Source organism: Blastomyces dermatitidis (assembly GCF_000003525.1).
Source record: "Blastomyces dermatitidis ER-3 genomic scaffold supercont1.7, whole genome shotgun sequence".
Taxonomy (NCBI): domain Eukaryota; kingdom Fungi; phylum Ascomycota; class Eurotiomycetes; order Onygenales; family Ajellomycetaceae; genus Blastomyces; species Blastomyces dermatitidis.
In genome coordinates, this window is record NW_025544780.1 from 1973335 (window position 1) to 2107326 (window position 133992).

Consider the following 133992-nt stretch of genomic DNA (forward strand, 5'->3'; position numbering starts at 1 on the left):
ACGATATGTTTTAATTTTTTTTCCTTTACCTGCGATAGCCGGGTTGCTTTTGGACCCGTCCGAAAGCTCGAATGTCGCAGAACTTTCCTCCATATTCTCGTCATTATCCACGGTGGGAGGTTTACTAACCCCGTAAATGCTTTTCCGTTGAGTCGTATCGACAGGTTGCGCGAAAGATGCTTGTGGAGAATTCTTATTCCTTTCATTGAACGAGTCCCTACGACGCCATACCTCCCGAACGACCTCAAGGCACCGATCGATGTTTCCAATCATTAGCCTCGACTGCATCGCAGCCCACCGCTCCTTGACCCAGTTTCGATCCTCTTCACTTTCCACCTCGCAGCTCGCGGCGAATAGGGGATATATGTGGACAATTGTTGCTCTGGAACTTGGTGGAACAGTAGCTAATAGCACAAGAACGCGTTTGGCGAGTTCAGCACCCGATTCAGATGGAACTTCGGGAACGGCTTGGTGTAGATAGAGTAGAATCGCCCAACGATACGCTTGGGCGGTTTGGAAACTATGTTGAACATTGGAAGTTGGATCCTCTGGAGGTTGGAAGTACTTTGGAACTTCCCATTCTTCAATGAGAGTTTTAAGCTCCAAAGCTTGTGATATGAGCGGAATAGAGTTACTTTTGGACTTGCGGACTTTCTGAACCAAACTGGCAACCCGGCTTATTAGTGGAAATAGAGTCGTTGCACATCCCATCAGCGGATCAACCTCGTGGATAGGCGAGCGTGGAAGATAGGGATTCAAATCCTGGAGTAATAAAGCTTCGTCAACTTCGCCGTCTTCTAGTGAGATGAGTCTCGCGACAACATCTGTGTATAGCCAAGTATTGTACAAGAAATGTAGGCGTGCTATATCCTTTGCTGGCGGATTGGTACGTTGACGATGCTGCGCCAGAGCCTGATTCAGCAGAACCCGTGCACCTCGGCGATGCTGCATGCCAGTGGATATGTGTCGGTCCCAGGACTCTGCAAATACAAGAGCTAGGGTTGTAGTCAATGCCTCATCCATTTTCATAGTTTCAATCCCAGTGGCAAGCATACTCATACTCTGATGCATATGATCCATACCATGGACTCTCAGGCGAGGATTTTCTTTGACACAGTGAAATGCGGACAGGCAGCATATTGCATGGAAGAGCGCGGGGCAATCTGCTGCCAGGGGCCACACCAAGGTACGCCAGGGGTTTTCAGATATCCCGTCCTTTACAGACAGAATACCACAGGTCTGCCGGTCGTACCGAGAGAGGAGCATTGCTGGAGATTCCGGATGCAAAGATGGCCCGTAAGATATAGACCTTTTTAGCAGGTTCTTGAAGCAATCCACTGATGCAGACGAAGCATTCCAACACGATGGCAAGCTCACTTCCGGGTTGGACTGTCGGACTATTTCTTCCACATCTTCATCTTCGAGATCTATAAGATCTGGGGTGGGCGGTGGGGCCGATGCTAGCCATTCAGAAGGGCATTCCAGCTGGCCTGTGGTATCATTCGCCAGGAGACTTTCTGCTAATTTCGGAGATTGAGTTAAGGAGATATATGATGAGTCAGGGATAATTTCTGCACAGTAATCATCCAAATAGTGATCCTGTAGGCTTAAAAGCGACGGAAATAGATAATGCGGGTAAATATCATATGCAGGAAAGGATGTAACACCCTCAAGAGAAAGGTACGGGCTCTGGTACTCTTCCACGGTATCTTCCTCAGGTGAATTTGAACTATGAGGAGTTAGTGGGCTCAGTGTTAAGCGGATTGGCTTATGAGCAGGTACTGTGGGAGAAGGGGGTGGTGCACTAAGGGGAACTATCCACGCGCAAAGTTAGTATAAATGTCTGTTTATATATGTTCGGTAAATTATATAACCTTTTTTCCCTTTAGGAGCAGATTTGTTCGTAAAACTGGTCTCCTTGAATGGTCTCCACTTAAAGTCCTTTTTATACCCTCCACAGGTAACATTTCGTTTATGACATTGCTGGCATGTCGGCTTCGTCTCATCGCACTTGAGCCTCTTGGTTTTGCACGTCACACACCCTGATCAATCACTCACACAAAGGTCAGCTGCTCCTGCCGGCCCACTTAAATTTACTTTGATCCCTGTTGAGGATCCTTATAATGTTGAATGAATGAAAACCCATACCATTTCGGCTTTTCGACTGTTTGGGTTTGTTAACGCCGCCCGCAGCATGGCTAGGTGGCTTACCCGCGGATTGTTTACCAGGCTGAGAAGCTGGAGCCACTCTAGATGAAACTACTGGCGGACTTTGTGACCCTTGAGTGCGAATACACCCCTTGGGTTGTACAGCGCCAGTAGACGATATGGCATGCGGGCTTTGACCAGTTTCCATGCCGAATTGGGAAATAAGCTTTCTCCAAAGTTGCACTCCCACCTCAGATCGAGATAGATCACGACAGCAGCAACGATTAAACAGACATCAGGAATAAGCAGAACAAATATGGCCGATAATCAAAATCAAAACAGAGAATCGATAGAATCCCAAGGAAAGAATGATGAATCAGCGGAAGAGGGTAAAATAAATGATCTCAAAAAACACAACGTTGGAGTTGATAAACAGAATTGAAAACAAAGGTTTATGAGAGAATAAGATCGAAAGGTGATCTCAGCGCAATGAGGTTGGAGATGACAGTCATAAAGCTGACGCCAGCCCTGACTCTCGCACACAAGAAAGCGAAGCCAATGCGGGGATGAAAACCAAGGCTAGGACAAATCGAAATAAAAATGGCAATGCAGAGTCAAGAGGTTTTTGTTTTCCAACAGCGCAGTCCACCCCAAGTTGGAAGCAGAATATTAATATACGGTAAGAGATAAGCGTAGAAACCCAGAGTGAGACACCGATGTGGACGACGGTGACTGATGAAGAGGAGACAAGAAATTGGAAGATAAAAAGGCGAATATATGACTTGCCGCAGGCCGAGATGTTATGGCGAAACATGTAATAATAATACCGTACAGACCGATAGGGTAGCGAACACATCATTGCGCGTACGTTGTAATGAGCGACCTGTCATGTGCTCCAACCTCCGGCCATCTTGCGTAGTTTTGGCGCCAGATTCCTGCCACCCGACTCGCTGCGAAGGATGGCCAGCATCCCCCGGCGAATGGGGACAAGGGGAGATTTATTAGCTTACCGTGCCAATGATTTCTTGATTAGTTGTGCCCCTGGGTCTAGAGCGTCGTAGGATGCAAATCACGGTGTGTTCGATCAAGATCACACAGATCGAGATTCCCGACTGAGTCTTAACTTCGTCTGAAGGAGTCAATACAAAGCCAATATTGTTAGAGCAGTGGTACCTGAATAGAGCTCCATTATTCCGAAGTTGTGCCCTTTACAGACAATTCACGCCTAGCGATGGTTATTCTTGGGTTTCTAGCTTGGGCGGTGTCCTCAGAGTAATTCTAAAGGCGCTGAAGAATATTCATCTTTGTTATCTCGAGAATTGAAATGGTACCTCTATGCTATTTGAAAATCAGCGGCTCAAGGAGGAAGACGGCACACTCTAGTAATCGAAATGAAATAGTTTCAAAAGGGAAGAACGGCTTCAGTAGCTGCTTTAGTGGCAATGGCATGGAACTAACCCCCACCAGCTGACATGCTACTGTGTATCAACAATGTTGTGAAACGAACCAAGCATTTGCGACAATATCCTTCGTTGACGTTGAGGTCGAGAGAGCAGCAGAGAGGAATATCGGGGGATGCTGATATTGCGCTAGACTGAAAGGAGTTTAGCGAGACTCATCTACTAGTTACAGCTGCTCAACGAACCTCAACGAACTTCTACCACTGAAGGCTCTATCCTATCCCCAACTCTTCAGTTTCACGCCTAACATTGGTTTCCACTCAGAAAGGGTCGCGGAGAGTGCTTATGTGTTGCTCTAGAGGAATGCGCCACTCCGGTTCCGAACCTTATACACGAAGTCCAAAAAGCAGTTAGGTTAAGAATTGTTCTTTGCTTCGATGTTTTGTTCGAGTCGTAATTGCGAAATTAAGTAACAAAGTTAAAGAACACACACATATTTCAAGGAACCCCGTTATTACATCTACCACCCAACTATTATATACCTATATTTTCCATCGGCTACGGGTATTGACAAAGGAAACGCCGAAAATACCATGATCCAAATGGCCTAATGCGCTTCGTCATCGATTTGTGTCCTGTGAAAACCGCTACATTTTATACTAACAGACGCCTCGATGGATTCCCTTGTGATGATGCTTTTTGCCTTTCCATTTTAAACCCGTTTCCTTCTCTGCATGGCCATGTCTCGAGATCATACGTCGCCTGGCGACCGAGGTAGGGCCTGTTTGAAACGCTGCCATATCCATGGGCTCTGTGGCCATAAGCCTCTCAGTCACAGCCACGATGTCCGCTACAAGTCGATCAATGAGATCTGCAGACATACTTTCACGCACGACTATCCGCAGTATCTCAGTCTTGTCCTCCGATGGTGGAAGTGGGTAGTCTATGTTGTGGTTCCCTTGGTTAGCTTCTGCGCGCTCCAATATCTCTCGCAGTTTATGATAATTGCAACGTAGCAAAGCGAGCCGGAGAATATGGAGTGACATACTTGGGATGATATACTGTTTCGCACGCAGCAACAAACTGACGCTGTCCTGCTTCACGTCTGGGTACTCTTTCTGAAACTCATCAGAGAACCTAAAAGACACTACAGGCAAGCCGGCATTATAATCCGCCGATGTCTCGCCTCCATGATATTTCGACAGGCCTTCGACCTGCTGAAACTTGAAAGTCCCTTTCTTCCGATGGATGTCGCTGACGCAAATGAACCAGCCCGTGTTTTCAAGCGCGGTGCTTAGCAACCGGGCATTTGCTAGGCAATTTTCCATGATTTCGCGGTACCCATTGAAGCCCAGGCGAACAAGATTGTAATACTGTCCTATCACCTGCATTCCAGGCCGGGAGAAATTTAAGGTGAACGTCTCTTCGGTTCCACCAAGATAATGGAGCTCAAAGATAAGGTCGCTTGGCAGATACTCTCTATCCCGCCAAATGATCCAGCCAAGACCGGCGTATACCAAGCCGAATTTGTGGCCCGACACATTGATGGATTTTACGCGAGGAAGTGAAAAGTCCCTATATTATGTTTGTTAGCTTGCCTTTTTTTTTTTTTTTTTTTTTTTTTTTTTTTTTTTTTTGGATTGCCTGAGGTTATTACCATTTTGGACCCCCAGCTTGGGCATATGTGAACGGAGCAACAAATCCCCCGCTTGCAGCATCAACATGGATAGGCACATCTATCCCTGTCTTCGCTTCGAATTCATCGAGAATTTTCGAGATCTCTTCCACTGGTTCGTAGTGGCCCGTGTATGTACTTCCTAGAATGACAAAGACGCCGATCGTGTTCTCGTCTACATTCTTTCTGACAAGCTCTGGGTCAAGCCTAAACTGGCTCTTCTGAGAAACGTCTAAAATTCGCGCCTCGACATCAAAGTACCTAGCGAATTTAAGCAGTGCGACCTGTGCATTCGCACCCATGATGATGTTTGGTTTCGAGCTGTCTTTCCCCTCCTTTTTCCTTCTCTCCTGCCAACGTTTTTTCATTGCTAATCCACCTAGGTGGATAGCTTCTGAAGACCCGGTGGTCGCAGATCCAGTAGCCTGCTCTCCCGGTTGCGCGTGCCAGAGATTCGATATCATTGAGACGCAATGAGCATGCATTTCCATCAAGGCCGGATATTCATCAGCATCAGCCAAATTCTTGCTGATATTCTCGGATAGAAGTTCTTCAGCTTCGCGCTCCATGTAAGTACCGACGAAACTATGAACATTCAAGCATTTTCGTTAACATAACATTTGCCAAAGCCCCCTTTGGGTCATATTCTTTTTTTCCCAAGTGAATTCGCAAAAGCTGCCCAGGGCTTCAGAAGATATATTACAAACCTTGCCAGGTTCAAATTTGGAATCCCATCCAAATTCAAGTCATCCTTCAACATCCGACGCACTGCCTCTGCCGGAGCGCCCTTCTGGGGTATCTGGAACTTAGGAATTTCCTCACGACTAGCATACCGTGTGGAATACGGAGTCATGGACCCAGCGACATTCTCAGTCCATATGCGTTCACTTTTTCTACGCCCCGGATCCTTGCGGAGTTCCTCGACCAGCTGGTTGGCGTCAACCTGCACTCGTGGAAATACCGGTATAAGTCAGCAGATAATCATTTAAAATAGTTATAGCAAGACAACATGACGTAACGAGCATATGGGTTGATAATTCCCAGAAAAAAAGAGGAAGCCTCTAAAATGCATGGAGCTTGGCAACGCAGTTTGTGTATAGACATAGCCCTCTCCGTTGATCATTGGCTGTTCTAGCCTTCGACGACGAACAACCCCTATGCGGAATCCCACTTACATGCGATGCAAGGCTCATTTTTGCGGTTTTGGTGTCACAACTTGATTTCCTCAATGTAGATCAACAATATCCGGGGTCGAGATAGCGGCGGATTCCAGCGATTTAAACAATCCCTATCCTATTTTTTATTACTGTTCACGAAGCTTTCTTGGCCTATATTCCTACACGTAGATGTAGTCCGTCATGTTTCACATTTTATATTTCAAGGAACTGACTGGCCTGGAATGTATGTTAGATGCGTCGGGAGTGACGTAATTACCCTCCCTGTCTGGACGTCATCGTCATTGACTTTTCACCTCCGAAACCTCTTTTCTCTACTAAGTAATTGGCTGTTATTTACCATGTAAACCATAAAATTTGGAAACGAAGTCAATATAGGTAGGTACCTAGGTATTGAAAGAGGTTGTTTTTGCTTCGTCTCGTTTCCTGGGTTAAATCGGTTGCGTTGGTTAACTAGTGATAGCACTCGAGGTAGCTCCTAGGTTGGAGTCCATTAGATTGGAGTCCAATCAATTCTCATCATCTTCTGCTGCAATTTCTATACAAATCTGGTATGTTTTGATAATGATTTATTATCCTGCCTGCTCTGTTGAATGAAGCTGTGCTGATTTCTGAATTTAGCAATAGAGCTGGTAGGTAGGTGTGGAAGGGGTGTCTTTCGTGGTCAAATTTTGTTTAGAAGGCACAATGATATATATACAGCCAAAATTTCCAAATTATGAAATGAGTATAGCTTCATTTAGTAGAGGAGATGGATAATATATTGCAATCAGAGAATATCAGATCTATATAGAAATTGTGGCAGAAGTTGCTGAGAGTTTTCAACGCTAAAATATGTTTGAGACAAGACACTTTGGCTTGGGCTCGATTTATTCCTTAAGTTACCCAAGACAGCTTGGTCGAAAGGTGGCAAAAAGAAAAAAAAAAATTAATTTATATAACAGTGGAATCGATTGTAAGATAGTTAGAAAGTTCAAGTACTTTTAATCCACGTCATACTCTGTAAAAGTCCATTCGAACTTAAAAGGTTGAAGTGATTAGTTTTGCATACGGAGTACTACAAGGTCCACACAGTATGTTTGCTCAGGATAACCCATACATCATCTTAGTCTACTCAACGTCCTCATTTTAGTTCAAATTGATAGACTCCCCCTCAAAGTCCAGCCTGCCCTTCCTCGTAGAGCGCAATTATAAATAGTCCGGCTCAATTTCTGTCCTCAGTGCTCAAGCCGGTGGCGAAGGGGAACTGTGTTTGCCTACGCAAAGTTGAACGAAGCCATCCGGTGACAGCTCACTCCACAGGCCCGTGTCGCAGTCTGAGCCGATCCAGGGGTTAAGAGACGCAACTCTTGCTACATCGACACCGAACAAATCGGAGAACATCGAGCATTTGAAGATTGCTAGGTAAATTTGAGTTAGTTTCCGGTCAGAATTCAATCTCTTTCAATATGAGGATCAAGGACGCCGTTTACCCTTATCAGCTGCTCGAAACTGGACATAGCAATCACAGTCCGATGGCTGGACAGATGTCGGCGGTATTAAATTTGTATTTGGCGCCATACAATGGTCTTGTGGGCCGGTATAGATGGCTGCAAAAGGAAATCCATTAGTTTCTTGTTGAACAACGTGGGAGTGGAAAAATGGTCCAGGTCGGATCCAAAATACTTACGTCGTTGCTCCCAGAGTCGAATACAGTAGCTATATTCAACCTGGAAAAAGCAATCCTCCCGTGAAAGACTTGGGTTCCACTCTAGCAAGTCATCGACTGTCACGTCAGCCACCCATGCCCAGTTTTGACAGCGGTTCATCGTCTTCAAGTCATCGCCGAACCCTGCGTGTTCGCTGAAGGCGTCTTCGTATATGAGGCAATCCTTGAGCGTTCCTGGCGCTGCAGGCTTCAGCGGAGGGAATTCGATTGGGCTTGGAACAAACGACTCTGCAGGAGGGTGGGTGAATGTGGCTGAAGGTGCTTCAACGGGATATCCACTATATGTTGCAATGTTTCCGACAGGTTGCACACAGTACGACGTATTTCTCCATAGGTTGGTGCAGTTGTCGTCAACCTGGGGGTTAAGGAAATAAAAGTCCTTGAGGGATATGCCAAACCTCAGCGAAATCATGGAGCAATAATCGCCATCTTCGATCTGTCGCGAGTTCTGTTAGCTCGGATCCCTTGCTTTGCTGCTTTTCCCTTTTCCTCCCTTTTCTTCCACACTTGTGGATTGACCAGAAAGAGGGCGAAGTACCATATACCAACGGTTGCAGTTGGTGTTTGATTGTCCTTGGGCGTTGGGGGGCACTGGCACTGCTGTAATCATATTCCCCCCTTCTCTCACTGGAACGGTTGGCGTTGGGGAACTGCGGCGGCCTTGTTAGTTAATTTATATTGGAATCCTAGCAAGATGATGGTTACTTCTCGCCTTGCACAGAAATACCAGCCGGTATATGCAGCCAGATTAGAGCAACCGCTGTTGATATGAGGATTCCAGGCTAGGAGTTGTGCCATTGTTATGTTCAAGTCGCGCACCAATGTCTGGCATGTGTCAGCCAGTTGTAATTGGCGGGTTTCGCATTCCCTTGGTAAGCAAAGGGACTTTCCTGCTGCGGGCAAGAGACTACAGTTGATATCGATGGAATTCTCTATAATCAGCCTATATGTCGAGACATTATTATCTCGAGAAATCGTCACACAAGTGTCGCCCTCCTTGATTACGTATTGCTTAGCACAGGTTGGTGCTGGTGGAGCTGTTGTTGAGTTGAGAGCATACGATGCAGGGGTAGAATAGTCGTAACCATCAGCGTTACAACTTGATGTTAGGGATGAGAAGTCTGCTGCTCCCTCTTCGGAATAACCAAAGGGTGATGAGAGTTGAAGCTTTTGCAGGCCAAGTTCACAAAACGAACAATCCCGAGCCGGCGCGGAGGTCCCGTTCCAACTGGCGGCAATGAGGTCACAGTACTGGCCCGTTGATCTAACGAAGTTGTCAATTATAACCTTGACAAACTGCTCCCGCCTAAATCTACCACTGCCACTTACCGGTCCTCCAGACAGGATAGGCTGGCGGCATAGAGAAACCGGTCCACGAGATAGGTTGCTCAATGATTACGATCAGCAGAAGAGAACACAAAAACACTCAGGCTTCATTCATACCTGGGTATGCTATGCTTCCACCAGGAACAATCACATCACTTGGGCCTTTGCACGCGTCCATAATCGAATTTCGAAGATTGTCCAGATCCTTGCGACACGAAGTTCCGCAGAGAAGTTCGAGTTGCTCCTTTGGAAGTATTTCAAAACTCGCCTGCCTATCTACCGGGTTAACATACAATACAATGAATATGGCCTCAGGGGTATGCACTCTACTTACGCCATGCCGGAATAACTCCCGAGCCAAGCAGGGCATGAGCTCAATGTGGTGTTGAGAGCAACAAAGCAGGAAGCACTCAACCCCAGCTCTTCAAATGGTAGTATATAGCCTTCAAGCTGTTGGCTCCATATAGTTGGAGCCAAGAGAACCAGCACCAGGACAATTGGAGAAAGAATTAGTTTGTGAGACATGCCGCCTAACCGATACTTATGCCTCTCGGGATAGGTAAGGAGCGAAGCGTGCGTGTAACTGTCTCCCTGGTACTGTTGAAAAGTCAATTATTTGCTCCAACGCAAACTTTTCTACCCTGGGAATTAGTAGTCAATACTAATACTCCGTACTGGCTGTAGAGTTAGGTATCGAATTGGGAGCTTTGGATGCACTGGGACGCGGAGTTCAGACAAGCCCTTCTCTAGCGCGCAGTGCTCAAAACATGGAGATCTTCCGGGTTCCGAAGCAATGGCGGAAAGTATTTAAAATATCTGTCAGGGCGATATCCCTTATGGCTGACTTTATTCTCCAGAGCTCATATACAGCAGCTTCCTGCCGGAACGCGTGTTCAGAAAAAAGGGGTTGATCATGTGCGCTGACTAAGCGCCAGGCCAATCAACTATTTTTGCAGGACATCATATCAATGACCAAGGGCTATATTCCTGAACAACGGTCAATATGTACAGTTTTAAGCTTAAGGGTCATATTCTCAGCCACCATAATCTGGAATATGGGATCTTACCTGTTCTACTCTGTATCGTTCCAGCCCGGAATAGCAGTTCCCCGACCTGGGCTTTGAAGTCTTTGTGTTTTTTCCACCTTGACAGAGTGGACGGCAGTAGATTGTCAGTGAAATTATATCAAAGGCCTATAAATATTGTTCTACTTTCCATAAATGTCATATACCCTTTGATGTCTGCTATTGTTCATCGGAGCATAGAGAATATGTCAATGGTTTTGCGGATTTCCCAAAAGGGGTTGAGGCTCTGCTCTTTTGAGCGCAAGAAGAGACTTCATCTTCCCACAGACAGAGTCTCTGCGGACGACTTCATTCCAACCAGGCGACGTCGTTTACTTTGATCCCAGAGCACCCCTTTCATGAATCAATCCGTAATAGTTTGAGATAAGGCCTGTTTCATTGATCAACTGTCAGCCTTATCAGCATGTTGCTCTTGTTCTACTTGTTCTTGTCCTTTGTATCTGCTTCTCTTTACCAGGGGGTTGGGATACATTTCCTCAAACCACCTCTAGATGCGGTTCCAATCGGGCGACACAGGCGACATGCGTCTAACTTGGTTCAGCCACCTCTGCGAGAGTTAAACACATCTCTGCTGCGTTGGGATGATTATTCCTGCGGCCCAAGCAGTATGTATCCAGAGTTCAATGGAATATTCTACCTTTACTGACAATCCTCATTTCCTTCCCAGAACTGTGTAGTAATGGTGCATGCTGTGGCTGTGAGTGTGTTAATGCCCCCTATCGAGGATACTGAATTGATGATTGTAGCTGGTGGGTACTGCGGGTATGGCCCCGATTATTGTGGCGAAGGTTGCGTTAGCAATTGCGATGCTGGTGCCGAATGTGGGGAGTTCGCGAAGCCGGTGAACAAGACATGTCCTCTGAATACCTGGTATATATTATATAAAGACCAATAAGCGTAATCTCTAAAATGTCTTGCTAATCATGGTTTCCTCCAGTTGCTCACAATATGGCTTCTGTGGCATAACTGAAGGCATGTCTCCCTTCCTATCCTTCAACTACCCTGACTAACACGTACTCTGCATAGAATTCTGTGGGAAAGGATGTCAATCTCACTGTGTTCTACACCCAAAGCCCCCGGGCGGCTCAGCGAAGGGCAAGACATTGTCCAGAGGTAGGCATCACCGAAAGCGTACACATCTTCTAGATGGTAACCGGGACTAGTCATTGGCTATTATGAAGCATGGAATGCTCGATCTAAATGTCACAAAGCGTCGCCCCTAGATCTTCCGGGTAAGTCTATTCATAGTAAACGTACAAACGCATACACGCTTACCTTCATTTTAGTCGGTGGCCTCACGCACCTCAATTATGCTTTTGCATACATCGATCCTACAAGCTTTGAGATTACTACCATGGACGCCGCAACACCGATTTCTCTTTTTGATGAAGTAGCGGCCCTCAAAATTGTCAAGCCCTCCCTCCAACTATATGTCAGTATCGGTGGCTGGACTTTCTCCGATAACAATACCATCACTCAGCCCATTTTCGGCAACATCGCGAGATCACCTGCAAATCGACGAAAATTTGCAGACAACATCCTCAGCTTCTTAAACCAATATGGCTTTGATGGAGTTGACATTGATTGGTGAGATATTTTAATCACCTGCTCACCACAAGATCGCTGATTTCCGTGAAGGGAATATCCAGGTGCCCCCGACAGAGGTGGGAAGGAGGAAGACACGGAGAATTTTGTACTTTTAATGAAAAAAATACGTGAAACATTCGATAAGTCGGGACGAAAACTAGGCATCACTTTCACAGGCCCATCCTCATACTGGTATATGCGATGGTTTGACCTGCCCGGATTGCTCAAATATTCAGACTGGATGAACCTCGTGAGTCAAAAAGAAAATGATTTTCCGCAGCTACCCTGGGGCTGAATTATTCTAGATGTCGTATGATCTACACGGTGTCTGGGATAGGGATAATCCCATGTAAGCCCTATGTTCCAAAAAGTCAATTCTCCACCCTCAACTAATAAGGCAACTTGACAGTGGCTCCATCGTTCAAGGACATACAAATCTAACTGAAATAAAAACCGCCGTGGAACTTCTCTGGAGGGTAAAGGTGCCTCCTTCCAAAATCGTGATTGGGTTCGGTTTCTACGGCCGTGCTTTCACGCTTCAAAATCCCAGCTGCGGCGAACCTGGATGCCCTTTCAGCGCGGGCGCTAAACCTGGAGTTTGCACAGGCCAAAGTGGATGTTAGTGTTCACCCTTTCAAATTGTCCCTCAAAGAATTCCGACAGCTGATATATTGTAGATCTTTCTCAATATGAAATCAGAGATATTCTAAACAAAAACAGCAACTCAAAAAGGAGTACAACAAGTGTCACTCACGACAAGGAGGCGGCAGTCAAATACTTTTCATGGGACTCCAATCAGTGGATCTCATATGATGATGAGGATACTTTTAAGCAGAAAGTTGACTGGGCTGATGAAGTGGGCTTCTCTGGCTCCTTAATATGGGCATCGGATCTAGGTTTGATAGAAATTCTCTTGCGTTGTCCGGAATCCTGGAAAGCCTAACATTTAGTAGATGACTACGACTTGACTGCACACAAAGCTTTAACAGGAAATAGTAAGCTGGTGACCGCACGAAGCTTCCGGAGAGATCAAGCGCAAAAGCCTCTTGTAGATGACCTCAATGATTTCCTTGGACGAAGATGCTTCAAGTTCAAAGATACGGTGGACCTAGAGAACCCTCAGGTGGCGAGCTGTTCGCCATATGTCAAGATGGGCTATGACAAGGCGGGCTGCAAAGGTAAGGATGTAAGTGAACAATCAAAGTATGCTTGACTCAATAATTACACAATGAGGCTATCTAACTTAATCCCTAGGGCGAGTGCGGCAAACCCATATGTTGTCCTATGAATAGCGGGCTTAAAGACTGTCAATGGCGCGGTTCTGGAGGTGATTGCAATGGCAGATGCCACGCTGGTGAAGTCCACATTGCGAGCTCGAGTTGGGGTGGCACCCCCGGTCAGTCCGGAACTGGGAGATGTTCAAGAGGTGGAAAGGCTCTGTGCTGTAAAATGGGGATGTTCGACGATTTCAACGAAAACTGCTACTGGAGTTCTGGAGTGTATGTTATCTGCCCCCGAGAATGCTTCATAACCTAGTGGATCCTAACCCTACCCAGCGGCAGCTCGTGCAAGGAAGATGAGGAGAGTCTAGCCTATATGTGGGACCGCACCGGATGGGGAACTGTGTTTAAACATGGAAATCATTTCTGCTGCCCTAAGAGCCAGCCCATGCCCTACAAGAACTGTCATTGGGTGGGCGAAGGCGATTGCGCTGATAATACCTGCAATGAGAATGAGGTGACTCTTGAAGCTGATTCTCGCGGTGACAGTTACATTGGGTGCAGTTGTAGGTTTCCTCCGTTTGCATTTCAGGAGATATACTAATAGCCTGCAAGGGTATCGTGAAAAGTCACTGTGCTGCACCCCTAATCTCGATGTTCTCAAGACACTCAAATGTGATGTTGACACATGCACTGATAATGAGGCGTGTGATGATGAATCGGGCCTTCCGGACAGTAGCGATGTCCTATATAAGCGTTCCTACCAGGACGGTCAGGGAAGAACACTGTGGAGCTATGGTGAATCAGGGCTTCCAGAACTAATCCTAGTACCCCCAAGGCCTGGGAGTCCCCGTACCATGTTTCTAGATATACCCAAACTACTGGGCACCAATGTTTATGGCGCACTCAAGATGGTAAGCCGACCTTATAAACCAGGGCTTTCAGTGGCTTCGGGCGATGGAGCGTCCACCTTGCCTCTGCGAGGAGGCTTTAGGTAATCGCAACCCCCATCACCTTATTTTCTTTTGAGGACCAGACGCTTACCTTTACTTTCTCTCTACAACTAGAATGTTAAAAGACGTTTGCGGAAGTACAGCGGTGCAATACGTCAAGCTTTCTGATCTTCCAATGAAGGGTTTCCACGCGGAGCACCTCCAAGAGGTAGGTCATAGCTCCTGACATCGCATTCGCGTAGGTGGAAATATTTAGCTGCTCATGACTTAGCAGATCCAAATGGTCAAAAGATTCCTCCAGACTGCGGTAACTGGTTATCTACCATCTGGGGCAAAGATGAAGTCAGTTACCATTGATCCGCAGAAGCTCCTTGATGGCTGGAATAAGCTGTACGATGTCACGTTACCGCGAATCGGAGCTATAGTATCCGACAAACCTGACTGGACGCCTCCATTGACACCAAATGATCGTGTATTTGAGATCATTGGATCCTATGCTTACCGCACTGGCATGTCTATACTCCCACGTGATATGAACTACATCAAGAAGAACCTCGTAGGCGGTGCTCAACCAATGGCGATTTCAACCTTTAACACAGCTCTGAGAGATGTGGCGAAGGGAGATATGGAAGCTGCAAAGCTTGTTGCTGGCAAACTTCAGAAAGTCAGTCCTATGTTTCTATAGCGTGGATCGATTGCTAACTCCCATAGACAATTGGCATATTCAACTACTTGAATGATGGAGTTCTCAGGGGCGGCCTCGATAAAGCAAGGAGAGACCTCGCAAAGGAAATTGCGATTATTGGTCAATTCATGCCTGGCCTTGAGCCTTTATCCAGCATATGGAAAGAATTTGAAACCGATTTATACGCGGAAATGGTGGCTGTTGGTACCGCTTTCGTGCTCGACAGCGTCGGTCGAATTAACAGCAAATTCTACGACAAAAACACGATGAGCAACCCTGCAGCAGTCGCCTTGATTGCTCAGGCTAATCTACTAAAGAAGGCGATAGATAAAATTCGATTCGATCCGTAAGCAGTTTGATGACATATTACGGAGGATAATGAGAGATGATATAATGCAGAAAGGAAAAGGAAACGATGACGAAATGAATATTAATATTCTACACATCTATACTTAGTTATGCTTTTTTAGAGCAAATATAGCTAGCTGGCTTTCTAACGTCCTTACTGCCCAGCGCGTTCCAACTTCCAAGTGGCTACCTACCCCCTGAGTGTCATAGCTTCCAATTGCGCCCAAACTATTTCGATGGACAATAGTAAGATATATGTCTATAAAGTCTAAAAATATATCTCACATAATTGAGTAGACAATGTATACCTTCTATTTGTCTGCAATGCAACTATGTGCTGACTAAGCTGGTGTTCCTTCCATAAACGCAGCCCTACGAGCTCATGCAACAACTTGAAATCATGACGCGCCATTGAGATAGAATGCAGACAAGAAAATAGTATACATTCACCATGCACTGGAGATCTATTGCTAGCTTGGCTAGACTGCGAATCTCCGGCACGTACATAAGGAGTTTGTCATCGTGCCTCCTTAATACCAGGAAACCTAGGCCCAATGCTCAAGCACATTACAAAATACAACGAGCGAAAAAAGAGCAAAAGCAGCAGTTGTCCTATTCTACAAAGCTTCTTTACTCCGAGGAAAGAATACCGAACCAAACTCACACTGCGAGATGGGCAGATAAACCTGAATATGGGTTTGGGGTTTTGTGGGACGACGAGTCCCAACCAGTCGTGGCGATTGAAGAGTCTCTCAAAGATGACAAGCTGAAGAAAGACAAAACCTGGGGCTTCGTCGTGTTCCGGTGTACGTATAGTGATCAGGATGCATGGGAGGAAATGCTCGATCTCATCTGTAGCCATATGGAGGGCTACCTGATGATGGAGGGCGGGGAAGAATTCTGGAGCCGCCACGAGTTAATTGTCATGGATGACAGGACTCAACTAGACGGCGCTTCATCGCATGTTGTTCGTGACCACTTCAATCGCTTCGTTCAAAACGAAATGGATAAGCTACCTAAGCTACCCCAGTCTGAACGTGAGGAGGAAGAGCTGCTTCGCAAGCATATTGCCAGCGCAACCCGGTACAACTTCTGTCTCTTTGTTGATGATATCTCGCTTGAATCTATGAAGCATATGCCCGAACCTGTGATCAAGTTGCTTTGCAGGGAATGGGATCCGCTCTTTGTTCAGGAGAGGGACTATACTGTCCACCCAAATGTTGAGGACGGGAAGACTGCGGACGAAAAGGAGGATGTCAGCTGGAGGTATATCTACGTTCTTTCTTGTTTTGAATTCTATGACAAGCTCCACGGCCAGGAGAAATGGAAATTACATTACGAGAGGCCACCCTACTGGTCTTGCCAGAACATTGATGAGGTTCCGGGCTTCTGGCGCAGGAAGGACGAAGGTGGGGCTGGTGGTTCGCAAGATTCAGGAAAGCTCTAAGTTCTGCGGCTGCCCCAGTCGATTCTACTGTGAGACTTGCCCAGATTTATGCGGAATAAATTAAGTATACAGGCGTGTGCTACATGTGATAAGCACCCCCCTCCTCAGTGCGGATCACTGTATGACATGTTTACACTTCTTAGAAGCCGCTTGGATGACTGTCTCCTGATACTCTGGCCGTTTCCGAACGAAAATTTCATGGAGTTTGCCGTAGGATCGTTCTGGAGAAAGTGCAAAGTTTTGTCCGGAATTTGTGCTAATGCATGGCTATGCATAATTTATCAAGATGGCGTTGTTATTACATACAGGGCTGGCGTCAAAGTCCCCTTGCCGCGCGCATGGAAAATGTGCGGTATGACTCTAGCTTCGAATGAAGCGAGTCGGAGGAGTAGAGGGAAGGGTCTTGAAAACGTACATATTTTTGTGGAGTCGGGAAGATTTGTTGTTCGTGCTAAATGTATGAAACGTGCGTCCTGGTTGCTGCCGCTTGAGAAATAAAGTGATATGAGACAGTGGTAAACACAGACTATTCAATGATTTGAATGCCCTTTGCTCTGAATTATCAATTCAGATAGAGTAAACTTCACTGAGGTAAAATCTAGTAGAGTGTTCACTATGAATGACATGAAGGTGTTGACAGCACACTTTTAGCTTTTCAGGGGTTATTGTTTACTTCTTGGTGCTTTCATTCAGTTCAGTATGGTTCAGCCAGGATTTATAAACATGACACATAAATACTTATACATGTACATACAAGGGAGTAAAAGTGAGGTCAATCAAAAGGAAACGTTGCTAAGATGCCAAAAAGGTGACAAGTGTTGAAAAATAATATGATGGTGAATATGAGGACAAACAAATAACTTGCTTCAACAACCAATAGGAAAATCCTATGGTAGAATAAGGTGAGAGCATTTGATCAAAAACAGACAGGGTTTCAAAGCAAGATAAAATGTGCTGAGTGAATGGGCAAAAAGTTATTGCTCAAGAAGGGGACGAAGAGGATGGAACGCCTAAATATGATGAATAAAAGGTAAAAGGTAGCATTATGGTAAGCAAACATTTCTCCCCCAGAAATACAAAGGGGCCAGACCACAAACAGTCAAAGAGCAAAAAAGAAAAAAAAAGATCGGTTAAGGTAAAAATATTTCCGATAAATTAGACCCAAGGACACCTCAACTCTACCCTATTGCCCATATTTCCAAGAAAATGCCAAAACAACGTGAGAAAGAGCAAGTATGAGGAAGTACGAGGAAGTATGTGCTGTTCCCCCCAAAAAACAAACAATAGCGGAAATAATAATCCCAAAAAGGACGAAAAACCGGGGCCTGATTTTCTCAATTATGGGTAAGCCGGCAAAAATTGACATAGAACACGAACTACCCGGGTAACCAGTATGAATAATAAAGTACGTTATCCACCCGGATTATATCAAACGGAATGTATTACAGAATGCAGAAATGAGCTTCATGTATGCGACTTCAAGGCATGGTTTCCCTGTATATTGTGAGTTCGGCCACTGGCAGAGTTACCAGTGCCATTGTCCGTGCGCGTTAGTACCGGGGAGCTAGCCGTTGTGCTATTTTTATCAGACTGGGAATCCTTGTCCTTATCGCAGCCCTTGACAAGAATATGTCGCTATGTATACGTTAGTAAAGAAGCTTGGGGATGAGATATAATGATTAGAGAGCAATTTATACCTTTAATGCGTCCTTGCGTGAAAAGCTCTTGGCACAGTGATCACAGGGATAGGGCTTAACTGCCAAATGAATGCGCTTATGCCTTTTCAAGTCGTGGTTTCGCCTGAAACTTTGTGTACATTGGTCGCATCGATACGGTCGATCATCGGGTGGTGGATGTTGCATAAGTCCGTGTATGTGATTTGGGTGTCCACTAAACACGCTACTCATAGCCGCTGCGTGGCCACTGTTGAAAGCTGGTAGGAGGTTTGGTTGTATAGATCCCATAAGCGCTAGCTGAGAATTCGGATGATGTACGTTCGTCATAATTGGTCCGCTCATCGCAGGCAGGGAGTAAGATGGATATGGCCGGCTACTGTACTGGGTTAACTGATGTTGGCCTTCACCCTGCATCTGAGCTTGGATCGGCGAGATCCTTGACGACGGTCCATTGGTGCCAGAGTGGTGAATGGCTGAACTGCCACTACTCTGATATGGCGGGAACGTGGCTTGCTGTGGGGTACTTTGATGTGATCCACTATAAAGTGGGGTAGATGGTAATTTCTGCCCATACGCATCAACGTTGTTCTGCGCTGGTGGAGTGGGCGGCACCGTCGCAGTGGTGGCCTGCGCATTCATCAGAACGTGCGCCATAGCCTGTTGGGGTTGCTGTGTTGTTGGGGATGGGCCAGACGATGTTGATGCACCGGGAATTGGCGTTTGGAAATAGGCACGCTGGTTTATATCGTATGAGGGCGTTAAAGTGTCCGCAGTTGTAGGAGAGTTCGAATTGTTTCGACCTGCATATGATGAGGGTGGTGAAAACCCGCTCCTGGAAGGAAAGGACTGGGGCCAGGGCTGGTTGATCATACCAGTACCAAAACTATTTGACTGTGGCCAGTAGCCCTGAGAATACGAAGGAGCTGTTTGGCTGGACGAAACAGAACTATGGCTCACGTACGCGGAAATCGAACTGGCGTCTGATGAAGTGTTTGATGGAGGGGTTAATAAACTGCCGACTCTCGAGGGCTGTTGCGCGTTAGTGCTTGAAGGGTGTGAATACTTTTGTGATTGCGAAACTTGAGGATGGAGAAGCTCGAAGCCAGGCAAATTGTTTGCAGCTGGTCGTCGAGACGTCAGTGACTGATGTGAATTCAGAGCATCAAGCGCCGTCCCCATTCCGGGCGGCTGAACAGCGAGGGCCGCCACGTTGACGGAAAGGTTTCGCGACGTGCCTGGCTGCCTTGAAAATTCGGAGTCTGGGGTGGGTGTTGGGGGAGCAGTGGTGAGGGGTACTTGCCCCGGTTGGAGTATGGAATAGTCACTGTTAGGCCAATATCGACCTCCAGAAATACCAGAAGTATCCACGGAGGGCAGTTTACTGCTCAGCTGAGGATAGAAAATCGGAGGTAATACTGCACTACACTTTGGATTGGACGCGGCGCTCTCAATAGCAACTCGTACTGGTGCAAGTCGATATTGATGGGAACGAGGCTCCAAGTGCAAGATAAGACTTAGTAGTCGATTGGGTGCAATTTTGCGACCCCGCGGGAGGTGTCAAGCTGCAGGTACCGGAGGTGCAGGTAAGGAGGGGCGTAGAAATGTCGTTAATTAGAGCAACAATTGAGAATGGGCTGAATACGGCGATGGAAGGGTGGACGCTATGAATTCGAGTAATAGTTTACTTGATCGCATCCTAAAGGCAAGTTAGCATTAACACAATGTCTCCAAGTGAGCCAAAATGTCAATCTCGTCCCGAAAAGAATGGGCGACCGAGGGATGGGCTGATGCAGCAAAAGCATGGGAAGTTAGATGCGCCAGCAAGGTTCGCATTCACAGTAGATTTGCAACAGCAATGGGAAATAAAATAAGGTAGATGTGGTGCGAGCTAAATGCACATGCCTGTACCTACTCAAAAATAAGATCTTGGAGATGGCTCGAATCGCGCTGGATGGAAACAGTCGCCACTCGATGGAAAAAACCGGATGAAATTGAACCGTCAGGCAGAAAGATGGGCCTCCACTTATTGTCACAATGAGCTGAGTTAAGTCGACAATGAAGCTAAGGAATTTCACTCGGGAAGTACTATCCCCTCTGGATCGGCGCCAAAATAATTTAAAAATATGAAGATAAATATGTTGGTGATCTTGATAGAGGGATGTGGAGCAGAGGGACGACGATCACTTGAGGTAGCTCGGGCGGCCCCTGGAAGTCCGGGCAGGTATCTCCCTGTCGGGCGGCGCAAAGGGGAATAAGCTCAGTGATCAGAGAGATCAAAAATAATACCCGCCGCAAAAAATGATTCTGTTTTTCTTCCGGCCCTGCGACTAAACTTTTCTCGTCTGCCCGGTTCCGTTCGAATTGTTTATTGTCCCTTTTCCTTTCGCTGTCAAGCTCTCGCGTCGCATATGTTGTACAAGCCTGGCGCGTGTGTAAGGAAGATCGAGTCTATGAAGGTGAAAAGGGGGAAATGGCAAACGATGCAGGATAGAGTGTCACAGCCAGATATCAAGAGAAATTAGAAGCGGAAGAGAGACAAGAAAAAAGAGGAAGGAGGAAAGGGGTGTCAAGGTGGTTTTCTATTTTTCAAATAATTCCGGGGAAATGCGCAACCCGGCCGGAACCCCAAGTGGAAGAAAGCGAGGGTGATTTATTAGTTATTATTATGGAGGACGGATGTAGTAATCAAACAAATAAAGCTTAAGCGGCAAATAATCACAACAATAATAAAAGGTAATAATAAATACCTTAACTCCAAGATGGCCAGAGCCGTTGGTTAAGGCTTCAATGATTATTGGAACCTTGACTGCAAAAGTTGGGCGATCTCCTCTTTGTCAAGCTTTGGGATCTGGGGTTCTCAATCATAATCCATTATTTTTTTTTTTCCAATCAAAGCTCCGGCGCTCAAGACCAAGTTCCTGAGATCAGATCCAGAGCAATCCAGCGAGCAGACATGGGCAAAAATCTTTTGACCATCGCACTAACGTGCCCCTCTCCAGATGACCCGTCATGGAGGGATTTTGGGGTCACGGGAGAGGCTGGATGGGCCTCTCGCCAAATCGAAAGACATCGGGAAGGCACCAGCAAGCGGACCAACACGCGATGAACCTTGACAAGCGTCTTGTCCCTTGGCTAGCCTCTCAAATGGTGGGAATTGGAGAAAATTGGGGCCGCAGCTAACAGTCCCCAAAGCAGCAAGCAAAAAGGATAAAATATTTGACGGATCAGACTCAATTCTCGTTGGCCCGAATGCTGACACGAGCCCGCACGGTGCGGCTGCAATCTGCAACTAGTTCAAAGTGGGACAACATTTGGTCCATTCGAGGATGCTCGTATTATTGTGAGCTGAGGCAAGTTCTGTTTGGCTGAAGCAGAGGCTCTGTCTACTGCAGAGTGGGCTGCTGGACAGGGTTCAGGGTGTCAAGCTAATAAGTCCGATTAGGCTTATGCCAAGGGTCGACCCATGGTCCAGAGTTCAGAAACCTTGATAAGTATTATTGTTGTAAAGAGCCATCCTATCCTCTCTCGCCAGTGACAGCGCCCGTCACAAGCAGCCCGTCAAAAGCAGCCAGGACGCGATCCTCTTTCCAGACATATGGAGCCAGACTTGGGACAAAAAAGGGATAGCATTTATCAATAGCCTTGAAATTTCACCTGGGTTAGTCCTGCATGTGTTAGCGGAATTTGACATTGCCTTCAAGGGTTGTGGATCGATCTGGTGCGAAAAGCACTGGGTGACAGGCGGACCATCAGCTCTGTCGACCGGCTGCTGCCCGCGCTTGGAGCATTTAAGCTTTGGTAGTTTTCGTTCCAGTCAGCCGGGGAGACCAACCACAAAAAACAAATACGAATTATGTCCTGCTGGCAAAGCTGCATGGGTCAAAAACCAGATATGAGGAATCATTGAAACAGGAGGGACCACGGCCGCAGAGTGTGTCGGTGTAGGTCAGTACAGAGTTTACAGTCAGATGAGGTGGAAATAAAGTCGTTGAGGCTCAAAGGGTGTGGTTCTGTTCGCCGTTAATGGATGAAAATAGGGCTAGGGCTTGCGGTTGGGGCTTGTGATGTCTCTGCACACTCACCATCAAACCTCCACCCAAGACATGATCTCTCAAGTGTATTATTTTTAACCACGATTCTGAGTGGTGTTTCAGGCGTCGTGTGGACGCATTGTTCTATTGCGAACAAGCCCAGGACAGTGAATCGATTACCGGAACTGGGGTTGGCGCTCACTTGACGTTGGTGGCAGACTTCCAGGTTAAGGTTGCGCCTCATCCAGCCCTCTATGTGCGCGAATGTATTCATTATTTGCTAACTCATGTATGTACACTAGTAGGTGGACACCTGGGCAGGGTGATACGTTCGGCCTAGCCTGCATCGTCTGCCCTTCCTCCTGCGTGCGAACAGAGAGCAGCGCGCAGCGTTAGTCCAAGGGGAACATCCCGAACTAAGACGAACTAATAACAATCCCTGCTTGCCATGCGATGCGATGGCCTCCACCAAAGTCCGCCGCAATTTGATATTGGGAGAAGACTGATGAGGAGCGGACCTATCCATCTTCTCGGGTTCCAGAATGACGACAACAGCTCCCAGCAGTGTGATCAATACCCATTTTGCGTTTCTTGCACCCCTTCAGCAACCCATTCGTCATGGCAGACAAAGACGATCCGATTGAGTTTGCTAGTTCAATGAAGCATGATAATATATAATAATAATGGAAGAAATCACCCCGCTTCGAACTAGATAATCATACCAAGCCGACGGAAAGTTCACGTTACAGTTCGCTGAGTAGCTACCAAAGGAAGACTGCTTTTACGGCCCAGACTTGGATAGGTAGCAAATTAGCTGGCATCCACTTCTTCAACATTTCTTTGGGCAATTGGTAGAGTCTGGCTCCATGCCAATTGACTTGGGGTGTATAATCCGGTAGCTTTAGGCGGATGCAATTATCTGTGGAAATCAGCGCGCGTGTTTATTGTCCCTCCATTCATATGCCTATACTGACATTCCTGCTCACCATTATTGGCTCGGCCTGACAGGTTTCAACCTCAAAAACTCGTGCTGGTTTTTTCCTCTGTCTACTTCTGAGGTGAACTTCATGTCCTAAATATGGGCTTTCCTTATTACTTAGGATCCCCGTTTAACACGCCCTAATTTGGTACGTGTTATTCTTTTTATTTTATTTTTTTTACTTTTATTGTATCTAGATCTCGTCAGCAAGTGCTCAAACAAAGAATTCGACGCGATTTCAGCAGTGTGACCAGTTCCTCCCCAACCCCACACAAACATGCAGTATTCATTTGTTTTTCACGTACTACGTTGTGCATACTGTGTACTTCCTCCCCTTGAATAATAAAGTATGCACCAAAAGGGACGCCCAATGAAAGGCAATTATAGGGTCTCTGTTTCAGAGATGTGCTTCCAGTGTCTTTTCTTATTGCTGTCTGCGAGACCAAAAAACAGGCTAGCGGAACTTTTTCAGTAATCTCAAACCCAGGTGTACGGATAACTACTGTATGAATGGTCAAGTTTGACAATAGGAACCCTCCAGTCCTTTCCCCGTAATTCAATACGTTAAGCCAGGATGGTATCGGTCGGGAGAGATGGCAGTCCATGTCGATTGCTGGGGGCGGATGAGCTTGTTTTCACATCGCTTGTGCCGGGTGTGGTTGATTGGTCCAACTCCTATTCGCTTACTGAAATAGTTCTTGCAATGCTGAAGGTCAAGTAACTGACTTGCAAATTGCAATTGATGAAGCGTTGAACCAGTATCAACCTCCCTGGTTCGGCTCAGCATCCCACACAAATTTGACCAGCTCCTTGAGCGGCCACAGTGACATACCATACCACTTTTATACCTCACATTGTTGCCCTTCACATAGCCCCCAAAAGTTAAAAAAAAAAAAAAAAAAAAAAAAAAAAAAAAAAAAAAAAAAGCGAGGGTCAAACAAAAAAGCGCATGGAGCTTTCAATTCATCTCATGGAATTGGTTGCCTCGGTGCTAGCCGAGTGATATTTCGAATTACTGCGTAACCGTCTGGGTTCTCGATTAAACCTTGTTTCGGCTCCCCTTCACATGCGACGGAAGAACTTAATTTGGCACTAATAACATTGGGCGAGCAAGCATTCGTTATTACAGCGAATGAGGTCAAGAGTTGGAGAAAAAAAGAAGAAACCCTCCCTTGGCGGAGATCTGTCAATCTCCGTCCGGGCTTTGATTCCCCTTCTAGTTGAACGATGTGGCGACTCGAAACCGGCGTTCTCAGAATTTCATTTGCCTGGAGCATTCCAGGCTGTCGATACGAACTTGCGAAGGCAAATCCCCAAGTCCAGGGCTGGCGTGGGGAATTCATCAGTGTGGAGAAACTATTGCTCCCGTCTACCTCCATCAAGGAAAGCTTCTGGCCGATGTGGCTTCTAACCGCTCGCCACATGTGCGGAGAAAATTGCGGGTGTGGCCTCCCTCGTCTGTGGCCACTGACACAAGGAAGCTAATAAATATCGATCTCCGCTTTCTTCACCGCAATCCAGCTTTTCTGTTCGCCTAATCCAGCAGGCTTGGTTTAAGCATTTCCGTTCCCCATTGGCTTGCTCGTACCTGGCGAGCCAAAGAGATACCAGACCAGTTTCCTGGGTCTGAGAATTTGCGGGAGAACACAAGGAAATATCTGAGGCTTCCGATCTCGCCGCATTTGAGGGGTGTAAGGTCCAATACAGGTGAAGCATTGTAGGCTGTACACAATAAGCGGGGTTGAGGGGCCCAAGGAGGAAAAATACCTACAATAAATAATGGTATTATTACTGTAGACTTGGCCCCAGAGAACCCCTTGAAACTGGTTATCATCATTGCAAGAGTTGAGTTCTTGGTCTGTTTTATCCACTGAAGTAGCCATATTGTTCGAGCATGCATCTGCAAAGCATGCTGAGAAACCTGCCCGGGGCAGATTTGCCTCATAACTCCATCAGTTCAGCGAAATGTTAAAACAGACTTAGAGGCAAACATTGGCATCAAATCATCCCTGTGGACCTCCTGATGATCCTGCTTTTGACCTATCATATCGATCCCATATGTCTTGAGTCCAGAAGTTAACCACATCCCCATGCAGTAGTCTGCATGCAGTGAAGGCAATCGCTCTGCTTGCTTTTACATGCACTTTTGTTTGTGTTGACTTGACTATACTATCATTTGCTGAACTGAAACGCATTGACGACCATTTTCCATGTGTCCAGAGCACGCGGACTTCTACAGAGTCTCCTTGCACCAGAAGTTGATAATTTTCATTCTTCGCAGCCGTAACTACTCTGCGCTAGCCGACTGGGTAAAGGGCAAACTCAAGGATAGCTGTCCAAGGTTCGACTCCATCTTCCGCCTCCGCGAGAGATGGTGGGCGAACCAGAGGAAATGTGAGGAGTAAATAACAAAGAAAAAGGAAAGGGGGGTGAATGTTCCGAAAGGTTGAGCTGCAGGCTGCGGTCCCGTTGACGGATCTCATTTCTTTTTTTTCTATTTCTTTTTCTTTTTCTTTTTTCTTTTTTCCCCCTGCTGTTGCTTTTACTTTTTTTTTTTTTTTAGTGACCACCCTTTGGCTCTTGGGCTCGCTAAAACGATGCTGCTATTCGTTCACACAATGCAGAACTCAAGCCTGACTTTGGAAATAAAACACCCAGACAAAATCGACCCCGTTACGAAGCCAATGGTCTTAATTTGCATTTATTCAGTTCCAATAATATTGAAGAAGTTAACGTCCCTGTGAACATTTGGGCTCCCCTGAGAAAAAGCAAATGTTGACTTGGAAAGAAAATCTAGAGAGAACTAATCTATATAGAGGATGACAAAAAGCAACACCAAGTTCCTTAACTGTATCGCAAAGAACTGACGGCATGTCGAATCTATCAGCTTTGTTTTTTCTGATCCTGTTTTCCCCCAATAATGCATGCAACCTCTCCTTAATTTACCGCATAATGGCTTGGGCTTCTTATGCTGTGATCCCACGTGTTGAATTCCAGCCTCTCCTTTTCGACTACGGAGTATACCACCGTTAATTTTCCCACCCCATCTGTCAAACCAAAAGTTTCATTAGATATCAGCAGGCAGATTCAGCATGACCAGATTATCACTGTTATTAGAGAACCTTTCGTCTCGGTTTTGAGATAAGGACTGATATTTACACCCAGAGCCGGCTATTTACACTAAGAAAAAAACCACTACTTTTTATAGGTTTAGTGTATACACAGTCTTACATCAAGAATTACTAGTGTTTCTAAGCAGATCTTGCAGTCCAGAAGAACTCTATTAATAATAATATTATTACAGCCTATACAGAGTACGGAGGTACAGAGGATTCCTCTCAAAAGTTTTGATGAGCACTAAGAATTTAAGCTGTAGTTAATACTGATACCATTTCTCATTCTCAAGACCCTGAGATTTAGACTAGATTTAGTCAAGCTGTAACTAGCTGTTTATAGGCGCCACAGGCATTTTAACCCCCTTATTAGAAATGGAAATATTTATGCCAGTATACAACAGAGTTACAACTTAAATTCTTATGAATGTTTCTTTCTGTTGGGGGTCCCGCGGTTTATCGGCCCTTCTACCAGCAGTGCGCTGGTGGTGATTGAGCTCTTTTGCCCCATACAGTTTCTCAGCCTTGATTACTAATACAATCAATGTGTGCTGATTGTAATGCTACCTAGTATAAAACACCCATGTGACCTATAAGAGATGTTCAGAGAGATTCAGAAACTGAAGTAAATAAGTAAGTCACACTTAGTTACTAGTATAGATGAGTGTCAGATATGACTGACAGAAGCCAACTGTCTTATAATCTATTCAAAGAACTGCAGACACTGTACGGAGTACCCTGTACGGAGTACACAGAGTACAGACTAGCTAGGAAGAGAGACACTTTGACAACTACATTCAAAAGCTACTTATTTTATATGTAATACCATGTAAACACTAAACCTATAAAAAAGTAGTGTCTCTTGGCCGAGGCGTAAATAGCCCGGGTGTAAATATCAATCCTTCGCAAGATGCTCCCCCAGATCTACAGGGGTATGTGGTTCATGTTAAGTCGTCCACCGACAACCCGTATCTATCGAGGACCCAACCCTTTTTTCCTCAAATGGCAAAACCTATCACCTGTACTGCGTACGAGGTTTTCGAGCGTTTTTGACCTTTGTGCTACTGGCCCTCTTGCTTTAACTTCTGGTATTTTTCCGACGCCCCTGATGATCTGAACCACGTCGTGGGAAAGTCTTTCAAAAAGAGTTGTTAGCCACCTTAACTTAGTTTGCCTCTGCATGGTTCTGTACTAAATATAACCTAGGTCGTTGGAGCTTGTTCCTGACAAACTACTCTGTACTCGGTACGGAGTACAGAGGAGCTTGTTCCTTGTACCAACTAGTTACCCCGTAATATCCAGCCAAAGTTTTGGCGTGCCGTTGTCTCACCGCCGCCGGTGTTCTTAAATCCGTATGCGGAATGAATAGTGCCATGCGCTTTTCAGCGATGCCCACCGAGTTCTACAATTCGAACCAGGCTTCAAAAGCTTGCCCATTCAAATCTCGCCTTTCATTTCCTCTTAGGGATTGAGGCTCTGCGGTCCACATGTTCTGTTCAGCTCTGGGCAGACATGCATGTTGCTCAGCCTGTCGATTTTTTGTTTCCTTTTCTTTTCTTTGCTTTGCTTTTTTGTTTCCTCATCAATCAAGTGATCATGCTGATATGTAGATGAGACAGGAAGAGGATGCAAGCGTCGCACAAGGCGCGGAAACGATGTGCAAATGAGAATGGCACTTCGGCATGCACTTGTGGCTGGGGCTGATCTTAGGCTCCCGCATCCCCATGTTGGTATTCGATTGATCTACCAGCTCACTGTCCCTGCTTCGGGAAGATCTGATAGACTGCATTAAACTGGAGGATCCGTACAAGGGCTGTAGGTATGGAGTGCGCCTGCTCGATGAAGGCCTAATCGGAATACCTCATTGAGACTGTCTCACTGGGTTTTAAAGCCACGAGTTCGTGTTTCTGTCTCATTGGTGATGGGTTTCCAAACCTACCGAAGAATGTGGCATTGGCGCCTCGAGAGGCTGGCTTGGAGGGGCATCCAATGTGAAGGTTTATCTTGGTAATAGGGGGGCAGGAATGTTCCTAAATTCTTCGTTGAAGAAAATTAAAGCTTTTCAGCCGCATCATGGCAAACTTTCAACTGGAACAACGGCGGTTGTTTTAACCTTTGCTTCTATTTTTGGGGAGGAAAATACATGACATTCTGATATCCATGCGTCGACCTCGTTACAAGTTAGTCTCGGGAGAATGGTCAGGTACCTCCTCCACATATCATTTGTTGTGAGACATTGGTAGCACAATGTCAGTTCGCAGAATCCCATTGAATGTCCATGTAGGAACTCGGCCAGCAAATTCCAATCCAATCAGGAATTCCCTTGCATTATTCCTCAAGAGGAAAGCCAACTCACGCCATGTGTATCCGCACCTGTTGTCATCCGGACTTGTCGTGTTCTTTAGCTGCCTGTGATTGTTTTTGGTGCCTCTAGCTTTATGAGGTGGCGGAAGGAAAGCCCACCAAGTGATTCATTACCCCGACGGAGCTAGCGCAACGGCATGTAGGGTGATACACCTATCTATCATTGAGCGAGTTAAATTATCAATGATTTTGACCTCAAAAACAGCGGAAGTACCACTACTATATATAACAGACATCTTGTTCGCATGTCGTAATTAACCAGATCAAAATAGCTGAGCTAGTAGAAGGGGTGAAGCTTTGGGGGTCAAGTTTGGCCATATGCTGTGCGATCAATCGCAAGGGTTGGAGTTGGCATTACTCATAACAGCTGGGTAGTACCGGGTAGAAAGGTGACTTCCGTAGGAAGTAATACTAAAATGAGGCATGCACGAAATTGTATCTGATTCACAACCACTACCTGTGTTAGATACCGACTCTCGACTGCCTTTGCTAACGGATAGTAGATAGTTCAACTATTTAGGGAAGGCTCGACAGGAATCAGTACCAATTACATGACCCAGGTGGATACAGGCTCTAAATAAGCTGACCTTAACATGGAGATAACTTCCATATAATATGGTTGATCAGCAGTCTACATCAGAGTAAATATTCCGAGGAAAGACAACATACGGAGATGTGAAGTGAATTTTCAGATGAAGCGAACCAGATCTATAAGCCAGCTGGATCTCACCAGTGCAGATGCGTTGTTCGTCAGATCAACAGTTCAACTTCGAAGCTGGTTGCCAGAAGCCTTTTCTTCCCCAGTAACAACAGTAAACCAAACTAATTGCAATCATACAGTATAACATTTTCCAGGTAGAGAGCCCTTCATCGATATATCCTTGGATATCAAATATCGATTGATATATGATCTTCTGCGAACACAACTTCGGGGCACACAGGTTCCGCGACCAATTTCAACCGTGGATTCAACAGTTATCTGCACCACTCGACAAAAGACACTCCGAGCACGCTCCAGCTCAAGGCTTGTGTTCACTTGTGTGTCTTTGATGGCTGCAGTCTGAGTAATAATAACTTTGGTAGGAGTAGCTGTTCAGGGGCGAGTCCTTGCAACCAAGTAGATCAGAGGCCTTGGGGAAAGTCAAATACATAATTTTCTCGGAACGTAACCTGAATCAAATACCACCGTTATCAGTCTGGTTTAAAAAGTCAGCATACATATTCTTGTATATATATATGAGAGGGATGAGGCCCAGAACTGCCATTTTCTCTCAATACAGTACCATCATGATTGAAACGAGAGTTCTCGATATTCCGTAGATGCCGTCAAAAGAGTCGTTCAACAACAAACACACCACAACCAATAGCGTAACTATCCATGAAGGCCCCTCGTTTGCTGTTTCACGAGTTTTGGTCCAGGATGAAGGAATGAAGCTCCTTCTCACCCTGGACCTAAGGATCGGGTGGACCAATCCTGACTTTATTCCATCTGATAGGTTTAAGGGGCAACTTACCTTCCCATCCTGGGCTCACATTGAGCCATATTTACTTCCGCCCTAGCGCATGAACAGATGGGCTTGTCGAGGGTTTAGATCCTGGAGCTTGGGCAACGGATCCAAGCCTTGCCAGAGGACGTTGGTCATGATCTAGCTAGGGAGGGAAAGACAAGCCTCAAAGCTTGTCCTGAGTACAGATTCCAAAGTTTGGCGAAGGGAGTGGTGATGAGCATAGGAAAAGTTCCGAGGAGAACGTGGACCTGAGAGGTTCGGCAGTCGCTTGATAATCACCTCCCGCCCGGAAAAGTTCGATCATCCAGGACAGGACAGCAGTTATCGTTGACAAATGCTTTGAACGGTGATTTATTCCCAAACCTTGGGATAGCTCGGAGGGAAGGAGGCGAACCTTATCAAATCGAAAGAAGCTCTCCTCTCTGAAGGCTCTCCGACACCGGCAATTGGATATGTTGCACTTTTACACGTTGCCGATTCGCGAGTTTTTGAACCCTCGAATTAGGCATATCCTTATTCGAGAATGATGGAATCTGTTCCAGGCGCCAGATGGAATTGGTGTAATCATTCTGAGCGGGTGATGGAGTTACAGAAGATATGATAAGTGAGGCTGATAGCCAGAAATTTATATTTTAAATCTCGTGGTCTTAGCGGCCGACTCACACACACAAATATCATATGTGTATTAAGCAACAAATCCTTTGAGCTTTATTTGGTTGGCTTTTGTTCGGAATACTCTTACTATAATACCCAATTTGTCGGATGAGCCTTTTTTAAAACGATCATGCTGTCAATCCACTGATTTACGGGTCAGAAGCAATCATAGCGTTTTTCATGTAGGTTTAAAGATGCCAGGGGGTGTGAGGCCGAAATAGCTTCATTCCCAGAGAGGCGGGGGCTGGATGGAATAGGAGATCAAGGGAGCATGCATACACTGCATACTCATTGCCATGCCATGCTAATGGGAACTTCATGTTCATGCAAATGAAGAACATAACTTTGAATATTTTGAGAATAGAATTCTCCGGTTTGGAACTGTTTGCGTATCGACACGTTCTCCTTTCAAGTTTCATGAATTCCTCCTTGGAACCTCCTTGGGGATGTGGTATATATGTCATATCCCGGGCTGAGTCTAGAGCCGCTGTGCACGGATAACACTTTCAAAAAACGTGGTCCGAATCTACCTTTCCCTTGCCGGCATAAAGGGCCGGTAGTCAGTGTTTCAACGGTGAAATGTGAAATGTGGGATGCTTTAGGCAGTGCGCAAGGAGGTTCTGCATTAATTCGAACCCGCACGGGCTTAGTCCAACAATACCGAGCACCGGCCGAACGGAACGCAAAGCCACTGGAGTGAGGGTGAGGTAGCATTAGGAGAGATGAAGCCATGCCCCAAGACCCTTGTGCATAGTCGGGGGATAGCACGTTTCACTCTGAGGAGGAATATATGTATAGCACACGGCGCGAGGACCGGACACAAGAGACAATTTCGAAATAGGGAACACTTCAGGTTTGGGGTCACCAAAGAAGGAAACGTGTAGCGTTTGATATCAACAAACAAAGAACCCCCAAGGTTTCTTGTTTCCGCGCCACGCAACAACTTCCGAGGCGGGAGCGCAAAAAACACCCCACTACTACTTAAGTTAGTTCAGGCACAATCGAAAGCATCAACATCAAAAACACTACCACGTGTTAAGAAACCACTCCTGTTATTTTGCAGTTTGCCCTTTTTTTTTTTTTTTTTTTTTTTTTTCATGAGACCACAGCCATTTCTAGCTCTCCTTCGAACCCCTCTGTCTAGAGCTCCAGTGCTGTCACCAAAGCTTTCCTATTACACTCCATTTAGAGGAAATCGATATTCCCGCTCCGCCGCAGATATGTCGAAATATAGCAAGGCCTGCTGCTCGTAAGTGAAGTGCTGTGTCCATTGGCCGTTGGTACAAAGCTTTACTAATCGCATTGGTGCCCTGTAGAATCCCTCCCATTGTCTCGAAAGGCTACGAGGAGAAGGGAAAGTATATTACCATAAATGGCATGAAAACATGTAAGTCCTCCGTCTTGTAAATCCCCTATATTCTCTTATGAACTAGCCTGAACTCCTCACCCTTGCCTGATCTTCATATTAATGACATGTTCACAGACGTCACTGGCCCTGAAAATGCTACAGAAGCCATCCTCGTTATTTTCGGTACTTGAAACCCCCACCGTAAAACAAATTCACACCGTCCCGCCGTTGACAGCCTTAAACTTTCCCAGACATCTTCGGCTTCTTCTCACAGACTCTTCAGGGTGCCGATATAATGGCCACCTCTGACCCGAACCGCAAGTACCGCGTCTTCATGCCTGATCTCTTCGATGGCAGCCCAGCCGACATTTCTTGGTACCCTCCCGCAACCGAAGAACACAAGAAGAACCTGCATGACTTTTTCCAAATCAAGGCTGCCCCGCCAGGAATACTCTCACGAATCCCTGGCGTGGTCGAAGAAGCCAACAAGCTCGCCGACGGAGGAAAATTCAAAGCCTGGGCTATCCTTGGCTACTGCTGGGGCGGGAAGATCGCCACTCTGGCTTCGATGGAGAACACCCTTTTCAAAGCCGCCGTTCAGTGCCATCCCGCCATGCTTGATCCAAATGATGCGCCCAAGGTCACTATCCCAATGGTATTGTTGGCTTCCATGGACGAGGACGTCGACGAGGTCAAGGCCTTCAAGCATAACCTCAAGGTCCCCAACCATATCGAGACGTGGAGCACACAGATCCACGGCTGGATGGCGGCCAGAGGAGATTTGGACAATCCAGAAGTTCGAAAGGAGTATGAAAATGGATATAAGACAGTGCTGGGCTTCCTCAACGAGCATATGTAGGTTGCCTGGCTTTTAAAACAAATACTCGGTTGACGGACGAGAGTTTTATTACTTCCATCTCCAGAAGATGAAGAAAAATTAATATCCCGTCTCCAATTTTTTTTTGTCAAATGAACAAAGAGGGAAAAAAAAAATAAAAAAAATAAAAAAAATAAAAAAAAGAATGAGGGAAGAAGACACAATTTAATGGGAAAAAAGGTTATTGAAGGGGGATAAAACCGCTAATTCAACCGACAAATATGTCAACTCGACGTCTAAAATCTAAAACTGTCCAAATATCAATTTCAATAATCAGCCATCAAACCCAAAACAAACCCGCTCCCGTTCGAATTTTTTACCCTGATATCGAAATTTACATCCGAAGGCATAAAAGAAAGGAACGGCAAAAGAGGAGGGGAACGGGGAACATCGGGGAAAAAAAATGAAAAGGAAGGGAGGGTGCTGCCGATGTCCTGGGCATGGGTTCATCGTTTGCAAATTTCTTGTCGATTTCCACTCCGGCCTTCCCCTAGCTTCTTGTCTGTCCTTGATTGATTTTTTGCTTGCTTCGTATCTTCTTTTATTCCCTAATTTGAAAGCGGATTGTGCTCCCCAGCTTTGCTTTCCTTCATTCCGTCATTTGAAGTGTGTCCCGATGCTGAATGGAATGGCTATAATTAGCGAATGTAATTCACGTTGAAATGCAATGAAGGTAATTGCCACAGCTTCGACTTTTGAAACATAGATTTTTTATATTGTTTCACTCGCCTTTCGGGACGGGGATGGGATTAGTATGAACATTGAATCAGAATGGATGAGCTCAATTTGAACTTGCCGAGTTACAGAAGGGTAGAGGAGATATAACTAACTATTTTAATGTTTCACTGCTGGGTTGGTTTTTGTAGAAAGGATATCCAGTTAAAGCTGTAATGCAATTTGAGTTCGAAGACCTGGTGGATAAATGTCTGGGTTACTGCGCGTAGGCCCAACGAATCAACCCCATTTTTCCAAATGAAGAAGAGAATAAATAAAATCGACTAAATAAGATCGAATAGAACAAATGGCATCAATCAGATAACTGTAAATCAATGTCGTCGTAAGCCTTTCCACAAGGATTCCGCAGTGGCCCAACGTCGGTCTTGGGCCTTCGTTCCAACCGCCTGCTAATGTCCAAACAACCGTCTTTCAGGCTGCGGATTTAAGAGGAAAGGACATTTGGGTAGAACTTCGGGCGATAAGTCGAACATCTACCAATCAACTAGTCAAGCAAATTCAACAAGGATAATCAAAGCATTTCTCTCCGCGATACGCTCTCCAAGGGTAACAAGCCCCCCCCCCCCCCTGGCGTGTAGGGGTTCCTGTGAGAAACAGTCAATTCACATACGGAAACCACTCGACATACAATTCACTACTCCAAAATCACAATCTCCTAGAGTCATGTTCAATGATGATCACTTCTCCCGTTGCTGTGCGGCTAGTAGGAACACCCCCATGCTATAACCTTGGATAACTGGCTCGCGAATGCAAGCCAGTTAAATGGTCCTGTGTGCCAGCCTAACAGCCGGTTGCTCCTAACAAGACAGGGGTTCATGCTTCTCCACCGGGGTCAGGTTTCTGGGGTCGTGGATGGTGTTTGGTCTGTTTTCCTGCGCGGCGTTTCGCAAAACCTGAAAGGCATAATGGGCTGCATGTTGCATGTCGCATGTTGCTGTTGGCTTGTATAGTTACCTCGGGATTATCGAATGAGAAACGCACATATCTCTCCCTTTTCAATGTTAGAATGTGGCTAGGATAGAAAAAGCCCATGGAGTGAAATATGGAGGAAAGGGCAGATCGACTGGCCACAGGGGAAAGTGCTGACTTTTAAATTGAACTGGAGTGGTACCGCAAGAGAATTGAAAGCCCTACAGCAACGCTCGGGGTAAATTCGAAATGCGCATTCTTGCGGTGAGAAATCATGCCATATATCAGTCGCTCTCGTGATGCATTTTTAAACCGAAATTGGACGCTATTGAGTGACTGGTATTTGGTCTTCCATCCCAGGCTAACCTGACATGATGGCCCTATCTCCAAAACCCTCCACTAATTACTTTTTTCCATTAAAAAGTAAAAGTCACGACTCCGTAAAGGATTTGGTCCGAAAGGATATGGGTTGGGGACTGGCGTACGCTTTGCCTCCGTGCATCGTTATTTGTGGATGTTCCTTTTCAATGTTGATAGCGAATCATATACCACTAATTGGTGCATCCAATTTCTGTACTGCTTGCTTTGTCTAGTTAATGCGATGCGTTGACAACTTTGAAGATTGAGAAAAGGATATGAGAAAAATAGATAATCAATGCAAGGCCCCCCTCCTCGTAGAGCAAATCTATGAAGGGCGTTCTGGCCCTTCCGTTTTGTGTGTCCAGAGTTGATAGGTTCGAAGACTCACTTTTTCATCGCTGCACTCGGAAAACAAATACCATGATTCACTCATTGTTATGCAAGCAAAACAGGAATATGCTAGCTTTAGCTAGCGGCACAAAGCACAAATTATAAGATACGATTTTGACATTAGGTGTATTGTTTTCCCCAATCCAGTCAGTTAGGAGTTCAATGCTGCTATTGGGCTGCATGTATGTCCTCTTACTCCTATAAAGCGTTGACATTAGCGTTGACATTAGCGATGTTCATCACAGATCCAACAGTTTTCTGGATATGAATACGTACATGTGTACTAGAGTTCTCTTGGAGTAACTTTGCGCTGGCTTGGAATATGCTGCAGTCCATCAAATGGTGGAAGGCATTCTTTTGGATAATGGAATGCTTGCCGGACTCTTTCATATTTCTTCTGTGAATGTACTCCGTACATGTACAGTACATACAATCAGTTTTGTTTGTTTTCCGGGGCTGTGGACCAGTGCTTCTACCTTTAATTGGCACACCACGATACAGATTAGATTTGTTCGAAAGACAGAGGTCGGTATCTGTCGAGTCGGAGTCCTTCATCCACAGATCTTTGAGTTCTGGGCCAATTTGGGTCGTGAATGTCGGGTCAGAATTGAATAACATGTTTCCTGCCACAAGATGAAGCAGGAACAAAATGCAAATGCCCCAGACTTGCTCTTCTGCAGCACCGGCTGCAGCTGCTCTCCTTTGTCTTTAGCGCGTTTTTGGGCTTCCTTTCGGCTTACGTTGCCACCGGGTGGATGCAGGGACCCATGGCTCAAACTGGTGGTGAACGACATTGCATGCCGCTAAAGAGGCTCTGATCCTTAATTAAACCTTCAACCTCCGTGGATGGCGTGCGGATGCCGCCATGGTGGTTAGGCCCCTTCCCCATGCATTTCACAGCCTTTGTGATAGACTGGGTGTTATCTGAGACTTTCTTGCCAGTCGCACCAAAAATAGAGGAATTTCGAGCAAACTACTCCGTACGGAGTAGACCAGAAACGAATGGAGGTCTCTCGAGGAAACCGAGGTCAACTCTCATCTCACAGATACAGCCATTGATGCATCAGCGCTACAGCTCTACGGATTGATCTTTTGTGTGTTGGATTGCGAAGAAAAAGCAACAAGCTAGGTCAAAACAATGTCATTGCAATCGCCCTACTGCCAACATGAATGAGGGTCAAACCTGTCATCCTTTCCTCTCCTTTCCTCTGAGAGCTGTCGCTTTTATTATCAAGGTCAGAAAAGTTGGGGGCTGTTGGCTTCAAGCACCCCTATATTTCACTCATTATGGTGCTAGTAGTGTCAGTTTCAGTGCGGCAGCCTTAAAGCTCGCGCCCAATTGGCCAACGTATCTATCTAAGGTTTTGGGGTTTTGCGCTTCCCCCAAGCTTGGTAGTTGGAGCTTGTGGCTTGACGCTAACGTGCTAACACTCGAGACTTGAAGATGCGTAGGGTGTTGCTGGGACGGTGCGTACTATGCGCAAAAGGTCCAAATGGTGTTCCTCAGCTCTGATCAGCTCCATTCTCGTGAAGATCCATGGATTGAACCTGCAGATACCACAACGCGACTGCAATGGAAGTTATCAAGCACTGGTTTTCCAAGCATTAGGGCCATTTATTTATCCTGGGTTTGAACAGCTTATTTTGGCTCAATTGATTACCTGCTGCGCTGAGCGGCGGTCGTTCTCTTCAGTGGAATGCCATTATTGCTCGAAGGAACTCGCTTGCCATGATTAATTAAGATTATTATTGGGTTTTGTTTCAGTCGAAGAATTGGCCTTGTTCGAGTCGATCATCCGGCTAGTCTGTTCCAGTCTGGCCAGTTGGCCATTTGGCATATTTACGAGGCCTTATCGGGGGAAGACCAGCGTCTTAGCCTCTTAGGACGTCTTTTAGTGGAATCCAGAGCATTTGATGCACATTTGGTATCTCCATTTTCGGGTTTGGGGAAGTCCTGGATATCTTAACTAAGCGATAATTACAGTCTGTCCCACGCAGCGAGATTGGCGATTGGCCGAGTGTTTGCAAATTTTGTTTCACAAATATATCATCCAACAACAACCCCTCTTCTGCGCGAGTTTTGCACTTCTCGCAGGCCAATAATGCCATCGCAGAACAAGAACCTTGCCTTGAGCATGTGCTTGGCGTGTTCACGCTTCTCGCGCTTGCGAATTTTGCAGGTGGTGGCCTTGGCCGTGTAACATTGATACACCCATGACAACAGACTTATCCGCCGAAGCATCACAGATCAACAGCTCAACCTCGATGCCTGAGCCTGATAGGACGCCGACAGCTGGCGCGCGGTCAGCAATTGCCCGTTGTGCATCTTTTGCAATCAGGAATTGAGTTTTCGCTTGTTATTTGAGATGTGTTCGAATGGGATTTCAAAACTTAGCAACACCCAATTGCGACTGAGAAATTAGTCGGATCCATGCTTATTCTTGTTGTGGATTGTGGAATGGATAATGGAGACGCGCTGTCCCGGCATCGAAATAATCATATCCACAGGCACCTTCCAGCCCTCTAGTCTGATCTGTCGGCGGTTTCTCCTCGTTGGCTTGTTATGAAGCTTTTTCTGGGCCCGAGGTAGCTGTTGCTAGGGCCCTGCAGCGAAGTGTGAAGCTGGGTCAGAACCCAACAACCAACACGCGCGGTGTGGATTTGTTCAACCCCTGCCTAGTACCGCCCTGCTCCACTCAAGCGACAATGGATTCACACGGAGATTGTGCTGGCTGGGTACCGAATTGTCGTAATCGACTAGGTTCCTGCGTTTGGACACCTTGCCCGGGCGCTGTCAGATACGACACGCCCATCAGCAGCCTCTTTTTACAAAACTTAAAAAAGGTAGAATGCCCATCTCCTCCAGTTGTTGAATAACAACGATGGGATTTATTTTTGCGGCTGCTGCCATTGCTCACGAAAGTGTTCTTAGGATCAAATGGTTCTCCGCTGACGGATCCGACACTACGACTACTTCTAGTTGGAGTGGTCAGGGGCACCTTTACACGAAAGTTTCCCTTTAACGGCTGTAGATATGCCTTCGTCCGTTTGAGAGTTGAGGAGGGACGAGAAAAAAAAAAAAGAAAAAGAAAAGAAAAAAGAGGCAATAGGGAAGCGACAACGAAAAGGAGAGGAACAGAATGCTCTTTCTCCTCACTAGTGAGTATTCCTCATCTCGCAGTATCATAATTCAAATGTCCTCGTTTGCCGCTTTAGTCCGTACTTGGTACTCGTGTCCCTTGCTGGCTTTTCTTTCTTATTTATTTCCTGACTTCCTAGGTGGTCCCGCGGTTTCATACTTTTGTGGGGAGCTGCCAAAGCAGACCAGTTTCGTGGATACATCCGGTGGCTTGAGAATTGATCATCTCTTCTTCTCCGGCTACGGACCTAACTTTGGTTCTTAACGTGGTAGCTCCTCATTTATGCAAGAGCAGAAAACTCTTGGGCGTTTCACCCCTCGATTAGCTTCACTTAAATTCATCCTTTGATGGGGTTTTCATGCTCCTGGTTCCATTGACCTTCCCCTCATTCGTTCGGGAGGGTCTCTTCTCATATATTTCCTACTTGTTGTTTGTTTTTTACTCTTTTAATATCCTTGCCTTTTAGATCGATCTCTAAAATCTTCTTGTCACGATTCTCCGCCGCGACTTCTCCGAGCATCGTAACCTTCGCTGTATCGTCCGCGGGGTAAGGACGCTGTCGTGGGTAATGTATCGGGCAGTTTAGCCATTTATTGCTCACAATCGCGCATTCTCCTCCCTGAGAATCTCGCTGTGGCGCGATCCTGTGGCGCGTAGAAAGGCGGGCTTTATACTTCTTGGGGATGGAAGTAGACCCTAGTCAGCACTCTAATATCTTTCTACTTCGCCCGCATATAGTCTTCGAGTTCTCAGTTCGTCAACGATTTAAGTCGATTAATTGATGGACTACAACATTCGTGATACTACTGGGCCCTATCAACCTGGAGAGCTATGTATGGGGATGCCTACTGATCAGCACTTCAAAGAAACGAGTCAAGGCCTGACCATGGATGCCACGGCGGGATCAGCCGCTGACAAAAAGCGCAATAAACTGGGCTACCATAGAACATCAGTTGCATGCGGTAAGCCGTTCATTCAGTATACATATTGGAGGGTCCGATTTTATGCACACTAGAGTCTTGACATGATGCACCCGATACTTGCTGTTTCTCCCTTATGATTCTGATGCTCATACTTGGTTTCTAACCGTTGTGGGTGCAGTACATTGTAGGAGAAGGAAAATTCGATGCTTACTTGCCTCCGACGATACGCGATGCGAAAACTGCATTCGGTTGAAGAAAGAGTGTCATTTTTTCCCAGTGGATCAACAACCACCTGTAGAACCGAAACGGTCTCGCGCAGGGTCGAAAGCTGGGACCACATCAACCGAAGCATCGATAACCTCGTCACCGCCAGCGCTGGTAGGCGGAGGACTTATGGACCAAACGGATTCATACTTCCAGTACGCACCAATGTCGATAAATTCAGGGCAAGATATCTCCCCGTTTGAGCCCGGCCCGTACACCGCGACCCCCATGTCGAATTTCAGTCCAGGTTCGTCCGATGCTCGGTGCATTTATTAACCCAGTGATTAACTTCTTAATAGATCCTCTAAACACACACGATTTAAGCGCTGTCCAACCTGTAAGCCAACCTGTACCGTGGGACGGTTCTTCATATTTTGATCAAAACCTCCCCAGTGCAATGGCGAAGTCGCAAATGACTACCCCAACGAATACCCTGTGGAATCATATCCCACCAGTTGCACCTCTTTCCACGGCCCCATCCATTCCCGGGACTCCTCTCACTCCTGGCATTCTTCCATCAACCGGTGACCCAACAGCATTCGGTATGACCGACAGCTCTGTTTGGCCCGCACAGCCCACGAGATCCGTAACTCTCGCCTCGGGTAATCTGGCACAGTACCAAAACCAGTATCAGCAACAAATACCACCGGAATTTAAACGTCGAATGACTGCCCCCGGGGAAACATATGCCCGCCCAACGAATACTTCAGTGCCGGAATTACCATCATCGACTGCCCCTGTTTCTTATACGCAAACACAATCCTCAGTAGGCTATTCCTCGTGGGAAGCATACCAGGGGCAACCAACAGTACCTGCAAATCCTAATCAACCAGTTATTGGGTCAACACCCTATGGGCTAGGCGGATGGTACGCAGCTGACCCCCAGCAGTACGCAAGGATGAAACAGGATGAATATCACAATCCGTGAACCCTGCCTGACCAAAACACCGTCTGATGCCGTGCTACAATATATACGCAGAGGTCTAAAAGAAAGCAGAACTCACCGTACTAGACTTACTGTCATAAAACTGGTGGTATGGCTTCCTAGGCTACTCAGAATCGGGGAGAGGAGATGGAATCCTTTCCCTGCTCTTGATCTGTTTACGCTGGATTTTTAGGAAATTATGCCACTTTGCGCCAAACTTTTGCACTTTCTGTAGTCGATTTTGGAATACTCTAGTGGCTGGCGCAAAAACATCGAATATCATAGGGAGTAAAAGGACATGAAAACGAAGATTTCTAACTGGATAGAGCAAAACGGTTCCCACATTCCGAATGTCGCTTTTGTTGTCCTTGTTCCCTATTACGACCAACGAGGTGTTTTTATATTCTGCCTAGCGGACTCTCCGCTTTTCTTTTGGGTTCAATCTTTTTCCGCCAGACGATTTTAATGATATGCGGGCACATTCAATGACTCCAGCGATTTCAGCCTCGAGGATGAATAAGAATTATCTTTCCATTCCGCAACACTGTCCTTTATTCCTTCATCCGATCTTTGGACTCCGATACCCTTTCGCTTCCCGCTTGTGGCATTACAATTACGAATCCGAGCCTATTATGAGGGAGAATTTGTGATAGTCGTTGTGCGGCTTACTGGCGAGATACCTCTCCTAAGCAATGTGTCTCCAGGCCCTTTGCAGTACCCTATATCGGCCTTATATGGCGTATGACCAGATGCTTCTGACTATCTCCCCTCAGCAGCTGGTGAGAAATTCTATTGATCATACACGCGCCGCCGCCTCCACCTTGCTAGTTTTCGTCGAACACACATGCTGCTCTTTTCTGGCGATGGATTGGATGGCACTAACCAATTTCCAATGTTGATTTATTCCCCTCCCCGTTTTCCAATTTCTATGATATCCTATCCCCTTTCCGTTTTGTTTCCTTGAGCCGACTGTCGCCTTCTCTCAATCACCACTCTGATGACATTATCACACGCCGATTGCCTTTTGCTAGACTCCAATTGGAAGCAGCACCTGCTCCCCCTCTCCCCCTCCGCGACATACATCCGATTCTTCTTTATTCACAATATCCTTCCTCGCGTTGACATAGTATCATTTACTGGGCTGGCCCTACTGGAGAACTCATATGAAAGAAGATTTAGCAGCTCTTTCCTCTTCATCATCTCCTTCTATCTTTATACTTTACTTCTTCCACCGTCCTATATTTTATGTTGGGCCTCCTTTTTCTCTCCACTTTATTCCCCCTTTTATCTTTCCCTTTTTTCTTTTCTTTCCGAACCTTCTTGTATTTCCCTCTCTGATCTCTGCATATACTGTTTAGATTGACATGTTACTGGTAGATATATCTCAAGAAAATAAGGCGCGCGTGTGACTTTTATAGCTAACGGATGGCAAAAAATGATTACAATTGGATTATTTACAGGGAATTTGAAATACCAGAGGATTTCTTTTTCTGATTATATGTCGTGCTTGTATGAGTATGAATGTAACTTGTTTTTATCATCCTGTTATAATCTTTAAGAAACATTTTATTAAATCTTGGGTATAGTGATAAAATATTTGCTTGCTAAACTTCTTCTGATATGCAGGTAGAGATTAGCCCGGCTTGTAACCATTGAATCAATCAGCGTGGCCATAGTCTCCTGAACATTGCATGTTGAGCTACATGAAATTGAACTATTATTACCGAGCGTTGGTGGTTGCAAGTAACTTAAGGTTTCATAAGGTTTTTAAGGTTGTGGGTCCTTCCTTCCCCCTCCCACTGGTTCACGGGCCAACTCAGCTCAACCACATCCCCTTCCCGTCCCCCGTACCAAACTCCGGTGCACAGGTATGAATACCCGTCGGGTACGTTTCATTCCCCCCTTCCCGTCTGTCCATGTCTTGCCATTCTTTTGTCCCCCATCTGTCCTACTCACCCCTGAGTTATCCGTCTGGCCGGTCGCGGGTAGACCATGGTTTGAATCCTTTGTCAATGCATCACTCGCTCCTCGCGCCTAACTTAGAAAGGGACCGCGATGCCACAATGCACATACCCCGCCGCTCTGCCTGCTTGCATTCGCACACTGGTAGATAATCTTTGTTACTGGGTTGGAAGATAAGAATAAGATGTAGTGGAAGAGCGGGAGGTGGCAGGAGCGTTTGAGATCTGGAAGCCCGTCTCCTCCCCCCTCTTTCTGCCCATCCTGCATAGGTTGCATGATATTATTGCTCATATTAAATAGTGAGGTGTGGTCGAAATACCCTTCTCAAACGGAATAAGGCCAACGAATTCAGAATTTGCCAGCATTTATACCTATGGGCGAGACAAGTATAAGTTGGTTGTTGTGCAGGTTTTGCTGCTCCACCTGCCTATCCTCCTTCCTGCTCAGAGTATTCAATGCTTAGCTCTCTTTAGTTGTAGTTTCTTAGAGTGTATAGCATGATGTCACAGGGTAATTCACCTTAATTCTCAAGGGGGTCGGAAAGGCGTGCACAAACAGAGCAGTCAAGCAGCTTCTATCAATGACATGTAGTACTAGTTATGCTCTATCATTCTTTCACAGGTAATTCTGTGCCTTTACACTCCAATATCCCAAAAGCTTTGAAAAACAGAACAGCAATTACCGCTATGATGAAGAGATAGGAAAGAAATGATATCAATATATATGTGTGTAAAATTGGAAGAAAAGTATCAAATGTATGTACATGTGTATGAGTGAATAGACAAGTCCCAGAACGGGAGAAAAGAAAAAATAAAAAATAAAAAAGAAACAAAATAAAAATAAAAAGAGAAAAATAAAAATAAAATAAAAATAAAAATAAAAAAGAGAAACCATGAGAGCTCTGACCTACGGTCCGTGAATCGTGTATCATCAGGACAATAAGTAAGTAGGGGTTCTTAATTAGTAAGGATGTGAAAAATAGTATATAGAAAATGAAAATGTGCAACCAATCCAAGTATAAAAATAGTGTAGAGAAGTTACCCGGAGGAGATTGGGAGTGAGCAAGGTCGGAAACTGGTAGAGGCCCATGAGCAAAGTCACCAGACACGTTTATATACATACCCTCACGCCTTCATAGAAACATGAGGGGTAAGACATGAAGAAACAAGCGGAATATCAGGGCGCTTAAAGGAAGGGGACGGGGGAAAAATGGAAGCCGGGAACACCGAATAGTGTATGCGAAGGGACCCCGGAAAAAAAAAAAAAAAAAAAAAAAAAAAAAAAAAAAAAAAAAAAAAAAAAAAAAAAAAAGGGAGATTAAAGCGGTAAACTAGAAGATAAAATGGAGATGCGCACTTCTGTGCACTGCCCAACCAAAAACCACAAAGCAAAATAAACGCAGAACATGAAAACATTAAGGAAACGAGGAACATAAGTCAGAAATATGGTAGAAGAAGGGAAGAGGAAAAAAAAAGCTGGTTGGTTGGGCAAGTGGGAAACAGACGCGATGGTATCAGTCATATCAAATCACATTGAGCCAACCACGACAAAATAGGACTTGACGGAAAAGAGGAGTCGGAAAGAGATTAGAGAAAAAAAGTGGAAAAGAGAAAAATAGAAATAGGGGGCAAAAAAAAAAATGAAAAACACAAAAACACAAAAAGTTCATAAAATCAATAATAGCTGAATACAGCTTGAAAGACATCACAAAATGTTAGTTGGAGATGAATCAAGTGCCCATCCTGAGATTGTTGGACGGCGGGGTAGAATAGCCTGAACAAATTTTTCCCAGCCGGACATTTGAACCCCAATCGAAGGACGGCGCAACCAGTCAAGAGCACGGGATGGAACTGAAACAGGCGGGTCGTATACGTTGCATGTAATGTACATTGGATGATCTCGTCCCGACGGGTGGTAGATAGGAATAAATAACGCCTGAAAATAGATCCTCCCATGAGAAGCGGAAGCAGTTGCAAAAAGGCCCATGAAAATGTCCCCGGAGTAGAGAGAAGGGCTGCTGCAACAAGGACGTCACTGCTTGCCTTGTGACAACTGAGACCCTCCAATGCCTCTATAGGGAACGCAGAGTGCCCTCCCTCCGAAATCGCTAGCGAATGTAAAAGAAATGAAATCTATATTTACTTTTGAACAGAGATTGGCGAGAAACAACGGCGTGGCGAAAAGAACAGTCGTTCCTCAGAAAAGCGAACCCAGAAAAGAGTGGCCACCCGCCAACAAACGCCTCTCCATCCAAAACAATGAAACTCAGAAATCAGAGTCTCATGTGAGAAGTATTCAAATTCGTTCCGGAAAACGAGCGGTGAATAAAAATATTATGATCCGTGATGGCGGGATCGAGATTCCTCAACATGAAATGCGGCTTTTCATAGACTCATGGTAAGCCATTCCCATTCCTGGCTCCCGGCTTGTCGAGCACCAGCAGCAAGGCTGTGATGGGCTGGATTGGTCGCAGCTGGCGGTTGGGTCGTAGGGGGGCCAAGTGGTTTCGGTCGAGTCAACGGGATAAATGGCTTGTTAGAGTTGTCTGTAACATCACGCATTTCTGCTTCCTGCGACCCTTGGAATCCGACAGGCGCCTTTTCGAACCTGCGAGTACGCTTGCCCGTAACTTGGACCGGTGCTCGCACTTGGGCAAGACTGCTGGCTAGGGAGGTTGGGGCTGGCTTTGGCGGTGCCGCCGCAATTGGCACAACACTGCCCTTTATCGGGCCTGAATAACTTGTCGGAGCGCTTGCTGGTGTTGAGCCACCAGTCGACGTTGGAGTAGAAAGTGGGGGTTCCGACGAACCGGGGCCTTTATTAGACATGACCATTGCTGGCTGCGTTTGCGGCATGGAGTTCTTCCGCGATACTTTTTTTGCGGAACGCGCTGACCCAACGCCAACTGGGAGGTTATTACCGCTTCCGCGGTTGCGTTTTTTGATCACATCTGTTTTCAATGACAGTGGGCGGACAACACCATGTAACTTCAGGAATAAGCCGCAAGCATTACAAAGCGGCTGGCCCTCAGGGTTTCTACGCCATAATGGGGTGGTCTGTGTGAAGCAATTCGTGCAAGTGGTGGGTGCAGCAGAAGGTTCACTCTGCCTGGCGCCCCCAGGGCTTGCAGGCCTTGAAGGGGCTGCGCTACTGAATCCCGATCTTGGCGGAGAATTTGGAGTTGTATGGGGCTGATTGGTCGTGCTTTGGTGGAGGAGCTGAGTGGTGTTGGGAGTTGAAATTGTTCGAGGAATCTTTTGTCTTCTTGGATCCTGGTCTCGGTTACGGATTTCACTCACAGAGGCTGCAGAGCCATGGGTGCGACCTAAGCCTCCATTGGCCCAGTCTCGCCCGAAGTTAGCAATTTCTGTTCCACCGATCGTGACATGCTTTCTATGGCCTTGAAAACTATTTGGCGCGGAGTTAAATTGTTCAGCCAAACGGGACTCCCACTGTAAACTCGAATTATGTAGACCAATAGCGGAATCGTCAACAACACCATAATCGGACTGAATTGCCATGGATCTGTCGGGGAAGGGATTCCCATCCTCCTCGTCATTATCAGAATCTGCACCAAAGGTAAACATGTTTACATTGTTCAGGTTTCGGGGCTGTTGAGATGGACCAGACGCGAAATCACCACTCGTTAGGACTTGGTTGGGATCCATATGATGGTGCTGCATCGGGAAGCCTGGCGATGACAGGTTCGATTGGCCAGCCCTTCTAATTGCGCTAAAAGTGGACTCATTAGTTGAGTGATATATGTGACGGGATTGCGATCCGGTATAGGTCGAGGATCCACGAAAGTTGGCTATTGAACGGTTTGATCTCACGTCGACGTTATTCTGCTCGAAATACATCATATTTTCGTTATCAAAGCCTGGTTGAGGTGTTGAAGCAGTGGATTGATATCCCGATTGTGGTGGAGAATAGAAATCGGTTGAGTTGAGGGACGAACCCATTGGAGTGTGGGAATAAACTCCTGGGAAAGGCCCACTAGCCACCACTGGAGAGTCTGATGGGGAGAATGGGTAGTTTTGCTGGAAAGGACTTGCGGAGGTAAGAATCGAATCGTCACGGGGCTGAAATGTTTCTAAGTTGAAAGGGATGCCTGTAGGAAGGTGGTAGTTAACTAGATAGGCGGAGTGAGGTTGATCGAGACTGTAGTCGGTCATGCTTGTATCGAAATCTGGTTCATTCGGTATGATGAGACCTGTAACAGGAGGCACTTGGGGAGATGCTTCAGCCGGTCGTTTCCGCGCCTGATTCAGAGGGACTGTCAGCGGGAAGGATACTCTTGAAAACAAGCACGGAAAACATATGTAGAAGAATATGTACATTTCTCTCGTCAATACTAGTCTTGCGAACACGTCGCTGCACATATCCAAATTCATCATTCTGTCGATGATGTTGGGGTGGGTGGGGAAACGAAGCGGGCATAAAATTGTCCGGCGGGGGGGATTGCTCGGCTTTTCGTGATTTAATCGGGATAGCCGATGCCACTGCATGACCTGAGCCAGCTGTCTCAATAGGCGAGGACGGGGACAAACCGGAAGGGGAATCTATGGACGCCGGTAAAATGAAGTCGTCAATATTCATTGGGTCAGACTCAAGAGGAGTGTTATTCCCATTGATTGACTGTCGAAGCCTGGCTATACCACTGGGCCCAGCACCAGACTTTGACATTTGATTGTCATCTCTATTTTATTATTTATAATCAGCGACAGCACCATTTAATGAAAGTGAACGTAAACAAGGGGGAATATAAGACAAAGCTAAAATTGAATTATCCAAGGCAGGTGATCGATTCTACGTGGGGGAACAGCATCAACAACACTTACTCTGGCAACCTCGAGTTATTCCAACTGCTTGCTTTTTCAGGCATGTTAGCTTCTTCGCGTTCTCTCTTCTTCTTCAGGTTCATCGCCATCATGCGCCAAGTCAAGTTTTCCATGCGCTCCTGGTTGGGTAATTGGGATTTAGTCCGGCTGTATAGCTTCCATATCTGAGTCGCTAGTGGATCTTGCTTTTGCAATTCTTCCGTATTCTCATACCCGCCACCAGGCATGCCATCTCTCCAGTCTGGAAAGACCGATTCTCGTAGCAGCCCGCCACCAACTACACGGTCATGGAGGGACGGTTCCCCGGGCCCATCCCCGGCAAACGAGGTTTTCCATGACTCATTGTGCTGTGAGGCGAGATTCCCATGCCCAAGGGATGGAGGAGAGGCAAGGTCAAATCTGGGACTTGCGTGAAAGTTGGCAGCGGAGGTGGCCGGTTGCCGCTCAACTGGGGTCAAGGAAGCAGCGGATGGGCCAGTAGTGATCTCTCGGGGATCGAGACAAGTAGTCGAAGAACCAGCACCAGCACCAGCACCAGTGGTGGCTTCGGTCGGTGTTACAGTGGTGGAAGAGGTGGCAGTGGTCGTTGAAAGATCAGATATGGACGAGTAAGCAGCCAAATATTCTGCTGCATGGACCGCACGCTTTCGTTCATGGTTGGGCGTCGACGACATGGCCGAACGCCCTGGTTCCCTTGTGATTCCTTCCGGCTTGCGTCGTCGGTGAGGTCCGGGCGCGTGAAACTCACAGCGACGACTTGATTTAGCGAAGAGAATGGGCGATAACAGTTGATGTTGATGTGAAGAAAGATGAAAAAGAGATGGAGATGGAGACAACGACGGGGACACGAGACGTCAGGAAACAGCGGTCTTCTTCCTTGCGGTAACCTGTTTCTCCCGCTATATTTTTGTAGTCTTGGCTGCGAGCCTATACAGGACAGTCAGAGCCTATGGCAATGTGGGGCTCCGCAGCGCAGGACGACTCTTGCCAGCTGCAGCAAGCCTTGGACTTCGGCGATTTTCTTGGCTTTAGTTTGAAAACAGGTAGCACGCTACGAATTGTTGCGAGAATAATCGCTGCAGTTCCTTCGCAAGACCTTGGACTCCAACTCGTGAGCCAGGTCGGTGGAGGTTGTGGTGGTTTGGGCGGGGAGAGACAAGTTCTGGTGGCGGTGGATGGGGATGAGGCTTGAGAATGTTCCCCCATCGCCCGGTATGGTACGGTAGTATTATTACGCGTGTTTCCACCTCCCGTATGTTTGGTCAGTGCGAGGCTACCTAGGCACTGTGCCATCCGTCTGGGTGCCGAGGTCGGCTAGCGTCAGTGTGGAAAGTTCCAACCACACATCTTGTCATTATTGGGAATCATAAGCTGTACTTGAGCAACTATGAAATGTAGTTTTTAGCGGCCAGTTGGTCCACCCCATGGGGAAATAACAGAACTAATTTAGTTGTTCTGAAGACAACAATTTGATAGTGGTTGTGAATCGAAACTATAGAGGTTGGTCTTGGGGCCGGCTGAATATATTATTATTAAAACCAACCACCCATAACTACCATACAACGCTGTGGTAGTTACCGTATTGCAGAATACGGGCTCCGGGTAATATAGGAATCCGAAAGAGCCTCTACTTACAGAGTAAGCTCTGCACTGCCGTTTTCATCCATTGACTCTAAGGATATTGGATATAAACCCAGTCATTGGGCCATACTTACTTATCTGTACCTCTCGAGACGATACTAGCCAGTGATATGGGCTTTCTTCGACCCATGAATGATATTATTGGATGTCTAGTAATCATCTACTGACGATTGCCCTTAAAAGCCAACAACGGGGTGAGGTGGATAGCATAGTGGTAAACGCGCAAGGCCCATGGTAAGTAGAAACTGGCTATGAGGAATGACCCTTCTGAGATACCAGGGTTGCAGCTTCAAATCTTGTCTTCATCATATGATTTCAGTTCTTGACTAGAGTTAATCAAGAGATTAAAAGAACATGATTTTCACTAGATTTTCCCCTATAGATATAATTAATAGACGGAATAATATTAAATTATACTACATAAATATTATCTTTGTATTCACTCAGGTTTAATCAGATTTTGAAAATCATATAATTAATACAAGACTGTTTAAAATCTGTATACATCTCAGTGAGAGTAATTAGATAAGTGATTGAAAATAATTAAATTCTGCTCTTAGACTAAAATGCTGGTGAGAGTCTCATCACTCTTAATGCATAGTTTCTGCTCTGACTGAAATAGAAGGAGAAGAAGAAGAATACTAGTCAACAACAGGTCTCTATTTGACTAAACAGTCTATGCTAATTACTTGATCCCAGGCTGAGCTTAATACACTTTATTCTCCACTCATCGGTGTCTGAAATATATCTAATAATGGAATCCAATTTCAAATTATTGACGAGGCCTTTTAAACTCAGTTATTTCTAACCCTGCAGACCACTTTTTTTTTACTCTGATAAACAGTCAATATTCTTCCTTCAAGTCTCCTCCATCTCATGCAATTGCAGGAGAATTATTAATAATATAGAACAAGTCGCGAAAAGCTTTGGAAAATGGACAAACGACGGCCAAAGACCGGGGTTGGAGGTTCTAACATTCGGTGGCGTCCCACCAGAAGAATCGGAGGAGCCAGTGACAAATAAGCAGCGTCATTTTTGTGCTCCCCTCAACCAGGCTTCCCCAATCCTTGTCTGGGAAAGGCCTTCGGTGCATCCGGCGAGGCGTTTTCGCAAGCATGTGCTGCTCTTGGCAAAAGCCTAGGTGCATAGTGGCGCTGGTAAGGCTGGCCTGTGTGGTTGATTACATGTTTGATATTATTCTTATGTTCACCGCCTTCCGTGAGACGGGAGGGCTTATAAAATGGGCGGGATTGGAATTGAAATATATGCTCCCACACAGAGCACATACTTTTATTTAATATTGAAGACAACAGGTAGGTACCTAGACCTTGTTGATTAGCCCCCAAGTGGCTTGGGATAGGAGACTAGGCAAGACCAAAACCGGCATCAACCGACCAACGATGAAGGGGCTGACGATATACTTTCAATATTACTATATCCGGGGACCTGAAGTGAATAGGGAAGAATAAAGTTCTAGAATCCAACAGTAAACCCTCTTGTCTCTGCCTCTTTTTTTACACAATTGCATAATTGTGGTGGCTGCCATCTCAGTGAAGATGTTATTATTATTATTCTTCTTCTTCAATTATAGATGTATACAGTCAGAGGCTATAATATCTAGTTGAGAACTATTAATTCTCAGAATTTCTCTGTGTGTCATGAGAGAGACGCCGCTCATTCAAGAGATGACTAATAAATTTGTTAGGATAAACGTGTAACTGGCCCTGAGAGATACAAATATTGATGTTTATAGTCTTACTTTTTAGAAGTTCATGGCCTACATACAGATATAAAAACAACCGAAAATATGGCGTATGTGGCGGCTGGGATGGTGTAGTGTTGAAGGTCCTACCCAAGCCCTAACCCCCGTGACCCACACACAATGCCGCTCCTAGATAGATAATTAATATTAATATTATACAACCAGTCACCTTCTCCAACAGGTTATGAGACTCTTGTTGCTGTTTGTTCTGCAGCTGCCACATATGCTATCCTATTATTTGTGATGACAGGCATTTGATTTAAAAATTATTTAAATAATAACATGAGGCTTTGTAGAGCTAGATACAGCGAAACACACCTTGGAAGGTTGTCATCATTTAACTTGTTCAGGTTTAGCGGCCACGTGGCACCGAATAAGGTTTGGGGCTCGGCAACTCACAAACATTTTGCCGGTGAGCCTCAACCTCATCCTTCACTTACCACCAATACCGCAGCTGTCGTCATCTTTACTTTCGTGCATGAGTGACCGTACGTTGAGCAGCAAGTGTAATATGGATCGTTTTCCTGGAAAGATATGAGTTTATAACTACTTATGTAGTCGCTTTCTTTGGATCTGGAACAAGCTGTTTAAATACTGAAATAACTATGCTCCCACGAGTTGATGGTACTGTTGAGGATATCATCGAGAGGACACAAGTGCTAGCATTCCCTATTTCTGCGATAGAAATGTGAAGCATGGTACTCTAAACTCCATCGATAAAAAGTGATATATTATCGCCCATCATATTTCTCGAAGAGACGCGCCACCAGCCATCAATTTAGGGCGATATGAACCGTAACAATATCTTACCCTCCAGGGCTGCTCTGGTAGCCAGCAAGTCCGGCTGTGCGCAGACCCAGCCCCAGGCCCAAGGTCAGTCGCAAGAGGGACATCCCGAACTTGAAGGCCGTGGTTCCCCCACCCTTCTCGATCTCCCTAGCGAAATACATCTACAGCTCATGTCGTGGCTCAACTTTCGCGATCTACAGATGCTCCGCGCTACAAACAGCTATTTCCGCAATCTACCATCAGACATAGAGGTGGCCCGCATTAGACGCGACTATGTAGCTGATCTCGTGCGCGCCGAGACGAAAGAAGTTGTGGACGCTGCAACCAGCGCCACATCAGAATTCCCCTCTATTAGCATCGGTGACGACGGCCGATCCGCTTCCCCACAACGCTTGACCTGCTACAGCTGTCTCCGCTATCTACCCATACACTCATTCTCTAGCACACAAACGACCCGACGCCGTGGAAAGGGGCATGCAGATGCCGCAAAACGTTTTTGTGTCAGTTGTGCACTGCGTCTCCGCAAATGGGAGCCGGGCATTACACTGTCGTTTTCATGGGGAGAAGCCGTCTATTGCCGGCGATGTCGCAATCTAATGCCTTTACGTGAGAGTGCGGCTGAATGGGCGCGGATTTTTGGCCTCTGTGAGGGTTGTCGGACCGTCCTGGGGATCCCAGATTGGCATCAACATGAAGGCAAAGGAGCTCAGGGGTTTTGGTATGGTGCGAAGGAGTTGCTAGATCGGACTTTTGCAGAAAGAGGTAGGGGAAGAGAGAGCGAAAGAGTGGATATGTGGGAGGAGCTTAAGGAGAAGATTGCGGTATTGAGGCTGTCTGAGGAGTTGGAGGTGTAGTTGGGTGGATTAGGTATGGTAGGGTATTGGTTTCTTGAGGGGATGTGGTATGTTGTTTTCTCAGCCGCAACATGCAATTAGCAGTTCATGAAATTTCATCCAAGGCTTCGGGTCGTCTCACGAAAGTATAACTTAGGTAACGGTTCGTTCTCACAGCCACCTCTCCTAGCTCATTACGTGACCTGGTAGTAGCCTCGAAAAGCAGCTCTGGAGTCTTGCACCAGCCATTATCTCGACAAACGAAAATATCCGCTTAATTTTTCTAATTGACTGTTCAAAATGCTTCTACGAGAGCTTTATTTATATATTATGAACTATATAGCTATGGGTAGCACTAAGCATCTTTGCTAATCGCTGCTAATGCTTCCTACTCCGAGATGGAAACGCTGTGATGGAAAAGCCTACATTCGAACCAGAAAACTGGCATCTTTTGAAAAATGAATCTAAACATTAGATATTACTACCGACCCACGCTTGTTCATATATATATATAGACAGATATATTCCTTCCCAACTGACTCACCAGAAGAACAAAGCCCTGCACGCCCACCGCCCAACGCCAGAAAAACAATGGGTCAGCAAATTAGCTACTTCAAGTTAACTCTCACCAGCAAATTATCAATCAACAAACGGCGCATACTCCATTCTCATCTCCTCCGTCATCCCCATCTGCGTCAACCTCTTCTGGTCCCAAAACACGTATCCCCATTTCCTATTATAGCAATTATGCATCTGGCACAAATACTTCGAGTTCTTCTTGTGCAACCACGCCCAGCCCAAATTCGGCCTTGACCAATCTGCATCGGAGGTAAACGTCTCTGACGCTCTGACAGGGCGGAAAACCCCCACAATATTCGGATTCAGGGCCCGAGTTAGGAAAAATGAAGCACTTGTTGGGTTACTCTCGATTGCGGAGATGCTGGGATTAATCTTACGGTGTTGCGACGGGTCCATTAGACTGTTGTTTACGTCTGTGCTTGTGATGTGCTTCGTAACTGGGCTGGATTCATACTGATCAGATGCTTGGAACCATCGCCAGAGAAATTCGAGACCGCGAGCCAGGTATTGTTCTCGCTGGTCGTCGACAGCGAGGTCAAAATAGACATCTAGAAATGAATCCCTTCCCGTTAGCTCAGAAATGCACGACTAGGGGCTGTGAGAACATACCGTCGTCCACGTCTGGTCCGCCAATGCCAATACCAACGCCACTGGCTCTTCCTCTCCTTTCACATCTGGCTTTATTACTATTTATCACTCGTACCTGACAATCGAGTACGCTGTTATTGGAAGAGGCGCTCGTTTCCGAACTGCTCGTGAGGAATATTTGGTACATGTAATTCCTGATACAGTGGATCTCTTCTATCTCCCACGGCGATAAGAAGTTGAGGAATGCGATGTGATGGTTTGGATAGCGCACCCCCCAGCGCGTGTGCATGACTGCCAGTAATTCTAAGCGGTACAAAGCACGGTAAATGCGGCATGTTTCGCTTCTGGAGAGTGGGAGGATCCCATCATCGCTACCACCACCGCTGCCGCTCTCATGGTCATTGCTCTTACCACGATGCCTTTTTCCCGTAAAAGGGTTGAGTCTCAGACAAGAACGCACAATGTCTTCTGTCATCGCGCGTACAATAAAGTGTTGTCGAACGACGGCGAGAAGTTCATCCAACAACAACGCGGCGAACTGAGCTGATAACCCGTCACCCTTTGAATATGTGAAGGTCACCCCATTAATGCTCCTTTTCTCTACTTCCTCCTTTTCCTCAACTTCCACATCTGCACCGACCTTTTGCGTCGTCTCACGAACATTCTCAACAAACTCCTGCGACAACCCACGTAACTCATCATATGTATTCAGAAACCCCTTGGCGAGACCCAGGATCTCCACCTCGTCCTTCAGCGGCAGAGAATCACAATCAGCCGCCCGACGCAATGCCGCTAGTGAAAGCACCTCGAGGAAAATGGGCCGCGGCGTCGTCCGAGCTAGTAAATGGCGTAAAATTCGCCTACGGTCAAACAGGTAGACGCTGTGGAAATGGGGAGATGCCTTGACCAAATCGCGGAGCGACGCGAGATCGGGGAGCTGACTTAATATCTCGATTTTGATCTCTGTGGGGAGATATTCTATTGGCGCGCTTTTGTATGGTGATGAAGGGGGCGCTGAGGGAAGATTTGATTCCATGGTTTTCCAGAGCTTGGTTAGTTGTTTTCTTTTTTTTTTATCCCCATCAAAGGGGTATATGAATTTGGTATGTAGTTTGCTACTTATTTTATTCATATTCTTTCCCCCCCTTTTTTCCTTCTTCCTTTGGAATATCCTGTGGTGTTTAAGTAGATGGGTTTAGCAATAGATACTCTTTGTCTATGATAAAGAGAGCTTCGTAGTTCTTCAAGGAGATACTTGAAACAATCGAGGTAATGGAGATAATTCCATTCACCTTGATATCCATTGTGATTTTTTTTTTTTTCGTTACCATTCTTTGTTATACTGGGTTGAGCCAGCTTCGTGCATCGAAACGAACTTGGTGAATGAGAAAACAAACAGAATCCAAAGCTTTATTTCGAATCAGTATCAAAGCGCCAGCCCTCGCTCAAGCCTACGCTCTTCGCATCAATTTGTATGTTCTTTGACTCCTTTATCGCTTTTCGCTTCATCATCGATTCCGGCGTCGCCTCCATGCCGTAGGCCCTCACTCAATATAAAGGTCGTGATAACCACGTATTGAATTTAGCGCCTCAAGTTGGAATCAAGAGGAAATTCGTCACAAAGCCGAAGAAAGAATTCGCCTCCAACCTATCCAAGCTGCTTTACGTACGCTTTGGACTTTTTAGCCTGTATGACAAGAACGTCAAGGGCCTTCGACTCTAGAAGTAGCAAGGGGAGGTGGGTAGCCGAAGGGATTATCGTAGCTCCATCATTCAAGATGACGTGAATATTCCTCTGCTCACACATCTTTTCCCACGGTAAGGCTTCAAACTTTTTCCATTCAAGTTTCTATTAATATAATGTCTCATTTCTTTGTAACAATGATAAGAGCTTATAATCCATAAAATTCAGAAGTATAAAGAACGCCGACTTTTCATATATTACAAAAGCCGCCAGGTAGGCGAGCCTACCCATACTGTACCATCAAATAAAATACAATTGTTATAGATGGACGCCAAAAGTATGCCCACAGAATCAAATGGGTTCAAGGCAGAGAGAAATATATGTGGTGGAGAGGGATAAAAGAAGAGAAACACCAACATACCTAGAGTCGATAGCCCGCACGAATGACTGTGCCAAACCCCGATACACCATCACCATTGTGGCATGCATTGCACATATAACTATACAAAAGTTCGCTCACTTTTCCTTACCTAACCCTTGTTACCTTTTAACCTTTCACTCACTGGGAAAATGTCGGTTCGCTCGGGAAAAAAGCGAGCTGAGAATGCTAGTGAAACCGTATGAAAAACAGCCCACGTACACAATCCAGATATCCAAATGATGATAAATGTCGACCGACCACTTCATGCCACGGCTCCCACGCGAATGACGACAGGAACATCTACCGCCCTCGCCTCTCGAATAGAGCAGGCTATACACGTCCGACCAACTCGGCCCACTCCTGCATTTACACCAACCATTGCACATCACGAACGAGCAAATAGCTCCTTATGTTCACTGCCCCGCGCGTCGATGATATAGGTGTCCTTCCGCTTTCGGCTGCGGTCATTCGCGAGCGGCAGATAGTTAGTCGGGAACGAAGAGGCATGGGATCCCTAGTGGTCTGGTATGGTTCGCGGGCTAGGAGTTGAGGGTAATGTGTGGATTGGGATATAACTGTATGGGAACGAGAATGTATGGAGTGGGTGGCCTGGGAGGCGGGAGCGGTGGGGTAGCTTGCCATTCCTTACGGCCCCATTTTCCTGTGACCCCAGGTGGTGGTCTTTTACTTGTTCACCAGGCGAGTTACGATGGTGGTGGTGATGGCGATGGTGAGGATGAGGGTGATGGGTACCATGCGCTTCGGAACAGGACACGCTCGAGCCTGCGATGGAACCGCGAGGTGGGAGGCCGCTATGAAAGACACGTTGTAATTTCTGCCCAGCGATATTTGGGGAGAGTCTGAGTGGGTAGGGGTGAGCGTGACAGTTAGGGAGGCGATGGCCTTACGAGGGCGTGCGAGAATAAAAGGGTCTTGCGAGCGTTGAAGGGACAAAATAGTGCCAGCACCCCCCTGAAAATTCGTAGCAAAACACTGCAAAAAAATCAAAAAAAAAAACCACATTTCTCTAGAATCATTCAATTATCATCCAATACATATCAATATGCCACCTCAACTTAGTGATTTCATCATCAACAAGATTGTACACCTTCTCAAGAATGATTATATGCCTGCTGAAATCTAGTGTTGTTATTTTCGTGGGCTGGGTTGAAAAAGTGGTGGGTAGTTTGCCTGAAAGAACGGGTTGGGTTCTCGGGTAAGGAAAAAAGTTATTCAACCCGAAAAACCGGGTTGGCGAGACATTGGGACTGGGTAAATATCTGCCTAATCTATAATATTCATTTGTTATAGCCGGCTCACAAGTATTCTATAAGAAGAATTGGTAAATATAATAATTATTATTATACAAGCATCAAACGCTCGCTTACGCTCGCTTTGCTGCTTGCGCAACCCCCTCTACCACTTCCACCCTCGGGGCCTCTACCCCTACCGCCCCCTACCGCCCCCCCTACCACTTCCACCCCCTACCCCTACCCTCCCCTTACCACCCCTTACCACCCCTTCCACCCCTTCCACCCCTTCCACCCCTTCCACCTCTACCACCACCACCGCCTCTACCGCCCCGTAGCCCCCCCTACCACTTCCATCCCCTACACCCCCCTTACCACCCTCTACCCCCTCTGCCACCACCACCGCCTCTACCGCCGTGCAGCCTCCCCTATCACTTCCACTCTCTACTTCTAGTTAATGGGAGACGGGGGGTGTGTGCTTCTGGCGGCACAAGAACAGGAGCAGCCGAACCACGATAATAATAACCACACAAATAAGAACCACAAGAATAGAAATACACACAAGAATAATCACTTGATTGAACACATAGGAAACACCACACACACACTTGAACACTGAAACACTTGGGGGATGTTGATTGTTTTTCCCCTGATGGATGATGGTGGATCGCACGATGGAAGGCCGGATATACGCAGTAACTTATATATGTGCAGGGAAGCCCGGGGAATGGTTGTTCCAATCCGAGATCGCTCCGAGACCGAGATCCCCAATGCACTAGCTTCTATATGCATTAGAAAATCTTGAATTGTAACCTCTCAGTAAGACAGAACAGTACATTGGTGAGGCATATCTCTACGCTCAATACAATTCTAGTATGTGCCATCGTCGAGAAGATAGATTCTCACTAGGTTGAAAACAGTACGTACCCCGAGTGGCATTGAGAATGGCTGCCAATAGGTTAATATTGAACAGACGGACGCTAGCGATACCTCGTTAGGAAGTACACAGAAGAGGAAAAGTCTGATTATCTTGGTGGTGAAGGAACTCCAGGAGAATGAGAACACACTATCTTTGAGAAGAATATGGAAGATAACTGGTGATCTCTACATGTACCTCCATCCGTGGACAGAGCGGGATTCTTCATTCAGGTCAAGTGAGGATGTATATTTTAAATATTAAATGTTACAACTCTGATGAATGTTTTAACCACAACTCCTTTTAAATCAACAAAAGGGGTATCTTGAGGACCAAGCAGCAATTTAAGAGCTCTTTAGTGTTGTCTCCCACATTCTCTGCACCTCTAACAGACCCCATCTTTGCATCCACTCACATCCTACTACATTCTCAATTGTGGCTCTTTTGCTTGGCTCCAAGACCAACATCGACTTCATCATGTCACAGAACGCATCTTTCTCCTCTGCTGAAAAGGTATCAAACCTCATCCTCTCTCTTGGGTTCTGTATATATTCTGTGTATCGCTGGGTCCAGTTCCTGGTGCTGTTGCTGTACCACTGACGAAGGGTTTCTTTCACATTTTTGTGTCCATCTTCATCAAACCAATTACTTCTTTTCTCCCACTTGCTCCACCACCGATCAGGAAGCTTACCAAGCATCTCAACATGCTCAATTGTAACCTCATCCAATGTGACAGGAAAGGCTTCAAAGGGGGGGCCGGATCCAAAAATATCCCAGATAGTGCATGCAAGCGTCCATATATCTCCTGGGAAAGAAAGAGGCTCATCTGATTCTACAGACTCTGCGAAGTGTGCTTCTGGTGGTGCAAGCAAGAGTGGTGTATGAGCAGTGAACTGCTGTGTCACTTGAGTATCAAATGCTTCTCCAAAGTCTACAATCATAATTGCAGAGTCTGCTAGAGAAATCTCATCACTACCAAGCCCAAGCCAAACTGGGACAATGACTTCTGAAGGAACTCCCAGATCAAGAGAAGCACCATCTTCACGAACAACCTGCTCTTTTGCTGGTTCACCGGTTCTAGCATGCAGCTGCTCAAGAGTCATGTCTTGCATATCAAATGGCAAGCAAAGGAGAATATTTGCAAGGTGAAGATCTGCAGCCATGTTTAGATTGAGGTCAAGTAACAAGAAGGGATTGTAGCATATTGGACATACCTCCATGAACAATGCCTTGAGAATGGATAAATTGCAGACCAAGTATCAGCTGTGATGCGATGGCTCGGGCGGCAGGAAGATGGAGGAGTCGGTGATATGCAGCATCCTTCGCTTCATGAATACTGATTCTAGCAGCGTCCATGACCAAGCACTGATGCCTACCATTTGGCCCAGAGAATGTGAAAGAATCGAGCAGGTTCTGTACAATAGCCTTCCCAGGGAGCTTGGTTTTAGCCCTAGCTAACTGTGAAAGAATCTGTATCTCATGGGTTCGCTCAGCTGATTCTGCAGTAGAAATCTTGAGAGCAACGAGTCGGCTTTGCCTTCTATCCTCTGCCAGCCAGGTTGTGGCAGACCGACCGAACCCGAGTTTATGAGCGATAACATATCGACCCGCACAGAGTTCATCACCAATCATGACTGGATGATAACCTCCTGGAACATAATAGTCCAAGCGCTCAACTTCTTCCACATATCTGTACTGGACTTTGCTGGGTTCCATGCGTGTTGCCATACTTCTGTGTATGGGTGAAATGGAGGGCTGTGCGTGGCGGAAAGGCGAACCGGGTATAAATGGTCTAATGCTATGAAATTGCAAAAGAGCGTTGCTAGCTCGATTGGCCATGTCGCGTGGGTAATGTGTGACGATGACGGGTGAGTTGATGGGTTGTTCGTAGTTAACTAGTTAACTAGTTAGTTAGTTACCCGACAAGGAACAACAATAATCCGATACTTCAACAGGTAAAGCTGGAATGTCAGAGGTTCTCTGCTTTCTACCGAGTACAAGCAGGGACTTTCCAGATTATTATTGTGAATGTTGTGGAGGCGTCTTATTAGTGGGCTCCAGGTCCGTCCCTGGATGACTGAAATCAGCTGCACAGAGGATTTGCCATGCACCCAAGTGCGCGCTCAGGTCCAATTGATCCATGATACCCCCGCAGCCTCAAGAAATGCCTAAGCGCCCTGAGCTTAGATTTTGGCAGGCTTCAGAGGCAGGGATATGGATCATTACATGCGAGTCTTAAGAGGTGTGACGGTGCATGTAGGCCTGATGATACATCGCTTGGAGATGGAAACATCGATAGCATGGTTCACTGCGGGAACTGAACAAGGGCCATGGGAAGAAGTGTGCCAGTGAACCGGTTGTGATGGTGAGTCGGGGTATATTTATGTAGGCCATGTCGCCTCTGATACGGACAACAAGCAGCGAAATCCTACTTCACCTGACACTGCTCTTGATATTCCACTCTTCGCCTTCATCATGTCGACCTTGAATGCAGTCAAGTTTCGTTTCTTGAATCAACCTAGCGCCCAAACTATCAGACAATACATAACTATCGCATATCAGACGGCGACGGACCAAAAGTTATATCCAAAGGCCATCCTCATTCGGTGACATTATTGAGACCAAGCAGACAAGAATTTTCATCAAGGCATACACTAACTTTCAATAAACTGTCAGCTCGGGCATTCACCCAACAACCACAATCGATGGCAAATATCAAAAAGACCCAAAGGGCGAGCACCTGACTCTATGCTTCAAGGATGAAGATATGCTAGCCAAAGAAACACATGTTGCCAGCCATGGATATGTGGACTCGAAGACCGATTGGAAAATTCGGGAAGCCCGTCATTCCCCGGAGAAGCCGGACTCGACGATCATGAAACGGAACGGGCGCCCCATATGGCCATCTGGAGAAGTGTGCATCTCGCAGGTCAGGATTGCGCTCTTTTGCTTTTTGCCGTGCTAACTTTTTCGATCAACCAACAGATCTTAAAGCCCTGCTAATATTGCACTTTGGCACACAGATGTGGAACTAATCCCATAGGAAGAGAGCCATCTCATCTAGATAAAGACATGGTTTCTCTAGAAGTTGATCACAAAGAGCTTGGAGCATAAAACGTGTAATAGTACGCCGCCATCCAGCGCGAATTGGTGGTGCTCTGGGACTGTCAAACTGCTGCAGGTTCGAGCGAATGTAATAAACTGATTGTCAGCTACATTCAAAATAGTGGAAGGAGATATTTTCGAAAATGCGACGGCTGAAGATTAACCCCCAGTCCAACATATCTGATCGCAAACTATTCATCAAGTAAACGTCCCGTGAAGTGATAGGCGAATCCTTAGACTGGCTGTAAATCCCAATTTTCGCGGCGGCATCCGCGCGGAATAAAACCCCAGCAGATAAAATAAGCTGTATTAAAAGCCACTTCCGTTCGAGTGATGTGTCTGGATTCTTCCCATCTAAGGGATTATTATTCAGGCAATCGCCGTCCTGGTGCGGAGGCAACTCCCAGAGGATTTGACCTACGCGGGTTCTCCATTCTGTCAAACTAAAATCTACCTAGGCACCCTTAATATTGAGCACTTGCATCAACGTGCTGATCTGGAACCGAAAGCTATCATGGTGTTCCGCATGTACTATATCGGGTGGGGGATATAAAAACGTGCTGAAGAGTTGACGATGGAGGTCCGCAACGGTCTCCTTGAGCGTGACTTGGTCGTGCATATCCGATAACGTTTGGAGCCTCTCCGTGATGGTCTTCATGGAGCAATTGCGCACCCCAATACGATTCCATGCCGAAGGGCCTGCCGCGACTAATTTCAAACGCTCAAGGGTAATATTTGGCCGATAATCGGTGTATGGATCATCTTTTCCGCGCGGCCCAGGTGCGATCTGCAAATGTGCATCCAGGGGACGTGGTTGAAACGGCCGTGCAGCGATCTTGGGCTCTTACGCAATCGGTAGCTCCAATGAAATTACGGGATCCAATGCAGCCAGCCTCTTTTGCCCTTGATGAATGCATGTTTGGAATTTCGAACACGCCAATGTCAAACGAGGGCGGTCTGGAACCATGCCTTTCAGTTAGGGCATCCGGATATATTTGTATTCCCGCACCATTTGAAGTTACTGGGATATGGGCATGGAGTGTCGAGGGCATGAAAGAAGGGTGCTGCAGTGCCCTTCGGTCTGCGAGGTTTCGAATTCTCGAGCTATAATCCCAAGGGAAAATGACATGAGGATACCACCATGAGCAGTGACCCTTCTCCAGCAGAAAATGCGGTGCTCCAAAAAAGAGGTATTTCAACTCATCTTCGGACAGGGAGTCGGTGGCACCCTTCCTCTCGTGCAGATTGGTTGCCGATTGATATTCCTCCTGGACGTCACCAGGAACACCTGGCTTCGACACAGATGAAATCGGTGCGGAAACGCTGTGAGGGTTATCGGGATGTCCGGATGGGAGCTCCTGGGCTCGTAGAGGTTTTTGCATTCCATTATGATCAGACCTATTAGCTCCTTTTCTTGTGTTTATGGCCCGGGGGGGTCAATTCACGTTGTTTGGGCTTTTGTCCTCAGGCACATCATTCTCATGCGGGTGAATGCGCAAAAAGTCCTAAGATGGAGGACTCTGCTCCACCCGGTTTGGGGTGGCCGTCCCCGTCTGTCTTCGTACTCCCATTTTTCTTATCCTGGTTCAAAGGCATTTCGGAAACCGGGTTAAGAAGAATCCGAGTAAAGAGCTTGGAGAGAGCTGCGCCTGAGGCGTGAAGATTACCTAGGAGTTACAGCAACAGATAGGAGGAATAGGCGACAGTGAAGACTCCCGCCTTCGAGACATAGTTATTATGGTGATAATATCGCTATGGATATATAGCGCAAGCGAGCCCTATTCGAAGTGGATGCGAACCTTGCATCCATCCATCCATAAATAACTATATCTATCCCGCCACGGCGCGGAGCTGGAGCTTAGATAAGCTCGAGATTGCCCCAACACCGGCAGCGGGATTTTGAAGTTGAACTATCTCGATTCCATGCCAAACCGCAATTGAAAGTTGTATCGACTTTCGACCAGATTGATCAGTCCTGCGGTCCCCTACGGGTAATGTTCTGACGGGCCATAAAAAAAAACAATTAGGGGTTGTTGAAACGGTTCGCCTTGTTTCGAGTTTATACCAATCCATATGTTTGCCGCCATGGAACACAGGAGTCGGACTTCCTCGAACTGAAATGCCTGGTGTGCTGATAAGAACGCAAAAGCCGTACGTGTGGGGTGGTTGCGTATATAGCTTGATGGTGCATAATCCGTGTATATCTCTGGCTGTTGTTCTCCGGCAGATCTCCACCAGTCCTTCTCCGCCGCTGGGTAAATAAATATCTAACTTCTGCATTACATATGAGATATTACCTTTTCCACGCATGTGCTCTATTTACCCAACTCATATCACTCATAACGGTTCAATGAGTGCAGAGCCTTGTGACCCTCTGTGAGAATGCGGCAGAGGCCAGGGGGGATGAATTTTTCCCTGTTCACTGCTGCTCATATTAATATTATTGTCACTATCAAACTCAGGTCGAGCATCTCATACATTTCAGTGAAGCAACGAGGGCGATTGAGCTAGGTAATTAACTCTACTGGCTTCTTTAATCATGGTCTGTGATGGGGGGGAAGAATACACCAAGTACTTTGCATGGATCTACTCATCCCTCGTGCTCATCCACAACCACGCGCTGAGGCGAGGGTTACGCTGAGGGCATCAGGGTCGATCTGATATCTCTCACTCCAAAAGCTTTAGGGCTCACTGAGAAGAGAAGAGTTTTATGATTTCTAGAGATGGCACGCCAATAAGTCCATCCCTTCTTGACCTTCAAAAGCTGTCCATGTCTATCCTCCGCCCAAAACCATAGCCATGCTCTTCCATGGGATTTATAAATAGGCCGGGTATATTTTAGAACTGTACTGAAGTAAAACAGGTGCATGGTCACTTGTTTCTTTTTGTTTGAATGAACCTTCTGCTCGAATGATAAAGTATGGCTTCTTTTGACGAGACCAACCAAGAGCAAACATTGCATCAAGATAAGTAGGTAAAATGCCTATTATCCGTCGCAGCCGTGCAGGTTCCCAATACTTGTGCGTCGAAAAAAAAAAATTCAACCACAAAGGAGATGGAGTATTTGGAATATCAAACGGCCGCTCAAAGAAACACACCAACCAACCCCCCATCCCCCATCCCCCATCCCCCATCCCCCATCCCCCATCCCCCATCCCCCATCCCCCATCCCCCCCCAACCCTCCAAAGAAACACCGAAATAGCGCCTAAAACCTCGGCTTCATAGCCAAAAAAGCAGGAGCAAGTATGGGCAGAGACCATTGGCTAATTAGTCAGTAGCCAACTAGTTAGTTAACTTAATGAATTAGTTGCCTTTAACTACAGTCTAAAACAAGATCCGCCTGCATCACCTGCATATTTTCGAGACAAGGGCCTCAAAGCCATTTACGCTGTATTTTAATTTTTCGCTGGTGGCAAAGGCGGAGTTCCGCACGATAATAATCAGCTTTTTAAAGCCTTGGCCAGTGGCTTTTCTTTTTGCGGGCGATTGATGTGACCTCATTGCCTCATTTGAGAGTTCACGTTTTCGGTGAGAGCAAAGCAAGGAATTATTATTGTCTCCCCCTGGTTGCTCCGTAGAAATGAGTAATAATAATAGTTATTATAAAGAAGAGTAAACAAATGTTAAAAAAGGGAAATAAGGCGGAAGAAAGGTAGACTGTGTCATCACCACCCTGGATTTCTTTCCAGCAGCGGCCTGCCGACCACATCAGTATATTCCGCTCTCGCAAGCTGTACTCCGTAGAGAAATATGAGGAAGGTTGAGAGTAGTAACCTAGCACAGGCACAGGCACAGGTACAACAGGTACATGTACATGCAGGATCTTACAAATACAACGATCGACAAGTAACTGGCACATCGACCTACCATGGCCATATAATAATAACTTCTTCAAGCCCAGCCTAAAATGCTTTGCCGGCCATTGGCCAGGGAAAGGTATGCGCCGTAGGCTGTATAGTATGGCCACCAGGTGGCCGCCTCACTGGCCCGCCCCGTCCAACGTCGTTTGTGATCACTGATCAGGATCACGGTACTCCGTAAGCGGTGACTTGATGCCCGCTGACGTATTGGAAGGGACTGGCACTTGGTATAAAGAGTTACAACGACTAGCTCCTAGCCTAGTAGTGAAGGGCCTGGCGTTGTGCCATGAACGAACGGGGGCGGGCTGGCCAAGATGTAACTAGGCACAGTACCACCTGTGAGTGATTGAGTGATGAGCGATGAGTGAGTTGGCCGGTTAACTAGTTAGTTGAATATTAAATAAGTGCATTTCCCCGGATTGAAATAATAAAATAGCTGACAGATCTCGCCATCTGTCCATCCTTCTCTCTTCCTGTGTTTTATTCCTTTTTTCTTCCTCTTCGGTCCTCGTCTCCTCCAAACCCAGAGCAAAAAGCAAATACAATACCCATAACCGGGCATATTGCCACACGGTCTGTTTTTCGGTACATGTGAGTTTTTTTTTTTTCCCGCTTTGTTGAACTTTTTCTATTTTGGTTTTGGAGTTTCTTTGGTTATGCTCGCTGCTCCCTTGCTCCCCAGTGGCTGTCGTGAGCCGGCGAAAAAAAGTACCGCCGCCCAACATCACCCAAACAAGTATCACGAGATAGGCCTACGTGTACTTCCAGGTATCTCCTTGGTGGTGCGTGGGCGAGCAGGTACTTGGGGGCGACTCAGCAGCCGGAAGGGAATACCTGGGCAAGTCTCGAAACTTCTGAGCCACTGTGGCTCCACTCCGAGCTTGGCTTGCGTGCTATTTAACAGCCAACCGATCCGCTGCTGCCAGCTCATCAGCTTCATCTTCTTCTCTTTGTGTCTTCTTCCCTTGCTCCTCAAACAGTTTCCTGGATATATATCGACAGCTGCTGCTCGCTCTCCTATATTATTCTTACTCCGGGTTGCTGCCATATATCTGCGCTGTGTTGATCCTTACCTCTCCTTGTTCTCACAGACTACTCTCCCGCAACTCCCTACGTCCTCATCCGAACGAGGAGCTGCCTCAAGCTCTTGAAACTCCAATCGATATCCCTATACCAGCTAGTTTGTCCTACCTAAGTAAAGGCTAGGTTTTACAGCTTCCGGACGTATGTTACATATCCTTCTTTGCCAAACTGTTTCAAATTGCACGCCAAGGAGTGAATTCAGCTAATGAAAAATCTCGCCCAATAGCTCTCCCAGGATCTGCAAGGCTTCAACACTGATATATATATATATATATATACTCATAACCTCCTTACTGTCATTATCTCGTCTGTCAACAAAGGAGAAACCACTCGTTAAAAAGAATAGAAAATAATATACTACGCCGTCCGTATTTCGCAGTCAGATACACAGCCATAACCGAGCCAACACCTCTCTAGAAACCGACTCCTTCGCCACCTAGCTTGCTACTGTTCCGTGGGAACAGTAACTTAAGAAGAGAAGACAAAAAAGACAAAATGGCACCACCAAGAAAGCCACGCTGCAACTTCAAGGACTGCAAGGAACTCGCCCAGCGGATCGTCGGTGATTGCGGTTTCTGCAACGGTCACTTCTGCGGCAAACATCGCATGCTCGAATCCCACGCCTGCAGCGGCCTAGAGGACTGCAAGAAGGAAAGCCATGAACGCAACGCAGAGCGGCTAAATGCGGAACGAACCACAGTTATCAAAGGCGTATAATCTTGGGAGCGGTGTTGGGGGTTCTGGTTCATTGGTGTCCATTTCGATTTTTAGTTTTTGTTCATGGATATAGGTCATGACGAACTTTTCTTTTTGGTGACGATACCCTCTTTCGTCTTTGTTGGCCGCTACTACTTGACCGGGTTAACTATTGCAATCGGCTGGAGTTTCTCCTGATCTGTGGTAATCCCCCCGTCTTGGCCGGGGCGCTGAAATAGTCCGCTAGGAGGGTGGTCCTGGGGTGGTTAAAAGAGGAAAAATTGTGACAAGTCTGCCTTGTACGTCCCGTTGGGTGGAAGCCTGCAGAGCAAGAAAAAACAAAAAGAAGGGGAAAAAAAGAAAAAGAAAAAGAGAAAAGTCTTAATTTTTTTTTTAAAAACGACATACCTTCCAAACGGAACCAACGGGAGCGGCATTATTCTATACAAATCTCTTGGAGGATGTCACCGAAGTGTCCCCCGGTCCTGTACTTCTGAGTCTCTTTACTGTGCCTCGATAAACATGTTACTCGCCATGCTGAGTTGAACCGATGAGGCCGTCTCTCCCGCATTCCCGTCTTGGCACCGCTTTCAGGCTCTACCCCCTTCTCATGACCCCCATCTGGCCCCGTCACTTTTGTTTGCTTACTGGCTCCCTTGCTCTTTTTCCTCGCGCGAAACCAAATGCATGGCGTCACGGTAGCTGTTCAAGGATTTTTGATTTAAGCCTTTTTCTCCCTTTTTTAATTTTAATTTTAATTTTATTATTTTATTATCCCTCGGTTTTGGCATACTACTTCTTCGAGAAATTCGCCACCTGCGCCCTTTTATCTACCCTGTTGCTATCTTTACTACCAACTACAACGAAATATCTTATATAAACCAATTCATCTCATCCTACTCCATGTTTGGAGCCATTTTTATATCATTCCTATATAACAGAAAGAACCATGTAGAAATTTGATACCGGTTGCATAGAGTTGTCAACTTCCTGCCTTTTAGGTACGTACCCTAGACCATCTCGCAACACGCCCAGAAAAAAATAAAATAAAACGGTATAAACAACAACGTATTTAAAACACCCCAGCAAACCAAACCCAATACACGCACAGCAAAAATATAAAAATCCAAAGAACACCTCTAGTTTCCACGCCTAAGACATATATATGCCAGCCACAATATCTTCAAAAAACAAAGATGAAATATGGGCGTATCGTATCGTAACAGCGCAGGAAAGCAAAAGGAATAGCTAAGCCCCAACGGGCTGTAGGATGGGGAAGGAAGGAGGTTTGAGCTGTGAACCGCTGGAGATAGGTAGAGCCGGTGGGCGGCGGGGGTTCAGAAGGCCAGTCGTGAGAGCACAACAAGGACCCCCAGTCGTTTCTGCGTAGAGGATGATGAGATGGGGCGGGATCGATAGAAAAGGGACACCCCCCGAAGCGCGCGCGTCCTCTTCTCGCAGGTATGAGCGCAAGGGGTGGATTTGTTTGTAGAGTATGCGAAGGCAGAGCGGTATATAGAGATGTATATATCCGCTAACATACGGATATTAACCTGGTCCGATTCGGGGCCTGTGGGTGGCGAAGGGAGTGGGTTAGGTAGGTTAGCCAGTGGTTCCAGGGATAAATAAATGAAACAACATCTCCGGGATTGCCAGAACCGCTGTCAATGGCACAGGCGCTGGGTGGTGGTGGTGTAGTGGAGGTAGAGGGGTTCTCCGGAAATGGGATTGAAGGGAACGTACATGTCATGATGCTCACTCAGGTTACTGAGATACTTATTCAACTCCTCGACGCGCTCCTTGTGTGTCTTCACGCCCTCGCGCTTGAGGCGTTCGTCGAGCTGTTGGGAAAGGGATGGTTAGCAAAAACCAGCTCGAATGCGTAGGGAGCAAAACACATATATATAAATATGAAAGCATGTTGAGCGAAGAACGATGAATTTCGGACCACCACAGAAGGGCGAGGGGAAACAGTATTATAAAACATACCCTCTTCCTCCTCGCCTCCTCATACCTCCTCTCCGCCTCCGTTTTACCCACAACAACCCTCTCAGCCCCCTCACTCACACCCCGACTCTGACTTCTACTGCCACTCCTGCTCCCACTCCCACTCCCACTCCCATCAGCACCACTGCCATCGCCAGCCGGCATCCTCGCTCCTTCACCCGGACCCGCACCCTCACCCTCAACACCCTTCATCCTCGCCCTCTCCTTCCCCTCTTCATTACTCCCACTCTCCCCCTCCTTCTCCTTCCTCCGCTTCTTCGTCCCTTTCTTACCAACCCGGCCCTCAAGCACAGGCGCGCCCTTGATCTTCAGCCTCCCACCGCCGCTGACGTACTCGCTCACGGGAGCCATCTTTCTTTCCGTGTAAGGCTATAAGGTGTCCGCGGTGCGCTGTACAAAAAACAAGGATCTATCGGTCGAGTATGCGTGCTACTGGAAACATAGCTTAAATCTTGCTGTGCGAAGATCCGCGGGGTTGATGATGACTGCTGCTAGTTGATCGATCCATTCTAACAATGATGATGGGTTTCGAGAAACGGTGGTTTCGGGGATTGAGAGCTATGGAGATTACATAATAAGTCGATCTTGTTATTGCCACTCACTTACTCCTTTGAATATGCAAGGAATTAGGATGAGCAAGTATGGGTTTGAGGATAGTTTTCGGTCACGTTTTATGGTTTACAGTTGGGATGATACGACGGTTGGTATTTTAGGATTCATGAAACGATCGTGCCCATTGTGTAGAGGCATTATCGTGAATTCCATACATGGTTGGTTGTCTAGATCTGAAGGGATAACAACCAGAGGGGGAAATTAGTTCTAGTCAAAGGGGATCGGTCGCAGGGTAGATCCGCCCATCCTCTTCCGCATTTCTTCCCCAGCAGCAACTGTACTGGGAACTTTGATGCCACAACAATCACCCCAGTAGTCCGTTGCCCTTTTTGAGTGATCATGCTTATGGCCATGAGCATCCCCATCACCAAGTGACTGTCCCAAACTCTCCTTCCGCTCCCCCATCCCAGGCACAGCTGGAATCAGCCCACCAAACATGAAATGCTGCATAATCGGCAACTTCCCCAGAACCTCCTTGATAAACATCTTCTTCATACCCGACTCGACCTTTTGCCAACTCTTGGCGCCGGAGATATCGTCGAGCATGGGACTGTGCCAGCGCAGACCCTTGACCGTTTTCACGCTGTCCACCCATCGGACCTGTTCCAGGTATATCCAGTCATCCCCTTCTTCGTCCAAGATGGCTTTGTTATGGATGCCCAGAGGGGTGATGTAAGGATGGCCGATGAGCTGGGCAGCGCCAAACAGGAAAGGAAGGAAATGGTAGTCGTCCAAGCCCCACACGCCATGTGATCCGGCAGGCTCAAGGTAGTAAGTTGCCTGTATCCGGCGCAGGAGGTGCATGTATCGAACGAAGACGCGGAGCACGAGGATGGGGAACTCTTCCCGCTCGAGTAAACCCAGCTGGTACAAACATAGGAGCCACATGACGAAATTCAGCTCGTGGCCGGAGCCGTAGTCGAGGCGGCTACGGGAGCCTAGTGAGTCCACTAGATATGTCGATAACTCGTCTACTACTGCTGCATTATCATCGTCATTATTATCATCAAGGGTATTGATGATATCCCGCTGCCAATGTGGGCTTTGCGCTGCTACATCATCGAAAAGCGAGCGGAAGGCGGGGTTGCCAAATCGGGAGCCATTCTGATCGAGGGATGGGTGCTTCTCGACAAGGGCTTCTATGGAAGAAAGAATATTGAGGATTTTGAGGGCGATGGGCGAAGAGGGTAGTTTTCCGATAGCGGATATGGGCTTGAACCTGACGCTGTCGGACAGGTTGAAGATAAATGCGAGGACTAGGGTGTATGTGGGAGAGGATAGGAATGCTTCATGGTCCTCGGGGGATAGTATTCGGGATACTGGATGTATGTACTGGACAGATTTTCGGCTGATTGGTTTGGGGAGTTCTGGAGTCTCAGGCGGGGGTTCCTGGGATGACTGGGGACCGCGAAGGCGACCTTTGCCTGCTGGTCTTGAGAGCTTTTTTGAGAGGTCTATCTTTCCGGCGGGAGGAAAAGTCGAGTTAGACTGCTGTGATATCGAGGATGCCATGATTACAGTGTGCTGCGTTTTGAAGCAGTTTGCGGGAGCATTTCAGATCAATCCTCGAGTGAGTTGTAACTTGTTCCAGCAAAAGGCAAAAGATGTTTGAGCCGCCTAGGCTGGTGACTAAGCAGCCCAGCCGCCTCCGCATGGCCCGTGCATTGATCTTCCTCTAAATCCCATCAGGACTAGTGTATTTTACACAAGTGGTATTTCTATTACGTCATTCCATGCTCGGCGAAAAGGAGAGAGAAGAGGAAATGAAGAAAAGACAAAGACATATATAATATTGACACAATACTCATCATGACTATAAGCATGATCAATTTGAATGTTAGATTGAGAAATGACCACTGTCTGCCTGGTTCCATCATGAGATGTGATGAGATGTGACTCGTGAGGAGATGTGTGTATGTGTGTCATCTGCTGGTACTTCAGTTTATCATGCTTAGCAGATGACCCTGTCCAGTAACTAACTATAAGTTGAAGATATTATTAGTCAATCATGAAAAGACAACTTAAACAAAGACAGCCCCTCAAAATATCCATCATCATATGAGATAGCTGAAGCATTCAATTCTGTTTCAAGTGTAAAGGTTCTGTCTTCAGTCAAGAAAGTTATAACTATTCATATCTCTCTACCAATTGAAGGTGATTGGCTCTCAAGAACCTTTGCCATTCTTGAATTTTCACTGTTTAACATGGGAGAAATACTGGTATTTTAATCAATGCAAATTTTGAATGTTAAGTGCTCATAATAACACTGCTCAAACCAGTCCTTGCTCTGCCTACTATTCAGATGCCAATAATTGTGCCTGACTCGCAGCTGGCATCAATTAAGCATCATAAGGCGTAAACTTGTGTCTGGATGATGCTCACATTATCTTTCCACAGTATTCTTTCTTTTCGCGGAACTTATTTACAGTACATTTGGTAGTTGAATGCTTTGTATGGGAGAGATAAACTGTAGTTAATTGTAGTGAAGCAATATATGGGACATGTTAGCGCCTTCAAAAGCTGGTGGAGATAATTAAGATAGAGTGGTGATTTAGAATATCTATAGTATAGCAAGTAAATGATATAACCGTGCCATGCTTACTCACTCTCTGTAGTGAGTGCATCACAGCATACAGAAAACCACACTGTAAAGAAAATATTTTGAATATAGTAATCTTCAAAAATTAATTAATAATTATCATCACATCTATCTATAATATAAAGATTATCTATATACTCATTAGAAGGTGTAGAATTCACTGTAAGTTGAGATTCTATAGAATTATCTTGTTGTGGTTGAGTGGCTGTAGATTTTATAGGTTTGATTTCAATCAATTGAAGAGTCTTATTGAACATCTTTTTCATCTCATCTGCTCTACAGGTCGCAATCTTGTGATTGATATTCTTAATAGTGAGGACTTCACCTACTTGCATCTGTCTGTGAGAGGATTTGACAATCTGATATCTATTTGCTTAATAATGATCTGCAAGTTCATTCTCATGATACATATTCAATTCTGCCTGAATCATGCTACTCTTGAAGATCTTGTTCAACTGTCTTATCAAACCAGGTGTAAGAGTATTCTTCACATCTTCTAAGACCTTGACTGCTGTATTAATTTAATGACATAGTTTTACAACCATCTCTGAGAAGATTAATTGCAAGGAGGCAGTTAATGATTAATCTGCAGATGATGAAATAAAGTGATTGCATACATCACTATCATTATCATATATGTTGAGATTCAGAGCATCATCAATGATAAGAGGTCTTAATCAATTGAGAATTATATTATAATTAACTGGATACATTTCACAGTCAGTAAAGCCAGCTCTCACAGTATCAGGTTTGAATACTTACAGTCAGATGCTCTTCAGATTAATAAGAAATTATCTATCATTATACTACTCATATCTGTAGCAGACAGTCTTATTAACTGCTTTTGTATGATAATACTTATACTGCTGAAAAGATACATTATCAAGAGATTATAGAATATGACTTATATGAGATGAGAATTCAAACAGAATAATCTTATGAAGATCACAGTATTGAATGAATTCTTCTATGAGATGAGAATCATGATTATTTATTAATAGCAGTCAATGACTGCTCATTTGATGCTTTTTTATCATCTTATTGAATCACTTGATTTATTCAAATTCAATCTCATCATTTATAAAGTCAGACTCAGATGTGATGATGATGTAGTTATCAGATAAGTTGAAGTGTGTATATCAATTCTCTAGATAAATCTTTGATTTTATTATAATCAATGAATTCAATACTGTGTTATCTGCACTGATACACTTCATCACTGTTATTAACTCACAGAAGTATGATGACTGTATGATGGAATTCATGTCTTTAAAGATAGTTATAACTCACTATTCATGTTCTTCTTCTTCTTGAAATTCAATCTCATCAAAGTTGTAGATATCACAGTGAAAAAATTGATATTAATTGAAGACAGCTTTATATCAATTAAATCAGTTGATAATGAAGCTTATATTCTTATAAGACACTCATTTTAAATTCATGGGTTTTTGCTTGACTCATTTATAATCTGACAGGCATTTGATGAATTGATATATTCATATCTTGCTTACTATGAGAGGTGCAGTCTCTGAATCTGTATAATACTGTCTTAATATGCAGTTCATGACAGCTTTGATATACTCAATGATGAATGAGTAAAAATTAATATTCAATTAATGAATTCATATCTTAATTACCTCTTTCTGGCTGTCATTCAATGCTCAATTCAGTGGAATTCTCATAGTCCTTGATTTCTTCCTGTTGATTCTCTCATACAAGATGATATATGAGACTTTGAATTCTCATGACAGAGATGTGATTTTTAATTTTGAATTGCTTTTGTACATGTCAACAGCTCTTTGCAACTGCTTCTCAGTGTAATTAGAAGATTTAGACATGATTATAATTAATGATGATTATTTGAAGATGAAGAATGAAGATATTGAAAATATTTTCTTTACAGTGTGGTTTTCCGTACGCTGTGGCGCACTCACTACAGAGAGTGAGTAAGCATGGCACGGTTAGAACATAAGTCAAATAAAACTGAGATAATCTATTGCCGAAAATCTCGTTTTCCATACCGTTTATATGCTCTAAAACCAATCAATCCCCTCCTCAATATGAGATGTTCAAAAGCCCCGCCACTCCCAAATACCAAGAACTATCTATGTATATACCCATGCATAAGATAGGCTATAGCTCTTAGCCGACACACTTCCTCATCCCTGTTCCAGTTGATAAGACGGGCTGGGAGCTCGAGTGGTCTCGTGATCAACTGGCGTCCCTGATTCATGCCGACGTACAGAATTGAGAGGATTGATATATGTATATATACACATACAAAGATAGCAGGATACATTTATGAGCTTACCCGAGCAGTGTTTTTACTCCACAGTCCGTAATTAACCCACGCAGAACCCAAACACTCACCTCGAAAGCGCTGTTTGGCCCCTCATGGTAGTCCTTCAACCTGTTGTTGCTCAATGTCTCTGGCCAAAACCCAGGGCTTGCATTAGGGCAATGCCAAGCACGTGTTCTCACCAATGACGATTGTCGAATGTTCGGATCATCTGCAGCTGGCAAAGATCCCAAGACGCAAGAGAACCACAAAACAGCAAACCTGGGAGGTTTGGCGGATTGCTGGCTCTGATAGGGCGAAAGCAACGAAATACCAAAAAAGAAGAGCGAACTTAATTAACCTGGAGTTTTACTTGGGATCGAATCCGCGGAGGAAGAGGGAGAGGTTTGTTATCCGTTCACCCATCCGTCCCTGAGAGTGTAGCTACACTACATCTCATTCTCTTTTACCGAGTACCCAGTTCTCGATATCGCGCCTCCACCACGTCTTCTCCGCATATCTGAGACTCTCTTCCTAGCCACTTCCTCATCCCCATCCGCCGTAAGCCGGGTTATGAAATGCCAGACCCCGTCGCTGGCGCGGGGAAAATGATTTCCGCCACAAAACGGCATAGCGACGAGAACCCTTACGAGCGGTCTCTGAGCACCAGTTCCGATTCCCTCTCCTCCTCCCGCTCAGGTCACCATTCCACCCGTCAGGTGGCTTCTACCTCTACTCCCGCTCCAAGCGAAGATACCCCGATTGCAACATCCAATGGTCGAGGGACGGAGAGGAATTATCGATCGACTGAGTATGCTGGTGGCGATTATTCACAGCAACCCGCGCAAACTCCACAACCACAACGGAAAGCATCTATGCACGGGCGTGATAATGGACCTGATGAGCAAGGGTCGAGCAATGCAAGAGAAGGAGGAGCAGGAGCCATATCTCGCCAGTATAAGCGGATAGTGGAAAAATACGGCAGTGTCGAGCTGGAGAATAAGGGGAGCGTCGCAAGAGATCATTTGGCACTTGGTAAATATATCATCCCATGTGATGGGAGCTGCGGATCTCATCTCATCATCCATCCTTAAAAACAAGAGGAAGAAAACTAAACTAACCACCCCCCCAAAAAAACCAACACAGAACGCACATTCCTCGCCTGGCTCCGCACATCCCTCGCCTTCGCCTCGATCGGCATCGCAGTCACCCAACTCTTCCGCCTAAACAGCACCATCTCAGAATCAAACGCCCATCTCCTCTTCGACCCTTCACAAGCACAAGTACAACAACAACCCCCACCCCCTTTCTCCACAAACAACCCCCTCTACTCCGAACACCAATACATCCTTCCCCCCCCCCTCTCCCCGCCGACCTTATCTCCGACCACCACCTCCCAGCAGCAAAACAACCCACACAACCCCCATCTCAAACAGCCGCCAACGATATCCTCCTACACATCCAAAGCGGCAAACGCATGCGCAGCCTCGGCAAGCCGCTCGGCGCCACCTTCCTCAGCATTGCCATCGTGGTCCTCCTGATCGGCTTCCACAGATACTTCGAGGGCCAGTACTGGGTTATCCGCGGCAAGTTCCCCGCGAGCAGGGGCAGCATTGCCCTTGTGGCGTTCATTGCGGGGTCGCTGATGGTTAGTTGTCTGGTGGTCATCTTGACGATTTCGCCGGGGGCGTTGGAGCGGTGATATATATATAAACATATATATATATATCTGTGTGTGTGTGTGTGTGTGTGTGTGTGTGCGTTGCTTGTCTTGCCTTGTTATTTTTTATATCTCTTCTGTTATCTTTTTTATTTAATCATTTATTGATGGCTGGATTTTCTCACGTTCCATGTGTGGTGTGGATCATTGCTAGATGAAATTTGCCTTGTGTAGTGTACATATAGGATGGTATTTTATCATTTACATACATACATACATACATGTACATACGTACGGACGTACGTACTGGGGGAGGGGACGGATATATGGAAACTGACAAGACGGCCGGCGGGCGCGATTACGAGTTGGTTCTTTTTTTTTTCCCCTTTCTTTTTTCAGCCCACTATACCTTAATCCGCGAGTCTAATACCCTTCCCCCATGTGTAGCATCTAACAAGAAACATACCATACCCCGTTTATTTTATTCAAAGAAAAGGCGGTAGAATGGATTTATAAGAAACATATCAGCTGTGATAATACCTATCTAATTCATCAGTTGAGCGGAAATCATAACCTATGTATGTATGGGCTATCACGGGAAGACTTATCTCCACATATTAGTCTCTATATACCATACCTGTCCGAAAGAAGATGGGTAGAAATATCTAAGTAGGGAGCGAATTTCCTCTGATACATACATTCCTCCTATACCTATACATTACAGACTACAGAGTACATACATACTATCTATAGGTATCAATAAAGAGTAACGAAAAGAAACATTATTCTGTATTTTTTTCCCTATAGCGATGCTATGGTCTAGTTTCTTTATTCTTTCTTTCCTTCTTCCTGTCTTCATGATTAGAACGAGCGGAACATAAAAGTAAAAACCAAAAACTAACTCAGAAAAGAGGAAAACCATACAGTTGACTGAGTAAATGAATGTCTGTGGAAGAAAGAAAAGAAAACTGATAAGAGAGAGATGATTTATTGATTGGTAAAAGCAGGGGAAAGAAAATATTGCAATAAAAGAATTAAATGGAAAGAAGAAAAAAAGCCTCCATAAGTCAATGGGTCCCATCCATGATATCGTTGTTGCCTGATGTTTACGCCGCCAGCCGAAAGTGAAAAAAGAAAAAAAAAGGAAATTAAAATGTCGAGCAAACGAGACAGAATGTAATGAGAATCGAAAGACAAATAGAGCAACAGGGGGAATTTAAGACGGAAATGAAAATGAGAACGGGAAAAAAAGAAAAAAAGAAAAGGAAAGGAAAACGGAAACTAGAAATGAAGAGACTAATAAAAGTAGAAGCTGCAAAAAATGATGATGTTGAAATGAAGTTAAGATGAAAAAGTGCAAGATGGTAGAACAAAAAAGAGCAAAAGCAAAAATATGACTTTCACATACATAAACCGGACAGATCGCTCTTTTACTGTCAGAATATTTTCGGTTCTTATGGTTGATGATGCTCATGATATAAACTCAAACAACGGAGGTGAGAGGGTAGAGGCGTTGATATTGGTAATGGTAGTAGAATCAATCAGTTTCCCTTTGCTTCTCCTTCGCCCTCCAAAAATGCATCAACCGACTAATCCGATGCCCCTTTTTCTTACTCTTCTCAGTGTCGTCGCGCGGTGCTTTCTCCTCGTAACTAAGCTTCGATTTCTCGCCGGTGCTCCCCGTGACGAGCTTGGAAAGACTGACCAGGCTGGACCGTTTGGGTGCATTCGAGCGACTGGTTCGTCGGGATGTGGCTGCGGAAAACGAGGAGGCTCGGTCGCCGGGGCCACGGGCGTAGAAGCTAGAGGAAAACCTGGGCATGGTACCCGTTGTGGTGGAAGCACTGCTAGTTAGGGATGGGACATCTTCGGCAGAGTCGTGGCGATAGTTATAATCGGATGTGCCCGGGTCCATGCTGTAGCCAGAATGGAATGTCTGGCGGTCTCGATCCGTCATTGTTGAAGAAGCAGTTGTTAATCGGGGAGGTTCGAATGAGATATTGGAGGCGTTTGGGGACGGGAAGCTGAGGACGGGAACGTCCGGAACGGGGGTTTTGGGCATCGTCGAGTAGACATAATCCGGTGACGTGGAAGGGCGTTTATCCGGAAGAATTGTAGGCTTCTCAGCTGACATCGGCCAATTCTCGACTTCTACTATCTCGATATCGTCAGACCGTTGGGAGTTGTGTGAATGGCCACATATCCCAGTCGCAATTGAACTTGGAGTAAGTGGAGAATCCTCAATTTGGGATGGCCCGGGATGACTGCTGGCTGTCTCGCAATCTGTGTCAGCAACCGCGACTGGGGGATTCTTAGAATCCATAGCTTCAATACCAAGACTAGGTGGCGATAACGAATTGCTCTCATTATTTTTCGAAGGTGCACCTGTCACTGTGGCAGACGAATTACTCTCAAACGAGTGATTTGCTTCGTCATTTGAAGCTACAGGTGAGGATGTCTCGGACACTGAACTAGGTGATTCAGCAACATCTGTTTCAGCAAGGAAAGCATCTTCCTCCTCTTCATAGAAAACGTCTGGGTTCGTAAGAGTCGATGTTCCACCGAACCTGCCGAGTCCAAGTGCACTGCGATCAAAGGGAGGCATTTCCGGAGCGCTTTCTGCACGACGATGATACCGCATTTCCGGTCCAACAAATTCTCCTCTTCGGCCACCACTGTACATACGTTTTGTAGCAGCAGAGAATCCACTTCCAGAATTACGGTCAGATCCCATTTCTGGGGTATTAAAAGGTCCAAGAGCAGCGTCTAAGTCGATTACAGGGCTAAACATATCGGAATCTGTTCCTTGTTCATAAAAGCTTCGTGGTTTCCAAGAGGATTCCAGTGAAAATGTATCCTTTGTTTCAGTGGTATCCAAATTTCTAGGAGCATCAGGTAGCGTAGGTGTCCGTAAAATAATCACATTATCGTCATCAAAGTTGATTTCCGCCATTGACCCGATTTCCGAGTTGGTTCGACTAAGAATGGGCGGAGGAGTCGGTGCTTTTCTCGACAGCGGCTTTTTTGAGCGCTTCTTCGCCTTTCGCGTCAGAATACCAGCCCATGAACGTACCTTCTTCGGCTTCTTGCTTGGCTTCCTCTCTGGTGAAGTTCGGGGTCGATCCTGACTAGATGCAGTGGGCTCTAGTTTTGGAAGTGAAGCGGAACCCTTTTTGGATATGGAGATATTAGTGAACTTGTTATATCCTTCAATTATATTCTTCTTGAGAGGAGGGAGTTCTGGAGCGTCAGATGAAGACTTGTTCAGACCAGCAACGGACGCAGAAGCAGAAAGTGGTCTTTTTTGGGGTGGATTTTCGTTTGTTGAGTCGGATGTCCCGTGGATTTGGTCCAGTGAAGGTCCAGCTGTTTTCGGACGAGTCTGTGGCTTTTCTGTGGTTATCGTATTAGCAGCTGACGATGCCCTACTTCCATGGCCATGGTGACAGACGGTAGACATGCTACCCTCTGAGGAAATGGTTGAGAGCGGGCGATGTGAGCTGGGAGAGGATTTCGCCATCTGACTACGAGGATTTGAATTCGAATTCGGGATGGAGAGACTCAAGCCGGGGGAGATGGGAGGTGTATGTGGGGTCAAGTTAGGGAATGAACGGGAGCTCGGTCTGGCTATATCCTCGTTCAGCGCATGTTGCTGTCTAAGATCTGCAGGAGTTACTGGCGCGCTACCTCCCACTGGTATTGGCGGGAACGCTTTTGTAATTGTTGTCAAGTCCATGCTCGAAATGGCAGCGGACCGACGATGGTGGTGGCCACGTCGCCCAGGGCCAGGGCCACTCAGGCCTGGTCCTGGCGTGGGAAGAGGTGGCGGCGTCGGAAGCACATTGCTCTCCAACATTGGCGGCCCTAATGACCCTACAGGTTCACTGCCATTCAGTTCACTTGGACGTCGACGATGGCCGACAGGACGTAAATTTGGTGTCGTGGGTGGGGGAGACGTAGAAGAAGCAGCTGGATCAGGCGCCTGCGGAAATGAAAAGGCAGGAAGCGGAGCAGGTGAACGATTAGACGTGGGCTTGGGAGACGGAGGCTCGTGTTGTGGGAAAACGAACGGCGGGTTAGGCGCTGGAATAGTGGCTGACAGACGCCGGGAATTCTGCATGTCGTAAGAGGTCCTCGAGGAATCCAGGGACAGATGCTGAGCCTGGGCAGAGGAAAGAGATAGAGAAGTCATCATGAACAGTACCAGCGCCAGCCGGTGCAGTACTCGTTCACGCAGGCTAAAATATTTTTGCTCTCCACGAGATATAAACAGGCGATTAACAACTAACTTCACCTGTCCAGCAGAATGACGGAAATTTAGATATTGTTATCGCGAAGATTGCCTCCGGCTAAGCCCTAGGCACAAGACAACACAACACAACACAACCCCTTCTTCTTTCAGGCAGCCCGCCGTTATTCACTCCAAATATACATTTGGCCCCTCCCGGCAGAGGCGGCTTCGGCAGCGTAGAGATGTGGACAGGGACCGTAACCCGTCGAGCGGTGAATGCCAGAGAATACAACAGTAGGGACGGGAGTTGCAATTAGATAGAAGGTATATTCGTCAGAAGGCTGTCATAAGCTATTGATCACAAAGTGAAGGAGAGAGAGACGGTAAGGAGCGGACGGCCACGACGAATGGCCAGGAGACAGGGTGGGACTAGGAAAGGAGCGAAATGGTGGACAGAGGGAAAGTATGAAGAAATGAACGAGAAGAAAAGGAAGAAGATGTGGATAAAAGCGTAGGAGGAGAGGAGGGGGAGGGGGAGGAAGGGGAGGAAGAAGAGGAAGAAGAGGAAGAAGAGGTTAGAGATGGAAAATGAAGATGTTGAGATAGAGACAAGACAAGACAGAGAGCGGACGAAGAAGCCAAAAGGGAAACGCTGCCGCCAAGACCCAGCAACCAACACCAACACAAGGCAAGGGACGGCGCGGGATGGATTAGTCATGCAGCTAGTCCCTCGGGAAATCGCGGGAGGGCAATTTTGGGGGGGAGCGAGACACACGCTGATTGGCTGCACGCTGGTAACCTTGTGTCTTGTAATAATGAAATAGGTAACCTACTCGGTACGTACCTGACAAATTCTCGGTACGTTACGGGAACGGACGGCGAAGGTACCGGACTTTTATTACCAAGTTCCTCCGTTCTCCTGCGTATGAGACACTCAATTGTATTTCCGCCTGCTCTGTACGCCCGGGCCAGGTCAGATTGGCGTGGTGGAATGGTATTTTTTCAATATTAAATAGTATTACTTTACTCCGTTAAGTTACATCTTCCTCGAATCTCTAATACTCCTAACTCTGTATTCTGTACTAAATATGTACACAGATCCGTACCGTACCCGGATCGACATCCTGAATCCATACTCCATCCCCTCGACAGCTTCAAGTGCGCAGGGAATTGCCTGTTCGTCCCTGCGAGCTTATCCAAAGCACGGGCAAACTGCCCGGTCTAAGTGCTGCTGAGTCCCCTGTGTGCTGCTGCATGCATGGCTGTTGATTCTTGTTCCTGAAGAACTTGCTTGGCACATTGTCACCGCTGTCTTATCCGTCTTAGGTAGTATTAACGATCTTGTCATTTTTAGAGTAAAAAAGTCAGTTTTATATTAATATATTATTTAATACCAAGGTTGGTGATATTAACAATATCTCCTCTCCTCCACTCCACGCTCCACATGATCCACATATGTCATGTGCGAATCGAGGTTTTCATATACTATTGTGGCGCAGCGCGTGCATTATCATCCACATTATTATTATTATTATTATTTATATTGAAAAGATCCTCAAAACATAACTAACTATCCCAAACCGGGACGGGAGTTTAGTCGTTCTCACAAAATCCAATCATGAGCAGAGATATAGCTACATATCCAGCAAGCTCAGTATCAACATGGGATCTACTTCCATGACGCAGAAAACCAAATGTTTTGACCCGTTAATGAATTCGTTTCGACGATCTCACTACGGAGTACTACTACTACTGACCCTGGCGCGCATCAAATAGTTCAAGATCTCCGGCTCGTAAATTCGTAATTACGTCGCTTGTTTCAGCTCCCACCGACAACGTTTGGACCGTCGCCGGAGCTCCCGGCTCCCGAGTCCCTTTTTGACTTGACAAAGAGCAGCGTCATTCTACCACCACAGACTGTACTTTTCTGAATTTAATAAGTATAGGTCGTAATCAGTATAAAGCTTAAAAAAAAACCATAGTGACCAGCCTATAACTACTAATTTTACCCTATCCTATCAAAGAGAAATGCCCTCTCACACCCCTGGATGCTAAAGAACAGCAACAAGGACACCTCACCTGGGCCACTTTCCCCCACAATGCCAAATTGCAAATTGCCAATCACTGCCAGCCGCCAGCCTGAACCGCCGCCAAACGCTGCCAATCAGCGGCTGTCACTTGTTTACTACGTACTGCGTAGGTTGCGTTCGCTTCTGGGGGCTCCGCTAGTATCCATGGATGCGCTACTGGGGCACTTAGTGGAGGTGCTATGAGGATCGACTGCAAAAATCCCATTTTGCACTTCCATCCGCAAGGTTGGCTGAGCGCGGGTGTATCAGTTTTTTGCAAAAATTGTCAGGATGAAAGAATGGGTTGTATGCAATGGTATTGATGAATACAATGAGTTTATTTTGGCAGGAAGCAAGCAAGCAAGAATCTAGCTTGATTCATTGAGAAAGGTGGAATGTTGTAGAGGGCCACTCAAGGCAATGAACAAGTTTTTACTATACTCCTGCTTGTTCTCACAATTAGATGCTGATTGTTTATAAGAAGTCCATATATGCAAGTAGAGGTAACTCTGTTCTGACACTTACTTCATATGAGCTTGCTCTATAATATGCTATTAATTTCTTGTTTAATTGAGCTTCTCTGTGTATGTTATGAGTTAACAAGTAGTTTTACAGTTCACTTTTTGAAAGTGAAGTGAAAGAATCATGTCTTAAGCAAGATAAGCCTTGAACAAATGACTCAAGATGATACAGAGAATTATTGTATCTCATTTTTCCTCTTCATTTTGATCATTTTTGAATTCTCAAAGTGCTGTGTTTGATTAGATAAAACTTGCTGGGTCTGAAAGAGATTGACAGGTTTGGTTTGACACAGAGTATGCTCAGTCAATAATGAGTGTGGAAATTTATAATAATGGTATTGGAATATATCTATTCCCTGTTGACATTTTGTCTTTGCTTTAAGGTATGTATAACAGAAGAACAAGAGAGAATTCCTCACATCAAACAAATCAGCTCACACTGTGTATACATAATCAAGTTAAATCAATTGAGCTTTGTCGTTAATAATATGGTAGCAGGCAAGCCACCACTATGTACGCTGTAAGGATGGGTGACCGGGTGCGGCTAGCAGGAGCCAGTCGTCTTATGGTCTTTTTGGCCTAGTGGAGTTAGAGCAGAGCGGCAGCTTATAACCATGCTGTATATCAAACAGTTTACTCTGAAGAACATGACTCATGAGTAACATCAATATATCAATTCAGCGCTGTATTCATCATGTTTCATCAAGTAATGCTGTTTTCTTCTCTCTGATGCTTTTTCTTTTAAATAGTACTTTCCTATGAGCAGCTTCTACAGTTCTTGATGTGAGTTGGTTTTCAACATACTGAATGATTGAAAACTTGCTTCTCACTGGAAAATATTATTCATTATAGCTGACAGACTTCTGCAGCTGAGACTGGCAATGAATATATTCATCTATATTAATCTTTCTTCCCAGCTTTGATTGAAGCTCGTCTGCGAAAAATGACATTTATCTGGTAAGAAACAAACATGCAGGATAAATATGTGTTGCTTAAAATAATATCCCCAGTTCTGTATAATCCCATGTTTTTTTTTATTTTCATGTTCGAAAAGCGTAACATAATTATCTCCCCAAGAACCAACATCCATGGAAGATCATCATCAGGCCGGCCCTTCAGCATCCGGGGTGCACGCCGGGGTTCCCTTGTTCTGAGCAAGGGAAAAATTAGAAGGGGACGTGGGGGCGTTATTTTTTGAACACTTTCGAGGGACGACATTGTTTAAAATAATAGCGAGGGATGAGCGGGACGCATTCTATCTACTATCTCTTCATTTACTGGCATTAACTTTTATAATCTCTGACAGAGATCTATAAATGTAGGATTAGTAGGAAGGATGAGGGGAATCCTGGTTGTTCCTCCATAGTATATGTATGCTGACGTTTGCAGGGAGCGGAGACCTTGTGAGGGAAGATGTGAATATAGCACTGGATTTGGATGGATTTCGTTGTCTGTACAATTGTGTCCTGGGTAGGCATTTATATGAGAGTATTAGATATCGAAGATCACCAATCTATGCCCGGCGTGAAAGCAAAAGAGTGCCCAAATACAGCTCTCAAATTTATTATATCCAAGCACCTCAGTTATCTACCCTTATCCGCCCGTGTCATGCTCAAACCCTGACTCTTCAAGAAAGGCAGCAACGGGGGTATTTGTTCTCTTTTCTCGCTTCACCGAGGATGCAGATGATGGATACTGCTTCATAGACATGGCATGCTGTGGCATTGCATGGCATGATTTCATTGACATAAAACATGCAGTGTATGTCTGTATGTATGTATCTGTATCTGCACATTGGCTGTTGACTACAGTGGTTTTACATATATGTATGCAGGTAGATAAGATATGTTCTTCAAGCCAGCCGCTCTGTCCCTCCCACCTCACCTGGGGCTCCGGAATGTTGGCCGCCCGCCCCTCCAACTTGTTACTAGAGTGGGTAGGATATGCAGTAGTAGTAGTAACTAGTGTATGGTTCAGATGAAGTTACATTTTGTCTTTAGCTCAAAGTCTGAAAGCCAAGTCTGACTAAATCATATATAGTAATATATTAACTACAATAGGACTAGTATCGCTGGAGTGTGCCTGTATGATGGGTATTATGTGGAATTAATTAAGCTTTTACACTGTAAAACCTGCAAAAAATCCATTTGACTCGTGTACGCCAAAATTTCACGTATCACGGGGCTTAAACCAATTTTAAAAAATGCGCTCGGCTTTTGACATCTTTCAAGAAACGTGTTTCAACTAATAACCATGGGGTTTCATCCGCAGAGTCTAGGCACAGGACCTATATATGATTTTAGGGTTTTGGTGGTCAGCAGCTTGCAGATTTGAGGGAAATTTCCAAGAGGATAGCAATATAACTAAGTTCGAAAATAAATCCTTGCTCCGACTGAGAGGAATATATTTATGTAGTTAAAGCCGGTTCGGTTGTTGGAGCCGAACGAACCTTCGGCCGGTACATGTTCGGGTTTTGCTGCTGACGGTTGACACCGGAGTGAGTGCAGACTCAACGCATGCAATTTTATTCTCGACAAAGCGCACGAAAGATACAGAGAACAATGTTAATTCTTCAATGTCGATAAGGGTTATGACTTCATTCAAGAGAAAGGCAAAAACAACTCCTCCTCTGTACTCTGTTGGAGTAGACGTCAATAGAGGAATGTTGTAACGGATAGAGGGAGGATTTCGAGTGGCAAAGCATTTCTTGTATCAATTTTCACTTCGAGATCGGCTGAAGAGAAATATGTATGCAAATCTGCTTGTCAGGGGCCACAGGTCACTAAATCTGCAGCTACTGCCGCCGGTTTGCGCAAACCCATACCCATCATGATTGCGTTTCTTGTTCCACCTCAAAACACTGATGATTGGGTTGGTGACATCGGCTACACTATGAGTTATCCATTTTGTGCTTTGTGATTGCTTGAAACCAGCTAATATCCCTCATAGTTCTTCAACTGCATCAAATTTTATGAGAAGGGAAACTCAAAATCAAGAATCAAATTGATTGCGACTCACAGACAGGAGAAAGTTGAATCCGCTCCACATTGAAGGTCAATAAATTCTATTTGATAGAACCCATGCTCTGGATGCTATCATGGCTTCAATTCAAGTGATGCAAGAATGATGCTTGACAGCCATCACTTTTGAATATCTTGATGATAGTTATCCCAATGCGAAATCTGTGGATTTCTTCTTTTCTCTGAAATCATTGGGAAGAGTATTCTTTATTCCACACATGTGAACCAAATCACTCACTGCTTCTGACAGCATTGGGACCCAGGAGAGGAGAGGGTATGCAGCACAGGTTCATACATACATACTCAATTCACATGCATGTTACGCAATGTGAAGCTAACAAGCAATTTTGCCTGTGGTGGCTGAGGAAGTAATATCCGTCCCCCTTGCTTTTGGATCCAGCTGCAAGATAGCAGTCCTTAGTACATGTACATGTACATACATCCACTGTGGTAGAAGAGGAAAGCTGGACCGGGGGCAGCTATCTAGCATGGAATTTCTCAATTCCTTTCTCGCGCATCATGGAGCTAGATCTTCCTTGATCTTCAGCTGAGCCCCCACATTCAGCCTTAAAAACGATTGGCAAGAGGGTACCGGTTCTTGGTGTCACCCCGAGACTCGGTCTTCTCCGATTCCGAATAACTAGCCATGTCAATTGAGCGGCTTTTTGACTTGGGGGTGGGTGGCCCTAGTGGAAGTAGTATCCGGAGTATTCTGATGGTTAAAGGAATCTTGCCAAGATACTGCACTTTCTTTGCTTCAAACACACCTGGTCAAAACAAGTTAGGATACATGCGATACGGTGGAAGAAGGAAAAAAAAAAAAAAAAAAAAAAAAAAAAAAAAAAAAAAAAAAAAAAAAAAAAAACCCTGGAGCGAAAACCCGGTACAAAACCGTTCCTCGGTGCAACGTACTGGCAAGCAATGATTAAATAGCAGGGGACTTTGCCTGTATGTATTGCTCACCCACTGATTGCTGCTTAATTATAAATATGCAATTTCGTGCTGGAGGTGTTTGAAACTGAGCTCTCATAAATATCCCTGTAACATCAACTTTTGTCCGGGAAACCTGAAAATAAGAATAGCTCTGCTGCAGCTACGTGTCGTGTCTCCAAATAATCTTCCGTTAACTTATGCGATGCAATTGAAGAGAATTATCAACAAAGCCACGTGACATCACTAGTTTCCCCCTTTTTTTTTTTTTTTTTTTTTTTGACTTGACATCATAAATTTATATAGACGAAATGTGAGCTATACACATTTTCAGCAGGAGGATCTTACCCATGCATGCTATAGGTAGTGATATGCAATCAATTTGCTATATTTCTCTACCCAGCGTGCGATCTTCGAATAACTGCGTTCTAGTCACCGATTGCAATCGGGCAAATTGAACGTGAGACCTTATCTCAGCAAGCTCAGACGCTTCTCCAGATATTCATTGCTGTTTTAACACTGGATTGATGATTATGTCATGAGCTAACCTCAAATAAGCAATAAGCTAACCCAAATAGTAAAATCAGGTCATGTGAGTGATGATATCTTGTGAAGTGTCTGAGAAGAAACAGTTTCTGATTGTTAGTAACATGAGAAGGATTTACTCAGTACTCTGAGTATGAAAGAGAATTTCAACTCAACTTCATAGATTCATCATTTCTGTATCATCTTGAAATCTTAGAATAACAATGTTCTTGCAATGTATCTGATTTTTATATTCATATCTCAAGTTCTTAGAATAGAAGTATCACCTCAAAGTTGATCAGTGTGTTTTTGAACACAGGAATTTTGATTCAATTTCTCATATAAAAAAAAGCTCTTAGAAATTCTGAGATCAAAAAATATAATCATTTTTAAGAGTATACATCTATCTTAAATATAGATTTTTTTGAAATATTAAAGAAATATTTCTATTCTTCTTCTCTTTAGCTATAAGCTAAGGTGATTTTCAAATCTCAAAGATATGTGAATATATAGTAATAGAAAGTCAAAGTTGAAGAATCTGAAAAATCCTTGTAAATCTCAGGAATCTTCATTGAAGATGGAACCATTTCTTCTCAGACCCTCTGGCGAGGATTGCTCTGAGCACATGACTTGTATCAAAAGTAGGTTAGTGTCATGCCGGATTAACTAGTTAATAATAATGCTGCAACCCGAGCCAGAGGGTCTGAGCCCGCTGAGATAAGTGAGACCTCAAGAATCCTGATGTGAGGCTGGCTGACTGAAATGTATGCAAGACCAACCGGTACGCTGCAAAAGCCATGATTCATTCGGAGGAGTCTTGCTGGACGCGATGTTGTGGCCCTTTTTGGACAAATTGTGACATGCCTGCAAGTCGCCGTTCTGACGCATTCTAGAAGTAATTTTCCAGCCCATGGCGCCTTTTCGAGAAGCTGGGAAAGCCGATTTAGGAAGAAGAGTGAGTCCCATATTCTTGTTCTGTTTCACATATTCTTGGTCAGCTCTTGATCAGCTCCTCATGGTTGTCATCTATTCATCTTTGAATAGTGCAAACTGCCAGATGATATCTGTTTTCTTGCTTAACTTACCTTGTTGTGTCCAACAAAGAAATCCCATTGTTTGACAGGCTACTTTCCAGAAGTAGCTGACACTTCCACTTAAGACATTGTTCAAGTATTAAAAATGTTTCACTAATTTGCACCCTTCAGAAAATACACTGATACCAGCAGAGGAAATTTTATAAATCCCTGTTCCGCTGAATACCCCCAGTCTTGGGAAAGGGGTGTATGGGTATGTCCTGTGGTTATTCTTAGAACTGTTTCGTACAACTGGCTTATGCCACGTGGACCGCGAGAGTCTTGTCCACATGGATCTCTGATATGTTCACAGACTCAGGAAGCAGGAAAAAAAGTCACCACGATTGGATGACTAGGTGCATTGCAGGGCTGGCTGCCTGTCCCCTATTTGAAGCGTCTCGGCGCGTACAACGTCCACAAGGGTCATCGGAGTTTCTCAAGTGAAACGAGTAGGTGGTACTATGAACTTCAGTGTTCACGTTAAGTCTATTTGTTTAGCACTGGGTTTTACCTATTAGAGTGGTAGGGTACCTACCTTGAACTGACTAACGTAAGTGGACCTAAGTTCCCACTTTGCAGGGAGCATCGCACAGGTGCTGGACTTACCTGTCCTATGCTAATTCCCTTTTCTTCCTCCGTGGGTATCACCATTCAAATTCTTCCGGAGTCGCACTTGTACATGTACATGTAAGTGTACATGACAGAGTACAGGAACTCAAATTTCGGATCCAGGCTCAAGAACTTATATCCTTCTAACTTTACGCTCTGATCAACTTATTGGAAGTGCAAAGACGCCCATTGTTCCATATGCTTGTTGACATACGCCTTTTAAATGCAACATTGCAAATTCAATTGAACGTAGATACAGAAAAAAAAAAAAAAAAAAAAAAAAAAAAAAAGACGTCGGGAAATGGAAGGCAAGATACCAAAACAAAAACGAAAGAATAGAACATAACAAAATCACTTGAAGACATGAAAGATGATGCAAAAAGAAGAAGGGAAAAAAAATAAAAAAATAAAGAGATGGGAGCGATTCTGCTGTCTTTTCACGTGGTGTTTAGCATTTAACTGGAAGCGCCTTCTTCTTGGTTGGAGTTTTGGCCAATTTAACCTCTGCCTTGCGTCTGCGGACAAGTCCCTTAAAAACTTTACCACCAGCCAACCGCCACTTGGGAAGCTCTTGCGCAATCACCTTGTTTGGATTTTCACCCCTATTGAGTCTTCTGATCAAGCTGGAGGACCGCGCAGCATTGGGTCCAACGTTGTATGCCCATGAAACAAGGGCGCCGTACTGGTTCGCATTGAGCTTCACTGCCTTCTTAGTTGACAGAGTGATGGCCTGTTGGAAACTCTATTTCGCAAATGCATTGTCAGCAAATCATGTTGGCGATTCCTTAAGGGGCAACTGAATCGTCAATTTTGTTTAGGAAAATGGTCAGCAAGCGAACGCACCCTTAGATCCTTCTTCAACAAGGCTGTTGCAGTTTTCTTGGTCAACGGGAATTTGACCTCCTTACATCCCTTGGTCTTGCAGAGATGGCCGTATCCCACGGTGGGCAGTCCAATCGGATCTGGTGCGGGTCGTGGTACGAAGCCCTCAAATTCCTTGATCAAGGCGAGAGTGGCCTTGTTGACATTGGGGCCAACACATTTCCTGGGTTCTAGCGTTGGGGCGGCCAGCGCAGAGGGGAGAACGGAGAGAGCGGCGGCAAGAAGGATCGAGAAACGCATTTCGATAGATGGGGCGCCTTGATTTCGTTTCTTTGTTTTAGGATAAGGGAGGGGGATAGTGGGCGTGAGCTTGGAATGAAGGTATATAAAGTATACCGCGCTGTACTTGTTGAACATGAATCAAAATTCCGTAAAAACCACCCGGGAATAGTGGCATCTTAAATATTGTCTCCAACCTACCTGCTCAGCTCTCGGTCTCGCTGCCAAGGAGCCTCTCTTCTTCAATACCCCGACCTCCTGAATAAGTTTCTCTGATTTTCTCCGGACTTCGCCTTGGCCCACTCACTTACCCTGATGTACCTCCCTTGTTAGGTACCTTGGAAACAAAAATGCGCAGCAGCGGCTGGATATGTTCGACCTGTATGCCACCCGCCTTGAGAGTGTTTCGCCTTACGAGAGGGGAGAGCTTGGTCCCGCCACCAAAACACCCCTAGGCTAATGATAAGAAAGCTAAAACTACGCTGTAGTTACTGCTTAAATTCCAGTGGGAAGCTGTGAGGATGTGTGATTGGTTTATGTGAACTATTTCTCCAGTTGGGGCTCCAACCCTGTCATTTTTAAACTCATGCCTCGTCTCGTTCGTGAGAAGCTTTTCAGAACCGTCCGAGAGGATTAGTTAAATCGCGGATAGGGGTCCTGCTCGTGGGCAGTGTAGATTCTAGATATCCGAATTGTAACCTGGCTCTGGTCTACTTTCATGGGTGTATGACAGCTCCCCTGGCGTCCGCTCTCTCAAAACATTGTCCGCGAGGGGTAGCTCGATCGGCCTCGCCACCACCTTGTAGTTGAGCCTTTGGGACCTTGGATATTCGTAACTGATCCCTCCCTTAAGAGGAGGTACGGTACATCAGGTACCGGGCTGCTGCGCCGCGAAGCTTGGATCTCGTTTCACAGCTCAGATCTCGAATCCCTGTCCTCTCCAGGTTTCAGTGTTGTGTAGTGCTGATACGAAATATAACTCTGGTACCCAATGTTGAAAAGCGAATAGCTGGCTTTTTCTCGACGAACTTTGTGGGAGGGCCTTGGGCCACTCGTGCAATCAGGGGGAGGAGGAGTCAAAGCCTCTTTATCATCAAGAAGAACCTCTCTGTTTGTTGGTCTAGAAGTGCAGGCGAACCGTCTGGTCTCTCCATCCATTGAGATGCATGGGTTTTTGGTTTTCGTTCCTGTTGTGAGAGGAACGGGCGTGGCTGATTTGTGCTACAGCGACGGCTGGGGAATATCAGCTAGGGTTCCTGGGAAGCCCCGTCCGCGCCACAGCATGGCTAGTTATCCCCTGCATTAGACAGCGCGGGATGTTTCAATTCGTCAGTATATGAGAAGCCAAGATTTGCCCCAGTGATCAGGACACATTTTCCCCTTAAAACTCCTGTACAGAGAGGGACAAGGGATGCTGGTTTTGTGGCATTGCTTGTTTTCCTGGCCGGCTTTTTGCGTCGTATCGATATTGGATATTGGATGCATGGCTGGTTCGGAGCACACAAAAAATCAATCCTTTCTATCGAACGAGCAATATCTCTCGAGGATTCTGGAACATGAAGAATAACTAATAATGATTTGCGACGATGCGTCTAGCCCCTAGTGGATACAAAAGAACAGCCCGACATAAACGTCGCGCTGGTGCCTGTCTACGAGCATGACCCATACTAATCTCGTTCACGGATTAGTGTTTATGAGAGGCCGCTTCTGCAATTATAATAACGAGCCGCGATTAATCCGTACACACCGCTCAGCCCACCTTTCTGCATCGTTGCTCGTGTCCGCGAACTAGACGTACGATGTGTGTCGAAATCGAGAGTTGACAAGTCTAACCTGGGTTGACAGTACTCTCAAATATCCCTCGGTCGAACAACCTTCTGTATTGTATTTTGTTTCAGGTTATTTCTATTTTGAAGCTCCCGCTGAACTGGATTGCTGGTTTCATAGGATAATTTGATACAATGACAATGTGTGTGCAAAGTAGGAAATGAAAGGAGAATCCTCTGTAAAACATGATATTCATTTCGCACAAGCTTAGTCTAGCTACGTTTCCTCGTATCCAATCCATCTCGCCTGGAATTTAGCGCCATAAGAAACTATTTACACGCCAGGGATGGCAGATTTGAGTATACTTTCCTCTCTTCTCTTGCAGACCCATTACGCTAGTTTGTGTCGCGTGCTTCTGCATACTCACAAGTACTTCTCGTGCGCCGTATCTTCGGCAGCAGAGGGTGCTTCGGCCTGTCTTTCCAAGGCCTGCACATGCTCTTCGATCTTCTTATTCTGAAACGGAAATGCGGCAGGATAAAGGATGGGCCGTTGATCGTGTCTGCAAGGGATGGGTCAGGCTTTGCTCGTGTCCTTGCATGGATTCAATTTGTGCTGGTGTTTCTCCATTGGATGGGAGTCGAGACGACTTACCGGTTATCGTCGCAGCTGTAGTTTTCGGCGTGATAGCTTGGCGTGAGTACAACCTAATGAAATGATGCTCTCGTTAATTATCCACATTCTAATTTTTCACAGAAAGAATACTACAAACCTGCTTATGACGGTTCGCAGCCTAATAAATGAACATTAGCCAGCGCCTTGGGGAAATTAATGCGTCGGAAGGAGGGTAATCATTTTGCTCACATAATAATAGAAGAACCTGCGGACTTTCTCATAAATCTCCCTCGGAGTATGCTGTTGAGGCCACATATGTAGCAGCTTCTCATACATGCCAAAGGGCCCACATTTACTGATTTTGCGCAGACGTCCAAATACGGAGAGCTCCGCATAGGTCATGCCCATTTGGTCTTCATCGGATCTAGGGTACCTTGTTTAGCATTGTGGCTATGAATAAAAGCTACGGGCAAAAGCTGCTTACTGTGTGTAGCTCTCGGTAATGGGCTCCAACTACATGTTTGTTAGCATGTGCGATGGTCACTTTTGGGACATACTGGTAAAACACCTACTTCTGCGGTGGGTGTGGCATGAACGAAGCTTTCAATAATAGGAATATCAAAGTTTACTTTCGCCCATGACAGGAACTTGACCAAGTCCAGTTTATCAATCGAGCCGATTGGGTTCAGATCCGCGCTTGAACAGTCATATTCTACTCCGGTCAGTCATCATAATAATAATGCCGGCAGCTTGGGAAGTTGAATCTTACTGGTAAGGTATCCTCTCAATCTATAAATAAAGTTAGTACCTGATTACGAAAGGGACATCAAAAAATGGGACTACAAACTGCTCCGAGAGATTGCCTTGAAGTAGTTAGTTAGAGATCTGCACTTAGAGGAAGGGCGCGAAACATACCTGATGCAAGAACAAGAAGGGAACCACCCCCTGGTCTCTGCCGTACTAGAGGAAGCAGCTGGGCGAACATATAGCCAACAACGAGGCGGGAACGCGCTTGAATGTCTGCAAGGATAAGTTAAGCACAGAAGACAGCACTGGAATTGAAGGCTTACTTTGAAGAGCAAGATTCTCAGTGGGGCTACCACCGTGGACAGAGAAACGTGGAGTGAAGTTAGTTACAAAAGTGAATAAGTTAGATATCGCAGATACCACTGAGTCCATGTCGAGGTCAATGTGGTAGCTTCCGATAGACTTCGCCAGCTCCTTGGCTCTATTTCGCGTTTCTTTGCTAGAATTAGTAGTACCCATATAGCATGTGTGAAGGATTTTGCCACAGAGCTCTTGAGGAGTTTCTGGCAACCATTGTGAATCGGCCGGTTCTCCAACGATCCTGCGCATATCTGCAATAACGGCTTGATTTCCGTCATGGCAAGCAGAAACAACAAGCCGACACATCGAGAAGGTGATTACGGCGACCGATGCACTGTCCAGTCCTCCAGAGAGGGGAAGGCTGTGAACGACGCTTAGTGGGGAAAGTATAAGTATAGTGATAAGGTCGTATCTTACAAGAAACCAGACTGCCTGCTGCGCCTTAGGTAATCCCAAAGCCAGCAAGCTGGACCCAAAGCAATTTCTTCCTCTGGGGAATGGTATTCCAATTCGATATCAGGGGAGGGTTGAATATTCGGGTTAAGTGAGTCTGACTTTCTCGACAGGGAGATTGGGGCTTCGATCCGCTGATACGCAGGGGCTTGACTGCCTTGGGAGCTTCGACTAACCGATGTACGAAAACTGCGGACTTCTTCTCTACGGTATCTGTTAGCTATTGGAATCAAGCCAAATCTGAACATCACACTAACAAGTCTATAACTGCGGTGACGACGTCCACATCCTTTAACGAGAATTGAGAGCTCATCCCAACCACACGCCCATTGACGAATATGCCTGCTGAACCATCGAAATAAAGACGTCCGTTTCCGTCTTCGCCTCTTTGGTTGGCGTATAGATAGATCCCACCACCTCTCGTACAGTGGCGAATAAGGTCAATTCTCTGCTTGAGCTTTCTGAGCTCGTGGTGCTAAAGCAAAACGATATTAGCATGGAGAAGGCAAAAGAGTCTGGACTTCATACTAACGCTTCCACTTGAATTCGTAAATATTTCTACTCCATTGAGCCCCATATGGATACCTGGATTACTCGGGGTGCAGAGTTCCTCGCAGGTTTCGATACCAATCGCGGAGTCGTACGTACTGATGACTGCGTCTCCAATTGGGACAGTGGCCTGGCCAGTAATCCCGCCCACGATTCTTTCAAGATAGTAGTCTTCTACATATCTTGGTTTAGCCCAGGGCGTAAACCATCTGTATTCGTAGTAATTGGCATCTGGGGAGATTTTAGTATGATGGAAATATCGCAAACTCGTAGGAGCGTTTTACTACCTCCCGCAAGCCACATCTTTGGCTTGATCAGAAGTATCTTCCGATTCAAAATGTGGATTCGCGCATTATAGCGAATCTAGAGCCATAAGCATATGGTTTATCCATTTCCAATGGAGTAGTAATACATACATTGCGATGGCGCACCTTGAATGAGTCAGCCAATCAAAAACCGCTTATATGAATTATAATGCATTTTAGAACATACAGGAGCGCCAATATCAATAAGGATATCTTGACAGTCGGGATGATCAACGATGGTTGCAATGCATTGCCAAACATGCAAGTAGAGATCCCCTTCCAGAAAGTGGTCTTGACATGAGTAGCCGGTAATTTCAAGTTCAGGTCCTACGCGAAGCCTATAATGTTTTTCAGTGAGGATTCCACAAGAAGACGGTGGTAGAGTGCACACTTGGCCCCAGCAGCTTTGGCGATGCGGATACTGTCAATGATCCGGTTCGTGTTTCCTTCGAAATCCAGCACCCACTGGTTGAGGGAACTAGATGGTTGTTAGAAATTTCTGATCCGCGCGGATAGGAGGCATGGAACCTACCAAGTAGCTACAGTTACTAGAGGAGCCATTGTTTTTCTCTTTTTATATATATTTCTATTGCGAAGGAACTGAGTTACTACATAAACAATAGATCCCGAGAATGATATATGTCGTCCTAGTTCCTCGGATGTCCTTGGTTAAGGTTGACGTCAAAGGCTGGTGCTGGTGATTGGTCGACTCAGTCTGCTCAGTCTAGTCATGTGACCTTGGAAGAAAAGGTTGTAGGCTATTATCTCAGCAAGCTCAGACGCTTCTCCAGATATTCATTGCTGTTTTAACACTGGATTGATGATTATGTCATGAGCTAACCTCAAATAAGCAATAAGCTAACCCAAATAGTAAAATCAGGTCATGTGAGTGATAATATCTTGCAAAGCATCTGAGAAGAAACAGTTTCTAATTATTAATAACACAGAAATGATTTACTCAGTTGTAACGTGGCGGAACCGAAGCGGTGGCTAGTCGGCGGCGACACGTAGAGGTAGTTGTTTGGGAAGCTGTATGAGTGAGCTTGACTATCTTGCTTGAATAGCGAGCTTGTAGGCTACAGGGTTATTGTGAGGATATCACAGATATGATACTTAGTATACTAAGAAGATTGTATGAGGCATGCAGTAACTCTTGTGTATATTTCAGTAGCAGTAAAATGAATCACTGACTTCTTTAATAAGAAGTCAGTATCTAGCTATTCTATATAGATAACAAGTGAATACTCTTCTCTCATTTCATGAGTGAGAATAGTCAGAGTAATACCTCAGTGATATTTCATTGTCAAGAAAGAGTAATCTGCTGATCTTGTATAAAAGTAAGATTCTCATATTTATTAATCAGATCTTTCTATGATATATCTGAATGATGTCATAGAGTGATTGAAAATCAGTTCAGATAGAATGAAATTATTTACATGAAAGTAATAAGCTGTGTGAAACTGCAACAGAGTCTTGACATGATCAGAAGTATGATAATGCTCTTCTCTTTAAGAGTATAGTTTCTATGCTCTCAAGATTATCAGATTAGAAATTATCTTTATTGTATAGTAACAGTTATCAACTAATTAACAGTGTGTGTGCTGCATATGATACAAAGAAATAGATGAGTTTTTCTGCTGACTGTGTAGATCTTTCTTTTTTCATCATCATTCAAATCAAACATGTGATAAGTGAGTTTCTTATATATTGATTTAAAATATAGAAAACATAGTTAACAAGTGACTTACAGATCTCTTAACATATTTCATTCTATGTATGAAATTCTCTGTAAAAGTAATGTATTTTAGAGACAAAGCTAACAGTAGTGACAGGATTTTTCAAAAAGATTCTTCTCTCTATGAAACATTTTTCTTTCTCTCTCTCAATTACAACAGTGAGTGCATGAGAGTATCATTCTTGAAGAACAATCAAGAACTTATTCTGACATTTTCTAGTGAGTAATAAATGTCTTCATAATGCGGCGGCGGTCTCTGTGATTATTAAGAAAGCCAGATTGAAGGCAGAGACAGTGATGTCAATGAGTCACAGAAGCATCACTTTCATTGTCACATCTTCTTCTTCTCCTGCTTCTTTTACAGCTGTGGCAGTAGTTGTCATACCTTGCAGTGAAGTGTTATCCCTTCTGCCAGTCAGTTTGTCTATATTCAGTTCATTTCTCATCTCTTTCATTGTCATTGTGACACTGTCCCCTCTTCTGATCAATACAGTGACATATGACCTCATGTGATCATTCAGAGAGAAACTCAGAGAGAGCTTGATTTCAGAGACAGTGACTCTGAGAAGCTCAATTCATAGTTTTCCTCTCACAGCACACCTGAGTTCTGCTCAGAATGCTGCTGAGTTGAGTCTACAGAGTCTCACAGTTTCTTTATCTTCTCTCTATGAGAAGGCTTCAGTGCAGTCTCTGACTGACACTGCTACTTGTCTATGCTATATTAAGCAGCTGAAGAAGAGAGGGATTTTATATATTCACTTCTTCTCTCACTCTCATTATTTCTATTATATCTGTAACAACAACTTCTGTCTCTCTGTAAGTATCTCTTCACAGAAAGATATTATGTCAGTTCTGATAAGAAGTCTAGATACTCAAGTAGTACAGAGTAAGAGTCTTGAAGCTTCAAGTGTTAACAGATTCTATCAAGACTGAGAAGATTCTTCTTACTCATCTATAAAAGAAGACAAAAGCATAAGTCTCTGAGATGAAAAAATATCTCAGAATAACTGATCTTAAGAAGAGATCAGTCAGCACTGCTGTTAAAAGTATCATAGAAATCAATCACTGATTAGAGAGAATCTTACTTCAACTGAAGCAGATGACTGAGATGTTTTATAAGTTAATAAGTTAATATTTTATACATTTCTCATGCTCTTCTGTGATGCTGCAGTGCTAATTTCTCAGCAGATAAAGATGTCAGTGCTGAAGACTTTAATGATGAAGAATGAGTTTAATAAGAATGTGATTATTAATAAGTAGGCTCTGATTCTTCTTTTTACTTTTTCAGCAGGCTGTGACTCTATTAGAATAGCAGTGACTCACAGATTGATAATATTAATCTTTTTATTAATTTTCAATATCTCTTTTCTCTAACTGCTTCAGGAATTTTACACTTGTATAGTCTCATTAAACTCTTAAAAACTCTTTAAAAGAAAATAGAAGAAGAGTGCTATAGAGTCTACAAGACATTAACTCATTACTGTGAGATCATCTCTAAAAAACTCTTTGAGAAAAATAAGAAGTCTTAAGTAGTATTTCTTACTCAATATCTCTAGCATGTAATGAGACAGTCTCTACTAACTATCTCATAGATTGTAATCTCTTTCTCAGCATTTTTCAAATACTTAAGTAATTTTCATAAATTCTCTGATAATGAATAATCTTCTCATTTAACAAGATATTGAAGCTTGCTGTAATATGTTCACTTGTTCAATATTTTCTTTATAAGATATTTGATATCACTCTTGATCTTGATATTATTTAACTGAGACAGCTTCATCTCAGAGTGTTGCTTATAGAGCTTTAAATAGAAAATGTGAAAAACAGAATGAATTGATTTCAATTCTGTGAGTAATTTCAACTTATATGTCTGCTTACTTATTACTCTTGTTATCAGAAAAGATTCTAGTCACTGCTTACTGAGCTTCTTATACAGTCTTATTATCTTGATATTCTTTGCTGAAAGTAGCACTTGATTCTCTATTAAGAACTTCATCAGAAGATGTTTTTAATTATAGTATTTTATCTACTGCTTCTGAGTGTGATAGATGCTTTTCATCATCTTCTCATGAATTTTGTTCAAAAGTTCTAATCTCACTTTTACTTCTAGTACTGAGAGATACTTCATTCTCTGTATCTGTCTGATATTCTGACTGTCTATTTCCTTCTTTGAAATGTTATTCACAATGTCACTGAGTAATGAAGAATTATATTCATAATAAGTATAGAAAAAAGATATCTTTAAGATTACATTCTTTGTATTGTTATATATAAATTCAGTGATTAGAAGATGTTTGAGTCAATCATTCTGATAATATGAACAGAATACTCAAAGATACTGTTCTAGTGTCTGATTCTGGTATTCAGTCTAGTCATCAGTCTGCAGATAAAAAGCAGTACTGAGAAGATATCTTATTATAAGATAATAGTAAAAAGCTGATCAGTACTTGCTGATGAAGAGAGATTCTCAATCTGTTATTAACAATTTCAGAGCACTGTGATTACAAATAATGATATCTAAAAACAGGTCAGTCAATTCAGAGACTTTAATCTTTTTATGAGTAGAAATATATCTAATCATCTTTGTGAAGTAGTTAACAATGATTAAAATTGAGTCATATTCTTTGACTCTTGTCAACTTTGACAGATCAACTATGAAATTCATTAATAGATTCTGCTATGAGCTCTTTGAAACAGGCAGTGATATCAACTCACTGTATTACTTATATCATAGAATCTTTATTCTTTAGCAGATATTATAAGTCTTAATATACTCTTTGACATCTGTTCAGAGCTTGTTTTAAGTGTATTTATGTTTTAGAAGCTTCTCAGTCTTCTCTAACCTGAAGTACTCTGTATGAGAATTATTATGATAAATTCTTAATAACTTCTAACACATCACTCTACTATAAGAGATGAAGACTGAATTATTCAGTAGTAGAAGTTCACATTCTTCTAGTTATCAGTGACTTGATTTCTTAGCAGTATCATCTCACTCAGAGCCTGTCTCTTTCAAGTTCAAACTGAATTCTTTCTTCTTCAACTTTTGAATTTAAGCTGTAGTAGAGATATTCCTCTTCTGTAACTTATCAATGAATTTCAAAAGTAGTCAGATTGAAAGATTGTAGATCATTTTATTCTTTATCAATTCAATGATTACAAGACATGACATGAGAAGCTCATGATCTTCAGTGTCAGTCTCTCACAGAGACTCAGATTCTCTTTCATCTTCTATACTGAGTTATGCAGCTGCCTCTTCAGCACTGTTTTCAAGCTTTAGAGAACTTCAACTCCTTGCAGCTAGCTTCTTCTGCAGTGATGACAGAGATTCTTTTATAGAATTCTTCTTCATATCAATGATATTATAATCAGGTCATCTAGATAATATGTCAGCAGGGTTAAGTCAATCTGAACAGTATCAGATATAGAAATTATACTCTGAAAGCAGCTCTGCTCATCTGACTTAACATTTTATCAAGCTCTTTGTTATCAAGAAGTAATGCAGATTTGTATAATCAGTGAGAACTTACACTGAGTACTTACTACTCTAAAGATAATATCATCAGATCTTAAAGAATTCAACAATTACTAATATCTTCTAATCATGAATATCATATCTTCTCTGTGTGAGTGATAACTTCTTGAAGAAGAAGGTCACTGATCTTTATTCACAGTATCTTGTAGACTCTGTGAAAAAGTCTTCTCTCACAGACAATTCATTGCCTGTTTTCTCAGAGATGATTATTCTCTGATTCTTTCAATATTAAAAGGCCTTCAGTGTCAACTGTGAAAAGATTTCACAGATCTCATTCTCAGATACATCAGTCTCACACTGACTGAGTAAGTCAGAGTTAAAATGATTCAGTATTGTGACATCTGCAAAAGCTTGTTTCAATTTCATAAACATCTGCACAGTATCTTGAGTGAGAGTAAATAATTTCATTTTTCTGTCTTTCACACTTCTCTTCAACAGATTTGTAAGAGAAGCAGTAATTCATGAATATGCATAGATGAATCATCTATAGAAATTCATAAATTCTAGAAACACCTGCATCTCATGATATGTTTATAATATCAGTCAGTTCTCAATGACAGAGACTCAGCTTCTGTTCATTGAAATGTCATTCATCTCAATAATATAATCTAAGAAATCAATCTTCTGCATGTAGAATAAGCATTTTTCAGTGTTTGTATAGAGTTAATGCTGTCTTAAGTAACTCAACACTTCTTAAACATGAGTATCATATTCTTTCTCTGATTTTGAGAAGATTAAAATGTCATTCAGATATACTATGCAGGAGACATTGACAAGACTCTGCAGCACCTTATTTATATAGATCTGAAAGATGACTGAAGTATTACAAAGATTAAAAGATAAAACAAGATATTCAAAATTACTGTACTTAGTATGAAAAGTCATTTTTCAAATATCATCTTCATTAACTCTGATTCTATGATAGATATTCTGTATATCAATCTTCAAGAATATCTTTGCTTCAGATAATCAATCAATCATCTTGTTAATTAACAGTAATAAATAGTGATTCTTAATTATCACTTTATTGAGGCCTCTGTAGTCTACACATAGACATAGTCTATCATTCTTCTTAGACATAAAGAGTATAGATGCCTCTGTTAGACTCTTTAATGAATGTATTCAGTTCTTTGATTATGCTTCTTCAAGATATTTGCACAGAATATTCAACTTCTTTACAGACAAGTTGTAAAGAGGCTCATACAGTATTATTGCACTATCTTCAAGATAAATTTTATATTACATCTTAATATCAGGAAACTTCACTGCTTTCTTTTTCAAAAAGACATTCTTAAAATCTGTAAAGAGACATTATGTATGTCTGTCTTTAATAATGAATACTGCTGCTAATCTTGTAGTGAGAGTGATAACTTCTTCATCTGTTCTCAAGTCTCAATTACCTGCTATGCAGTATATTAACTCAATCTTTTTCTCAAGATTCTTCTAATGAAACTCTTCAGGTTTCTCTATTACTATCTCTTTATCAGTGAGACAGTATCATCATATCTGAGTGACTCAGTCAATAAGAGGATTGTTTTCTCTCAATTACAGAAGATCTAGAATAATGTTCTTATCTATAATATTAACTGTATGAAGAAGCAGACTGCTCTTCTTAAAGGTTTCTTCTGAGTCTGTAGTCACACACTTTGCTTGAATTATATCAAAACAGTGATATTTTATTTCATCTGTAAATTTTGCATGATCTGATGAATCTATCTTCTTTCAACTTTTCATCAAAGAAAAGAAATAGAATATAAAGTTAATATTCATTTCAGAGTTGAGTAGATATCTCACTGATATCTTCTCATTCAGAGTATACATTGTGATTATAATATGAACTCAGAGATATGAGAATTATCAATTCTTTTCTTTCTCTTCTTTATCTTCCGCGGATATATTTGTCAGAAGAGAAGTCAACTTTGAGAAGATATCTTCTTAATTTCTTTTCTTCTTCAGCTTCTTACAATCACTGATATAGTGATTATCAGCTCTGCAGTTAAAACAGAGATCTTTATCAAATCTTTTTTAATATTTCTTCACAGTGAGTGAAGAATCAGAATACTTGAAATTCTTCTTTACTTTCTTCACACTGAAGCTGTTATAATGCTGTTTAAATTTCATCATTAATTACTTAGAAGAGGTCTTATTAACCTTTTTCTCAGAGAATTGATTATTCAAATAGATTCAGAAAGTCAGGTTGATAAGCTCAGTGTGATTAATTGATGAACTCTGATACTGTGATATTATTATCTGCACTTTATAAGTCAGCTTCATGAGATAAAGCTGTGTTTTTAATTGATTCAAATTATTGATTAATTTCTCTCAATATTCTTCAAATCTTGCATTGAAATCAGAAGAATTTTCATTATCTTGTTAATATAATGAGTTGAACTGCTGTGCTGCTGTGAAGCTGTAATTACAGTGATCTTTAATTTGATTTAATAGAAAGTTCTTGAATTCTTCTCAAGTTATAACAGTATTGATACACTCAAGCTTTCTCTTCTTAGTAGCTCAAGTAGTCACAGAGATGCCTTCAAGAAGGTTGATGATGTATATTACTCATATCTTATGAGTATTATACTAGCTCAGATTAAGGTGGAATTTTCATTCAAGAGTACAGATAAAGCTGTGAAATTCAGACAAGATATTTTTCTTATATCTCAGTGAATCTCTGATCTTAATCTCTCTATCTTCATAATAGATGTAGATGTGTAGAGGCCGCAGTAATGACAGAGCAGTTGAAAAGCTTATATTAAAATACACAGTGAGTTCAGAAATCTCAGATTTCTGCTAAGATAGAGATGTACACACTCTAGAGAATGATGTAGTATTTCTTTCAGAGAGTGAGATTGAGTTAGTTTCAGTGCAGGTGCATGAAGTCATATCAGTCTGTTAGAGCTTGACTGATTCAAACATATAATCAGATTAAGTAATTCAAATTATAATGTGACAGAACTGAAGCAGTGACTAGTCAGCAGTGATATGTAGAGATAGTTATTTAAAAAGTTATATAAGTGAGCTTAACTATCTTACTTGAATAGTGAGCTTGTAGACTACAGAGTTATTGCAAGAATATCACAGATATGATACTTAGTATACTAAGAAGATTGTATGAGATATGCAGTAACTCTTATGTATATTTCAGTAGCAGTAAAACAAATTACTGACTTCTTTGATAAGAAGTCAGCATCTAGCTATTCTATATAGATAATAAGTGAATATCTTTCTCTCATTTCACAAGTGAGAATAGCTGGAGTAATACCTCAGCAGTGCCTCATTGTCAAGGAAGAGTAATCTGCTGACCTTGTATAAAAGTGAGGTTCTCATATCCATCAATCGGATCTTCCTATGATACATCCGAATGATGTCATAGAGTGGTTGGAAACCGGTTCAGACAGGATGGAATCATCCGCATGGAAGCGATGGGCCGTGTGGAACCGCAACGGGGCCTTGGCGCGGCCGGGAGCGTGACATCAGTACTCTGAGTATGAAAGAGAATTTCAACTCAACTTCATAGATTCATCATTTCTGTATCATCTTAGAATCTTAGAATAACAATGTTCTTGTGATGTATCTGATTTTTATATTTATATCTAAAGTTCTTAGAATAGAAGTATCATCTCAAAGTTGATCAGTGTGTTTTTGAATACAGGAATTTTGATTCAATTTCTCATATAAAAAAAAGCTCTTAGAAATTCTGAGATCAAAAAATATAATCATTTTCAAGAGTATACATCTATCTTAAATATAGATTTTTTTAAAATATTAAAGAAATATTTCTATTCTTCATCTCTTTAGCTATAAGCTAAGATGATTTTCAAATCTCAAAGATATGTGAATATATAGTAATAGAAAGTCAAAGTTGAAGAATCTGAAAAATCCTTGTAAATCTCAGAAATCTTCATTGAAGATGAAACCATTTCTTCTCAGACCCTCTGGCGAGGATTGCTCTGAGCACATGACTTGTATCAAAAGTAGGTTAGTGTCATGCCGGATTAGTTAATAATAATGCTGCAACCCGTTCAAACCGAGCCAGAGGGTCTGAGCCCGCTGAGATAAGTAGGCTACTGGGGCAAAAGAGCTCAGTCACCACCAGCGCTGCTGGTAGAAGGGCCGATCAACCCGGGACCCCCAACAAGAATGTAGGGTTTAATTTACAGTGATTTCACTGTTTCCTACGTGTCACACCTGAGATGCTGATAGCTCTACCCTGCCGAGGCTCCTGCGAAAAGTTTTGACTTGCGCTAAGAATTTAAACTGAAATGCTGATACCGGTATTAAGTATTGCCATTCCATCTCTTAATTAAAGGATAGGGAGTTTCAGGGGGATTATAGAGACCGATGCTTCTAGCTTGCTCACTAGCTCAGTGCCTAAATCCCAGGTTGGTGTGGCCTGGAGATTCAATACACTAGTAATCATATTTCAGGATAAATGCTTAGTGTGAGACAACTTTTCGCAGCGCCTTGAGCATTTCAAGCCCGGACTAGTAAGACTGTTCATATACTTACAGCCAGTCAATTGGCCTGTGTGAAGGCTTGGATTCCTTGGCAAAAATGGGAGCCACATCCAGAAAATTTTTGTCTCATGTAAAATTGCACATTTGGGCGTGGTATGGGAGAATATTCGTAAGGTAATTCGAAAAATGGCTGCGTCAAATCGACGTGGGAAGGATGTGCAAAAGTCCAAAGGGAAGAATAGTGTTAAATCCAAAACCGCTCCCAGAACGGCACATAAACCCGACAGCGTCAAAAGCAGTGGGAAATCCTCAAGCAAAGGCGCGAGAACGACGAGGATACTCTCTGCTTCTGATGATAGAAATAGTAGATTGTTGCTGGAAGCGACACAGCTACCAATTTCACTCCAGCAATTGCTTCTCAACGTTTTCCAATCGGGCCTCTGCTCTGATAGAGCTTGCGAGCCAGATCCACTGTCACGGCCTCTATCAGAACTGGTCCAAATATTGAAGACCCATCTTTATAATCGCGACTTTTTGTCTGCCTTTGCCGATGCGAATGAAGAGTTGCTCAAAGCATACGCCCTGCGTTGGAGCGCAGGAAGGGCGTTAGGTTACGCAGGGATATTTGCATCTGTTCTCGAGATGATTATTCAGCATCGCATTGCGGGTGCTGGAAGCGACACAATTGGGCAGCATATCGTCTGTATTGGAGGCGGTGCGGGAGCAGAGATCGTCGGGTTGGCTGCGGCATGGAGATGGCTGAATGATGGGGGCCTTGGGCGCATATCCAGTGCCTCAGGAGCTGCCTCAGAAGCCGCCTCAGAAGCCGTCAACTCGAATCGCGAAGCCGGAATTTCTTCGCTGGGAATTGAAATGCAGTCCGCAAACATCCCAGATATCGACCATTCCGAAGAGGATCGAGTTGACGGCGCTAATACGAAACCTTCAGGCCAGCACCCGTTCCAAGACCTGTCAATCACGTCTATTGATATTGCAGACTGGTCTTCCCTTGTGAACACCTTAAACAAAGCTATGTTGTCTGAGTCTATACCATCGTCTAAAGCTTGTCCTGCGCCGTTGGTTTCTTGCAAGGGTACGCGGAGTCCAGGGGATGGGCGATTTCGTGTCTTTTTTAAGAAAGCGGACGTATTGAGCCTCACAGATCAGGAACTGTTTTCCTTGCTAACTCCACCATCGAACGACATCAATGGCGATATGGACTTGGATAAAATAACGATGGATCGAAACGAAGCTATGCTGGTTACTCTGATGTTCACTTTAAACGAGCTGTTCTCCACCTCGATACCAAAGACGACAGCATTCCTACTTCGGTTAACGGATATGCTACGCCCTGGGACAATACTGCTCGTTGTTGATAGTCCCGGAAGTTATTCAACCGTCACCTTTGCTACTAAAAGCGGGCGTCCCACGCAACAATCGTCTACATCCAGTACATCCCTTCCTTCCGACGAAGACGGTACAACGCGTCAAGATGTCAATGTATCTGCAGATAATACAAAAAAACAGAGGAACTACCCAATGCGTTTTCTTCTTGACCATGCTCTGCTTTCCGTAGCTGATGGCAATTGGGCACGCGTTGTGTCAGATGATTCTCGGTGGTTCCGGAGGGATGCGTCCCTATTAAAATATCAAGTTGGTGATGGAATTGGCTTGGAGGATATGAGATTCCAAATCCATGTCTATCGGCGGTTAAAGAGCTGACAGCAGACGTCGCACAGAGGCAAATACTTTTGGTACATGTTCAAGGTAGAGAAAATGGCACGAAACTTTTCTTGAAGCAATAATGGTATCTGGAATTAAGGGCATAACGAATTATAAGCTCACATAAACAGGAGGTTATTATCAGAACTTGACCAAAGAAAAGTGGTCGAGTCTGGATTTAATCCATATTAGATGAAACACAATAATCAAATTGAAGAGTTAGAAAGGGCTATATTTCGATTTCAAAAAAGCAGATACTCATTGCCATCGTCATCATCATCGTCGCTGCTATTATTAATCACCTCACCACACCCCTTCCATTTGGCCTCTAGTGCACGAGTCATCGCAGGCCTGCGGCTCTCTTTTGTTTCCCATAGTTCCAGCGGACCGTCTTTCGCTCTATGAACCAACAAATTTTTAACTTCCGACTCCTTGACGCTTTTTATCAAGCTCTCAAAGACTTTGGTGAGCCGTAGGAGAACCTTTTCGTTTTCCATTTCCCAAGCATCAATCCTTTCCTTCATCGGCATGACCAGAATGTGATCTCGGTCGAAGAACCCGTCGTCATGATAACCAACGACAAAATTTGGAATCTGACGCGCCCATAAGCGTGGTAGAGATTCAGGCATACTTATTTCCCTCCTGCGGATACGGGTTTTCACGTCAAATACGGCGGACTGTGGCACATCAAATCCGGCATGTTGGAGCTTCAAAGTCGCGGTATTCCCAGAACCTATTTTCCCAATTGTGACGGATTCTGTATTTTGAGAAAGGACATCCATGTCACTGAGTCCTTTCTGGCTTGTTGGCGTCTTCTTTTCTTGCGTTTTCACCTCGATCCCTATCATCCCACCCAAATACCCATCTGCTTCAAAGCGGACGAGGAAGGTGAGGCCGCCAAATTCGTAACGAATGATTCGTTGGTTGGTTGCTGAGCCTTTCACACTTTTATGCCAACTGGTATATGCTTCAGGGAATGTGTGTCCATATCCGTAGACACCTTGGATCAGCTCCTTGGGCGTACGTTCCTTACGCACCAAGAAAAGAGTGTCCCCCACTCGATGGACAAAGCACTGGAACTCCCATTCGGCTGACGAGGCAAATTTGAAAAGACATCCCATCATTCCGGCACAGGTAACGATGTTGATCGTTTTACCGTTAAATTTGGGATTCCGATCGAATACAGCTCGGATTGCAGGCTCGATTGGGTATTTCGGCCATCTCGCGCTGTTTGGCTCCCGAAAGTAATCGCCTGCGTCTTCTTTGAGCTGCACGCCCCCTCTCAACGGAGTCCACTTCGGGGGCGCTCCTGAAATGAATTTAACCCCTAGGAGTCAGTGATATGAGCACAAAGCAACTGGGAATTTACCGACCTGGGATTAGTATAGTTGGTATCTTGCTATCCAACCAATTATACGATCCGACCAATTCGGTTCCTGTGATTCTCGGGGATTGAGTTCCGACGCTGGCTGATGTATCAACGGTTATCGAGGCGACTAATGTGCCACTGGGTTGATCAAGGGGAGGTGGTTTTTCTACTTTACCCATCGCCGTGTACTGAACAACTCTGTTAGGCTGCCAGGTTCTGGTCGTGCCACTCACAGCAGATTTTGCTCCCATTCCTCTTCTATTCCTGATCCCTCCCCAGTCGAAACTCTCTCTTGGATCTGCCATGTTTCCTGCAGTGGTAGCTCATATATATAGGTTTTTTTTTTGGCTTTATCACTTTGAGCTGTGAAAGAAGAAAGCCCTTTGAGGCACGCAGCCAGCGCAAGTGTCCCTTTCTATCCTTGCACATACTTCCCGCGGCCACTAAATCATGGACACGAATTTTCTTATAGCCTTGTGACAAGAGGCTTTATTGAGATGCGCTACAGACCACTCAATTCACTGCCACTTCGTGTGTCTGAGCGCTGTTGCATACAGGAGGCCTCAAACAGTTTTTCTTGCGAATAGAGATATATCCGTAGATTGGCGGCTGCCAACGGCTGGTTCTAATTGGCTGCTTGTAGGTGCCGCGTTTGGATGGGTGACTCGCATCGCCTATGGAGAACTAGAGGTTGCTGCTCTGCTTCACTTCTTTGCAGTTTGGCGGTCCGGGATATAATTGGACGTTTGAAAGCCTGTGGGATATACGCATGACTGACTGACACTAACACTCCTGCTCTAGCACGGGGAAGAGACCGTACTGGAAACTGACAGCCTTGGAAGACATGGATAATTCATGGAATCTTTGGGTTATTTTACCTTATGGCAGGCAGATGGGCGCTTTTACATGAAGATACAGTATTATTTCGATGCCAGCCTGACAATTCCGTGGCTCTACTGGATTGAAGCCTGCACCCTTGTCGATTTATTTCAGTTGCCTAAATGTACGACCTGTGAAGGAAGGGTTCGGAAAATATTGTTTCTATTTCTTGATTTGCTAGGTTAAATTCGGGCTCACAATAGAATTCGATAAAATGAATTATCTAGCATTTTTTGAGGCTTAACAACATTCCGGAACATTTCTCGTGGCTGTCCTTCCCGACCTATTGCTCTAGTTAACCAAGACTATGACTATTTTTGGAGCTATGGGAGATAATTTTCACAAATACGTTACGGAAGCATAGCTTGTTACTGCTCCAGTAAACGTTGAAAATGGAAGAAAGTTGCCCTTCGGCCTGGAAGACACATATTAGTTGAACGGTGAATTGATCTAATTTCTGTGAGGATCTCGTTGCCTTTCCATTCTGGGGATAGGCGGAGATGTTGACCCCGCAAGGCTATCACCACATTCCAACAGCGGGTAACCAGAGCAAGCGAAATGATGTATTTACGCCACGTCAACTTCATTTAACGCCTATTGGACCCCTGCAGGCATGGGCGTTCTAAAACCCTTGCTTGCCCGCGAGACCCGGGCCTATGTGGTATCGAGGATATCTTCAAATCCGACAAAGCCGATTGCGAGCTTCCCTAAGAGGTATTGAGACATTATTACCTCCGTGAAACCTGAGATACATTTTGGAGAAGAACGAGGAAACACGGTTTGAAATGCCTAATTGAAATCGTCGAGGAAAGCAAAGGAGAAGAATAAACGCGATCGGGAAGAAATGAAACCGACCAACGAAACTCCACGAAGAAGCTCGCCTAAAAGTCTGCTCAAGAATGTCTTGCGATTAGTCCACGGCCAGAACACTGGAAGCAGCTTGTAGTGAGAAAGGAGAAGAGGCTAAAGTGCAGCATAGACTGTATGGGTGATGGGAGTTTCATCCATGAGCTTTTGAATGGATTGAGCAAGTTGATAGATATCGCGGTGCAGACAAGCTGATGCAAATCTCAGACCTCCCCCTCAACCAGTTCGATACGCTCAGCCTGCCTCATATTTTGTTGGAAGCATCGAATTGCAACTGAAGCGAATCGAGTGTCTGGGGAAAGCTCACTACCTCCCCAGTATCATAAGCAGCCTTTCCCGCACTTGCTAAGTCCCCTTGTAATCTACGACGAGGAGTATAATCTGTCTCTAGGAATTATAGGGAAGGAAATTTAACAATAATAAAACAAAATTGCTCTTTCCATCTCCCCCGACAAACAAGTTATTGAAGGTCATCAGCCCCAACAAGCTTTGCGCGCCCGTTCAATATCTGGACTCGGCCCGAGACTGTGCTTAGCCGAGTTCGGGATTAGAGCCGATGCCGAACTCAGCAATCAATTCTCCAGAATGACATTCGAACTATTCTCCCGTTCCATGAGTTACACAATGTCCTGGTGTTTCTAATTTGTCGTCTGTCCTAAATTCTTCGTCACCAACGAAGATGTGAGGGGTTGGAAGGCTCAGCTGAAGGGTGAGCATCATCTGAGTTGGTCAATGGGCTGTTTATCTCCTGAATGACTTTCTTGTTCCACATTCGTGCATAGCGTGCTTCTCTTCCGAAGGGCCAAATGGTAGTGTTTAAGGTGTGGCCACTCACAGTTTAATGATATATGATATTCTGGTGCAACTGTTTAGCAGATTCTATTGGCTGATCAGAGCTATACAGTATGGGTGTGGCTACGTACCCTTGTGATACTTGCACTTATTCTGCTACGGGTTACTTCTTAGAACCCATGATGAATGTTCCTCATTTCTTCAAATGTCAATAGGGCATTTTCTGTCCTCTTGATGCTTTCAGCACTGCTTTTGCATCGTCTATTTTCGCCTTTTTGTGAGATCATTGACTGATCCCGCACCTCCGTTCCTTCCCAATTCCTCCCCACTATGCAGATATGTCCATATATCTTTATATATATTTGAAATATATATTGTCAGAGTTCTTCTCTGTGACACTCCAACTTTGCGAACCTTGCAGCAGTACCTATAGTCATTATAATCTTGCCAGCGATGCACTCTATTCTTGGGGTAGCAGCAGTGATATCCTTCATCTTCGTAAACCCCCCTTTCGTCCTCGCGAACCCGCTCCCAATACCATTTCCACAGGAACAAACTACCAATGCATCTTGTGCAGCCATAACGATAATTGCAGCGCGCGGCACTAGCGAAGATCCCGGCGAGGGCCGCCTAACCACCGTCGCCAGAGACATTGCCAATGGACACGAGAACAGCGAACGTATCGCGCTCGATTACCCAGCAGAGCTATTTCCGTACTCCGTCTCCTTATACAGGGGGATCCAAGCTTTAACTGGCCTTCTAAACACATCTGCATCAAGTTGTCCGGAGACTAAGATTGTCCTGTTGGGGTATTCGCAGGGGGCGCATGTTATTGGCAATACGTTGTGTGGCGGGGCCTTTGCGGAGCAGGGGATTGATCAGAGGATTGCCGATAAAGGTATGCGATTGATATGCTATTTGTTGTTGTTGTTGCTTGCGGAAGTTTACAACCCGTGAGGTGAGGATGGGCGAATGGGGATGAAGAAGCGCGAGCCGGGGAGAGCATTAGATTATGGTTATGATATAAAACATGTGTTCGGCATTCTTTACTTAACACCCCAATTCTCTTGAAATCCTTTGTAGTATCTGCGATCATTTTCATGGCTGATCCGCGCCATGTGCCTGGCAAATCGTTCGATGTTGGCACCTCAACCAGAAACGGTGTAAGTTCCTCTCCTCTTCTGCTGCTTTAAAGAAGATATGCCATTTAAAAAATACAATTGTCTTATCCATTGCCAATTACCCATCACCACACTAAAAACAAGAATATCGTCCAGCTCCTGCCGCGCCCGGATTCCGAATCCTGTGACGAATTTGCTTCCCGCATGCGATCCTACTGCGACTCGGGGGACCCGGTGTGTGACAGCGGCTTTGACAGGGAGGTTCATAGGGCTGTTGTAGAGAAGTATCGTGCGAACGCTGTTGCGTTCGTGATTGGGCTGCTTGCTGATCTATGCGTTTGACGTTTGGTAGACATGGCGGTCTCTTAGAGCTAGTCGTGGAATATTGCAAATCATGGCCTTTCGATTTTGTTTTACCCTTCGCAATTTTCCTATCCGTGGTTGTTTGGAGGGCTGGGTATGTGCGTCGAGAACGACATTCTATGCGAATATTCGGTTGGAGGCATGGACCTAGACAGATATTGCGTAGGATGAAACAATGGGGGAGAGAATGTTGTTATGTATGAAAGCTATGGTCTATATTCTATATTCTATTATCCTCAACATTAAAACAAAGCCACAAAAGAAACTCCAAACAATCGGAAATATTAAAAATGAGAGGGGGAATGGAGAAGAAATAATGAGAAAAAATGATTAAAGGCGCAGAATGTTCCCCAAACGCCAAATATTAAGCCCTCTCTGTGAGGCGTATCGGATATTGTACAGGTGCATGTTCACTTCCAACGTCTCATGCGGGCTCTCTTCACATACACGCCAAGTCCGGCCCTGAGGCCTATTTCTATTACTCTAGTTGTATCTTTGCAAGTAAAAATAGATAAAATTCAACTGCTATCGCAACCTCGTCTCGGAATCGATACCGGTGGCATCTGGGGGAGCGCTCGTCTCGTATCTGTAGTAGTCACTACAGTCATCTGGTATTGTAAGCGGTGTCGAATAGCCGCTTGACTTCCGCGATCGGTCCGTCATGCTCGACACTTCCAAAAGCTGTTGTTTGTATGTAGTTAACATCAAGGTCAGTAGTCGGGGTTATTTTTATTTTTATTTTTATATTTCCATTCATGGGGTATATTGTGGAACTTGCCATTTGCCCGTGAGAGGTTGTTGTTAGGCATACACCTGGAGATGTACTGCGGCTGAGGTTTTGATGTCGATGGTCGATGGGGAGGGAGGCGAAGGACGGCGATTGAAAAGGAGACGGAGTTTGGACCGAAGCGGAGCGGCGGTCGATCAAGCTGGGACAATACTCGGATAGAGCTCGACGATATTCCGGGACCGGAGGCCGTAATTTATTAGAAGATATGGGATGATATTCGTGAACTGGATGGTATTGGGGCACACCTGTTGACGAAGAGTGAGGGTGTAACGGCACTGGGCTGTACTGGGGAGGGAGAGGTAGAGATCCAAGGGGTATTGACTGGCATTGTTGTGGGTGCTGCTGCTGCTGCTGTTGATGATAATGATAATAGGGTGCCATAGAGTGGTATTGTTGCGGAGCCTGTCGGAATTCTGGTGGTACGACTTGGGGGTATGGGCCTGGATGATGTTGAAGCGGGATAGGTAGTGGTTGAGGAGCAATGGAGTGATGGCCTTGGTAGGGAGACGGAGAATGAGGGTATCGGGTGACTAGGGCTTGAGCTTGAGCGGCGGTAGGTTGGTGATGGTGGTGATGTAGGACTACTGCGGAATCAAGTCCCGCTGGCGAAGGATTTTCTGGCAACATCATCCCGGCGGAGGACTCCGGTTCGCTCTGGCTTTTGGTCTTGGTATCAGGGTCTTTACAAAGTTCCCCAGTCTGATATACCAGGTGTATTAGCTCTATTGATTATTCCTCAACTTCCAACCAATCTGGGCAAATCTACAAAACTTACAAGCTGGCTACGTTTGCTGGATTGACAATTAGGTACTGAGGTAACCTGTCGGGTATAACCACGTTTTTGTAAAGCTCGACGCAGACAGTCCTGCTTGACGTCAAGGCCAAGGGCCTCAATTATCTTCTTATATGACATGCTCCGGTTTTCCTTGGAGGCGGTCAAAAAGGCTTCAATGTCATCGACTTGCTTGCTGGACAGCCTGCTGTTCCGGCCGGGCCGTTTCTTGGGATCACAGGTATTTGATTCACAGGTATATTGAACGGCACGGTGGGAGACGTGAAGATGTTCAGCTATAGCTTGATACGTATAACCCAAACGCCGTAGGATTAGGATATCTTTTCGCTCCTCGCGATTAAGGCGGCGTCGATGTGTCTGAGTCCGGGTTTTGGCCGCTGCGGGCGGAACTTGGTAAGGGGATTCCGCACTGATGGAGGGCGGTGCCGCCATGATGGGACGAATTGAAGTTGAAGATGGAGGCATAGGTGTGTTGGAACCGAACTATTATTGAGCCCCCAACTTGAGGCAACACCCGGAGCTTACAGATTTGCCTAGTGGCAGTGCCGTTGTCCATAATAAAAAATAATAATAGCTTTGGGGCTAAACAAAAACTCCGACAGAGCTGATCGTCGATAGCTCCCATGTTGCTCAGCGAAATGTCCCATCACGTGGGCTTTAGCAAGGTGTTTGGCGCTTCCTTTGCCGCGCTAATGATACGCCATCTGCGGCCGTTTGGGATGACAGGGGGAACTGCCTTGGACTCCGTTAGTTACCATACCTACCGTGGGGACGAGCTTGGGAAGCTGGCCCTGGAGTTAAGCTATTTGTCTGCGAACATGGGATATGGAAGACGACGAGATTATTTGATAGGGAAATGCGAATTAGGGCTGCAGGCCTACACGTGATCCTCACCTCCCTCCATCCGGTTTTGATCCTTCGATTGTCCCTAGACAACACCACACAGCAGAAAAGGGGATTACAGCGTGTGTTTTGACCCAGGAAACGTGTTTTGATTCTCACCGGACAACATTTGTAAGTGCAGATTCAGTTTATCATTGCATATCTGCAGCTTGCACTGAGAAGCCCCCACCGGTTCGGTTCTGAGGACCACCTCATAGAGATAGATATCATTCTAACTTGCGTTATGGAGCGTGATTCAAGATTGTGGTTCAAGTTTAGCTCCCACCCGCTTCCAATAAGTACATGTACATGTACAATTACCCGAACCACTTACTTTTCTAAAACATCTCTTTGCTAAAGCAGGGGAGGAACCTAGAAGATGCATCCGCAAAATTGACCTGGTGCATCCCGCCTCGTGGGGAAGCTGTACAACACTGCCGATCGTCTGGGAGATACTGTGGACACCGAAGTCATACCAAGGTGGATAGACTCCGGGTTAGGATATACTACCGTTCCAGCAGCCTGTTCTTGTCTTACTCCGTGGACAGCAGTAATTAACGATCTTGAACGGAGATCGGATGAGAATGCCCTTCCCGATATGTGAGAGCGTGGTCTCAATATGCAACTAGAGCATGAACCTGACAGACTGCAACTGGTGCAACTGTGAGGTTCCTGTTCATGAAATGATAATGGGAGCTCTCAAGCCTACGCCTAAAGATGGCTGGGAACAATCGAGCAGTAGTGACCGAAGATTCAAGGAACGCTGACATCTTAATATGGTTATATCTCCATGGATGCCATGCATTTCAATCGAGATAGGCCTATATGGTGGTTTCTGCTATTGTACAAACACTTACAGAATCGTCAGAACCCGTCTCAGCAGGCTCATTCCTCGGCGTAATTTCTAGAGCTCGGCCGACATGCATCGGCTTGCAAGCCGACCAGGTTATTACCTGCATACCTTCATACAAATTAGCATAAACACCAAGTATGTATCACAGTTCACAGTATCAATTCATCTTCGCCAAATCCTTGATTTCACACATCCAATTTTTTTTTTTTTTTTTTTTTTTTTTTTTTTTTTTTTTTTTTTTTTTCCAAATCGCGGGGTATGGAGTCAACTTGTCAATCAATAGTTATTCTAACTTATCCTCCACTTCACCCCCTTGGGGATTAGCATTCGGACGACTCCCACGACCCTCTTATCTAAATACATGGTTGTGTGATACCAATTCCGGAGTCGGGATAACATCGGTGTCACCTATTCGCCACACGGGTGTTGCATCGTTGCCGATCGCAGATTGGAATTTGCAAAATTTTGCATTTGCAGTCGAGTCACCATGCCCTATTTCCTCTTATATTACTGGTCAATTGGTATTGTCCGTTTGGCTTCCAACTGCTGTCACATTTTCGTTACTTAATATTTCTTTGTTTTTATTTATTTTTTCCAATCTTTCTGGTCGTATCTTGAGCTGAGGAAGTCCCACTCTTTGCCAATTGTGGGAAAAACTCTGTTTCTCCTTTTGCAGTATCCGTGTCTCGACTTCCCACCTGCTATAGTCTCTCGTCAATCATTATATCGTCTTAGCAAATTCCCTAATTTGGATTCCCAACAAACCTTTCCAAGCTAAGTGGGAGCATCGAGAATGGGAGAGCCGAGAGACCACATATCATTGGCCCAGGATGAGAAGAGGCCGAAGGGCACAGAGGGTAACCCCCCTCCAGGCCTGCATTATGACTCGGATGAGTTAGCAAAGTTGCAGCCCCGCGAGCTGCCTCAGCTCAAGAGGAAGCTGAAGAGCAGACACCTTCAGATGATTGCTATTGGTAAGCCAATTTCTCTATGCTCCCTTGTCAGAATTGCGGATCATTGTTGTTGACCTTGTCTTTTAGGAGGAACGATCGGTACTGGCCTGTTCATTGGCAGCGGGGGTGCAATTTCAAAGACCGGCCCCGCGGGCGCCCTGATCGCGTATGCCTTCGTCGGGTCTATCGTATATTCAGTCATAGTTTCACTTGGAGAAATGGCAACGTATATACCAATAGCTGGCGCCTTTACTTCATACGCTACCCGCTTCGTCGACCCTAGCCTTGGCTTCGCGATGGGTTGGATATACTGGTTTTCATGGCCCATTACTTTCGCCCTCGAATTGACGGCGACAGGCCTCATCATTCAATATTGGAACGATCAAATCCCCATTGGCATCTTCATAGCTGCCTTTTGGGTCTTCATTACGTTAATCAACATGTTGCCCGTCAGCTTCTACGGCGAGATCGAGTTCTGGTTCTCCAGCGTCAAAGTCATCACTGTTATTGGCTTCATGATTTTTGGCATTTGCATCAATGCCGGTGCAGGCCAGCAGGGCTATATAGGATTTAAATACTGGCACAATCCCGGCGCGTTCGCCCCATACCTCCTTGAAGTCATCGGACATGATAAAGTTGCTACCGCTAAATTCATCGGGTTCTGGGCCACTCTTATCCAAGCCGGCTTCTCATATCAGGGCACTGAATTAGTTGGCATCGCGGCTGGAGAGACAGAAAACCCGCGCAAGGCTGTACCGGCAGCAATTAAGAAGACGTTCTACCGCATCCTCTTCCTCTTCGTCCTGACAATCTTCTTTATCGGGATCCTGATACCATTCACAAACCAAGACCTTCTGTCAAAAGCCTCCGACGCTTCCGCGTCCCCGTTTGTCATTGCTGCCAAACTCGCCGGTGTCAATACACTCCCAGGCCTCATCAACGTCGTTCTCCTCACTGTGGTTATCTCCGCTGCTAACTCCAACGTCTACTCCGGCAGCAGAGTACTGCTTGGCCTTGCTCAGGACGGCTGTGCGCCCAAAATCTTCACCAGGACCACTACGGCCGGTGTACCATGGGTAAGCATTTTATTTACAGCCGCCTTTGGCCTGCTAGGCTTCCTCAACGTATCCAACAGCGGCTCTGTGGTTTTCGAATGGCTCATGAACATCAGCAGTATCGCCGGCTTCATCTCATGGTCATGCATTAACGGCTGCCACCTAAGCTTTATGCGGGCGCTGCGGGCGCGGAATATTAGCCGCGACGCACTACCTTACAAAGCACCCTTCCAGCCCTACCTGGCCTGGTACGGCCTCCTCTTCAACATCCTTATCATCATCACCCAAGGGTTTACGGCATTTATACCATGGAATATATTGAATTTTTTCGTCAGTTATATTAGTTTAATTCTGTTCGTGGTGTTGTATGCGGGGCATAGGATTGTGTACCGCCCGAGCTTTGTCCAGCCGTTGGAGGCGGACTTAGATACGGGCCGGCTGTTGGCTGATGCGGAAACTTGGGAGACTACTAGAGTCCCGACGACGGCGTGGGAACGTGTTCAGCATCGGATGCATCTTATGTTTTGGTAATAGTAGGGGTGATGCTCCTATCTATCCAGGCGTCTCTTTTTCTGCTTCTATATTTCCCATCTTCCCCTCTGTTTGTTCGCTGCTCATATGTATATTGTACTTATCTTGTATTTCTATCAACTTCCTTTTCCGTTGATTGATTGAGGATTCGATGGATTGAGAACCTGTGGATTCAACCAGTTTATGTGATACATTAAAAGATTTTATGATCGTGTGGTAGTCAGGGCGGAGCGGCTTAACAGTTGGCTTACTTTTCCTTTTTGTTTTTTTTTTTTTTTTTTTTTTTTGTTTCTGTTGTTCACTTCACCTGTTTTTCAAGCGAAGCGTTGAAACGTACATTGTGTACATGTACAATTGTTCATCTGTATACCTCGACTGTTTGCCATGGATTTTTATGTGTCGTCTACTTACATTTATGCACCGCCTAGGACCTTCATCTCCTTATCTGATGCTAGTAGAGTCAGGCTAGGAATATACAGAGGAAATGGACAGACGTCGTTTTACTTGTACAGAACAGTTAGAGAAGAAAGTGATGCCTCCACAATAATATGTCCAGTGAATACATCAGAGCTGTTGCCATCTGTATATTTGACATCAGAAAAGCATTGAGTCGTCAACGCGCCAGTGAGATGCTAAGAAGCGGAGAAACGATCAATATATTGAGAAATGATAGTGAAGTTACAAAAAGGAAATTAGAATCTTGTTACATGCTTGTTTGTTCAATAATAGAAGAACGATTTCATCGCATCCGCCTTAAATGCACGAGTGCTTTTACTATCTATCAACCCTCGTCACTCCTCTTTAGCTTCTCAACCCAAGCAGGAGGCCAGTGCTCTTGCCGCCCTCCTTCCCCTCACCACCACCCGGAAGATATGTAACGTTGGGATTTGTGGCAAGCGTCTGTGCAATCTCCCGGCTAGCATCGATTCTTCGGATCTGAATCAAGCCATCACCAGCCTTCATAACAGCCTTGCTAATGATCTCAGCACTCTCGGCCTCTCCCTCCGCACGGATGACATTGGCCTGTCGTTCCTGCTCGGCCTTCTCGACAATGAATCTCGCCCGCTCGGCGTCCTGTTGGGCGATCTGCTTCTGCTCGACGGCACGGGTGAATTCGCGACCGAAAGTCATGTGAGTTATGGAGACGTCTTCGAGAGCAATGTTAAACTCCATGGCGCGGCGCATAAGGTCGTTGCGGATTCTGTTGGAGACGGCTTCACGCTGGGTGATAAGTTCCGCAGCATCGAATTGGGCGACGATGGACTTTAGGACTTCGTTGCCGATGGAGGGGAGAACTCTTTCATCGTAGTCTTGGCCGAGGGACTACATGGATGGTATGGTTAGCTTCATACATATATTATAGACGAAAGGGGTGTTAAAATGCGAATGCACATACCTGATAGATCTTTGGCAATTGCTGCACCTCGGGGCGATGCAAGACTCGTAGGGTCAAGCTGACCATCTGCAAGTCCTTACTTCCGGTGGTCGTTGAGATATTCCTAGGTTTCGTTCTGACATCGTAGATAATGCTCTTCTGCAACCAGGGGATGAGGAAGTGAGTGCCCTCATTGACAACCTTTTCCTGCACTCCCGTGAGCCTGTCGAAGATGACTGCCCGGGTTCCTCCCTTGACATCGTACAGAGATGCCTGGACGAAGGACGCCCCGATGGCTACGGGGACACCCCATTTGTAAATTGCAGTAAGAGCATTCGCCATTTTGAAAAAGCCGGGGATGGATGCTGAAAAACGTTGCTCTTGGAGTTCTGGGGGGTTATCAACAGCATTGAATTGGTTTACGAAGCTTGCTCAAGATGGTGCTTTTAATTGCGCTAGGCTGCATCGGGACTAGTGCCGGATGATTTTGGAGGCTCAACTTCCAACACTCAACTTCAAACAAACCGGCGACATCACGCATATCCATAACCCATACACATACACACATACGCACTATTGTTGCGTAGGCAGCCTTTCTGTCTATTATTGGAAAGAATCAAGTCAATCGTCTACGAATTCCTCTCGTCGTTTATCCGGCACAATGGGCGGCGGACACCCAGATCCCAAGCGCGGAATGTAAGTCCCTCTCCCCGGCTGACCATGCATTGAATCAATTCGAGGCATACCGCCGTTCACATCATGAAGAATTGAAGCAATAGACGGAGACTGACAATTTGGCAGCTATATCGGAACCTTTGGAAACTTCGGTACGTTTTGAGGCCTATCCCATTGCCACAACTTGAGCGACTCCAATCGCCATCGCCCCGCCACACCTAATAACGGGGTTGTTCGATTATCCCTCCGCCTCTATCCAATCCACAGCAGCACATGTCATGCTAATGGTTACCTCATGCTGAGTACTAAATAGGTTGCCCGACCCCTCAAAAGATCTCGACCTACGCTCTGTCCCCCAACCGACAACGCCCCTTCGCCGGTGCTCTCTACAACGCCATTTTCAACACATGGAGAAGAACCCGCAACCAAGCGCTTTATGTTATTCCCCCGTTCGTCGCCGCGTATGCGATAATTAACTGGGCTCAAGAGAGGTTTGTGTTCTGGTCCACACGGCTTTCTGTGATGTGCATTGTTGTACCTATCTTGCGCGTTATGTGCTTGTGGTGTAGTTGCCAACTAACATATACTTGCCTGCAGGAACGAATATTTGAACTCCAAGCCCGGACGATTGGCGGAGGGTGGAGATGAAGAGTAAAGATGATGATTATTTGTTGGATATAGCTTTGCAAAGCTGGTAGAGGGCCTCAGCCAGTCATTGCGCTGCACAGTACATATATTATTAGAAAGAAATCGACGTTTCTAAAATTTCATTTTCTATATAAAAGATGATATTTTTTTTTTTTTTTTTTTTTGTTTTCCATTCCCCTCTTGTCTCCACCTTTCTCGGTAGAGTAAACGAGAGGAATTGAAAGAAGCCTGATCACCTCACTTGCACATGAGATTAACCATCCCACAGATTATGGCCCAGCGGAACACATTTTCTTTTTGAGAAGAACTAAACTGCTAAATAGATTTGAATAATATCATCTTATCAATAGCAGGACAGAGAACATCTGTTGTTTTGAATCTTGCTAAGTAGATTATCTCCTTATTTGGCCGCGAGGCCACAATTAGCGCAATATCATATCATTAGTGAAACAACTAAGCTATTACTCATGCCTTTGCTTCTCTATATCTGTGATTGATGTGTACAGTCTATAGGGACATTTGAGTTAAATGAGTATTTTTGATGTTTTTAAATATTCATTCAATTTGTAATTCAAAGAATTTGATATTCTTTAACTCACACTATAACTATATATGCTGCTAAAATGTAAGAAACTCTGCTTTTCATAAACCTGTTTTATTTTTATTTTTTTTACTCACAAGCATCAAACGCTCGCGTACGCTCGCTTTGCCCCTACCTACCCCCTCTACCACCCCTCTCCCCCTACCACCCTCTTTCACCCCTTTCACTCTCTACCCCCTCTACCCCCTCTATCACGTTCTCCCCCGACCACTCCCTTCCACCCCGTATCACCTCTATCACCTTATCAGATTAATCAGAGCCACACAGGCTGCAGAGCCAGCTGTTCAATCCCATCCATGAATTCAAAGAGGTGCACATGACATCACATGAGATTATGTTACAGGGCATTTAGCAGTGTATGCCATGAACACAGAGATCAAAAATGAACATAGAGAAGAGTATAAGGAATGTAAATACTTGTAGAGAATGTATGAAAAGAGCAGAATGAAAAAAAGAATGAAGATTTGAAGATTGATCTGAGCTGTATGAGCCGGAGAGCACATCACATTACAGGGTTTTTTGCATGGAAAAGTTGGTTCTTCTATTGTCGGATTCGTTCGCCGATCGCTCAGCGAACGCCCACTACACATAAAAGGCCGCATAATAGCTAGATCTCAATATACAACTAACTACTCTATTATATCACCTTCATCAGATTGTGTCTCTTTTATGCATAAGAATCTGCTCTAATTTGCTATATTCTTTCACTACATGCTATCATTGCATGCATAAGCTATTATTCAGCTTTAAATTGCCTTATTCAGTGATTCTGTAGTATCTTTACTCTGTTACTTAAAATTATCTCTGTGTAAGAAATCCCGCTCCTCGCGGATCCTTTACCCCTATTCCTATCTCTCATGTAATCAATAGGGTTAGCGGCCCTTGGCTACACACAACTATATAGACTGGAATTCATGGATACTATTCATAACTCAGCTTGAATACTATTATATATTGATTTCTATATTTTATCTTTCTACTATGAATACTTCTAGTAATTAACAGTAGACTGACCGTGTGACCGTGTCTGGGACCAGGACCAGATTTTTTGATAGTCTCATTACCAATTCGACTGATCCCATTACATGGTTTTAACATTAGATAGTAGTCTCATACTGTTCCAGTGGGACTTACTGTCTACTCTTGTCACATTTTCCAAATAAGACCATGATTTCCACTTCTCAATTTAAATTATTTTTATTGCTTTAAATGACTTTAAATCTCATTTGAGTATTATCAAAAAGTGTTACTTTTTAAAAAATTAAAAATAGTCTAAAAAAAACCTTAAAATGTCTAAAAATAGTAACTTTATGCTAAGAATGAGACTAAATGAGATCAAATGAAACCACTTTCTCATTTTTTTCAAGTCATGGTTTCATTCTAAGATCTGATATATAGTCACTTTATCTGTTTTTTTGATAGCCAGTCCCAGCAGGATTCACACCAAGAAATGTATGAGACCAGATCAAATGAGACCAAACATGAAATTCATGATCCCAGCGGCCAGTCTAATTAACAGTATATATCATATTAAGCTGTAAACACCTGAATAATCATCTGTGAGTACTTATTCTTATATTTCAAGCTCTATCAATCAGCAATCACTTATTATAACTGAAAGAACTAGAAACTTGTATACTTTAATCTCTATAAATTCTACTATAGATATTTAGAAGTAGTCACTTAAATCATGAATAACTCTTATAAAAGAAGTCTCAGAGAACTTATTAATTACTTATAGAATATTATTTTCTATATCTATAATAGAGAAACTCTTTAAACTTATAATTAAATTAATCTTAGTAAAGAATATTCTTAAGTATTTTCTATAAAATTAAGTTATTTTTCTATAAGAAATACTTACTATTTATAAATACTTCTAAATCAAGTCTCTAGATATAATCTTCAGAGATATTTATAAACTAAAAAGAAACTTTCTTAAGTTATAATTATTTAAGATTATCTACTGAATTATAATCTATAAAAGCTTGTATAAGTTTATATTTAAAATTAACTCACAAGCTTAGCTGTGTAATATAAAAGATAAAGAAGTTATTATTTATATAATAACAGATCTCTACTATACTGAAGTTAAAAACTAATTAAATTATTTAAAAATAATTATAAAAAATCTTACTAATCTATTCTTAAAATTTATTTAGAGAATAAGTTAAAAGATTCTATAAGTTTAATAAAGAATATCTAAACTTTAATTATTAATATTAGAAAAAGAGATGAGAAATCTGATAAAGACTACTTATAGTATTTTATAAAATTATAATATAAATTAAAATCTATGAAAACAGAGCTCTGAAATAAGATCTGAATAATAATATTTATAAAGAAACTGAATAAAGATATATAGATAAGCTTATTAAGTAAGACTCTAATCTCTTAACTCTGAAGAAATTAATAACTTTTATTCTTTATTTATAAATTACTGTGAGAGTTATAAATCTGTAGAGAGTAAATTACTAATTAACTCTATAAGAGTTAGAATAACAGAGAATATATTTACTGAGAAAAAATAATAAGATATAGAGAGATTTATATCTGACTACTAAGTAAAGAGAGAGAGCTTTATAAGCTCTTATAAATAGAATATATAATAGAGAGATTAAGAAAAAGAATCTCTGCTTTATCTATTTTAAATTAAAATGTCTTTATATAAAATATTCAGATAAATTAAAATAGAAATTTAAGAAGTTATAAACAGAGTCAGTAATAGTTTTTTTAAAAGATTTAAAGTTAATATCTGAATCTGTTACTTCTTTAATAAAAATATATACTTATAAAAAGAGACTGTACTGCAGTACTACTATTTTATAAGTATAGAAAGTATTAATAGACTTAGAGTTTCAGATCACTATAGTATTTTTAAAGCTTGTAAAGTGAATAAGCTAAGTAATGAAAACTAAGAATCTACTCTTATAATAAGCAGAGTATGAAAACTCAGATCTAAGAGCTAAGAAACTTATAAGAGTTATCTTTAAATTATAAAATCTCTCTGAAATTTGAAAAAGATTTATAGAAACTGTAATTATCACAGATATTATAGATAATATATACTTAAGACTTATATAACTTTAAAGATATAATTTAGATATAGTTACTTATAAGTCAGGTTTATACTTCTAATCAGTGTTACAGAGATAGAATCAGTTAATTCTACAGAGTTAATTAAAGAAGATAAGCTCATTTATATAATAACTTTATAAATATGTGAGAACTTTGTAATCATGAAAACTGAGCTTCAGATATTAGAGAAATACTGAGATTTTACAGAGATATTTAACTTAGTAAAGACAGCTGAGCTTTTATCTTACTATAAGAAGAATCTAATAATAAATTTAATAAAAGAGTAGAAACTCTTCTGAGAATTAATCTATAAACTCTCTTATTATAAGACAGAGATCTTATAAACTTATATAAAGAAGATTTTAAAGAATAACTTTATCTAATCTTCACAGATCTCTGTGAGAGTCTCTGTAATATTTATAAAGAAGAAGAATGAAGATCTCAGATTATAAATAAACTACTATAATTTAAACTTTAAGATAATAAAGAGTTACTATTCTTTATTTCTAATTATGAATATAATCAACAGTTTTACAGAAGCTATTATATTTATATAACTGAATATAATTAATATATATACACAGCTATAAATATAATCTGAAAATAAATGAAAGACTGTCTTTAGAACTGTATTAAGATTATTTAAATATTTAGTAATATCTTTTAATTTGACTAATACTCTTACAGTATTTCAGTCTTTTATTAATAAAACACTTTATATATATCTGAATATCTTTATAATAATATATCTGAATAATGTGATAATATACTTTATAAAGAAGAAAGAACACACTGAGTATATATAAACTATATTAAAGATCTTAGATGAGGCAGAACTGTATATTAAGCTTATAAAGTACAACTTCAGTGTCTGTTAAATTAATTTTCTAGAATATATAATCACTGCAGTATACATCATCTGTAGTATATACTGATTACATATCATACATGTAAAAAGATAAATCTTGTCTTATTCTCTAAGATGAAGATGAGCGGACGCCTCTATATATATATATATACATGCTTGTTTGCTTATTGTGATTGACTTTTATAGAAGGAAGAAGTGAAAGCTTTAGAAAGAAAAAGACAGAAGCCTCAGAAAGAAAGAGATGAAAGTCTTAGAAAGAGAGAGATGAAAGTCTCAGAAAGAAAGAAGTAGAAGCTCTGAGAAGTAGAAAGAATAAACATCACAGTTTCTCTGTCTGAAAAGAGGCAGATATCTGAAAATGAGATGATAAGATGAAAAAATGAAGTTGAAAGAAGATAATAGAAATCACTAAATACCGCGGGTGCTAAACCTAATAAGAAATGAGAAAGTGAATGCTAGGTGTTTTTCAGATATAAGTTAATATTCTTCTTATATAAGAGATGAGTAAAGAAAGAGATTGAAACAATGAGATGATAATAATACAATGATAAAGAGTCTGAGATAATAAGATGATAAATATTATAGAGAATCTTTGTCTTTTACAGATATTATACAGATAAAGAAAGAGATTGAAATAATAAGATAATAATAAAATAATAACTATGAATGAGATAAAGAATCTGAGACAACAAGGTAATAGAAGTTATAAGAATGAATAAATAGATGAAAGATGAAGAACTGTAAAATTCAGAGTGAATATAAGTGAAAGAGAATAAGAGAATTGAGAATGATAAAGAGACAGATCTTCTGTCAGAAGACTGAGAATAATATAAGTGAATAATTTATAAGTATATAATATAATCAGTTGTCTCTCTCTTCTTATTTTTCTTTTCTTTTTCTTATTATCTTTTTATCATTATTCTTATTATCATAAAAAATTTTCATTGAACTTTAGAGAACTTACAGCAATGAGTTCAAGAAACATATTCAGAATATTAGATGTAGAAGAAGTAATTAATTAGATTAATTATCTTAACAGAGATGATATAAGAAGAGTATTGAAAAGATTATATCAGTTATTGAGTCAGAAAGAGTGTGGTTCGGAAGAACGTACAACTGTCGGATAATAACACGGCCGCTTCCGAACTTGCTTACGAATGTAAAGAGGTCATAGCAGCCACTAATTAATTTAGTGTATAATATATAAGAAGTCAGTGTACACCTGTAATCATACACTGACTTAAGTAATCTTTGAATGACATCTGATAGCATGTGTAAGAAATCCCGCTTCTCGCGGATTCTTTACCTCTATTTCTATCTCTCATGTAATCAATAGAGCTAGCGGCCCTTGACTACACACAACTATATAGACTGAAGTTCATGAATACTATTCATAACTCAGCTTGAATGCTATTATACATTAATCTCTACATTTTATCTTTCTATCATGAATACTTCTAGTAGTTAACAGTATATATCATGTCAAGCTGTAAACATCTGAATAATCACCTGTAAGCACTTATTCTTACATTTCAAGCTCAGTCAGTCAGCAATCACTTATTATGACTGAAAGAACTAGAAACTTATATACTCTCATCTCTGCAAACTCTACTGCAGACACTCAGAAGCAGTCACTCAAATCATGAATAACTCTTATAGAAGAAGTCTCAGAGAACTTATCAATTACTTATAGAACATTATTCTCTATATCTGTGACAGAGAAACTCTCTGAATCTATAAATAAATCAATCTCAGTGAAGAACATTCTTAAGCATCTTCTGTAAGATTAAGCTATTTTTCTATAAGAAATACTTACTATCTGCAAACACTCTCAAATCAAGTCTCTAGATATAATCTTCAGAGACACTTATGAACTGAAAAGAAACTTTCTTAAGCTGTAACTACTTAAGATTATCTATTAAATTACAATCTATAAAAGCTTTTGCAAGTTTGCATTTGAAATTGACTTACAAGTCTGACTATGTGATATAAAAGATAAAGAAGCTGTCATCTATATAATGACAGATCTCTATTACACTGAAGTCAAGAACTGGCTGAATTATCTAGAGAATGATTATAAGAGATCTCACTGATCTGTTCTTAAGATTTATCTAGAGAATAAGTTGAGAGACTCTATAAGCTGAACAGAGAATATCTGAGTCATGATTATCAATATTAGAAAAAGAGATGAGAAATCTGATAAAGACTACTCATAGTACTTCATAGAATTGTAATGTGAATTAAGATCTGTGAAAACAGAGCTCTGAAATAAAACCTGAATAATAATATTTATAAAGAGACTGAATAAAGACATGCAGAACAAGCTCATTGAGTAAGACTCTAAACTCTTAACTCTGAAGAAACTGATAACTCTCATTCATTACTTACAGATCACTGTGAGAGTCACAGACTTATGAAGAGTGAATTATTAATCAGTCTCATAAGAACTAGAACAACAGAGAACAGATTTGTTAGAAAAAGATAATAAAACACAGAGAGATTCATGTCTAACTACTGAGTAGAGAGAAAGAGCTTCACAAGCTGTTATAAATAGAGTATATAATAGAAAGACTAAGAAAAAGAAACTCTGCTTTATCTGTTCTAAATCAGAACATCTTCATACAAACTGTCTGAACAAATTAAAATAGAAATTTAAGAAGTCACAGACAGAGTCAGTAACAGCCTTCTTAAGAGTCTTGAAGCTAATATCTGAATCTGTTACTTCTCTGATGAAAATACTTACTTATGAGAAGAGATCACACTGCAGTACTGCTGTCTCATAAGTATGAAAAGTATTGATAAACTTAGAATCTCAGATTACTGTGATGTCTCTAAAGCTCACAGAGTGAATGAGCTGAAAGATGAAAACTGAGAATCTGCTCTTATAATAAGCAGAATACAAGAACTCAGATCTGAGAGCTAAGAGACTTACAAGAGTCATCTTTGAATTACAAGATCTCTCTGAAATCTGAAGAAGATTTACAGAAACTGTGATTGTTACAGATATTACAGATAATATGTACTTGAGACTTGTATAACTTCAAAGATACAATTTATATATAGCTGTCTGTAAGTCAGGTTTATACTTCTGATCAGTGTTGACAGACTTACTTACAGAGATAGAATCAGTTAATACTGCAGAGTTAATTAGAGAAGACAAGCTTATCTATGTAATAACTTTACAAGTGTCTGAGAATCTCACAGTCATGAAAACTGAGCTTCAGATATTAGAGAAATATCAAGATCTTACAGAGATATTCAGCTCAGTAAAGACAGCTGAGCTTTCTTCTCATCATAAGAAGAATCTGATAATAGATTTGATAGAAGAATAGAAATTCTTCTGAGAATCAATCTATAAGCTCTCTTATTATGAGACAGAGGTCTTGTGAATCTATATAAAGAAGAATTTGAAGAATAACTTTATCTGATCTTCACAGATCTCTGCAGAAGCCTCTGTAATGTTTATAAAGAAGAAGAATAAAGATCTCAGATTATATGTAGATTACTGTGACCTGAACTTTAAGATAATAAAGAGTCACTATTTTCTGTCTCTGATTAAGAATGTAATCAACTGTCTCACAGAAGCTGTCATATTCATACAACTGAATATAATCAATGTATATATATAGCTGCAAATACAGTCTGAGAATGAATGAAAGACTATCTTTAGAACTGTACTGAGATTATTTAAATATCTAGTGATGTCTTTTGATCTGATCAATGTCTCTGCAGTATTTCAGTCTTTTATCAATAAAATACTTCACATATATCTGAATGTCTTCATAGTAATATATCTGAATGATGTGATGATGTACTCTGTGAAGAAGAAAGAACACACTGAGCATATATGAAGTGTGTTGAAGATCTTAGATAAGACAGAACTGTATATTAAGCTTATGAAGTATAACTTCAGTGCTTATCAGATTAATTTTCTAGAATATGTAATTATTATAAATAGTATTCAGATGAAATCTTTATGAATTGAGACTATTCTATCATAATCAGAGTTAACTAGTATTCATGAGATTCAGATCTTTCTAAGCTTTGTGAATTTCTATAGATAGTTTATCTTTATATTCATAAGAATCTTCTTGACTCTTATAGACATGCTGAAGAATGAAAATAAGAAAAAGTCATTCTGTGAACAGAGAATGAAAAGATTGTTAAGAAGAAAGAACTGTGAGAACTTTCTTATTTCAGAAGCTTATGAGATCTTTGCAAGATTGAAACAGATATTCACAGACACAGTGATACTGTTTCACTTTAATCTCTTACTCTTAATCAGATTAAAGACAGATGTCTTCTTCTTTGTAATTTCAGAAATAGTCTTACAACTACAGTTAAATGAGAACTGAGTTTCAGTGATCTTTTTCTTATAGAAGATGTAATCTGCAGAGATTAACTATAGTATTCATGATCAGAAGCTTCTCATAATAGTGAAATTCTTCTATCACTAATGTCACTATTTCAAGAACCTCATGACAGTGATTACTATTAGAACTGATTATAACAGCTTATAACAGTTTACTTCAATCAAGAAACTCTCACAGCAGCAGATTCACTGAGCTCAGAGACTGAGTGAGTTCTGATTCAAGATAGAATATATTAAGAGAACTAAGAACTCAGTGAATGAACTCTCTCACAGATCAGACTATGTTAAGAAGATCAGAATGACAGACACAGAGAGACTAGAGAAGATAGAAAAGCTTCACAGAATGCTCAGACTGAGTGTTGTGAAGAGATTAACTGAAGAGTCTCTCAATTCCTTATAAGAGAAGAGAGAAAAGAGAGAAAAGAAGTCTGTACAACTACTTTCTACAACACTGAGAGTCAACACTCTGAAGATCTCTGTAAGAATTCTTGAAGAGAGTATCTATAATCTGAAGAATTTACAGACTTCAAGAAGTATCACAGAAGACCTAATGTAAGAGAAAACAGAGTATAAGTCTTTATAAAATCTTCTATTCAGATTGTCTGAACTGTAACTGAAGAATGAATATACTCAGTATATTCAGAAACTGCTCATGACAGAGATTAATTCTGCAGAAATAAAGAATTGAAGAAACTTAAATAATCTCTTGTGAAGAGAGAGCTGAATTTATATACCTGTGAATAAGTTTCTATACATAGAACTTATTAAAAGGTATCATGACTCTTCTCTAGCAGATCATTTTATAGATACTAGAACTCATGAGTTACTTATAAGAAAATACTTCTGACTGAAGATATAAGAACTTGTGAAGAAGATAGTGAATTCTTATACTGTTTATCAGGATTTACAGATAGTGTGATTCAGATTATATAAAGAACTTACTTCTCTACTCATCTCATGAGAATCTTGAGAACAGCTAGAAATGAATGCTCTTGTGAGCCTCTCTGAAAGCAAGAACATATATAATGCCTGCTTTGACAGTGTGCTGATGATAGTGAATCACTTTATCAAGATAGCACACTTTATACTCACTTACAAGAACTTGAAGTCAAAGAATTTAACTTATATCTTTGTTCACAATATGATCTGATTGCATGAATTGTCTGCAAATATTGTCTCAGACAGAGAATCAATCTTCACAGAAGAGTTCTGATCTGATCTGATAACTATACTGAAGATCTCATGAGATCTAAGTATGACTTTTCATCAACAGACAGACAGTCAGACAGAACATCTGATAAGTATATTGAAACAGTATCTGCAGTGCTTTGTCAATTACAATCAGAATGACTGAATACATTGATTATCACTTACAGAGTTCATATATAATAACTCAAAGTATGTCAGCACAGATAAAACCCTCTTTGAGATGCTCACTAGAACTCATCTGTGAATAATCTTGATGAATCTGCAAGAGTATACTATAGAGTGTGATGATGTCTGTGAACAGACTGAGAGAATTCAGAAGATCTGAGAGAAAGCCTGTGAATTCTTGAGAAAGACTCAAGAGTATTAGAAGAGATACTATGACTTCAAGCATATCACAAAGAGTTTCAAGAAAGATGATAGAGTCTGACTGAGTCTAGAAAATATTATCATACAGAGATCTAGTAAGAAGCTGAATCTCTTACAGACAGAGTCTTATAAGATTATGAAGAAAGTTAGCTTATAGTTCTACAGATTGAAACTGTTATCTGAATTACAGATATACAATGTTTTTCATGTCTCTTTGCTTCATAAATATAAGAAATTCTCAGAAGAGAATTCTGTGACTCATCACTCTGTCTATAAAGCACTAGAGAGTGAAAGAGAATATCAGGTCAAAGAAATTATTGACTCAGAGAAGTGAGATCACAAGCTCTGATTCAAGATTCAGTGATAAGAATATTCTGATAAGATGAATGAGTTCACTTAAGAATCATCTGAGCAGATAAGATATCTGTAGAAGCTGAGACATGACTTTCATACTACAAATTCTGATAAGTCAGAATGATGCAGTCTTCACTAAGAATCTGATTATAATAAAGATATTAACACTGTTATTTACAAACTCTAGTCTATAAAATAATGAATTTCTACTGAGATGAAGAGTCTGCAGTGTATATAAGAGAAGAAGAAATCATATTCTTATTAAAGCTAAAAAACAGAAAATAAACAGAGTTATGAATACAATTTAGAGATTAATAAAGAAAAAATAAAGAAAATTCACACTTACATTCTTAATATCTGTAACACTCAACTCTCTCATAACTATTAATTCTCTTCTTCAAAGAAGCAGAAAGCATCATGTCTGTGATACAGATAATTGTTATATTTGATACAAAGACTATTAGAAATGCACAGACTTCAGAGAAGCTGAACATCAAAACATGTACAGTTGTGACAGAATCTTGAGAACTGATTATCTGCACATGTGACCAGATATCTCTTACAAAGCTGTGTCTACTCTTTCAGTTATACTGAAGTATTCAGCTCAGAAATAATTGAGATATGAAGAGAGAGCTCATCTGTTCAGATTAACTCTCATCACAAATTCATAACATTCACATTATCTTGATTACCTGGATTTTACAGGTATCTGAGAACTCATCTCTCATTAATAATGAGATTGCAGAAATGTGCTGCAGTACGAGAATCATTGATAGAAAACCTAGACATATTCACATATATCTGATCAGAGATTGTGCAGGTAGAGAGAAGATGATTGTAGGCCTGCAGAACTGCAGAAGACACTAGCAACATCAGAAGCTTTACAAGAACTGTCAGCTAGAATCTGTAAGAAATTACTTATAAGAAGACTTACAGTAAAGAGAGAGACTGCACTACTTAAAGTCAGAGACTGATCTGAGAAAGAAATGAGATAAGTCACTGATCTGAAGATCAGATACAGTGACAGAGCTGAGAGAGATAGAGACACAGTTGTGAGCAGCAGCATCTCTGCTTCATCAGCTGATAAAAAGTGATCAGAGAAGTTATAAGAACACTCACAAGAAGCTCAGCAGCAGTCAGACATCATTTATAAAGATATTGAAATTGAAAAAATTTTTATTCTTGAAAAGTTCTTGAATTAATACACAGATATTGTCAGAAATACTCTCTCTTTATTATCTAAGTGAAAACACTTCACAGATAAATAAGAATACTCACAGTTTATAAGAATAAGAGCTGTTACAGAAAAAGAGAAAAGAAGATGAGATTTTACAGACAGATCTGAGATATTTATACTACTCTAGAGAGATTTACTTACACTATGAGTGATTCTGCAGAACAGTCAGATCACTCTAATAAATAAGAGTAATTATGAATCACAGGCCTGAATCTTTCTATATAACTATAAAGAGTGATTGCAGATTATAAATATCTTAATTCTACAATTCTACAGAGTTAGTGAAAGAATGAAAAATTCCTCATAATTCTACAGTGTCAAAGAACAATGATTCACAAGAATGAGTGAAAGATCAACTTATAAATGTTTCTCTTTGATAAGAATGATCTCATAGAGAGTGATTCATCTGTGAGATAAATCTATGTAATAATTATATAAGAACCTTGTAAAAATAGTTGAGAGTCAATTAGAACTCTTCTGTATGAAAGATGTAAGATGAGTCTGTATAATAGTTAGAGAAGAATCTGTAGATTATAAAGAATCTCACAGAATAAGAAACTGAGTGACAGACTCTTTTCTCTTCATAGTAATAAGAGATTTTTCCTCACTGAGGTTTTTTATAGATATGAAAGGTTTTTAGTAAGTATCACTGCAGTGCTGAGCTGATTCTATGAAGTCACTCAGTGAAAGGCTTCACAGACAAAGCCTTAGAGAGAGAAGAATATGTAAGAAATCTCACTTCTTACAGATTCTTTACCTCTATTCCTATCTCTTATGTAATTAATAGAGCTAGCGGCCCTTGACTACACACAACTATATAGACTGAAGTTCATGAATACTATTCATAACTCAGCTTGAATGCTATTATACATTGATCTCTACATTTTATCTTTCTACCATGAATACTTCTAGTAGTTAACAGTACATATCACGCCAAGCTGTAAACACCTGAATAATCGCCTGCGAGCACTTATTCTTACAGCATGTTTAAAAATTAATAAGAAGCACAGACTTCTTCAGAGCATGATAATTTCATCTACAAAGTGATTTATAGTTATTATATCAGTGTGGTTCTAGAACATCTCAAAAGATAGTGTATAAAGAGCAGTGAGTGAAAGAGTATCTGATTAATACTGCTTCACTTATCAGAGGAAAACTTCACATTCAGGTGAATATCATGTATGAGATGAAAATAAATGAGATGTGAGAAAGAGAATAAGAGCAGTGAATCAGATTTAAAGAAGATCACTCTTTACTCAGAGAGATAAAAGAGAGAGATGATTATTATCAGAGTTATACAATAATAACAGAAATTATACAATAATATAGTAATATAATAATAGACATTATACATCAACAAGAAATCACTGAAATGAATATCTCTTCTAGTTAATACAAATAATACTCTTCTCTGCTATCTGAACTGAAAGATATGCAGAATCTCTTAGAGAGTTTACTTAAAGTAGTAAGAAAAGCAGCTGAAACTGCTGAACTGAAATCAAAGCTCTGTATGTATA

The 133992-nt window shown here is 43.5% G+C and overlaps 34 protein-coding genes across 44 annotated transcripts in view; 14 read left to right on the forward strand and 20 right to left on the reverse strand.

Moving 5' to 3' along the window:
- BDCG_06825 (C6 finger domain-containing protein) overlaps positions 1-2356 on the reverse strand; it is a gene marked incomplete at both ends in the record, with an annotated part of 2583 nt that extends 227 nt beyond the window's left edge. The window contains 3 exons of the mRNA XM_045422577.1: positions 1-1814; positions 1875-2042; positions 2149-2356. The exon at positions 1-1814 is cut by the window's left edge and continues 130 nt beyond it. Coding sequence (XP_045278190.1) covers positions 1-1814; positions 1875-2042; positions 2149-2356 — 2190 coding nt within the window. The remainder of the gene's footprint in view (positions 1815-1874; positions 2043-2148) is intronic.
- Positions 2357-4207: 1851 nt separating this feature from the next.
- BDCG_06826 (glutamate decarboxylase) lies at positions 4208-6416 on the reverse strand (the record flags this gene model as incomplete). The annotated part of the gene is made up of 5 exons (XM_045422578.1): positions 4208-4491; positions 4597-5123; positions 5206-5808; positions 5931-6166; positions 6399-6416. The coding sequence occupies 5 exons, from the start codon at positions 6414-6416 to the stop codon at positions 4208-4210; spliced, it is 1668 nt and encodes a 555-aa protein (XP_045278191.1).
- Positions 6417-6723: 307 nt separating this feature from the next.
- BDCG_06828 lies at positions 6724-15312 on the forward strand (the record flags this gene model as incomplete). 2 transcript variants are annotated; one of them, XM_045422581.1, is made up of 20 exons in its annotated part: positions 6724-6949; positions 7020-7471; positions 7531-10005; positions 10117-11122; positions 11185-11387; positions 11455-11489; positions 11544-11630; positions 11681-11749; positions 11804-12104; positions 12156-12354; positions 12410-12453; positions 12514-12722; positions 12782-13000; positions 13055-13290; positions 13359-13603; positions 13661-13890; positions 13940-14318; positions 14392-14485; positions 14552-14941; positions 14989-15312. In XM_045422581.1, the coding sequence occupies exons 4-20, from the start codon at positions 11099-11101 to the stop codon at positions 15310-15312; spliced, it is 3288 nt and encodes a 1095-aa protein (XP_045281850.1). In that variant the 5' UTR covers positions 6724-6949; positions 7020-7471; positions 7531-10005; positions 10117-11098. The 2 variants fall into 2 exon arrangements, with proteins under 2 accessions (XP_045281850.1, XP_045281851.1); XM_045422582.1 differs by lacking the exons at positions 6724-6949; positions 7020-7471; positions 7531-10005; ... (1 more) ...; positions 11185-11387; positions 11455-11489 and having other exon boundaries at positions 11496-11630.
- On the reverse strand, positions 7294-10287 carry BDCG_06827. 2 transcript variants are annotated; one of them, XM_045422580.1, is made up of 9 exons: positions 10108-10287; positions 9767-10029; positions 9550-9704; positions 9436-9493; positions 8819-9370; positions 8645-8756; positions 8068-8542; positions 7871-7987; positions 7294-7798 (listed from the first exon to the last, which is right to left on the reverse strand). In XM_045422580.1, exons 2-9 carry the CDS (start codon positions 9955-9957, stop codon positions 7623-7625), a joined length of 1836 nt encoding a protein of 611 aa, XP_045281849.1. In that variant the 5' UTR covers positions 9958-10029; positions 10108-10287; the 3' UTR covers positions 7294-7622. The 2 variants fall into 2 exon arrangements, with proteins under 2 accessions (XP_045281849.1, XP_045281848.1); XM_045422579.1 differs by having other exon boundaries at positions 7329-7798; positions 9767-10266.
- A 293-nt stretch (positions 15313-15605) lies between the features above and the next one.
- On the forward strand, positions 15606-17577 carry BDCG_06829 (uncharacterized protein). Its single transcript, XM_045422583.1, has one exon. The coding sequence runs from the start codon at positions 15762-15764 to the stop codon at positions 16755-16757; it is 996 nt and encodes a 331-aa protein (XP_045278192.1). The 5' UTR covers positions 15606-15761; the 3' UTR covers positions 16758-17577.
- Positions 17197-22412, reverse strand: BDCG_06830 (C2H2 finger domain-containing protein). Of its 3 annotated transcripts, none has more exons than XM_045422586.1 (4): positions 20346-22412; positions 19497-20129; positions 18455-19413; positions 17197-18392 (listed from the first exon to the last, which is right to left on the reverse strand). In XM_045422586.1, the coding sequence occupies exons 3-4, from the start codon at positions 19301-19303 to the stop codon at positions 18222-18224; spliced, it is 1020 nt and encodes a 339-aa protein (XP_045281853.1). In that variant the 5' UTR covers positions 19304-19413; positions 19497-20129; positions 20346-22412; the 3' UTR covers positions 17197-18221. The 3 variants fall into 3 exon arrangements, with proteins under 3 accessions (XP_045281853.1, XP_045281852.1, XP_045278193.1); XM_045422585.1 differs by having other exon boundaries at positions 18455-19233; positions 19306-20129; XM_045422584.1 differs by having other exon boundaries at positions 18455-20129; positions 20336-22412.
- Positions 22413-23681: 1269 nt separating this feature from the next.
- On the reverse strand, positions 23682-24317 carry BDCG_17395 (uncharacterized protein). Its single transcript, XM_045426526.1, has one exon. The coding sequence runs from the start codon at positions 24276-24278 to the stop codon at positions 24000-24002; it is 279 nt and encodes a 92-aa protein (XP_045281854.1). The 5' UTR covers positions 24279-24317; the 3' UTR covers positions 23682-23999.
- Positions 24318-24619: 302 nt separating this feature from the next.
- BDCG_06831 (uncharacterized protein) lies at positions 24620-25911 on the forward strand. Its single transcript, XM_045422587.1, has 2 exons — positions 24620-24885; positions 25683-25911. The coding sequence occupies exons 1-2, from the start codon at positions 24671-24673 to the stop codon at positions 25846-25848; spliced, it is 381 nt and encodes a 126-aa protein (XP_045278194.1). The 5' UTR covers positions 24620-24670; the 3' UTR covers positions 25849-25911.
- Positions 25912-31589: 5678 nt separating this feature from the next.
- Positions 31590-34572, forward strand: BDCG_06833 (dienelactone hydrolase). The gene is made up of 4 exons (XM_045422588.1): positions 31590-32331; positions 32399-32469; positions 32566-32613; positions 32682-34572. The coding sequence occupies exons 1-4, from the start codon at positions 32180-32182 to the stop codon at positions 33287-33289; spliced, it is 879 nt and encodes a 292-aa protein (XP_045278195.1). The 5' UTR covers positions 31590-32179; the 3' UTR covers positions 33290-34572.
- A 1321-nt stretch (positions 34573-35893) lies between these two features.
- BDCG_06834 (uncharacterized protein) lies at positions 35894-36470 on the reverse strand (the record flags this gene model as incomplete). The annotated part of the gene is made up of 3 exons (XM_045422589.1): positions 35894-35899; positions 35978-36401; positions 36442-36470. The coding sequence occupies 3 exons, from the start codon at positions 36468-36470 to the stop codon at positions 35894-35896; spliced, it is 459 nt and encodes a 152-aa protein (XP_045278196.1).
- Positions 36471-37621: 1151 nt separating this feature from the next.
- Positions 37622-42560, forward strand: BDCG_06836 (C6 finger domain-containing protein). Of its 4 annotated transcripts, none has more exons than XM_045422591.1 (4): positions 37622-38860; positions 38981-39803; positions 39943-40275; positions 40328-42560. In XM_045422591.1, the coding sequence occupies exons 2-4, from the start codon at positions 39623-39625 to the stop codon at positions 40954-40956; spliced, it is 1143 nt and encodes a 380-aa protein (XP_045281857.1). In that variant the 5' UTR covers positions 37622-38860; positions 38981-39622; the 3' UTR covers positions 40957-42560. The 4 variants fall into 4 exon arrangements, with proteins under 4 accessions (XP_045281857.1, XP_045281855.1, XP_045281856.1 ...); XM_045422593.1 differs by having other exon boundaries at positions 37642-39540; positions 39708-39803; XM_045422592.1 differs by having other exon boundaries at positions 38235-38860; positions 39308-39803; positions 40328-42518.
- A 1666-nt stretch (positions 42561-44226) lies between these two features.
- BDCG_06837 (GATA transcriptional activator AreA) lies at positions 44227-49276 on the reverse strand. The gene is made up of 3 exons (XM_045422594.1): positions 47757-49276; positions 47254-47614; positions 44227-47177 (listed from the first exon to the last, which is right to left on the reverse strand). Exons 1-3 carry the CDS (start codon positions 48428-48430, stop codon positions 45300-45302), a joined length of 2913 nt encoding a protein of 970 aa, XP_045278197.1. The 5' UTR covers positions 48431-49276; the 3' UTR covers positions 44227-45299.
- BDCG_06838 (uncharacterized protein) lies at positions 48706-48948 on the forward strand (the record flags this gene model as incomplete). The annotated part of the gene is made up of 1 exon (XM_045422595.1): positions 48706-48948. One exon carries the CDS (start codon positions 48706-48708, stop codon positions 48946-48948), a length of 243 nt encoding a protein of 80 aa, XP_045278198.1.
- A 2271-nt stretch (positions 49277-51547) lies between the features above and the next one.
- Positions 51548-55390, forward strand: BDCG_06839. Of its 2 annotated transcripts, XM_045422597.1 has the most exons (3): positions 51609-52032; positions 52149-52849; positions 52939-55390. In XM_045422597.1, exon 2 carries the CDS (start codon positions 52149-52151, stop codon positions 52800-52802), a length of 654 nt encoding a protein of 217 aa, XP_045281859.1. In that variant the 5' UTR covers positions 51609-52032; the 3' UTR covers positions 52803-52849; positions 52939-55390. The 2 variants fall into 2 exon arrangements, with proteins under 2 accessions (XP_045278199.1, XP_045281859.1); XM_045422596.1 differs by having other exon boundaries at positions 51548-55390.
- BDCG_06840 (uncharacterized protein) lies at positions 53119-55092 on the reverse strand. The gene is made up of 2 exons (XM_045422598.1): positions 53970-55092; positions 53119-53908 (listed from the first exon to the last, which is right to left on the reverse strand). Exons 1-2 carry the CDS (start codon positions 55078-55080, stop codon positions 53421-53423), a joined length of 1599 nt encoding a protein of 532 aa, XP_045278200.1. The 5' UTR covers positions 55081-55092; the 3' UTR covers positions 53119-53420.
- A 206-nt stretch (positions 55391-55596) lies between the features above and the next one.
- On the reverse strand, positions 55597-56109 carry BDCG_06841 (uncharacterized protein; the record flags this gene model as incomplete). The annotated part of the gene is made up of 3 exons (XM_045422599.1): positions 55597-55797; positions 55894-55924; positions 56054-56109. The coding sequence occupies 3 exons, from the start codon at positions 56107-56109 to the stop codon at positions 55597-55599; spliced, it is 288 nt and encodes a 95-aa protein (XP_045278201.1).
- Positions 56110-56737: 628 nt separating this feature from the next.
- BDCG_17396 (uncharacterized protein) lies at positions 56738-57227 on the reverse strand (the record flags this gene model as incomplete). The annotated part of the gene is made up of 1 exon (XM_045426527.1): positions 56738-57227. The coding sequence occupies exon 1, from the start codon at positions 57074-57076 to the stop codon at positions 56738-56740; it is 339 nt and encodes a 112-aa protein (XP_045281860.1). The 5' UTR covers positions 57077-57227.
- Positions 57228-58103: 876 nt separating this feature from the next.
- BDCG_06842 (CMGC/SRPK protein kinase) lies at positions 58104-60117 on the reverse strand. The gene is made up of 2 exons (XM_045422600.1): positions 59434-60117; positions 58104-59372 (listed from the first exon to the last, which is right to left on the reverse strand). The coding sequence occupies exons 1-2, from the start codon at positions 60056-60058 to the stop codon at positions 58564-58566; spliced, it is 1434 nt and encodes a 477-aa protein (XP_045278202.1). The 5' UTR covers positions 60059-60117; the 3' UTR covers positions 58104-58563.
- Positions 60118-60275: 158 nt separating this feature from the next.
- BDCG_06843 (uncharacterized protein) lies at positions 60276-61530 on the forward strand (the record flags this gene model as incomplete). The annotated part of the gene is made up of 4 exons (XM_045422601.1): positions 60276-60825; positions 60896-61148; positions 61305-61400; positions 61447-61530. Exons 1-4 carry the CDS (start codon positions 60695-60697, stop codon positions 61528-61530), a joined length of 564 nt encoding a protein of 187 aa, XP_045278203.1. The 5' UTR covers positions 60276-60694.
- A 248-nt stretch (positions 61531-61778) lies between these two features.
- On the reverse strand, positions 61779-62706 carry BDCG_06844 (uncharacterized protein; the record flags this gene model as incomplete). Its single annotated transcript, XM_045422602.1, has 2 exons — positions 61779-62111; positions 62173-62706. The coding sequence occupies 2 exons, from the start codon at positions 62704-62706 to the stop codon at positions 61779-61781; spliced, it is 867 nt and encodes a 288-aa protein (XP_045278204.1).
- A 4057-nt stretch (positions 62707-66763) lies between these two features.
- On the forward strand, positions 66764-66985 carry BDCG_06846 (zinc finger protein; the record flags this gene model as incomplete). The annotated part of the gene is made up of 1 exon (XM_045422603.1): positions 66764-66985. The coding sequence occupies one exon, from the start codon at positions 66764-66766 to the stop codon at positions 66983-66985; it is 222 nt and encodes a 73-aa protein (XP_045278205.1).
- A 1527-nt stretch (positions 66986-68512) lies between these two features.
- BDCG_06847 (uncharacterized protein) lies at positions 68513-69322 on the reverse strand (the record flags this gene model as incomplete). The annotated part of the gene is made up of 3 exons (XM_045422604.1): positions 68513-68534; positions 68708-68805; positions 68954-69322. 3 exons carry the CDS (start codon positions 69320-69322, stop codon positions 68513-68515), a joined length of 489 nt encoding a protein of 162 aa, XP_045278206.1.
- A 468-nt stretch (positions 69323-69790) lies between these two features.
- On the reverse strand, positions 69791-71095 carry BDCG_06848 (peptidylprolyl isomerase; the record flags this gene model as incomplete). Its single annotated transcript, XM_045422605.1, has 1 exon — positions 69791-71095. One exon carries the CDS (start codon positions 71093-71095, stop codon positions 69791-69793), a length of 1305 nt encoding a protein of 434 aa, XP_045278207.1.
- A 3313-nt stretch (positions 71096-74408) lies between these two features.
- On the forward strand, positions 74409-77014 carry BDCG_06849. 2 transcript variants are annotated; one of them, XM_045422606.1, is made up of 3 exons: positions 74409-74865; positions 74999-75495; positions 75607-77014. In XM_045422606.1, exons 1-3 carry the CDS (start codon positions 74666-74668, stop codon positions 75999-76001), a joined length of 1092 nt encoding a protein of 363 aa, XP_045278208.1. In that variant the 5' UTR covers positions 74409-74665; the 3' UTR covers positions 76002-77014. The 2 variants fall into 2 exon arrangements, with proteins under 2 accessions (XP_045278208.1, XP_045281861.1); XM_045422607.1 differs by having other exon boundaries at positions 74409-75495.
- BDCG_06850 lies at positions 76635-80977 on the reverse strand. Of its 2 annotated transcripts, XM_045422609.1 has the most exons (2): positions 77529-80977; positions 76635-76969 (listed from the first exon to the last, which is right to left on the reverse strand). In XM_045422609.1, the coding sequence occupies exon 1, from the start codon at positions 80313-80315 to the stop codon at positions 77658-77660; it is 2658 nt and encodes an 885-aa protein (XP_045281863.1). In that variant the 5' UTR covers positions 80316-80977; the 3' UTR covers positions 76635-76969; positions 77529-77657. The 2 variants fall into 2 exon arrangements, with proteins under 2 accessions (XP_045281863.1, XP_045281862.1); XM_045422608.1 differs by having other exon boundaries at positions 76635-80977.
- Positions 80978-88807: 7830 nt separating this feature from the next.
- BDCG_06851 (uncharacterized protein) lies at positions 88808-91420 on the reverse strand. The gene is made up of 4 exons (XM_045422610.1): positions 90401-91420; positions 89942-90320; positions 89096-89840; positions 88808-88955 (listed from the first exon to the last, which is right to left on the reverse strand). The coding sequence occupies exons 2-3, from the start codon at positions 90218-90220 to the stop codon at positions 89547-89549; spliced, it is 573 nt and encodes a 190-aa protein (XP_045278209.1). The 5' UTR covers positions 90221-90320; positions 90401-91420; the 3' UTR covers positions 88808-88955; positions 89096-89546.
- A 778-nt stretch (positions 91421-92198) lies between these two features.
- Positions 92199-95743, reverse strand: BDCG_06852 (NAD+ synthase (glutamine-hydrolyzing)). The gene is made up of 18 exons (XM_045422611.1): positions 95528-95743; positions 95387-95473; positions 95183-95333; positions 95107-95121; positions 94978-95053; positions 94674-94921; positions 94399-94616; positions 94106-94345; positions 93652-94049; positions 93497-93601; positions 93429-93444; positions 93351-93370; positions 93154-93293; positions 93066-93094; positions 92831-93005; positions 92739-92759; positions 92621-92673; positions 92199-92528 (listed from the first exon to the last, which is right to left on the reverse strand). Exons 1-18 carry the CDS (start codon positions 95554-95556, stop codon positions 92390-92392), a joined length of 2160 nt encoding a protein of 719 aa, XP_045278210.1. The 5' UTR covers positions 95557-95743; the 3' UTR covers positions 92199-92389.
- Positions 95744-104675: 8932 nt separating this feature from the next.
- BDCG_06854 (uncharacterized protein) lies at positions 104676-108706 on the reverse strand. The gene is made up of 2 exons (XM_045422613.1): positions 107818-108706; positions 104676-107753 (listed from the first exon to the last, which is right to left on the reverse strand). Exons 1-2 carry the CDS (start codon positions 108116-108118, stop codon positions 106687-106689), a joined length of 1368 nt encoding a protein of 455 aa, XP_045278212.1. The 5' UTR covers positions 108119-108706; the 3' UTR covers positions 104676-106686.
- BDCG_06853 (25S rRNA (uracil2843-N3)-methyltransferase) lies at positions 104796-109012 on the forward strand. Its single transcript, XM_045422612.1, has one exon. It carries the CDS (start codon positions 104909-104911, stop codon positions 106442-106444), a length of 1536 nt encoding a protein of 511 aa, XP_045278211.1. The 5' UTR covers positions 104796-104908; the 3' UTR covers positions 106445-109012.
- Positions 109013-110755: 1743 nt separating this feature from the next.
- Positions 110756-112184, forward strand: BDCG_06855 (Axe2). Its single transcript, XM_045422614.1, has 3 exons — positions 110756-111249; positions 111435-111514; positions 111629-112184. The coding sequence occupies exons 1-3, from the start codon at positions 110805-110807 to the stop codon at positions 111812-111814; spliced, it is 711 nt and encodes a 236-aa protein (XP_045278213.1). The 5' UTR covers positions 110756-110804; the 3' UTR covers positions 111815-112184.
- Positions 111431-114233, reverse strand: BDCG_06856 (uncharacterized protein). The gene is made up of 3 exons (XM_045422615.1): positions 113401-114233; positions 112614-113324; positions 111431-112516 (listed from the first exon to the last, which is right to left on the reverse strand). The coding sequence occupies exons 1-3, from the start codon at positions 113881-113883 to the stop codon at positions 112361-112363; spliced, it is 1350 nt and encodes a 449-aa protein (XP_045278214.1). The 5' UTR covers positions 113884-114233; the 3' UTR covers positions 111431-112360.
- Positions 113714-118646, forward strand: BDCG_06857 (AAT family amino acid transporter). Its single transcript, XM_045422616.1, has 4 exons — positions 113714-113885; positions 113956-115288; positions 115478-116127; positions 116194-118646. The coding sequence occupies exons 3-4, from the start codon at positions 115947-115949 to the stop codon at positions 117690-117692; spliced, it is 1680 nt and encodes a 559-aa protein (XP_045278215.1). The 5' UTR covers positions 113714-113885; positions 113956-115288; positions 115478-115946; the 3' UTR covers positions 117693-118646.
- On the reverse strand, positions 117944-119492 carry BDCG_06858 (prohibitin-1). The gene is made up of 2 exons (XM_045422617.1): positions 119089-119492; positions 117944-119015 (listed from the first exon to the last, which is right to left on the reverse strand). The coding sequence occupies exons 1-2, from the start codon at positions 119407-119409 to the stop codon at positions 118494-118496; spliced, it is 843 nt and encodes a 280-aa protein (XP_045278216.1). The 5' UTR covers positions 119410-119492; the 3' UTR covers positions 117944-118493.
- Positions 119493-119494: 2 nt separating this feature from the next.
- BDCG_06859 (ubiquinol-cytochrome c reductase subunit 8) lies at positions 119495-120848 on the forward strand. The gene is made up of 4 exons (XM_045422618.1): positions 119495-119763; positions 119869-119894; positions 120056-120233; positions 120340-120848. The coding sequence occupies exons 1-4, from the start codon at positions 119549-119551 to the stop codon at positions 120395-120397; spliced, it is 477 nt and encodes a 158-aa protein (XP_045278217.1). The 5' UTR covers positions 119495-119548; the 3' UTR covers positions 120398-120848.
- The last annotated feature ends 13144 nt before the right edge of the window (positions 120849-133992 follow it).

Bases quoted from the DNA above. Each gene is read 5' to 3' on its own strand.
- BDCG_06855 (XM_045422614.1), top strand. From the start codon at position 110,805: ATGCACTCTATTCTTGGGGTAGCAGCAGTGATATCCTTCATCTTCGTA. The intron at 111,250-111,434 runs GTATGCGATTGA...AATCCTTTGTAG, and splicing joins TCAGAGGATTGCCGATAAAG to TATCTGCGATCATTTTCATG. The intron at 111,515-111,628 runs GTAAGTTCCTCT...AATATCGTCCAG, and splicing joins GCACCTCAACCAGAAACGGT to CTCCTGCCGCGCCCGGATTC.
- BDCG_06852 (XM_045422611.1), bottom strand. From the start codon at position 95,556: ATGGCTCCTCTAGTAACTGTAGCTACTTG. The intron at 93,602-93,651 runs GTAAGCCTTCAA...TTATCCTTGCAG, and splicing joins TGAGAATCTTGCTCTTCAAA to ACATTCAAGCGCGTTCCCGC. The intron at 93,095-93,153 runs GTAGGTGTTTTA...ACAAACATGTAG, and splicing joins ATGCCACACCCACCGCAGAA to TTGGAGCCCATTACCGAGAG.
- BDCG_06827 (XM_045422580.1), bottom strand. From the start codon at position 9,957: ATGTCTCACAAACTAATTCTTTCTCCAATTGTCCTGGTGCTGGTTCTC. The intron at 9,705-9,766 runs GTAAGTAGAGTG...CCCGGTAGATAG, and splicing joins GGGAGTTATTCCGGCATGGC to GCAGGCGAGTTTTGAAATAC. The intron at 8,757-8,818 runs GCGAGAAGTAAC...AGGCCGCCGCAG, and splicing joins GGCTGGTATTTCTGTGCAAG to TTCCCCAACGCCAACCGTTC.
- BDCG_06829 (XM_045422583.1), top strand. From the start codon at position 15,762: ATGCACTGGAGATCTATTGCTAGCTTGGCTAGACTGCGAATCTCCGGC.
- BDCG_06830 (XM_045422584.1), bottom strand. From the start codon at position 19,612: ATGGGGACGGCGCTTGATGCTCTGAATTCACATCAGTCACTGACGTCT. The intron at 18,393-18,454 runs GTATAAATTGCT...ACGTATACATAG, and splicing joins CACGCAAGGACGCATTAAAG to CGACATATTCTTGTCAAGGG.
- BDCG_06854 (XM_045422613.1), bottom strand. From the start codon at position 108,118: ATGGCAGATCCAAGAGAGAGTTTCGACTGGGGAGGGATCAGGAATAGA. The intron at 107,754-107,817 runs GTCGGTAAATTC...AATTCATTTCAG, and splicing joins ACCAACTATACTAATCCCAG to GAGCGCCCCCGAAGTGGACT.
- BDCG_06859 (XM_045422618.1), top strand. From the start codon at position 119,549: ATGATTTTGGAGGCTCAACTTCCAACACTCAACTTCAAACAAACCGGC. The intron at 119,895-120,055 runs GTACGTTTTGAG...AGTACTAAATAG, and splicing joins CGGAACCTTTGGAAACTTCG to GTTGCCCGACCCCTCAAAAG. The intron at 120,234-120,339 runs GTTTGTGTTCTG...ACTTGCCTGCAG, and splicing joins ATTAACTGGGCTCAAGAGAG to GAACGAATATTTGAACTCCA.
- BDCG_17395 (XM_045426526.1), bottom strand. From the start codon at position 24,278: ATGGTATGTCACTGTGGCCGCTCAAGGAGCTGGTCAAATTTGTGTGGG.
- BDCG_06839 (XM_045422596.1), top strand. From the start codon at position 51,948: ATGAACCGTAACAATATCTTACCCTCCAGGGCTGCTCTGGTAGCCAGC.
- BDCG_06833 (XM_045422588.1), top strand. From the start codon at position 32,180: ATGAGACCACAGCCATTTCTAGCTCTCCTTCGAACCCCTCTGTCTAGA. The intron at 32,470-32,565 runs GTAAGTCCTCCG...ACATGTTCACAG, and splicing joins CATAAATGGCATGAAAACAT to ACGTCACTGGCCCTGAAAAT. The intron at 32,614-32,681 runs GTACTTGAAACC...AAACTTTCCCAG, and splicing joins AGCCATCCTCGTTATTTTCG to ACATCTTCGGCTTCTTCTCA.
- BDCG_06837 (XM_045422594.1), bottom strand. From the start codon at position 48,430: ATGTCGTCGACGCCCAACCATGAACGAAAGCGTGCGGTCCATGCAGCA. The intron at 47,615-47,756 runs GTAAGTGTTGTT...ATAATAAAATAG, and splicing joins AATAACTCGAGGTTGCCAGA to AGATGACAATCAAATGTCAA. The intron at 47,178-47,253 runs GTACATATTCTT...CCTCTGAATCAG, and splicing joins CTAGTATTGACGAGAGAAAT to GCGCGGAAACGACCGGCTGA.
- BDCG_06853 (XM_045422612.1), top strand. From the start codon at position 104,909: ATGGCTGCGTCAAATCGACGTGGGAAGGATGTGCAAAAGTCCAAAGGG.
- BDCG_06851 (XM_045422610.1), bottom strand. From the start codon at position 90,220: ATGCGTTTCTCGATCCTTCTTGCCGCCGCTCTCTCCGTTCTCCCCTCT. The intron at 89,841-89,941 runs GTGCGTTCGCTT...TTTGCGAAATAG, and splicing joins TGTTGAAGAAGGATCTAAGG to AGTTTCCAACAGGCCATCAC.
- BDCG_06836 (XM_045422591.1), top strand. From the start codon at position 39,623: ATGGACTACAACATTCGTGATACTACTGGGCCCTATCAACCTGGAGAG. The intron at 39,804-39,942 runs GTAAGCCGTTCA...TTGTGGGTGCAG, and splicing joins TAGAACATCAGTTGCATGCG to TACATTGTAGGAGAAGGAAA. The intron at 40,276-40,327 runs GTTCGTCCGATG...ACTTCTTAATAG, and splicing joins CATGTCGAATTTCAGTCCAG to ATCCTCTAAACACACACGAT.
- BDCG_06840 (XM_045422598.1), bottom strand. From the start codon at position 55,080: ATGAATAAAATAAGTAGCAAACTACATACCAAATTCATATACCCCTTT. The intron at 53,909-53,969 runs GTATGTTCTCAC...ATTCATTTCTAG, and splicing joins CGGACCAGACGTGGACGACG to ATGTCTATTTTGACCTCGCT.
- BDCG_06842 (XM_045422600.1), bottom strand. From the start codon at position 60,058: ATGGCCAATCGAGCTAGCAACGCTCTTTTGCAATTTCATAGCATTAGA. The intron at 59,373-59,433 runs GTATGTCCAATA...ACATGGCTGCAG, and splicing joins TCAAGGCATTGTTCATGGAG to ATCTTCACCTTGCAAATATT.
- BDCG_06831 (XM_045422587.1), top strand. From the start codon at position 24,671: ATGTGGCGACTCGAAACCGGCGTTCTCAGAATTTCATTTGCCTGGAGC. The intron at 24,886-25,682 runs GTGTGGCCTCCC...GGACTTCTACAG, and splicing joins ATGTGCGGAGAAAATTGCGG to AGTCTCCTTGCACCAGAAGT.
- BDCG_06856 (XM_045422615.1), bottom strand. From the start codon at position 113,883: ATGCCTCCATCTTCAACTTCAATTCGTCCCATCATGGCGGCACCGCCC. The intron at 113,325-113,400 runs GTAAGTTTTGTA...CTGGTATATCAG, and splicing joins CCAGCAAACGTAGCCAGCTT to ACTGGGGAACTTTGTAAAGA. The intron at 112,517-112,613 runs GCAAGTTCCACA...TACAAACAACAG, and splicing joins CAACCTCTCACGGGCAAATG to CTTTTGGAAGTGTCGAGCAT.
- BDCG_06857 (XM_045422616.1), top strand. From the start codon at position 115,947: ATGGGAGAGCCGAGAGACCACATATCATTGGCCCAGGATGAGAAGAGG. The intron at 116,128-116,193 runs GTAAGCCAATTT...CTTGTCTTTTAG, and splicing joins CCTTCAGATGATTGCTATTG to GAGGAACGATCGGTACTGGC.
- BDCG_06849 (XM_045422606.1), top strand. From the start codon at position 74,666: ATGACGATTGTCGAATGTTCGGATCATCTGCAGCTGGCAAAGATCCCA. The intron at 74,866-74,998 runs GTTTGTTATCCG...CTCTCTTCCTAG, and splicing joins CCGCGGAGGAAGAGGGAGAG to CCACTTCCTCATCCCCATCC. The intron at 75,496-75,606 runs GTAAATATATCA...AAACCAACACAG, and splicing joins AAGAGATCATTTGGCACTTG to AACGCACATTCCTCGCCTGG.
- BDCG_06858 (XM_045422617.1), bottom strand. From the start codon at position 119,409: ATGGCGAATGCTCTTACTGCAATTTACAAATGGGGTGTCCCCGTAGCC. The intron at 119,016-119,088 runs GTATGTGCATTC...CCATCCATGTAG, and splicing joins AATTGCCAAAGATCTATCAG to TCCCTCGGCCAAGACTACGA.
- BDCG_06850 (XM_045422609.1), bottom strand. From the start codon at position 80,315: ATGATGACTTCTCTATCTCTTTCCTCTGCCCAGGCTCAGCATCTGTCC.